This window comes from Haliotis cracherodii, unplaced genomic scaffold, assembly GCF_022045235.1.
Source record: "Haliotis cracherodii isolate W230 unplaced genomic scaffold, xgHalCrac1.p SCAF_2, whole genome shotgun sequence".
Taxonomy (NCBI): Eukaryota; Metazoa; Mollusca; class Gastropoda; order Lepetellida; family Haliotidae; genus Haliotis; species Haliotis cracherodii.
The window spans coordinates 71151073-71286816 of NW_027266275.1; the positions used below are offsets into that span (position 1 = coordinate 71151073).

General features: G+C 43.2%; 3 protein-coding genes across 7 annotated transcripts; 2 read left to right on the plus strand and 1 right to left on the minus strand.

Moving 5' to 3' along the window:
• Nucleotides 1-4564: 4564 nt before the first annotated feature.
• LOC139469572 (transient receptor potential cation channel subfamily M member-like 2) lies at nucleotides 4565-44739 on the minus strand. Of its 3 annotated transcripts, XM_071251769.1 has the most exons (29): nucleotides 44657-44739; nucleotides 43203-44257; nucleotides 42486-42565; nucleotides 41416-41587; nucleotides 40519-40699; nucleotides 39409-39578; nucleotides 36626-36830; nucleotides 36343-36505; nucleotides 34931-35084; nucleotides 33751-33826; nucleotides 32658-32764; nucleotides 28623-28757; nucleotides 26135-26197; nucleotides 25793-25919; nucleotides 25518-25613; nucleotides 24042-24062; nucleotides 22344-22493; nucleotides 21791-21890; nucleotides 21024-21249; nucleotides 19738-20094; nucleotides 18997-19140; nucleotides 16139-16393; nucleotides 15498-15672; nucleotides 14715-14874; nucleotides 13926-14113; nucleotides 13741-13776; nucleotides 8003-8135; nucleotides 5600-5722; nucleotides 4565-4971 (listed from the first exon to the last, which is right to left on the minus strand). In XM_071251769.1, the coding sequence occupies exons 2-29, from the start codon at nucleotides 44205-44207 to the stop codon at nucleotides 4731-4733; spliced, it is 5043 nt and encodes a 1680-aa protein (XP_071107870.1). In that variant the 5' UTR covers nucleotides 44208-44257; nucleotides 44657-44739; the 3' UTR covers nucleotides 4565-4730. The 3 variants fall into 3 exon arrangements, with proteins under 3 accessions (XP_071107870.1, XP_071107871.1, XP_071107872.1); XM_071251770.1 differs by lacking the exon at nucleotides 24042-24062; XM_071251771.1 differs by lacking the exon at nucleotides 13741-13776.
• Nucleotides 44740-45161: 422 nt separating this feature from the next.
• Nucleotides 45162-84065, plus strand: LOC139468449 (lysosomal alpha-mannosidase-like). Of its 3 annotated transcripts, none has more exons than XM_071250415.1 (21): nucleotides 45162-45298; nucleotides 49290-49392; nucleotides 49629-49802; nucleotides 50575-50768; nucleotides 53715-53823; nucleotides 55815-55912; nucleotides 64287-64358; nucleotides 65402-65518; nucleotides 66780-66986; nucleotides 67294-67366; nucleotides 72139-72178; nucleotides 72536-72605; nucleotides 72904-73023; nucleotides 74700-74816; nucleotides 75719-75848; nucleotides 76889-76956; nucleotides 78291-78524; nucleotides 78900-79532; nucleotides 80223-80396; nucleotides 82372-82486; nucleotides 82677-84065. In XM_071250415.1, the coding sequence occupies exons 1-21, from the start codon at nucleotides 45179-45181 to the stop codon at nucleotides 82796-82798; spliced, it is 3090 nt and encodes a 1029-aa protein (XP_071106516.1). In that variant the 5' UTR covers nucleotides 45162-45178; the 3' UTR covers nucleotides 82799-84065. The 3 variants fall into 3 exon arrangements, with proteins under 3 accessions (XP_071106516.1, XP_071106515.1, XP_071106517.1); XM_071250414.1 differs by lacking the exon at nucleotides 55815-55912 and adding an exon at nucleotides 59426-59523; XM_071250416.1 differs by lacking the exon at nucleotides 55815-55912 and adding an exon at nucleotides 59619-59716.
• Nucleotides 84066-92570: 8505 nt separating this feature from the next.
• Nucleotides 92571-117144, plus strand: LOC139468453 (scavenger receptor cysteine-rich domain-containing protein DMBT1-like). Its single transcript, XM_071250419.1, has 16 exons — nucleotides 92571-92656; nucleotides 103330-103369; nucleotides 104119-104297; nucleotides 104481-104622; nucleotides 105922-106069; nucleotides 106299-106471; nucleotides 107227-107280; nucleotides 107871-108040; nucleotides 109075-109219; nucleotides 109410-109557; nucleotides 109717-109892; nucleotides 112987-113037; nucleotides 113607-113812; nucleotides 114076-114488; nucleotides 115098-115360; nucleotides 115776-117144. Exons 1-16 carry the CDS (start codon nucleotides 92618-92620, stop codon nucleotides 115982-115984), a joined length of 2556 nt encoding a protein of 851 aa, XP_071106520.1. The 5' UTR covers nucleotides 92571-92617; the 3' UTR covers nucleotides 115985-117144.
• The last annotated feature ends 18600 nt before the right edge of the window (nucleotides 117145-135744 follow it).

A 135744-nucleotide genomic window follows, 5' to 3' on the forward strand; every position in this document is an offset into this window, starting at 1 on the left:
GCATTCTGTGATTATGCTTGTTAGCAACATTTTAATTCTAGATATAAACATCTAAAACCAGTTTGTTTACATGAGATTAACATTGCAAAATTGCAAACAAGTAGTAAAAAAATATATTGTTTTTCTTGAAAACATGTTTGAACGAAAATTTCAAAACATTTTGTTCTACATGATCTGGGATTGACAACCCACCACCATGACACTCCATTTGATTTCACAGTAAACTGGCATGATCAGACTCAGTGCTTGAAGCACATACAGAACATGGACGGCAGGATATAAGTAGGCCTTGCATCATACTGGGTCACCACAAGAAATACTGTGCAGAATAACACTCAAATCTTGAAAAAATCCTTCAATCATTTTAGAAAGTAAGTCTAATCTCCTACAGCAGATGTTTGTAATACATTTTCTGTTTTCAACACAGGTTTATCTCCCTTTAAATGAGACCGCTTGGCCAAATGATTGTTTTGTTTTGCTTGTTTCTTTGTTGTTTAACGCCACACTCCGTAATATTACACTTATATGACGGCGGTTTGTAAATAGTCAAGTCTGGACCAGACAATCCAGTGATTGACATCATGAGTATTGATCCACAGAACTGGAATACAATGACATGCATCAACCAAGTTAGCGAGTCTGACCACCAAAGCCTGTTAGTCGCCTCTTACGACAAGCATAGTTGCCTTTTACGTCAGACTGCCTGTGTAGTCTAGTGGACAGAGCGTCCGCCTGGAGACCAGAAGGTTCGGGGTTCGATCCCCTGCCGCGTCATACCAAAAGACGTTAAAAGATGGTACTTGTTGTTACCCTGTCTAGCGCTTGGCATTAAGGGGCTAAAACAAGGACTGGTCGGCTTGGAGTCACAGTCACAGTATACTGTGTCTGAGTGGGGTATTCATGTTAAACTGCGGCATGGTATCTCAGTGGGCTAGCACTATACACCTTTTACATCAAGCATGGGTTGCTGAAGACCTATTCAACCCCAGATATATGTCTTTTGACATTTCTTGATAAAACTACTGTAGACACATCTAAGGGTGATTATCGCTACTGCTGATGATATGTAGTGGCTTTGTTAGAATGTAAACATCTTCAGACCCTTAACATTGAAGTATCTACAAACTGACACACATGTACACAATAAAACATGTACACGTATACAATAATACATGTATACACAATAACACATAATAAAACATATGAGTAAAGTACATCTTATGAAACACGCATATATATCTTCATGAAAAAGTCATGTATATCTTTACGAAACGCTCATGTTTTTTGTCATCAAAGTCAATAAAAGTTCATAAAACAGTCGAGTTCTAAATGCTAAACATGCCTGTGTTTGGTCAGATCTGCTGCGAGGTCTGGAGTGACCGTTGTCGAGGCTGAGCTGCTTGTGTTGTGGACGGAATACATGACACACGGACAGTGACTTATATACACTATCCTATACACAGACAGTGACATATACACTATCCTACACACAGACAGTGACATATACACTATCCTATACACAGACAGTGACATATACACAATCCTATACACAGACAGTGACTTATACACACTATCCTATACACAGACAGTGACTTATACACACTATCCTATACACAGACAGTGACTTTTACACACTATCCTATACACAGACAGTGACATATACACTATCCTATACAAGGACAGTGACTTATACACTATATCCTATACACAGACAGTGACATATACACTATCCTATACACGGACAGTGACTTATATACACTATCCTATTCAAGGACAGTGACTTATATACACTATCCTATACAAGGACAGTGACTCATACACACTATCCTACACACAGACAGTGACATATACACTATCCTATACACGGACAGTGACTTATATACACTATCCTACACACGGTTTGTTACTTATACACACTATCCTATACACGGACAGTGACTTATACACACTATCCTACACACAGACAGTGACATATACACTATCCTATACACGGACAGTGACTTATATACACTATCCTACACACGGTTTGTTACTTATACACACTATCCTATACACGGACAGTGACTTATACACACTATCCTACACACAGACAGTGACATATACACTATCCTATACACGGACAGTGACTTATACACACTATCCTACACACAGACAGTGACATATACACTATCCTATACACGGACAGTGACTTATACACACTATCCTATACACAGACAGTGACTTATATACACTATCCTATACAAGGACAGTGACTTATATACACTATCCTATACAAGGACAGTGACTTATATACACTATCCTATACAAGGACAGTGACTTATATACACTATCCTATACAAGGACAGTGACTCATACACACTATCCTACACACGGTTTGTTACTTATACACACTATCCTATACACGGACAGTGACTTATACACACTATCCTACACACAGACAGTGACATATACACTATCCTATACACTGACAGTGACTTATACACACTATCCTATACACAGACGGTGACATATACACTATCCTACACACAGACAGTGACATATACACTATCCTATACACGGACAGTGACTTATACACACTATCCTATACACAGACAGTGACATATACACTATCCTATACACGGACAGTGACTTATACACTATCCTATACACGGACAGTGACATATACACTATCCTATACACAGACAGTGACTTATACACTATCCTATACACGGACAGTGACATATACACTATCCTATACATGGACAGTGACTTATACACACTATCCTATACAAGGACAGTGACTTATACACTATCCTATACACGGACAGTGACTTATACACTATCCTATACACAGACAGTGACATATACACTATCCTACACACAGACAGTGACTTATACACACTATCCTACACACGGACAGTGACTTATACACACTATCCTATACAATGACAGTGACTTATACACACTATCCTATACACGGACAGTGACTTATACACTATCCTATACACGGACAGTGACATATACACTATCCTACACACAGACAGTGACTTATACACACTATCCTATACACGGACAGTGACTTATACACACTATCCTATACAAGGACAGTGACTTATACACTATCCTATACACGGACAGTGACTTATACACTATCCTATACACGGACAGTGACATATACACTATCCTACACACAGACAGTGACTTATACACACTATCCTACACACGGACAGTGACTTATACACACTATCCTATACAAGGACAGTGACTTATACACACTATCCTATACACGGACAGTGACTTATATACACTATCCTATACACGGACAGTGACATATACACTATCCTATATACGGACAGTGACATATACACTATCCTATATACGGACAGTGACATATACACTATCCTATACACAGACAGTGACATATATACACTATCCTATACACGAACAGTGAATTATTTACACTATCCTATACACGGACAGTGACATATACACTATCCTATACATGGACAGTGACTTATACACACTATCCTATACACCAAGAAGAAGAATGTCCTCGCTGTATTATGCCATAAAGAAAATATTAATCTATCACAGTCAACAGTGCTACCATTCTGCCTCAAAAGAAATGTTGAACATTCACATATATAATCAAACTGGTAGCATTTTGATTTGACATTGTAATTTAGTTAACATGGCGGTCACACAAGGATAAAAGCACTAAGCTGTTGACAGTAGTCAGTGGGGGGACTGTTTAATCAATGTGATTGGTGTCATGTTGCTCTTCTCCAAGACTGACAGGATTTCCAATGACTGATCTTGTTCAACCATCAGGTTATGAAGTAAGCTTCATCATCTTTCAGTGACAATATTCCACATAATAATAGGTGACAAAATAGCAACAAGAATTAAAACCTCCATCTGAAGTAAAGGCAAATCTGGCTGGAGGGAATCAGAAGCTGGGACTATCACTGGGACAATTTTGATCCTGAGGTAAGGAGTTGAGATATATATCAAGTACAGTCACGAAGAAACACTTCCAACTATGAATGTATGTACCCTGTGTCCCCAACACTTTCCTGGGTCCTTGAGTTACAAGCTGCTCATCTTGGTACTGTCACAAATACAGGTTCCCTATGGACACAATCTCATTAAAATCAGATCTTAGTTCTCGCTACTGCTAAACAAAGATCAGAGGACATCCCATTACGGATCACGTCAGACCGACCTTGCGAGAACTTTGACCAACCAATGGAATGACCAATCAGAAGGCAGCTTTCTCGTGCTTTACAGCACTAATTTCAAATTGGCGACTACGCTTCGAAACATATTTTGACAAATTCTCGATTACAGATTTGAAACCTGAACAAAAAAACATTCTGGAATGGCTAATAGATGGTATGGATTCAGTCGTTAACCTCGTAACTATCGTTCGGAATTAAAGTTTTTGAGGATGCATGATTAGAAATCACATTCCGACTGTCACTTTCATAATCTGGTAAGCGGTGCTCTGATTGGTCGGATGAAAAGTCGCTCTGACGTGACCCCTAATAGGATGTCCTCAGATCTTTGTTTAGCGGTGGCGAGAACTGAGGTCTGATTTTAATGAGATTGCCTAGGGAGACTAAATAAATCCAACAGATACTGGCTTACAGAGAGCACTGGAGTAGTGATAGGCTGATTTACAGAGAATGCTGAAGAAGAGCATCACCGGAATTTCAAGGTATTATCCTGTCAATCATCCTCTTCCTCTTCTATGCATCCTCCTCCTCATCGCCGTGGGTGACCTCGGAGATGGTCAGCCCATGTAGGCTTCCATGTGAGCGACTGGTGTGCCCCTCCCGTGAACGCCGTCCCCCTTCCCCCCGAGTCTGACCGTCCACGAGCAGCTCCATCATGTGCATCATCTGGCTCAGCTTCATGGTGTTCTGCCCTACCTGTTCAGACAGGTCGTCCACACACTGACGCACGTAGGCCGTCTCACCAGTCGCAGGTCTGAAAATTCACAAACACTTCTTATCAATGATGACAAAATATACCCTTGGGCACAGCTTTGACAGTGCGGCTGTATTTACCCACCCCAACTAATGAGGCCATAATTTACCCACCCAAACAAGGAGGCTGTATTTACTGACCCCAACAATGAAGCTGTCTTGACCGACCCTAAGAAGGAGGCTGTATTTACTGACCCCAAGAAGTAGGCTGTATTTACCGACCCCAAGAAGGAGGCTGTATTTACCGACCCCAACAATGAAGCTGTATTTACCGACCCTAAGAAGGAGGCTGTATTTACCGACCCCAACAATGAAGCTGTATTTACCGACCCTAACAATGAGGCTGTATTTAACGACCCCAACAATGAAGCTGTATTTACCGACCCTAACAATGAGGCTGTACTTACCGACCCCAACAATGAGGCTGTATTTACCGACCCTAACAAGGAGGCTGTATTTACCGACCCCAACAATGAAGCTGTATTTACCGACCCTAACAAGGAGGCTGTATTTAACGACCCCAACAATGAAGCTGTATTTACAGACTTAACAATGAGTCTGTATTTACCCAGCCCAACAACAAGGCTGGAGGCTGTATTTATCCAGCCTAAGAATGAGGCTTAATTTACCTGGGTGCTGTCATGGTGTCCAGGGTAGCAAGCTGCTGCATCTGTTCCTCCGTGAGTGATTGTTGACCTGACTGAGACACGGTCTCTCTGATCATCTCCAGCTCATGCATCACATTCTCTATTCTGAAACAAGTGGACATCTTTGGTTATACAGCGTTAACCAGGGATGTTGCTCAACTTAGTGCTATTCATACACACCATGGAGATTCGGGATTAGAAGAGGTCCCAACAATCTATGCCTGTTATATGAGTTGAGGTAAAAAGGGTGCAAGATTATTGCACTTATATTGCGACATGTATGCATGTGTGTGGCTGCTAGACCGGACTAATGCTCTACCACTAGATCAAAGCAGCAGTCTTGTCCTATGAGGTGACTAACAACATTGGGTGTTCATTCTTGGTGGCTGTGTGTCAATGTACCCAAATGGGATGCTGATTATAATATCAATCTGTATTTTGTCTGGTCCAGACTGAATATTAACAGGCTTCCATCACACAGTAACGCTTTGCTTAGTGCCAAACAGAACAACTGACAAACATATTTGTACACCCAAACTATGTTTGTAGAATGATTTGTATTTGTAGCATCATAATGATGAGTAAGTTGATGTAATGAAGTTGACTGGGGTGTCCTGATGACATTGTGTGACAATCCCAGCACTAATGTGTCCTGATGACACTGTATGACAGTCCCAGCACTGGGATGTCCTGATGACATTGTATGGCTGTCCCACCACTAGGGTGTTGTGATGACACTGTATGACACTAAGGTGTTGTGATGACACTGTATGACATTAAGGTGTTGTGATGACACTGTATGACACTAAGGTGTTGTGATGACTCTGTATGACACTAAGGTGTTGTGATGACACTGTATGACACTAGGGTGTTGTGATGACACTGTATGACACTAAGGTGTTGTGATGACACTGTATGACACTAGGGTGTTGTGATGACACTAGGGTATTGTGATGACACTGTATGACACTAGGGTGTCGTGATGACACTGTATGACACTAAGGTGTTGTGATGACACTGTATGACATTAAGGTGTTGTGATGACACTGTATGACACTAAGGTGTTGTGATGACACTGTATGACACTAGGGTGTTGTGATGACACTAGGGTATTGTGATGACACTGTATGACACTAGGGTGTTGTGATGACACTGTATGACACTAGGGTGTTCAGATGACACTGTATGACACTAAGGTGTTGTGATGACACTGTATGACACTAGGGTGTTGTGATGACACTAGGGTATTGTGATGACACTGTATGACACTAGGGTGTTGTGATGACACTGTATGACACTAAGGTGTTGTGATGACACTGTATGACATTAAGGTGTTGTGATGACACTGTATGACACTAAGGTGTTGTGATGACTCTGTATGACACTAAGGTGTTGTGATGACACTGTATGACACTAAGGTGTCATGATGACACTGTATGACACTAGGGTGTCATGACACTATGACACTAGGGTGTCGTGATGACACTGTATGACACTAAGGTGTTGTGATGACACTGTATGACACTAAGGTGTTGTGATGTCACTGTATGACACTAAGGTGTTGTGATGACACTGTATGACACTAAGGTGTTGTGATGACACTGTATGACACTAAGGTGTTGTGATGACACTGTAGGACACTAGGGTGTTGTGATGACACTGTATGACACTAGGGTGTTGTGATGACACTGTATGACACTAAGGTGTTGTGATGACACTGTATGACACTAGGGTGTTGTGATGACACTGTATGACACTAAGGTATTGTGATGACACTGTATGACACTAAGGTGTTGTGATGTCACTGTATGACACTAAGGTGTTGTGATGACACTGTATGACACTAGGGTGTTGTGATGACACTGTATGACACTAGGGTGTTGTGATGACACTGTATGACACTAGGGTATTGTGATGACACTGTATGACACTAGGGTGTTGTGATGTCACTGTATGACACTAGGGTGTTGTGATGTCACTGTATGACACTAGGGTGTTGTGATGACACTGTATGACACTAGGGTATTGTGATGACACTGTATGACACTAGGGTGTTGTGATGTCACTGTATGACGCTAAGGTGTTGTGATGACACTGTATGACACTAGGGTGTTGTGATGACACTAGGGTATTGTGATGACACTGTATGACACTAAGGTGTTGTGATGACACTGTATGACACTAAGGTGTTGTGATGACACTGTATGACACTAAGGTGTTGTGATGACACTGTATGACACTAAGGTGTTGTGATGACACTGTATGACACTAGGGTGTTGTGATGACACTGTATGACACTAGGGTGTTGTGATGACACTAGGGTATTGTGATGACACTGTATGACACTAGGGTGTTGTGATGACACTGTATGACGATCCCGCTCACCTCTCAGCTGTAGAGGCCACTCGGTTGTCCAGCTGTTCTCGGCGTCGAATCATGGATCTGGACAAATAATTTTCCATTGCAACTTTCTCAAATATTTGGAGTCTGGCATATTCTTTCTCATTCAGTCGCTCCTCTGTAAACAGAAGATAGATTTAACATATTATTGTCGGAGAAAATAAAATCAATTTATAAGTTACCAAAACAAAATCCTTCTATTATCTGGAGCAGTGTGAAGACATGATGTATAGATGGCATGTGATTCTTCACCCCCACACTATCATGTAATAGTTTCCAACGGAATATCTACTTGGGATTCAACCTGTGCTTGTCGTAAGAGGAATCTAAAATGGATCAAGAAAGACGTGTTCTATGGATGAACAACTTCTTTATTACAATTAGTGAGACGTTTCGGTGTAGATCCTAACACCTTTATCAAGCAAGTGATGGATAGTGATGGAAAGGTGTTAGGATCTACACAGAAACGTCGCACTAATTGTAATAAAGAAGTTGTTCATCCATAGAACACGTCTTTCTTCATCACACCACCTTTAAACGCCACTGAAAGAAGTTAAAATGGATCAGGTAGCTCTTGCATAAAAAAACCCATTCTTCTCAAGATCAGTTTTCAGTTCTTATTGACACCTTGTCACTTGGATGTAAAACAGCTTCAACCTTGCCCTTGTCACGTGTTGAGTGATGTTACTGGACCACTATGTGTATGGTGTTCTAGGATAATGTCCATGTGTTGTCAGTGATGGAAGATCTAACATGCCATGATTAGGAATCGTTAGTTGGTAAACAAAATTAAGTTGACTGCCTAATTCACTGTGTTAAAACTATCTACCATAGTTCACATCCACACCTAACATGCTGGCATGTGGTCCTGTTCACAGGTCACAAAGCAGGTGACCTTGATAAAAAATCCCTCTGTTCTCCTCCTTCTCCCCCTTAACACAACAAAATACACAACTACAACATATTGGGATACTGTACTGACCGCAGTTTATTCTTCAACAAGTATTCACATTATCACGAACATCGTCCGCATCAGGAACATCACCAGCATCATGACCATCAACCAACCGTAATTTACATGAATATAGATTCGATGCTTCATATTTCCAACGTATACATATACACAGGCATCGACACCTTAATACGTATTCTAATGGCTCGTCAGCGCATACTCATCAGCGTATATCCCAAATCCATGATCCCACAACTGGAGTGTTCGAGATTTCTACTATGGCTACCGATCCATCTCACAACGTATTATCATGGCTCCCAGCACAACTTGCAAGCAACGCATAACATCCTGATCACCATATGGACAGCCGCAGGTACTACACACATAAATAATAAAATATATAGATTCAACCGACATGTACTCCAATCGGCATCATAGATAACCGAACATGTTTAATATAGCCAGCCCGAATGCACCGCACCTGAGAATGAAGTTTCAACTTCCCGCCTTTACTTATATACCCATTACGAAACCAGGTTACCTCCCTTTGTTGTGCTTTCCGACATTAGGAGAAAATAATTTTGTTCTAATTCGTCCCTCAAACGAAAGAAATTATATTTCACCCATCAATGAATGGGTACCCAGTAGGACAAGATGGGAATGTGACTGTCAATGGGCCGTGGGGAAGCACTGTTTGTAAACAATAGCTGATAACCCCTAAGCTTACTCGGCTCTTCTTGCCTGTCTCTGCGAGAGTACTGTTGAATGCTTAGTTATTTAAAAAAAATATATAACGTTACTATAGAAGTTGATGGGAAAACATTTTGTTGTGTGTAACCTGCAGGCCTCAAAGTTTAAATTTTATTAAGTAGCCATATGGCTACAAGTATTCTTTTTCCAGGTAGCCAGTAGTAAAATAAAGAAGTTAAGCCAATATTGTATGTAGCCAAAAGCATTTGAAATTATCTTTTATCAAATAACCATTATCTGAACAAGTCATAGCACTAAGCTTGGAACTGTATTATTAGTGGAAACTGAACCTGAGTTTTGATATTTGTGACTCAACAATGATGCAATTTATGTTACTAGATTATATAGGTATATCCTTGCTTATCCAATAAACTATCAACTAAAATAAAATACTAATTACATTGATATTTATGTATTTCGGTTCATTGTTGACTTTAGGAGGAATTATTTGTGAGTAGTTAGTAGCAGACATGTTTATTTTTGTGTCTACATATGTGTAGCAATATAATTTTGTCGCCACAGGATATATTTCAAGGTAGTCATTTGGCTACCTCTGAAGTTTAGACAGTAGACAAATTGAAATTTAGGTCGCATTGGCGACCATTTTAGTTGTAACTTTGAGGCCTGCCGGCTTCTATGACAGCATGTGGAGCTGTACAACCAACATAAACAAAAGACAAATACACAAATGGAAGTAGTTTGGGTAGGAGAGTGCAACTTGATCGGCTTCATACCACCTAGGCCGTAATACCATAATACCGAAATACTGTCATGTACGCTGTGATAAACACTGGCTTCTAATCCAATCAATCTAGCAATCAGTATTTTGTAACTCTTCGTTAAGAAGTAATCACAAGATTACTCTTCAATTTTAATAAAAAGATGACCGAAGCAAGATATTCAGTGCAGAGCTTAGGTTGTCAGTTTCCCTTGTGCAAAGCTGTAATGTTTTGGTTTGAGAATAAAATCGTGTATGAACTAAACGTGTGACACCACACTCGGAAATTTCATGCATGATTTAAAAACACCCAAAACCATCGACACACTTGCCCCTTAACCTCGCACCTCACAAGGAGCTTGGGTTGTATACTCCCAAGGAAGTTGAGAATGAAAATTGAGTGCACACTAATCCATTGACAGGGTCATAAAAATGTAGAGCTCACTTGAGTGGAGTTTGGCGGATTAGAAATGGGCTTATTATTTTCTGTGTTGATCATTAATAATATTACGAATGCCTTCTGATGTCGTGACCAGTTTGACTCCACGATATCCCTCTCAAGGATCGGAACATACTGTTTGGGTACCACGCACCACCTGCTGCCCTCAGACCTATGCCAGACAATGAATGTCTGTCAGGGATTAATCCCCTGAGGAGGCAACAGAAGGCATCTTCCATGTTGTTACTACTTCTTGTCGTAAGCTGACATAAGTAGTGGACATGGCAATCAATAGGAAAAATGGGGGCACGGGTGGCCCAGTCGTCTAAGGCGCCACGATTCGCTGTGCAGAGTTGCGTCCCTTGGCCACGCCAGAAACCTATGATTGTGAGTTCAAATCCCGGTTCGACCCTGTTATGTTTCTAGGTTTGTCAGCACCATACCCGTGCTCGTGGGTTTCACCGAAGTGGTAAACGTCTGAGACCTGCATCATTTGGGGCTTTCCTCCCACATTAAGCTGACACTCCGTGATATGACTGTAATACTGTTAAAAGTGGCGTTAAACCAAACTCACTCACTCAATAGGAAAAATGGAAATAGAGTAAAACAGACAAATGAAAGGCCAAATTGGCACCAAGACAAAACAATCTGCCACTGAGTTTAAAACTGATCTCCAGTGTTTGTCTTGCGGCACAATTTCAACGAACCAATCTCAACCCCCAACCACCTTCGTATAATAAATGACCAGTCCCTAAATAGTCCACATCCGTCAGTTCATATATCACAAGTGTATAAAAGATATCCGAGATAAATTGCAGAGAACAATGAAGAACGAAATGTGTTTTTTTTCACGATAAATCACTGTTCTATCATGACATTATTTCTGGAGATTCAAACATGCGCTACGTTATTTTTGGGAAGGGACTGTCTAGTGAGTTGTTCCCCAAAGATGTTGCTTGGCTACACAGATAAACGCGATGGCTGACCAATCGCATCCAAACACAGGAGAGATATGACAATCGGTATTGAGAGAAAACTTACAGGTTATCAACATTAGATGCGTGAAATCCCAATTTGTGCATAAAATGGACTTTTCTTACATTGCTGAGGTTGTGAGTCATCAATATTAAAATACGGCCAATTATTCTTAAATCTCGTAATTTTATTATCATATTTGAAGATGCTGTACATAATGTTAATATCTCATATAAGAACCTTATCACTTAAGCTTAGCATACTCACCGACAAAAGAAACGCGAATACCATACATGTTGGTTAAAATAAAACATATTACTCATATTCAAGAGACATTATATTGGTGCAATGTATAAACGGTCATACTGGTATGTTGTGTGAACCGACGCTCATGAACGCATCACATGTGATGTCATAAATCCATGACTCGAGATGCACCATTTTTCTGGTTGCGAGATTTGGAAAGTTTGGAAGTCACGTGCAGCATATGGTGATAAGAATAAAGACACTCTGTGGTAACACTTGACTGATTGTTAGTTTTGTCATTAAATGGTACACATTAGAAATATGTTCTCTTAACGTACATGCTTCTCTATATTTTTCTATGGTTCGCGTTTCTTTTGGCGGTGAGTATTTAAGAAATGAACAACTTGTAGTTGTTGTTTATCATGATGTATAGCATCAGTTCCTTTAAGTATATCATGATATATAGCATCAGTTCTTGTGTTTATATCACGACGTATAGCATCAAATCTTGTATTTGTATCATGATGTATAGCATCAGTTCTTGTATTTATAACATGATATATAGCATCAGTTCCTTTATGTATATCACGATGTATCTAGCATCAGTTCCTTTATGTATATCATGATGTATAGCATCAGTTTCTTTATGTATATCATGATGTATAGCATCAGTTCCTTTATGTATATCATGATATATAGCATCAGTTCCTTTATGTATATCATGATGTATCTAGCATCAGTTCCTTTAAGTATATCATGATATATAGCATCAGTTCCTTTATGTATATCATGATGTATAGCATCAGTTCCTTTATGTATATCATGATGTATAGCATCAGTTCCTTTATGTATATCATGATGTATAGCATCAGTTCCTTTAAGTATATCATGATGTATCTAGCATCAATTCCTTCATGTATATCATGATGTATTGCATCAGTTCCTTTATGTATATCATGATGTATAGCATCAGTTCCTTTATGTATATCATGATGTATAGCATCAATTCCTTTATGTATATCATGATATATAGCATCAGTTCCTTTATGTATATCATGATAAATAGCATCAGTTCTTGTGTTTATATCACAACGTATAGCATCAATTCTTGTATTTATTAAATGATGTATAGAATCAATTCTTGTATTTATATCATGATATATAGCACCAGTTCTTGTATTTATATCATGATATATAGCACCAGTTCTTGTATTCATATCATGATGTATAGAATCAATTCTTGTATTTATATCATGATGCATAGCATTAGTTCTTGTATTTATTAAATGATGTATAGCATCAGATCTTGTATTTGTATGATATAAGGCATCAGTTCTTGTATGTGTATCATACTACTACATACAGCATACATGTATGAAAGGCTAAATAAATCCAGAAGAATATTAATAAGCTGAAAACTCTAAATGAATTATCTGCCAAGTTTTATATGCCACAACTTCTACATTTCTATGGCTACGCTACACTTGTCCAGACACTCATGGTGCCGGATGGGGTTCCTGTTATTTCTTCTACTCACAACACGAAGCAAAAGCAGGCAAATGTTAGTTCAGGAAGAAAATGAGCGTTGTGTTAATTTCCTACAATAATGTAAGGAAGCTGGTCCCAGCATGATGACCTCTCACCTATCTTTCCCCCTAACGTTGTGGGGCTGCTCTCACCTACAAGTTAGTAAACCACAATGATATAGCTGAATACACACATCTGGAGCATCACAACACATGTTTAACTTCACAGCAACATATTTTACAATCATCACGTAACTAAGAAACATGAACAGTTAAGGAATATATGCAGACTTATAGCTTACTGAAAGCATTTGATCTCTTGCAGCTGCGACAGCAGTGGTTGACTCCCCACATGAAGAGGCGGTAGATGTGGTTGATGATGATGATGGGGGGCACGAGGGTGGGCCGGTCAAAGTACTCGAACACCAGAGACAGGCGGTAGTAGCGCCAGATCTTCATGGAGTTGTCCTGCACTGTCTGGAACGTGTAGCTGAAACACACATTACACTTTGCAGGCTGATATCTCCATGTGCCAACATGATGCATACACCAGCTTGGCTACAGGATAACATGCTGTATACACCCGCTTGACTAGAGGATAACACACAGTATACACCTGCTTAGCTAGAGGATAACACACTGTATACACCTGCTTGGATAGAGGATAACACACTGTATACACCTGCTTAGCTAGAGGATAACACACTGTATACACCTGCTTGGCTAGAGGATAACACACTGTATACACCTGTTTGACTAGAGGATAACACACTGTATACACCTGTTTGACTAGAGAACAACATGCTGTATGCGGCTGCTTGGCTAGAGGATACCACACTGTACACCCAAGCCTGTCTAGATCATAACACACTGTATACACCTGTTTGACTTGAGGATAACATGCTGTATACACCTGCTTGACTAGAAGATAACATGTTGAATACACCAGCATGGCTAGAGGATAACATGCTGTATACACCTGCTTATCTTGAGGATAACATGCTGTATACACCTGCTTGGCTCCAGGATAACATGCTATATATGGCTGCTTGGCTTGAGGATAACACACTGTATACACTTGCTTGTTTTACCTGAACATGGCGATGAGAAGGTTGACCAGCAGGATGTTGGTGAGGATCATGTACACGGCCAGCAGGATGGACACCAGAGCATTGGGCTCCGGACACCGCGGTGCCAGGTCAGCTCGCCACAAGGTCTCATTCCGGGTACAGCTGGACGGGTCATCCTCACCTGACCAACAGAAAACATGTGACTGTCATCTCAGTGTCCACCACCGAAGAATACTCTGAGAGTATGTTGTGCTCGTCTTGCTAAGACTCCCCTCACTGTCCTAAGGCTGTAGTGATGGTATAGCTCGTGAGTTTGTCATCATAAGGCAGGCTGTTATGATGGTATAACTCACCTTGCTATCCTAAAGCAATCATTTGTGATGGTATAGCTCACCTTGCTATATTAAGCAAGGCTGTTGTAATGGTATAACTCACCTTGCTATCCTAAAGCAATCATTTGTGATGGTATAACTAACCTTGCTATCCTAAGGTAGTCTGATGTGATGGTATAGCTCACCTTGCTTTATTAAGCCAGGCTGTTGTGATGGTATAGCTCACCTTGCCACTCTGAGCCAGGCTGTGGTGATGGTATAGCTCATCTTGCCACCCTAAGGCAGTCTGTTGTGATGGTATAGCTCACCTTACTATATTAATGCAGTCTGTTGTGATGGTATAGCTCATCTTGCCACCCTAAGGCAGTCTGTTGTGATGGTATAGCTCACCTTGCTTTAATAAGGCAGTCTGTTGTGTTGGTATAGCTCACCTTGCTATAATAAGGCAGTCTGTTGTGATGGTATAGCTCACCTTGCACCCGTTCCAGGAAGAGTTCGCCGTACATCTGCCAGTAGGGCAGGTACAGCACGTTGATAAGGATCTTGTAGCTGGGGATGTGGTTGGGGTACAGGTTCGTGTGGTAGGCGACCCCGAAACTCAGGACAAACACCAGCAGGATGAAGAAGAAGAACAGGAGGTCTGTCAACTGCAGAGAGACCCACACAATGATGCTCTAACACTGGCATGTACACTGACATGTTGTCCCAGAAACAAAGTTATCTTATTTAAATATATATATCTACAAAATAAAAATAAATCCAATAGAGCCCAGATCAATCTTTAATTTCAGGGCTGAGGCAATCTAGACTTGCTAAATGATTCTAGATTTGAGTTGGACTCCTTTCATAGTTTATTCTCTAGCATCTGGGAGACAGACTAGCCGGCATGGAACAGTTCCACATCACGGTCCTTCATCACGCTTTTACACAACACTTTTACAGAACACGTCTACACAGCACAACCTCACAGCCAATCATATCTAGCCACCATAACCAACTGACTGGATGAAATGAATCTAAATAGAAATATGAATAACTTTCTGAATCATCTACCCATATGACTCAGACGTTGTACATTTATGCCTCAGTGAGTTTTACCTTTCGTCAACTCACCATTTTCCTGATCATGATGACTTTGGGCCCCATGTTTTTAGCTGCGAAGAAGAACTGCATGAACCTGAGATAGTAGAAGGCGAGGGTGATGCTGTAGGACATGCGCGCCCACACAAAGCTGGAGGTGAACAGGTTGTAGCGCAGAACGATGGAGATAATGAACAGAGTGTAGATCAGGAGGTCAAACCGGTTCCAGATGTTACTAAACCAGTTCTGAATCTTGTACCGAACTGACCGCTGGTCACGGATGAAGATCTGCAACAGTATCATGCAATGCGTCAGCAAGCAGATCTTTCTCTGACTCCATGATCACCTTCCACTAAGAGAAGCTTGAAAACATAGAAAGGGTATGTACAAACTTAAAGAAAAGTGGCTTTATCTAAACCTAGGAACATAATGAGGTAACATTTCAAGCTTAAAGTTGGTGACATAGTATGACTGTCTATTATTATATTACTGTGATGTATTATAGCCTTGAACTGTGGTCAACGGGGCTTAGCCAGATTATTGGTACAAGGTGGATACAAGCACCAAATTTGGCGCACAGATACAGCCACCCATACTGATTAGTTTTGGGATAGGAGTCACATAAAATATATTTGGTACTTCTGGTTGGAACTAAATTCCAATATGAACATCAAATCACTTTACAGCAATGTAAAAATTAGTGAAAAGATTAATCTTACTCAGACCTATGACATGTTACATATCAAATGAAAGGTCTTTCCATACTCTGAATGATTGCCTGATTCTATTTTCCATTAAGAGATGAAAGAAAAAGAAAATGTCAAATAAAGACAAATTCGATTAAATTCTACAAACTACGGGAGAGACAGATGCCGGTGTTGCTGCTTGATAGATGGAACAGTGGATATGTTGTAGCAAGGCTCCTTGAGTTGGAGGAAGCTTGTCCACTGGTCCATTATTGTGGCAGAAGATCCTTTGTGAGCTAATTGAGTGATTGTCGCGGATCTTGACTTGTGTAACATGACAACAGAAAAAGGGTCAAGCATTTGAAAGTGACCAGAATCTATGTTCAGCACTTGAAATGGATGGTGAGCTAGTTGCACAAACATTTCTATGACTTCATCTAGAGCCTGCCTGCTTGCCAGCCTGACTTTTACCTTCCCAACAATGGGTGATGCTGTGTCACACCCTGAAGAGGTAAGAAACACTGGTAAAGCACGAGAATGAAGCTCTCCCAAATTGTTACAAATGTAATTGATGTGAAAGTTCTTTCCCATTTCAAAGGCAACCCATAAATCTGCTTGGGGTCGAAGCACAATCAGGTCATGAAACTTTCCAGTAAGGATGTCCAAAACATCAGCATCCATTGTTAGTATCTGTAGTGGAGTCGCCCCATTGTGTCTGCTTCCCTGTGATTGCAATTTGACATGGGAGAGAGAGAACCCTTGCCCTTGGATTTCACAGCTGCTCCTGATATAGACAGCTTTGTCCTCTAATCATGGGTATTTCGCAACCCTGGAGGCAAAAAAGTCAAATACTTCCTCCTTATTCTGAGAATCACACAGGACATCCATCCACTTGACTGGCATCTTTGCCTGATGGGATACCTGCTGATGCACACAATGTCCTGTCTACTTGCATGCTGAAGCTGACCAATGAGATATGGAATGAAAACTCTCACTAAAATCATCAAAGGTGTGAATTCCTGCAGTACGCAAAGAATGGACAAGAACTGCTCCATCCAGAATTTTGCATTCCTAAGAAGCTGGTGGTTCTTGTTGGTATGGCTGTTTAAAGCATCTAAGAAGGTCCGACTTTGCACTGGGCAACCAAAGTTAGACAAAATCAGAGAGAAGGCAGGAATGCCTGAATTTCATGAGCAAAGAATTCCTTCAAGTCTCTCTAATGGTTCTGCATTGCCACATGAAGCGTACTGAAAAGTTCTACATTGTTTTGAAGAACTTTTCTCCTTTGTCCACATTAAGAAGTTGGCTTGCTGTATAGAAAGTGGAACAGTGGCAGAGTTATCAGCAGGGGTTTATGGGACTCTGTCCCATCTTCAATTACCATTTTACCGCTTCTATCCACCATCCTCCAGTGTGTTTATTGGGGTTCAATCTGATTCTCACATGTAGTTTCGGCTGTCAAGAGTAACAAGGTCGCCAAAATCATCCAAGAATGGACTTAACATTTGTCTGATGGTATCTGAATGGCTCTTGACCTGCTTTTGAAATGAGTCCTGTATTTCCTGTATGTGGGAAGTATTTTCTCAAGGTGATGGGAAGATCTGGATCATCATTAAGGAAATATCCATCTTCAAACTGTTTGACTAATCTACCCAGCTCAGGCCCTGACAACATCCAACGTCTGAAAGCAATAGGATTTGAATCACTTGTCTAACTCAGTTATCTGACTTGTCTGTCTCACCTGTCTGGCACACCTGTCTGTCTCACCTGTCTGATTCACCTGTCTGTCTCACCTGTCTGACACACCTGTCTGAGTCACCTGTCTGACCTGTCTGAGTCACCTGTCTGACACACCTGTCTGTCTCACCTGTCTGAGTCACCTGTCTGAGTCACCTGTCTGAGTCACCTGTCTGACACACCTGTCTGAGTCACCTGTCTGTCTCACCTGTCTGAGTCACCTGTCTGACACACCTGTCTGACACACCTGTCTGATTCACCTGTCTGAGTCACCTGTCTGTCTCACCTGCCTGTCTCATCTGTCTGAGTCACATGTCTGACACACCTGTCTGAGTCACCTGTCTGACTCACCTGTCTGACTCCCTTGTCTGTCTCACCTGTCTGCTTCACCTGTCTGACTTACCCGTCTGATTCACCTGTCTGTCTCACTTATCTGACTCACCTGTCTCATTCATCTGTCTGACTCACCTGTCTGCACTCCTCCAGCAACATGGTGACGAGCCACACCCAGGTCACAATCTCATACACTGAGGGAGAGTCAGCCTCGGTACTAGGTCGAAGGTCAATTAGTACAAAATAGCTGAAGATGCACAGAAAGCCGATGTAAGACCCCTGAAAAAACAGCACAGAGAGTACAGCAGCTGACACCAACACAAGAACCACAGAACTAAAACATCCTGACAATAACACAACAGTCACAGTATTGAGGTCCTGACAATAACACAACAGTACTAAGATCCTAACAATAGCACAACAGTATTGATGTCCTGACAATAACACAACAGTACTAAGATCCTAACAATAGCACAACAGTATTGAGGTCCTGACAATAACACAACAGTACTAAGATCCTAACAATAGCACAACAGTATTGAGGTCCTGACAATAACACAACAGTACTAAGATCCTAACAATAGCACAACAGTATTGAGGTCCTGACAATAACACAACAGTACTAAGATTCTAACAATAACACAACAGTATTGAGGTCCTGACAATAACACAACAGTTCTAAGATCCTAACAATAACACAACAGTACTAAGATCCTAACAATAACCCAACAGTACTAAGATCCTAACAATAGAACAACAGTATTGAGGTCCTGATAATAACACAACAGTACTAAGATCCTAACAGTAGCACAACTGTATAGAGGTCCTGACAATAACACAACAGCCACAACACTGAGATCCAGTCAGGAGACGTACCACATTACAGTAGAACTTGGTGACTGGTGCAGCATAGAAGTAGAAGATGGCTGTGAAGATGTTGATGCTGGAGCGGCTGAAGTCCATGAGGTTGACCGAGTAGAGCTTCCTCTTCTTATGTTTCCTCTTCCTCCGTGACTTCGCCGGTGTGTACTCCGCATCGTCAGTGCCTGGCTCCACCTGGTTCGCCTTGCTGGGGCTCTCGGCTGTATGTCCTGCCGTGTGCCCTGGAGACTGACTGTCATCCATTAGCTCCTCATCATCACTGTCATTCCCCTCCAACATGTCCACGAGGGAGTTGTTGCTGGTAAACTTGATGAATGGTAGCAGGATTGGAAGTATGATTGTTATAATGATCTGCAAAAGAGAAAAGAGAAGCAAACTTTATTTTCTGTAAGTTAGTGATTGAATGAATGGAAGTATGCCCGTCAGCAGTAAATGCTTAGCTAGAGTTCCAAATATAACATGGATGTATGTTGTGTATCTTCCACTCGGGGGTGTAAATATGTTGTGTACCTTCCACTCGTAGGTGTAAATATGTTGTGTATCTTCCACTCAGGGGTGTAAGTATGTTGTGTACCTTCCACTCGGGAGTGTAAATGTGTTGTGTACCTTCCACTCAGGGATGTAAATATTTTGTGTACCTTCCACTCGGAGGTGTGATTATGTTGTGTACCTTCCACTCAGGGGTGTAAATATGTTGTGTACCTTCCCCTCAGGAGTGTAAATATGTTGTGTACCTTCCACTCGGGAGTGTAAATGTGTTGTCTACCTTTCACTCAGGGAGTGTAAATAAGTTGTGTACCTTCCACTCGGGAGTGTAAATTTGTTGTGTACCTTTCACTCAGGGAGTGTAAATATGTTGTGTACCTTCCACTCAAGGGAGTAAATATGTTGTGTACCTTCCACTCGGGGATGTAAATATGTTGTGTACCTTGCATTCAGGGGTGTAAATATGTTGTGTACCTTCCACTCAGGGGTGTAAATATGTTGTGTACCTTCCACTCGGGGATGTAAATATGTTGTGTACCTTCCGTTCGGGGGTGTAAATATGTTGTGTACCTTCCACTCAGGAGTGTAAATATGCTGTGTACCTTCCACTCGGGGGTGTAAATATGTTGTGTACCTTCCATTAAGGGGAGTAAATATGTTGTGTACCTTCCATTCAGGGGTGTAAATATGTTATGTACCCTCCACTCGGGGGTGTAAATATGTTGTGTACCTTCCACTCGGGGGTGTAAATGTGTTGTGTACCTTCCATTCAGGGGTGTAAATATGTTGTGTACCTTCCACTCGGGGGTGTACAGTGCCATCCTCCCCTTCCAGATGTCGTTCAGCTTGGTCTGACATGCACTGTGTTCGGCAAAGTCCATCAGGGTGTGGGCGTCAGCCAGCTTGAACAAAGTAGTCTTACCCCACTGCAACTGCTCGCACACCAACAGTGTATGGGTTTGGCGTTTGTCTCGACCATAACATTCAGACAGCACATCAAAAGACTGCTTTTCAAAATGGCTGCAAAACAAGGAAGACGATCTTACACCTCCACATTCTGCAGCAGGGATATACAGATGCAATAAGAGTGAAACAATGCGCTGACAATTCCAGCTGCCAGGAGATACCTTGTCGTAAGTGTGTCAGTTTATCCTAACCAAGGATTCAATCCTTTAATCCCCTAGCCGCTAGTACCCATGTGTGAGATAAATCTGTCGATTCTCTCTGTTCATATACTCAGGAGACCAATGAACAGTATCATTCTGGACAGTCGTCTTCTAAGAACACTACAACAGCAAATCTGGCACACAAACAATAGCTGTTTCTAGGGGAGTTAGGTACCCTAGCAAAAGGAAGTGACCTACTCACCACTGCATGGTCCAGGAGGTAACCTAGCAACAGGAGGTGACCTACTCACACTGCATGGTCCAGGAGGTAACCTAGCAACAGGAGGTGACCTACTCACACTGCATGGTCCAGGAGGTAACCTAGCAACAGGAGGTGACCTACTCACACTGCATGGTCCAGGAGGTAACCTAGCAACAGGAGGTGACCTACTCACACTGCATGGTCCAGGAGGTCAGCACTCATCTCCAGCTCCTCATCGTCCTCTGCGACATCGGACATCGTCTTGAGGAGGGAAGAAGCCACCAGACCTGATGCTGCAAGCATTTGATATTAGCCTTGAGGTGTTCAACTTACTGAGGTGATCTTCACAAAGATTTGAGATGTTCAACCAATTGAGGGGATCTTCACAAAGATTTGAGATGTTCAACCAATTGAGGGGATCTACACAAAGATTTGAGGTATTCAACCTACTGAGGTGATCTACAAAGACTTGATGTGTTCAACTCACTGAGGTGATCTACAAAGACTTGATGTGTTCAAACTATTGAGGTGATCTACAAAGGCTTGAGGTATTCAACCCACTGAGGTGATCTACAAAGACTTGATGTGTTCAACCCACTGAGGTGATCTACAAAGACTTGATGTGTTCAACCTATTGAGGTGATCTAAAAAGACTTGATGTGTTCAAACTATTGAGGTAATCTACAAAGACTTGAAGTATTCAACCCACTGAGGTGATATACAAAGACTTGATGTGTTCAACTCACTGAGATGATCTTTGCCCAGCTTCCAGAAGAGGTGTGCCATCTGCCGCCTGTTGAAGAGGATAGCCCACAGGAACAAGTGCTTCTCAGGGTTGGTGAACTCAAATGTTTCCCTGACCTTGAGTTTGCTTCTGTGGCTGATGTGGCCCTCAGCTGGATAGAAGTAGCAGAATAAACCAACATTTCTTATTGGTGGTCATCCTCATTTATCCAAATTTCTAGCCTATGATGTTAAACATCCTGCACTCATTCCCAAACATCTTTGTTTCAGAGGTGACCTCCTCATCCCCACCTCTTACCCACAATGTCACTGTCTCGGGGCAGGACTTCTGACAGTCAGGAGCTTGAAGTCAACAACCAAAGAAATGACAGCACATGTCTACATTCAACTTTGCAGCCTCGTAAAAGCAAGCCAGTGCCAAAAAAATATGAAACTGTCATGAATTAGTTTTCAGATGTTATCCTGAGTATTATGACAAGGGAGGGGTGTCACTATGCTACCAGATGTTTGCAGTTGTACTTGCGATGACACGTAACAAGGCAAGTCAAGTTTTTGTGATATCACAGCTTGTGTCAATCACGAACATGGCATTAAGGCTTACCTTGTAACGCAGTCAATTTTCTGTCATAAAAGTCATATCAACTGTCACCATTGGAATTCAAATATTTTCTGCATACATACTAAGAAGAAATAAACTATATTTTAAAAATGTTTCTTAATTCTCATAATGTATGTAACATGTAATATTTTATAACACTGCTGCTATAACCAACTGCCAAATTTCCTTATCACAAAGTTTCTACTTCAACAACCACATGGAGTATTTTAAAAACGATTTCTGTTAACAGTAGGACCGCATGGTATTACTTGTATACTGTCAAACACTTTAACAATACCTGTATCACAAAATACCGCAATTCAATTATGTTTTTGTCAATACACTGCCCTAGTATATTGTATAGAGTTTGCATTACATGTGTAACAGCAGCCGCTATAACTAGGTTTACAACACAGATATGGAAGCCATGCTATTGAACTTCTGGCAACATGCAGGTCTAGTTTCCTCACTGCATTGGTTTTGTCGGAGATGTTCACAAAGGATGATAGACAAGGACAAATAAGCTACAGCTAAACATATATACTAACAAATATACTAAAAATATATATAGGATATATGAGATATGAAGTCTCTAGTATCTAGTGGCACACAACACATTGGAGTTAGGTTAACACAATGATCAGTGCGTAAGTTGAGTTAACACAATGATCTGTGTGTGAGTTAACATAATGATCAATATGTGAGTTGTTTACATAATGATCAACATGTGAGTTGAGTCAACACAATGATCAACATGTCAGTTGAGTTAACACAATGATCAACATGTCAGTTGAGTTAACACAATGATCAACATGTCTGTTGAGGTTAACACAATGATCAACATGTCAGTTGAGGTTAACACAATGATCAATATGTGAGTTGAGTCAACACAATGATCAACGTGTGACACAGGTTATAACGCGAGAACCTGATCCTGCTATACTACTTGATCAACACCATGTTCTGTTTGGTATAATTTGTCAATTTCACTCCAGAAATTCTTCAGGAAGTCCACGTGAGTTACAACAAGTGTTAATCACATGTTAATGAACAACAATAGACACTACAGATGATGAACATGAAGAGGAAGCAAGCTACATACCTTCTCTTTGCATCTGAAGGCCTGAACAACAGCAGGAAACATATTAGTTCTGGGAAAATGAATTCTATATTTTATGGGGTTTCATTTCAACAAAAAAGAAACCTTATTCACATACACAATAAGTCAGGCTGTTGCTTGTTCTTCTGTGTGTCAGTCTCTGGTGTCAAGGGAAGGCTGTCAGTCTCGGGTGTCCAGGGAAGGGTGTCAGTCTCTGGTGTCAAGGGGAGGGTGATAGTCTCTGGTGTCCAGGGAAGGGTGTCAGTCTCTGGTGTCCAGGGAAGGGTGTTGGTCTCTGGTGTCCAGGGAAGGGAGTCGGTCTCTGGTGTCCAGGAGAGGGTGTCGGTCTCTGGTGTCCAGGGGAGGGTGTCGGTCTCTGGTGTCCAGGGAAGGGTGTCAGTCTCTGGTGTCCAGGGAAGGGTGTTGGTCTCTGGTGTCCAGGGAAGGGAGTCGGTCTCTGGTGTCCAGGAGAGGGTGTCGGTCTCTGGTGTCCAGGGGAGGGTGTCGGTCTCTGGTGTCCAGGGAAGGGTGTCAGTCTCTGGTGTCCAGGGCAGGGTGTCAGTCTCTGGTGTCCAGGGGAGGGTGTCAGTCTCTGGTGTCCAGAGGAGGCTGTCAGTCTCTGGTGTCCAGGGAAGGGTGTCAGTCTCTGGTGTCCAGAGAAGGGTGACAATCTCTGGTGTCTAAGGGAGGGAGTCAGTCTCTGGTGTCAAGGAAAGGGTGTCAGTCTCTGGTGTCCAGGGGAGGGTGTCAGTCTCTGGTGTCTAGGGGAGGGTGTCAGTCTCTGGTGTCCAGGGAAGGGTGTCAGTCTCTGATGTCCAGGGAAGGGTGTCAGTCTCTGATGTCCAGGAAAGGGTGTCAGTCTCTGGTGTCCAGGGGAGGGTGTCAGTCTCTGGTGTCAAGGGGAGGGTGTCAGTCTCTGGTGTCTAGGGGAGGGTGTCGGTCTCTGGTGTCCAGGGGAGGGTGTCGGTCTCTGGTGTCCAGGGAAGGGTGTCGGTCACTGATGTCCAGGGCAGGGTGTCAGTCTCTGGTGTCCAGGGGAGGGTGTCGGTCTCTGGTGTCAAGGGGAGGGTGTCAGTCTCTGGTGTCTAGGGTAGGGTGTCGGTCTCTGGTGTCCAGGGCAGGGTGTCGGTCTCTGGTGTCCAGGGAAGGGCGTCAGTCTCTCGTGTCAAGGGCAGGGTGTCAGTCTCTGGTGTCTAAGGGAGGGTGTCAGTCTCTGGTGTCCAGGAAAGGGTGTCAGTCTCTCATGTCCAGGAAAGGGTGTCAGTCTCTGGTGTCTAGAGGAGGGTGACAATCTCTGGTGTCCAGGGGAGGGTGTCAGCCTCTGGTGTCCAGGGGAGGGTGTCAGCCTCTGGTGTCAAGGGAAGGGTGTCAGTCTCTGGTGTCTAGGGGAGGCTGTCAGTCTCTGGTGTCTAGGGAAGGGTGTCGGTCTCTGGTGTCCAGAGAAGGGTGTCGGTCTCAAAGTGTGATTTGTCTACATACCATCCTGAGTGATCCTCTTCATTAGTGGTTTGATGGTACCAGGATCGCCCAACCATGACATAGAAGGCCTTGTCACATCTACCAGGTACTTCTTATCTGCAGAAAGAACCAACACATGCTACTGACAACTATTTTAACCTGTTTTAACCAAACAGTTTTCAACTTTCCATATGATGATGATTATTGATATTGTAGCGTGAATGAATTACATTAAATCCTGATATTGATGATACAGCAGCATGAAGCCTGATGTCCACTACAGTGATGTTTCTCACCATTATACAGTAGCATGGCTTGGTCCTGGAGGAGATACATGATGATCTTGCCGATGAACTGGAGGAGATCGGGGCAGTACTGCCATCTAGCTGCTCCTTGACAACACAAATATGCTGCCCATGTTTGCTGCAACAAGTGACAGTCTATTTAATATTTTGTGAAGTGTCTTCAGGATAATAAACAACTACATTTGCTTTTTCAAACCTTTCAAATCTTTGTCACGTGATGAAATGAGAACATTGCTTGTGTTGAAATATTGACAAAAGCGGTCCTGAGTTGCTACTTTTGAGACTGTACAATATTGAGATAGTGTCGAGAGGTGTGCAGCTCTCTAGACTCACCCGCTGGTAGGCTAGCAGGTTCCTGATGAGCTCTGCCTGCGTGTCCCCCATATCATTGATCATCTGCAGAAAAATACACAACATGGTAGGCCATGGGACAACATACTGGCTAGACTACAACTGCTACACCACATACTGGCTAGACTATCTATCCCTGGTACACAACATACTGGCTAGGCTATCCCTGGAACACAACACATTGGCCATCTATCCCTGGTACACAACACATTGGCCATCTATCCCTGGTACACAACATACTGGCTAGACTACAACTGCTACACCACGTACTGGCTAGGCTATCTATCCCTGGTACACAACATACTGGCTAGACTACAACTGCTACACCACGTACTGGCTAGGCTATCTATCCCTGGTACACAACACACTGGCTAGGCTACCCCTGGTACACTACATACTGGCTAGGCTATCCCTGGTACTCCACATACTGGCTTGGCTATCCCTGGTACACCACATACTGGCTAGGCTATCTATCCCTGGTACACAACATACTGGCTAGGCTACCCCTGGTACACCACATACTGGCTAGGCTATCCCTGGTACACAACACATTGGCTAGGCTACCCCTGGTACACAACACATTGGCTAGGCTACCCCTGGTACACAACACACTGGCTAGGCTATCCCTGGTACACAACACACTGGCTAGGCTACCCCTGGTACACCACACACTGGCTAGGCTACCCCTGGTACACAACACACTGGCTAGGCTACCCCTGGTACACAACACACTGGCTAGGCTACAACTGCTACACAACACACTGGCTAGGCTACCCCTGGTACACAACACACTCGCTAGGCTACCCCTGGTACACAACACACTGGCTAGGCTACCCCTGGTACACAACACACTGGCTAGGCTACCCCTGGTACACCACATACTGGCTAGGCTATCCCTGGTACACAACACATTGGCTAGGCTATCCCTGGTACACAACACACTGGCTAGGCTATCCCTGGTACACAACACACTGGCTAGGCTATACCTGGTACACAACACACTGGCTAGGCTACCCCTGGTATACTACATACTGGCTAGGCTATCCCTGGTACACAACACACTGGCTAGGCTATCCCTGGTACACAACACACTGGCTAGGCTATACCTGGTACACAACACACTGGCTAGGCTACCCCTGGTACACTACATACTGGCTAGGCTATCCCTGGTACACCACGTACTGGCTAGGCTATCCCTGGTACACCACATACTGGCTAGGTTACCCCTGGTACACAACACACTGGCTAGGCTATCCCTGGTACACCACATACTGGCTAGGCTACCCCTGGTACACAACACACTGGCTAGGCTATCCCTGGTACACCACATACTGGCTAGGCTATCCCTGGTGCACAACACAATGGCTAGGTTACCCCTGGTACACAACACACTGGCTAGGCTACCCCTGGTACACCACGTACAGGCTAGGCTATCCCTGGTACACAACACACTGGCTATACTACAACTGCTACACCACGTACTGGCTAGGCTATCTATCCCTGGTACACTACATACTGACTAGGCTATCCCTGGTACACCACGTACTGGCTAGGCTACCCTTGGTACACCACATACTGGCTAGGCTACCCCTGGTACTCCACATACTGGCTAGACTATCCCTGGTACACAACGCATTGGCTAGGCTACCCCTGGTACACAAAATACCTGCTAGGTTTATATACTATCTAGGCTATCCCATGACAGATACACTGGATAGACTACTGCTAGAGTAAGTAAGTGAGTGAGTTGTGTTTAACATCAGTTTGAACAGTATTCCAGTTACCATATTCAACATAATAAGCGCCCGGGGTGCTCTCAAAATTAAAATAGGGGGCTCTTATTAGAATATAATTTTGGTGAGAGAAAAAAACAGAGTTGAAAGATTGTAAATTTCGTAGTTTATGCTGACAGCCTGAAATGATACAAAAAAAATATGTGCGTATCATACACGACAGAGATATTTTCCAGAATTTAACTGCCCATAATTAAGGGTGCATATAACACATGAGTGCGTATTATACATGAATAAATAAGTCTTGTGTACATTGATCAATCAGAAGGGGTGCTAATTGGGATTGTTCACTAGCCAATATATTAGCAAATATCGCCATGGGCGCTTATTAGAGCGGGGCACCTATTACGCCGAATATGGTATTTCTTGATGTGTTAGCTTAATGCGTGAGGAAAACCCAAAGTGATGCAGGTCTACAGGTCTGATGCAGGTTTACCACATTGGTGAAAACCACAAACACGGGTAGGATGCTGACAGACCTAGAAACAATTGGGGTAAACCGAGGTTCGAACTGAAGATCATAGGTTCCTGGCGTGCCCAAGGGATGTAATTCTGCACAGAAACCTGTGGCGCCTTCAACGACTGGGCCAGCCGTACCTCCAGTCTACAGTGGTCACTGTATGGATGTGTACAATGAGTCAACATGTATTTGTGTACAGTGTACAGTCAGTACTCACATTGGCATAGAGATTCCACAAAGTCTTCACTGTCAGGAAGCGTTTAATGTCCAAACCGTTGTCAATGAACAGCTGAACGAAGTCAGTTCTATCTTGAACCAAGGCTGTCACCATTGCATCGTACAAGTTAATTTTCTGAAAAACAAAACCCCACAAAAATCATAAATTAACATGCAAATCAAACATCATCTCTGAACATTGAGTACATACTTTCCTGTATAGTTGATATTTCTATAAACTGGAACTATGTATACAGAAAAGTAATGTGACAAATATCATTTATCATTGTTTATACTTATCCTGACTCATACAAAATGCTTATCTCATTTCATTCCAAAAGGAAGTGGAAACTTCCTGACCTGTGTTCCCGGAGAACAGAAATACATCTCACACAAACACACCCGAGCCGAGTAGGTCCACTGGATCTATTATATGGTCTTTGATGTGACCAAGCCAGTATAGGTGCCAGGGTGGGTGCTCTAGCGTATGAGTTACTGTAATAAATACATATTTTACTTTACCCTGACTCATACTAACTGCTTGAATCCCCTGGCTTATCATGGGTTCCACCTGCCTGCTTGATTGAGACCTGTTCAATAACCCCATGGGAACATGGAAACATCCTGTTGATCTTCTTACATCATGTGTATGTCTGGTGGCAGTATCCAGTTGAGCCACTACTCTGGCAGTCTTATTCTAAGAGTGTACTTTTCATCTATTTCCGGAGCCCGGAGTCTGGGGGAAAAACTGTCATGCAAAGGGAGCTTCTTGGAATTAAAACCAGGAGATTGTAGCCCATGGGTTCCTGTCGTCTTGGTGAAGGAAGCATCCACATGCTTTACTACTTATATAAAATTGGTTTCATAGGTGGAATAGTTAAGGTGTCAATATCATCACCCTTCATACAATAAATATCAGAGGGGAAAAATCTCTAGAAGGTGAAGTGATGGGGAGTGCATCCATGATACAACCTAATAGCTCACGGTTCTCATAGATGGAGGGATGATCCTCCGAATGACGTCTCCTCTTCAAATACCTGCTCAAACATATCCTCATCTATGAGCCGGTAGGCATTAGGGAACGGGACTGTGGATGAACTGTGAGAAATCTGAGAATTCTCTTTAGACAATGATGTTGAAGGTGTAGGCTACGTGGAGTCAGGTGCAGCTGCATAGCAAGTAAAACCTGCTGTGTGATGCTGGCTACTAAATCTGAATTAGTAGATGAAGCTGGTATTGTACCCTGCTGGGAGAAAGTAGGCTGCATGAATGCTGGAGGTTGCGTGAAGGTCTGTGGCTGTGTGAATATTGGAGGCTGTGTGAAGGTCTGTGGCTGTGTGAATATTGGAGGCTGCGTGAAGGTGTGTGGCTGTGTGAATATTGGAGGCTGCGTGAAGGTGTGTGGCTGTGTGAATATTGGAGGCTGCGTGAAGGTGTGTGGCTGTGTGAATATTGGAGGCTGTGTGAAGGTCTGTGGCTGTGTGAATATTGGAGCCTGCGTAAAGGTCTGTGGCTGTGTGAATACTGGAGGCTGCGTAAAGGTCCGTGGCTGTGTGAATACTGGAGCCTGCGTAAAGGTCTGTGGCTGTGTGAATATTGGAGGCTGTGTGAAGGTGTGTGGCTGTGTGAATACTGGAGCCTGCGTAAAGGTCTGTGGCTGTGTGAATACTGGAGGCTGCGTAAAGGTCTGTGGCTGTGTGAATACTGGAGCCTGCGTAAAGGTCTGTGGCTGTGTGAATACTGGAGCCTGCGTAAAGGTCTGTGGCTGTGTGAATACTGGAGCCTGCGTAAAGGTCTGTGGCTGTGTGAATACTGGAGCCTGCGTAAAGGTCTTTGGCTGTGTGAATACTGGAGGCAGCGTAAAGGTCTGTTGGGTGTGTGAATACTGGAGCCTGTGTAAAGGTCTGTGGCTGTGTGAATATTGGAGGCAGCGTAAAGGTCTGTGGCTGTGTTAATATTGGAGGCTGCGTAAAGGTCTGTGGCTTGAGGCTGTGTGAAAGCTGGAGGTGTTTGAATGATGGAAACTGCATGAAGGTCTGTGACTGCGTGAATGCTGGATGTTGGAGGCTGTGTGAAGGTCTGTGGCTGAGTGAATGTTGGAGGCTGTGTGAAGGTCTGTGGCTGTGTGAATGCTGGAGGCTGTGTGAAGGTCTGTGGCTGTGTGAATATTGGAGGCTGCGTGAGTGAAAGATTGAGGCTGTGTGAAAGCTGGAGGTGTTTGAATGATGGAAACTGCATGAAGGTCTGTGACTGCGTGAATGCTGGATGTTGGACGCTGTGTGAAGGTCTGTGGCTGAGTGAATATTGGAGGCTGTGTGAAGGTCTGTGGCTGTGTGAATATTGGAGGCTGTGTGATTGAAAGATTGAGGCTGTGTGAAAGCTGGAGGTGTTTGAATGATGGAAACTGCATGAAGGTCTGTGACTGCGTGAATGCTGGATGTTGGAGGCTGTGTGAAGGTCTGTGGCTGAGTGAATATTGGAGGCTGTGTGAAGGTCCGTGGCTGTGTGAATATTGGAGGCTGTGTGAAGGTCTGTGGCTGTGTGAATGCTGGATGTAGGAGGATGTGTGAAGGTCTGTGCAAGGACTGATCTAATGTGCATGGGTGCGTCTGTGCTGATAGTGTGGTGGGTACCACTGTCTATGGATGCGTGGAGATGGTTGGCTGCATCTTCGAAGCTCCACGGACTGGCTTCGTGGTGGTGATCACCTTTGAGTAGACATGCTCTCCTGTGGTTGGAAACTTTATTGAGGAAGGATATGTACTTTTCTTCTTCGCCAAAGACTGAAGGTTCTTGAGATCGAACAAGATAGTAGGAGATTTCTTCTTAGTCAATAGATGAACCCTTAAGAAGGGAGTCGACACTCCTGCTGCCTGGGGAAGAATTTGCAGGGATGACTGGGTTGTTCTGTGAGGTAGACAGATCAAGAAGAATTTTCTCTCTGAAGTTAGAATGCCTCTCTTCTTCTGAAGAAATGTTGGTGTTACCTCACGTTTCTTCATTATTGAAGTGAGGAGGATGTAGATCGTGATGAATCTCTCCTCTAACGAATCTTTTTCCTCTGCACCATGAGGAGCTAGGTTTTGTGCAAAGTCTTCCTCTCCTAAGTGATAGAAGAAACTACAGCTCCTCTATGCAGTGCAGTGTTGAGGAACGCAGAACACCCGAACAACAGATGAAACATGCACATGACATATTGTACATGATTTCATTATGAAAACAGAGGAAAATTTTAAGTCTAAAAATATGAAAAATCATAACCCAAATACAAAAAATCATCATTAGTTATGATGTATAAAGGTTAGAAAAATGTAATCAGAGCAATTTGTTTTGTCTAAAATGGTTAATTTTGACAGGATGGCTCAGATTACAGAGCACAGAAAACAAATTTCCTAACTGGTAGTGCAAAAATGAGAGAATGATGAGTAACCAAGCTTGGTCACGTGCTTCCAATGCATATGTGCAATTCAGGAGTGCTTTCGGGTGAGACGTCTTGTCTGTAATCCAGGAAAACAGTTCAGGACGTTTCTACTACCTTTCGGAAATGTGTGGAAATATGTATGAGTCAGGATAAGATTCAATTTAGTATTTTCTTGATGAAATGTGCAGTGCTCTCCTCTTCAATATGATACAAACAGAAACCTTGAATAGCCACAATCGTGAAGGAAAAGGAAGGTTGCACCTGAAAATCCCCATAAGGAACTACGACCTACCTGCCAGTGTCTGTGTTTACTGGATGAGAATCCCCTGGAGGAACTACGACCTATCTGCCAGTGTCTGTGTTTACTGGATGAGAATCCCCTGGAGGAACTACGACCTATCTGCCAGTGTCTGTGGTTACTGGGGGTGAATCCCCTGGAGGAACTACGACCTATCTGCCAGTGTCTGTGGTTATCGGGGTGAATCCCCTGGAGGAACTACGACCTATCTGCCAATGTCTGTGGTTACTGGGTGTGAATCCCCTGGAGGAACTACGACCTATCTGCCAGTGTCTGTGGTTACTGTGGGTGAATCCCCATAAGGAACTACAACCTACCTGCCAGTATTTACGGTTGGTGGGGGTGAAGATCTCCCGGCGTGCGATGTCACACCGGTTCCAGGCAAGGGCCAGGGCCAGCTGGGAGTTGGCATTGGACCTGTTGGCTGGAACATCAGCAAAGGATGTGAGGAGGAGGTGGGCAGGGCGTGAGATGAGAGTGGTGTGATGGAGAGGATGTGAGGAGAGTGGGGGCGATGGAGAGGATGTAGGATGTGAGGAGAGTGGGTGTGATGAAGAGGATGTGAGGAGAGTGGGTGTGATGGAGAGGATGTGAGGAGAGTGGGTGTGATGGAGAGGATGTAGGATGTGTGGAGAGCGGGTGTGATGGAGAGGATGTGAGGAGAGTGGGGGTGATGGAGAGGATGTGAGGAGAGTGGGGGTGATCGAGAGGATGTGAGGAGAGTGGGTGTGATGGAGAGGATGTAGGATGTGAGGAGAGTGGGGGTGATGGAGAGGATGTGAGGAGAGTGGGTGTGATGGAGAGGATGTGAGGAGAGTGGGTGTGATGGAGAGGATGTGAGGAGAGTGGGGGTGATGGAGATGATGTGAGGAGAGTGGGGGTTATGGAGAGGATGTGAGGAGAGTGGGTGTGATGGAGAGGATGTGAGGAGAGTGGGGGCGATGGAGAGGATGTAGGATGTGAGGAGAGTGGGGGTGATGGAGAGGATGTGAGGAGAGTGGGGGTGATGGAGAGGATGTGAGGAGAGAGGGTGTGATGGAGAGGATGTGAGGAGAGTGGGGGTGATGGAGAGGATGTGAGGAGAGTGGGGGTTATGGAGAGGATGTGAGGAGAGTGGGTGTGATGGAGAGGATGTGAGGAGAGTGGGGGTTATGGAGAGGATGTGAGGAGAGTGGGTGTGATGGAGAGGATGTGAGGAGGGGATGTGAGGAGGTGATGTGTGGAGCGGATGGAAAGAAAGGATGTGAGGAGAAGATGGAAAGAGAGGAGTGAGTGAGTGAGTTAAGATTTAACGTCACATCGGCAGTATTTCAGCCATATCGTGACATGGAAAGAGAGGATGTGAGGAGAGGATGTGAGGAGGGGATGTGATATAGTGTCGGATGGAGTAGAATGGTCATGGCTTCCTACCCTTCAACAGAGCATACAGAATAGCTCTGTCTATGTCTCGAATGGAGGCAGCATTCTCCAGGTTATACACGTTTATCTGTAAAAAGAGAGGAAAAACTGTACAACAGTAACATTTCTACAAAATTTATGCAATTTTACTTTCAAACCCCCTAGAGTTCTGAAGTTAGGACTAAAATGACAACTTAATATAAAGAATGTACTATTAAGAGGGCTGTTTAATTGTAAAAATAATAATTCTCATTTTAATGAAAACAACAACCACTTGTTGTTGGCACCTGCATCATGGAAACAGGGAAGTAAACATGTAGGAATAGTTCGATCATCAGTTACCAAACAATTTAAACTGATGTGAACACTACGCATGAGATGTGAACACTAGACATGTGATGTGAACATTAGACATGTGAGGTGAACACGGGACATGCGATGTGAACACTAGACATGTGAGGTGAACACGGGACATGCGATGTGAACATTAGACATGTGAGGTGAACACTAGACATGTGAGGTGAACACTAGACATATGAGGTGAACACTAGACACGTGAGATGAACTCTAGACATGTGATGTGAACACTAGACATGTGAGGTGAACACTAGACATGTGAGGTGAACACTAGATATGTAATGTGAACACTAGACATGTAATGTGAACACTAGACATGTGAGATGTGAACATGGGACATGTTAGGTGAACACTAGACATGTGAGGTGAACACTAGACATGTAATGTGAACACTAGACATGTGAGGTGAACACAAGACATGTGAGGTGAACACTAGACATGTAATGTGAACACTAGACATGTGAGGTGAACACTAGAAATGTGAAATGTGAACATGGGACATGTTAGGTGAACACTAGACATGTGAGGTGAACACTAGACATGTGAGGTGAACACTAGATATGTGAGGTGAACACTAGATATGTGAGGTGAACACTAGACATGTGAGGTGAACACTAGACATGTTAGGTGAACACTAGACATGTTAGGTGAACACTAGACATGTGAGGCGAACACTTGACATGTGAGGTGAACATTTGACATGTGAGGTGAACACTAGACATATGAGGTGAACACTAGACATGTGAGGTGAACACTAGACATGTGAGGTGAACACTAGACATGTGAGGTGAACACTAGACATGTGAGGTGAACACGGTACTGGTGTACAACTGACCAGTCTGCGATTCTCCAGGCAGTCCCTGAGGTTGAGTAGACACTCCTGAATCTTCTTGTCCACTTCGGAGTCAGTTGACTTCCACACAAACATCTTACGAGCTTTCTCCGTCATAATAGCATTGAAGTCTCGAGGAAAGGAGCTCTTCTCCTCACTGAAAATACCAATATACATACATCACTGGCCCTATTTATATGGTCTGTCCTTCCAAATGGGTTGTTGATGGATTCTTCATGGGTTCTTTATGTATTGTTCATGTTATGTGCAGTGTATCAAGGGAGACTACCAGGGCATTGCAATAGAAATTAGTATTGAGAGAATTTAAGCCACAATTGCGCTACTATTGTAATGGATGTATAACTCTCACTGACAATAACCAGAGTACTGTTTCTTCAAACGATATAGCTAGACAGGTACGAAATGCTAGACAGGTGACAAGACAGGTCTTCAAGGAATGCTACAGACCCTAGAAAGGTCTTCAAGGAATGCTACAGGTAACAAGATGGGTCTTCAAGGAATGCTACAGGTAGCTAGACATGTCTTCAAGGAATGCTACAGGTAACTAGACGGGTCTTCAAGGAATGCTACATGTGGCTAGACAGGTCTTCAAGGAATGCTACAGGTAGCTAGACAGGTCTTCAAGGAATGCTACAGGTAGCTAGACAGGTCTTCAAGGAATGCTACAGGTAACTAGACGGGTCTTCAAGGAATGCTACAGGTAGCTAGACAGGTCTTCAAGGAATGCTACAGGTAGCTAGACAGGTCTTCAAGGAATGCTACAGGTAGCTAGACAGGTCTTCAAGGAATGCTACAGGTAACTAGACGGGTCTTCAAGGAATGCTACATGTGGCTAGACAGGTCATCAAGGAATGCTACATGTGGCTAGACAGGTCTTCAAGGAATGCTACAGGTAACTAGACGGGTCTTCAAGGAATGCTACATGTGGCTAGACAGGTCTTCAAGGAATGCTACATGTGGCTAGACAGGTCTTCAAGGAATGCTACAGGTAACTAGACAGGCCTTCAAGGAATGCTACATGTGGCTATACAGGCCTTCAAAGAATGCTACATGTGGCTAGACAGGTCTTCAAGGAATGCTACAGACCCTAGACAGGTCTTCAAGGAATGCTACAGGTAACTAGACGGGTCTTCAAGGAATGCTACATGTGGCTAGACAGGTCTTCAAGGAATGCTACAGGTAGCTAGACAGGTCTTCAAGGAATGCTACAGGTGGCTAGACAGGTCTTCAAGGAATGCTACAGGTCGCTAGACAGGTCTTCAAGAAATGCTACAGGTGGCTAGACGGGCCTTCAAGGAATGCTACAGGTCGCTAGACCGGTCTTCAAGGAATGCTACATGTGACTAGACAGGTCTTCAAGGAATGCTACAGTGTACATTGTAAAGAGTCCTTACTCCTTGCTTTTTGTGAGTTTGTAGCCGAGGGCAATGTACTCGGCTGCCCTGCCCGACCCCTCGATGACAACCACTGGGGTGTTACGCTGGATGGATTCGCTGACAGTCCGCATCGTGTTCAGGCCTCCCTCCACCACGATCAGCACATTCGGGACGTTCACACCTGTAAAACAATATATCATACATGACAGACTAGAAGCATAACATCATATCCTTTCTGTACTGGCACTTCCAGGACCTGATTTATGACACATTGATCTGTTAGAGGCTGTACAGGACTCACTCTGACTCTCTGACACTCCAGTCTCCACCTTATTTGAGATGAAGCTCTCCAGCTTGGTGCGGAACTTGATCTCTGCCCCATACTTCCCTGACGTGCCATCATCGACGAGGATGAAGTGGGTGTGGTTGTGATCCAGGGACGTCGATCCTGACCCCGTGGCCTCAACGTCCTCCACAGCATAGGTGGCGGGGAACAGACCTTCGTCCTGAATACAGAACAGCTGGTGTTACAGAACAGCTGGTGTTACAGAACAGCTGGTGTTACAGAAGAGCTGGGGTTACAGAAGAGCTGGGGTTACAGAAGAGCTAGGGTTACAGAACAGCTACGGTTACACAACAGATGGGATTACAGAACAGCTGAGGTTACAGAAGAGCTGGGGTTAAAGAACAGCTGGGGTTACAGAACAGCTAGGGTTACAGAAGAGCTGGGGTTACAGAAGAGCTGAGGTTACAGAAGAGCTGGGGTTACAGAAGAGCTAGGGTTACAGAAGAGCTGGGGTTACAGAACAGCTAGGGTTACAAAACAGCTGGGGTTACAGAACAGCTGGGGTTACAAAAGAGCTGGTGTTACAGAAGAGCTGGGGTTACAGAACAGCTGGTGTTACAGAACAGCTGGTGTTACAGAAGAGCTGGGGTTACAGAAGAGCTGGGGTTACAGAAGAGCTAGGGTTACGGAACAGCTACGGTTACACAACAGCTGGGATTACAGAACAGCTGAGGTTACAGAAGAGCTGGGGTTACAGAAGAGCTGGGGTTACAGAAGAGCTAGGGTTACAGAAGAGCTGGGGTTACAGAACAGCTAGGGTTACAAAACAGCTGGGGTTACAGAACAGCTGGGGTTACAGAAGAGCTGGGGTTACAGAAGAGCTGAGGTTACAGAACAGCTGGGGTTACAGAAGAGCTAGGGTTACAGAAGAGCTGGGGTTACAGAAGAGCTGGGGTTACAGAAGAGCTGGGGTTACAGAAGAGCTGGGGTTACAGAAGAGCTGGGGTTACAGAAGAGCTAGGGTTACAGAAGAGCTGGGGTTACAGAACAGCTAGGGTTACAAAACAGCTGGGGTTACAGAACAGCTAGGGTTACAAAACAGCTGGGGTTACAGAACAGCTGGGGTTACAGAAGAGCTGGGGTTACAGAAGAGCTGAGGTTACAGAAGAGCTGGGGTTACAGAAGAGCTAGGGTTACAGAAGAGCTGGGGTTACAGAACAGCTAGGGTTACAAAACTGCTGGGGTTACAGAACAGCTGGGGTTACAGAAGAGCTGGGGTTACAGAAGAGCTGGGGTTACAGAACAGCTAGGGTTACAGAACAGCTGGGGTTACAGAACAGTTGGTCTTACTGAACAGCTGGGGTTACAGAACAGCTGGGGTTACAAAAGAGCTGGTGTTACAGAAGAGCTGGGGTTACAGAACAGCTGGTGTTACAGAACAGCTGGTGTTACAGAAGAGCTGGGGTTACAGAAGAGCTGGGGTTACAGAAGAGCTAGGGTTACGGAACAGCTACGGTTACACAACAGCTGGGATTACAGAACAGCTGAGGTTACAGAAGAGCTGGGGTTACAGAAGAGCTGGGGTTACAGAAGAGCTAGGGTTACAGAAGAGCTGGGGTTACAGAACAGCTAGGGTTACAAAACAGCTGGGGTTACAGAACAGCTGGGGTTACAGAAGAGCTGGGGTTACAGAAGAGCTGAGGTTACAGAACAGCTGGGATTACAGAAGAGCTAGGGTTACAGAAGAGCTGGGGTTACAGAAGAGCTGGGGTTACAGAAGAGCTGGGGTTACAGAAGAGCTGGGGTTACAGAACAGCTAGGGTTACAAAACAGCTGGGGTTACAGAACAGCTGGGGTTACAGAAGAGCTGGTGTTACAGAAGAGCTGAGGTTACAGAACAGCTGGTGTTACAGAACAGCTGGTGTTACAGAAGAGCTGGGGTTACAGAAGAGCTGGGGTTACAGAAGAGCTAGGGTTACAGAACAGCTACGGTTACACAACAGCTGGGATTACAGAACAGCTGAGGTTACAGAAGAGCTGGGGTTACAGAACAGCTGGGGTTACAGAACAGCTAGAGTTAGAGAACAGCTGGGGTTACAGAACAGCTAGGGTTACAAAACAGCTGGGGTTACAGAACAGCTGGGGTTACAGAAGAGCTGGGGTTACAGAAGAGCTGGGGTTACAGAAGAGCTAGGGTTACAGAAGAGCTGGGGTTACAGAACAGCTAGGGTTACAAAACTGCTGGGGTTACAGAACAGCTGGGGTTACAGAAGAGCTGGGGTTACAGAAGAGCTGGGGTTACAGAACAGCTAGGGTTACAGAACAGCTGGGGTTACAGAACAGTTGGTCTTACTGAACAGCTGGGGTTACAGAACAGCTGGGGTTACTGAACAGCTGGGGTTACACAACAGCTGGGATTACAGAACAGCTGGGATTACAGAACAGCTGGGGTTACAGAAGAGCTGGGGTTACACAACAGCTGGGGTTACAGAACAGTTGGTCTTACAGAACAGCTGGGGTTACAGAACAGCTGGGGTTACAGAACAGTTGGTCTTACAGAACAGCTGGGGTTACAGAATAGTCAGTTTTACAGAATGGCTGGTATTATAGAATAGCCAGTGTATAGAAAAGCCAGTACTACATCAAAATCAAAATTCATTCTTGTCACAGTGAGGCACTGATGACACTACACTGTCACATGGTATATTCCAGCAATGACAGCTAGGTTTATGCATCCTTAGCTCTAGAAATCTGACTGAGTGAAGATGTACCAAGCTCTACATGAAACACACACTTACTCCTTCACCATCCAGTGCAAAGTTATTTGCCACAACGCCCCATGTTGCTATGCCAAGTGCAACGACCCCGTTGTGCTCCGGGTGGCCGATAGCGGCAGTGTAGTCCTGCACCGCCTCCCCCACAAACTCCATGACCCCCGCCGACGTCCCACCTGTGATCATCCATGCACCTGGAGGCAAACAGTGGTCAGTGCTAGCCGGTCTAATGGTGAAATGGTCATACATTGATTACAAGTTGTTAACACTATAATATATCCTGGCACTGCTGTAGGCAGTGTCACATCAACAGGGAATAATTCAATTTTCATTGTGTTCATTGTAATTACTGCATTCTGATCAGCTGAATTGGTCACATGTTATCATGTCACTGCATTCGTTTCCCAATGAATGTAAAAAATTAGACCAAGCCAGGCTGAAGCAGATGACTTATATTACTTTGGAATTTCGGGGAATCCCAATATTACAGTCGAGGGAAGTCCCTTTCTGCTCACGTGTATCGTTATTCACAGGACATTTAGCGAAATTCATGAATATTCATTGTCCAAACTACCCTTTGAGACTGAAGGCCGAGAAGGAATGAAACCTCAAACATGCAGGCTCACTCTCCTGTTTTTTGTCTGCTCTCCTGTTTGAATCTGGCAGTAACTGATCATGTCGTTTGAAACAACTGCCTTCTCCCAGACATATTTGTTCCAGTTCATTACAGTCTGACTGTTGCAGTTCTTCTCGCCTCTTCCCTTGATTGACAGGTCCTATGAGCTATGTTTTGATCCTACACTACGTTGATTGGCTACTGACTTGTAGGCGTGTCAAGTTATGTGCATAAATTAAACAATCACCAGATTCCTGTCACACCACAGTATGTATTCCTGCACCAAGAAAGTTTATCAGTCTCATCATTTTCATATAACACTGTTGTTGGTTAAACTATTGTAGATAACACATGTTTTTCGTTGTTGAAAAACCGATGTGCTAACTATTGTAACTCTGTGGATTCATACAGTTTGCACATCAGTTTTTTTATTCCTACCTCAATAAACCGAAAAAAATCCACAGTCGATCCTTAAATAGATGTAAGAATATTTACTTTTTATGTGCAACATTAATTACCTGTACTTGCTGCTGCGTGACACAGCCCCTCCTTCAACAGTTTACGCAGTCGCGGCTTCAGGTCAAATCTCTTGGCGCCACCGGTCACGGAGATGATGAGTTTAGGAATGGGCAGGTCCCACAGGTCTGTCAAGATGGTCCAGATATCGTTCAGGTCACAGATGGGGTCCACACGCACATACTGAAATCATTGTTGACATACATTGTTGACAATGAGTTTCAGCTCAAATATGTAACTGCATTGAACATTCCAACAACAAACAACAGAGAGATTCCTCGGAATCAACATGAAGTGGAGCTAGATTAACAATGTATCCAAAATGTTGTAGGAAACAAGAGACATATACTGGAATAGATAAGGGAACACATAACATTGCAGCTAAAGTTTGTCTGGTCTGATTTAAAAAAGAGCGCTATATACAAGAGTGAGTGAGTGAATTGGGTTTAACGCCGCTTTTAACAGTGTTCCAGTTATATCACGGCATGTCAGCTTAATGTGGGAGGAAAGCCAGAAGTGATGCAGGTCTCAGATGTTTACCACTTCGGAGAAACCCACGAGCACGGGTATGGTGCTGACAAACCTAGAAACATAACTGGGGTGAACCGGGATTCGAACCCACAATCATAGGTTTCTGGCGTGCCCAAGGGACGCAACTCTGAAGCGAATCACGGCGCCTTAGACGTCTGGGCCACCCGTGCCCCCGCTATATACAAGAAAACTTCATACCGATATGATTCTGTCTATCTGATGCAAGTGCTGATTACAAAGTGACTTCAATGAGTAAATGTACACATCCGACATCACAATTGCTTCCTTTCTCCCACCGTGAGTACATACAGAACATGTCAGAATAATTGTTCCCTTATTTCCCCCATGAGTATATATGGATAACCTACCGGAGAGTTAGAGACATCATGACCGAATCCTCGAAAAAGAATTTCTCCGAAGGAATCACACGGCATTGTGTCAGTGTGTGTCTTCATGTTCCAGATCTCGTGTTTCTTCAGGTCTACGTGGATGCCTCGGTCTTCATGCCATTGTATGGGACGGCCGCACAGACACGAGTTCCTGAACGAGAATCGGAATAGTAAACTGGCCATGGTTCCAGCAACGCAGCATGCACAGAAAGGTGAAATTCACCACTGAAGTAACGTTACAACATAAAGGTGTGTGTGGATTGAGGATGGCAATATGTAGACCTATCATTAACAGGAATACTGCAACACTATGTCAAAGTTTTACACCAAACAAAGTTAGTTTACCTGAGTTAAAGGTATACCCCATGTAACAACCTGTTCAGTTCAATAATACTGAAAAGGCAAACTGTCGATATAATCATGGTAATGACTCACAGGAAAACTAGTTATAATCATGGTAATGACCCACAGAAAAACTAGTTATAACCACAGTAAAACTAGTTATAAGTATGGTAATAATCCACAGTAAAACTAGTTATAATTATGGTAATGATGCACAGAAAAACTGGTTATAATTATGGTAATAATCCACAGGATAACTAGATATAACCACAGTAAAACTAGTTATAAATATGGTAATAATCCACAGTAAAACTAGTTATAATTATGGTAATGATCTACAGTAAAACTAGTCATAATCATGGTAATAATCCACAGTAAAACTGGTTATAATCATGGCAATAATCCACTGTAAAACTGGTTATAATCATGGTAATAATCCACAGTAAAACTAGCTATAATCATGGTAATGATCAACAGGAGAACTAGTTATAATCATGGTAATATTGACTATATATGACTATATTAAACACAAGCATTCCTTTACCCTATATAAATAAATGCTCACAAAATAAGCATGATAAGTATAAGTGTCAGTTGTAACAATGGTAATTGCTATCAATAAGCATGTTCATAATCACAATAATCATCACATGATATTGGAAAAACACTCTCCTGCCAAATATCAAGACATCATAAGCATGACTTACATCTTTGAGTTTTTGTCTTTTGCAAACTTCTTACACTCTCGTTGCTTTATTTTCCTTGAAATGAATGAAGAAACTGCTCTCTGAAACAAATAAATAGGAATGCTGAGATCAGCCAAATGATAAGAGAATTAATGCTGTTAGAATAAAATGAGTCATTTCTACCTGATTCATAGATCTTCTACTGACTATGGTTTACTTGTGCTCGTAACACTGATGGGGCAGGGAGGTCTCCTTGAAAACTTCTATATAGTTTACTTATGCTCATAACACTGATGGGGCAGGGACGTCTCCTTGAAAACTTCTGTATAGTTTACTTGTGCTCGTAACACTGATGGGGCAGGGAGGTCTCCTTGAAAACTTCCATATAGTTTACTTATGCTCATAACACTGGTGGGGCAGGGAGGTCTCCTTGAAAACTTCTATATAGTTTACTTGTGCTTGTAACACTGATGGGCCAGGGAGGTCTCCTTGTAAACTTCTATATAGTTTACTCAGTACTTTAATGCATGTTGTTTCAATTTCTCTGTCCAGATGTGATAAGCGAAAATATTATAGTGTTCCCAACATTGATTTACCAAAAAGTCTCCAAACAAAGGGGGATGTAATGTTATGGACACTGTTGTAGTTGCATCCCCTTGTATGAGGAGGGGCCATGTTGGCCATGAAACAACATAACAATAATGAAATAAACTAAACTGGTAAAGACAAACAGCATACCTGGTTCAAGTGGCTTCCAGTCTCGGCTGGCCCAGATGGTACTTTCACTGTGTTAAGTTTCCGCATGAGCTTGTTGAAACTTTCCTTCAAGCCCTGGCTCTCAGGTTCTCCTTCGGATAATGTGTATGTTGCGTTACTTACATGGTCATCGACAACACCCTTGCTCCCTTTTCTTAAGCCGCTCCCTGAATCCTCGTATCCATCGTTAACAACGCCTGGTTCGATCACGTACGTAGCAGTGCTGTTGAGGGACTCGCTGCCTTGGTGGTGGTGGTGACGATGACGGTGCTTTTTCCTCAGCTTCTTTGGTTCCTTAGTAAACTGCTTTGAAACCCTGCCCATTGGAATTGAATCTGAACTTTGGTCCTGTGAAATGCTTTTCTTCTTCTTAGGAATTTTAGATTTTGATTTTCCTGAAGATTGATAGTCTGTATTAAATGGATCCTGAACAGACATGTTATCCAGCATCTCACTGTAGCTTCTGTGACTAGAGTACCGGGGGCCACGAGGACCACCCTCACTTACACCTGCTTCTTCAGAGTAGCCTCCCTTTGATGCTCCAGCTTTTACTATCTCAACTTCAGGGAGACTTTCTTTAAGTTTAACAGGACTTCCAATCGTGGGTCCACTCTCCGAATTGTCAGAAGCATCAACACTCCACTGATTCATGTTTTGAGTGTTTTTATGCTCAGGAGCTCTTTGAGCACCAACTTTTGCAGCAGCCCTGTGTTTGACATCACGGTCAGCCTGTGATGGTCTGTGAGTAGAATCTTCTTCACCATCATCTGTCCGATGATGGTGAGGTGGTTTCGCTGTGCCAGGACGATACATGTCTAAGTAGGAGTTATTGTCATGGTCGTCTTCCATAGTTTCCTTGACCTGGCGCAGGGCATGCAGGTCAGCTGATGTCCCACTGCGAGCTGCGGCTAAGTCATCCAACTCTCTCTCAGATCCTACACTCAACACACGCTGTCGCAGAAGGAATGCTCCCTCATCTTGTGACATATTTTGTTGACCTCATTAGGGATGCAGTTTTGTTGTAAGTCTGTGCACACCTGGTAATTAAATATATGCAATATTATATTCTTAGTCACAATATAAGTCAGAGAGTGTTTGACCGAAAATGGTTGTAAGGATTCTTGTCTGTCTGCCTGTATGCCAAACACATTGGTTCTACCTTTGATTAACTTGCGAAAATGAATCTTGTACGTCGTAGCTCTTGACTGGTAATCAGTTAATATCCAAAAATGAAACCATTGAGTAACTTGAACGAAAACTCGTGGGGGATTGGCAGAGTGCCTAACATAAGTTACACAAGACAATAGGGGCCTAAACATTGTGACATTGTTTCAATCAATCCCAATAATATTTAGTGTACAACTCCCATGACCATGTAATCAGTTCTATGTATTATAAGGAAAGATCAATCATATGTATTATGACAATCTATGTACCATATTTGGAGGTATTTTATCACGTATCCCGCCAAATGATGCTATGTTCCCGGTGCTTCATTGGCATGTTTACATCTGTTGACAAGTAGCCATGATGATTCTTAGAACAGTCGCTTACATCAATAACGTAGCGCAGATTTAAGCCTAAAGGTTAATGTGACTCCTCAGTAACCGTAATTGTGATTTGTAAATGCTATATTTATTGAACAAAAAGTAATGTTAACATATGGGCTTAGCATACTTTTATTTTACAATGTTGTAAGGACTGCAGGTGCGATTACTAGGCTCCCGTCTATATATAGAAGCGCATAGCTAACTGTGCGTACCCATAGTGAAACTACAGGCTCCTCACAGCGATACTCCGTTCTTGGAGCTCTCTATACTATGTTACCGAGAGTGTAACGAAGATGTCACGCGCTGGAAAGGAGCTTGAGTGAAACTCGTTAAGTAGACTGGTTCCCTTTCCTCTGGTGCGCACACCACACGAAAGGGGTTTTCACCGAAGTCACATGACAGAACAAAATGGAGGTTTGCAGTCTGTACGTTATTGCTCTGCTGTTCCTGCTACAAATATGTATGACAGTTTCTCGCCCAAGCGATGTCACTGATTTCACGGCAGATGCAGCCACATGCGGTTACGAAGTAAGTGGAACGGTTCCGTATCATTTCGTATCCTGGTAGTTCCGTTACTCAGGATTTCTTAAATATCCACCCATGATATGTAGCAGACTAACACCTAGTCTCTGAAATGAACGCATTTTACTGAAGAATTTTGTGTGTGTTAATTTTGCTTAATAAGATATAATTAAAAAAGAGTACTATAGACTTGCCCACTAATATAGACTTGCATGGGCTCTATTGGTTATATATATTTTAGGGTCTGTACGACAGACTAGGGGTCAACTGCAGTATTTGGGTCCCCAGTCTACCAAGTGGTTCACATAAATGTAACATTATACATATAGGCAAAAGTACGAACAGTACCTATCATGCCAAGGTACAAGTGGATACCTTTTGTAACATATTTTAACATTGAACTTGGCTCCATTTATAATAAATTATTTAAACGTTCTCATGTATCTAGATCTATATCTGCAAAATGTATAAAACCAGGTCCACATTGATTGTCAGGTGCTAACAGAAAGTCTTATTCTCAATAAATGCAATCAAATCCATTTATGACATTGTCTTATCATGCTTATGAAGGCATAAAGTTAGGTGATACTAGATACTACAGTCCGTTATCATATATACTCGGACCCCATGGTACCGCGGCATTCATCGTATCACGGCATTTGTGATTTCCGATAGTTCACGCGGGACACGCCTCTTAGCGGCTGTCTATTAATGCAAATCAGTAACCAGGAAGTGCTCACTTCGTAAACAATTTCAATTTCCTCGGAATGTTCTGTCTGCTGTAAGTAAGGAGTTGTATCCGTTGATACATATTTCTGGCATCTGTTGTAATATTGCCTTACCCCCATCTATCAATGACCAACGATATAACCCGCAGTTCCCCAAGTAAACTTTCTCTATCGACCTGAACTAGGTCATCTGCATATTCATGGCGACTAATGAGGTAACGGAAGCTACGTAGTCCGCACATTTTTTCCCACTCTGTGCTCAGAAACTATTGGGAGATCATAAGGGCCATAATGCCAAACTTAGAAATACGCTCTTCACTAGTAACCAAAAGATAAATACATACTTTGGGAATACTAGGAGTGCTTTTTATATATTTATTGTTGACTTTTAACATTTTTCCATTTTGTGACAAATTATTGTCATCCAATTTTTTAAAAATAATCTTAAAATATCATTTCTGATATTTTGATGTTGACATAAAAATATTTTTCTCTTACTTTTCGGTAAGTATGCATTGAATACCTATTGCTGATAACACATTTAGAATTTTACTTGTGCTGTCTTTGCACTTGTCTGGACAAATCACTGATGTCCTGCATGATCATACCAAGTGGTTGGTAGAATTATGTCCTCTTTTTGTCCAATTCGGACCTCCATACACAACTTTTCTCTGTACCGCGATACGATGGAGTTCCCTCCCTTGTCAAACAGGGCGCGAGGCCCGGCTTTTACTCGGAGCTACTAATGTAAATAATGAACTTTTATCAGTAAAATATGCATTGTTTGATAACATGAATGATATTTGATACAGAGAACACGAATAAACATAAAGGTTAGTCAGTGCATTTTGTTCCGTTTAGCGTACATGACAAGTACCGCGATACCCCGAGGTTGCAGGCTACAAGGCGGAACAAGCCAATTAAATCAACGCCCTTTCGTGCTCACTGACGTTCTTTATTGAAAACGTCCTTTCGTGTTCACTGACGTTCTTTCATACACATATTGTTCTTTCTTTTCTTATGACGTCTTTTCGTAACATTTGATTATTAATATTGCGTACTTTTGACATTTATTTCAACTTGTAATTTTAACCGGCGTCTGTTTGTTTTGTATTTTGACCTTTAGTAGTAACATATAGTTCTTTAATTGTAATATTTGACCTTAATTGCATACATTTGTCCCTTTTTTCAACTTTGTATTTTTTGCCCGAATGGCCGCCCATACCGTTTGGCTCAAAATGAGAACGATGAAAATCAAACTTGGGAATAGTCTGTTGAATGTCAATATGGTACAGGCAATGAATACCCTGTACCAAACAATATCTGTTGTTTGTTATTTTTATTCCCATCACTGGAATTTTGAAAAAAGTTGTTTTAGAAACTATCATGTCATGTGTACCAGTTGACATTTTGAATGGGGGGGGGGGGGGGGGGACACAACAGAAGGAGGAAAAGTGCAAGCATGCACTGCACGTACTACATAGTATACGTCGTTGTTGACTGACAAGATGTGCTACTCAAATGATGTAGAACAGTTGATTTATAAGGTGTATGAATTCTTTCATTATGAAGCAGAAAGAGGAAAACGTACATTTTATGCAACAAATAATACAAGTATGCTACATGCAAGCTATTAAAGCTCTTAGTGTGCCTCCTAACAAGCTGAGAAATGTTGTTCATCGACAGTACTCTAGCAATCAGTTGAAGCAGATGGGAACAGTTTTAAATAAAATCAAGTGAGACGTGCAATAGTTAAGCTGCATTCAGAAAATAAGTACATGTCACTAAGACTCTTGAAGAAATAACCTTGAAACTGAACATGATTTAATTGTTACAAAATACAAGCTATGGCAACTGTTGCATACCTATGGATACAGATACAAAAAGATACGTGGTGAAAATGGGTGTTTGTACTGTTCCTCCTACCGTTGTGCCCCCCCCCCCCCCCGTTCAAGATGATAGTTTCTTATACAACTTTTACAGATATTGTTGGTTTCACTTTAGAATAGACAAGCAGATAATGTGGGGGTACAGGGTAGTCATTGCTGTGTATCGTATTGACATTTAATAGACTATTTCCGATTTTGAGTTATCTTGCAATTCATTGTTCCAATATGGAGCCAAACAGACTGTAAACAACCTAGGAATAATAAACAACCTGGATAGGATATCACCTGAAGGATGCAAGGTTACAAAAAGACACATTGAATATAAAACTACTGGGTCACGGAAGTACCAGAATATGAAATGACCTGTTGTGAGATAAGATAAGACTTCATTATGCTATTGCACTGTTGATTAGCACTAAAATAGGAAAAAAAGAAAATATATGATATTAAATGATGTACCTAAGGAAATTAGACAGTTACTAATACAACGACAGGTAAAAACATGTAGACAATTGAACACAATCACAGTGACGACAAGGAAAGGTTATTACAAGTAGAGAGAGTGTTGTATTATCAAATTAAATATACGTAACACAGGAAACACAATTGCTTTTGACACTTTTTATAAATATGCTCTATGGTGGCATTCCAAATGAGTTACCAGTGGAGCTTATTATATCATGTTATATGAACGATTGATAATTGGTTTTGAAAGGGTCATTCTGCAGAGTTCCAGATAAACTGCTTAATTGTGTAAAATACACAATTCCCCAATTAATTATTACTTGCTGACATATGAGCATGAGAATTTAGAAAACCCAATAGTATAAGAACACTCTGCCTTTAACATGTTTAAACTTGTGTATCTGTATTTCTTTTCAGGCATCACACATGCATGAACTCTGCATGATAATAAGGCAAAATATAGGCGCCTAATGTTAGTGAGATATCGCTGTTGTGAGTTTATGCCACATGTTACACACTTTGTACAGCTCACAAGAAGAAAACAACTGAAACATCATTTTAAGTCGAATTAACATTTGGTATGTTTACAAATATACTTTCCGGACTTTTCAATTTTCAATTTCAAGTTAACAGAAACCATGGTAACCCTAAGACTTCCCTGACATCCCACAGTAAACATTTACTTATTACATGGCAAAAGTTTACCATATGCGCCCCGATCTATTTTGATATCCATTCTTATATTCATGTGTACTCCTTTCTTGCCCATATCATGCATATCTTTTTTCAATATTCAGAGCTGTATCCCTGTGACAAAAGTTAACCACATGCTCCCCCATCAGTTTTAATGTCCATTCTTATATTCATGTGTACTCCTTTCTTGCCCATATCATGCATATCCTTTTTCATTTTCAGAGCTGTAACCCTGTGAAGGAGGGGATGATCAATGTACACATAGTTCCACACACGCATGATGATGTTGGCTGGCTGAAGACTGTTGATCAGTATTTCTATGGAGGTTGGAATTACATGAATAAATCCGTACTCCCTTCAGCATGTTCAGCATAGTTGTTGTGATCCAGCTTGCGTCGAGCAAAACAATTTCATTTTATGAATAATCAGTTAATAGGTCAACCATGCCCTCAATCAAACTGTTCCACAAATATTTATAGTCTATGATAAGTATGAGTATTGATACAAGTGGAAACTGGCTATGCGAGTCAACTACTTTGCTTTCTTTTGTGTTGTTTGCAGACCATAATGACATTCAGACTGCAGGGGTACAGTACATCCTTGACTCAGTCATCCCGGAGCTGCAGAAGGACCCCACACGCAGGTTCATCTACGTGGAGATCGCATTCTTCGCTCGATGGTGGCGCGAACAGGACGACAGCATGAGACATGTAGTCAAAGGACTTGTCAAGGAAGGTGAGATGTGTTCAAAGGACTTCAAGGGAAGGTGAAACCTGGTCAGTTGTCTTGTCACGGAAGGTGAGACATGGTCAAGGACTTGTTAAGGAAGGTGAGATGTGGTCAGCTGACTTGTCAAGGAAGGTGAAACCTGGTCAGTTGTCTGTCAAGGAAGGTGAGACATGGTCAAGGGACTTGTCAAGGAAGGTGAGATGTGGTCAGCTGACTTGTCAAGGAAGGTGAAACCTGGTCAGTTGTCTGTCAAGGAAGGTGAGACATGGTCAAGGGACTTGTCAAGGAAGGTGAGACATGGCCAAGGGACTTGTCAAGGAAGGTGAGACATGGTCAAGGGACTTGTCAAGGAAGGTGAAGCATGGTCAAGGGATTTTTCAAGGAAGGTGAGATGTGGTCAAAGGACTTGTCAAGGAAGGCGAAATGTCGTCAGTTGCCTTGTCAAGGAAGGTGAGACATGGTCAAGGGACTTGTCAAGGAAGGTGAGATGTGGTCAAAGGACTTGTCAAGGAAGGTAGATGTCATGCTTCTAGTGTGCCTTCAGGAATTCTATTGTACACAGGAGAATTGATGTGTGTGCATCTGGAACATCTATTTTGTCCCTATGTAGGATCATAGATCATGAGAAGAAGCCATTTTCTTGAGTTTTTGATCGAAGATGATTCACTGCCTCAAGACCATGGCCATGTTGACAAATGACTTGACCCTACAGACACCTCCAGTTACTGTTTCTTCAGAGATTCAATAATTTTATTTATTGTGTTTCATTTGGTTGTAGGTCGCCTTGAGTTTATCCTTGGAGGATGGTGCATGAACGACGAGGCATCCACCCACTACAACGCAATAATTGACCAGCATGCACTGGGGCTGGAGTTCCTCAGGACCAATTTTGGAGAGTGTGGTCGTCCTCGGATAGCTTGGCAGATTGATCCATTCGGACACTCACGAGAACAAGCTTCTCTGTTTGCACAGGTAAGAAGGCATCAGGAAAGACATTGCCACATATGTACTGAATGACAGGAAAGACATTGCCACATTTATTATGTACTTCAGTGTGAAGGACTGAGTTTTCTGAAGTTGATAAAAGTGATAAAAAGGTGAGACATGCTTCCACTGAATGTCAGGTGAGACACATGCCACTTATGCTCGGTGAGACATGCTTCCACTGAATGTCAGGTGAGACACATGCCACTTATGCTCGGGGAGACATGCTTCCACTGAACACTGAATGTCAGGTGAGACACATGCCACTAATACTCGGGGAAACATGCTTCCACTGAATGTCAGGTGAGACACGTGCCACTAATGCTCGGTGAGACATGCTTCCACTGAATGTCAGGTGAGACACATGCCACTTATACTCGGTGAGACATGCTTCCACTGAATGTCAGGTGAGACACGTGCCACTAATACTCAGTGAAACATGCTTCCACTGAATGTCAGGTGAGACACGTGCCACTAATGCTCGGTGAGACATGCTTCCACTGAATGTCAGGTGAGACACATGCCATTAATGCTCGGTGAGACATGCTTCCACTGAATGTCAGGTGAGACACATGCCACTAATGCTCGGTGAGACATGCTTCCACTGAATGTCAGGTGAGACACATGCCACTTATGCTCGGTGAGACATGCTTCCACTGAATGTCAGGTGAGACACATGCCACTTATGCTCGGGGAGACATGCTTCCACTGAACACTGAATGTCAGGTGAGACACATGCCACTAATACTCGGGGAAACATGCTTCCACTGAATGTCAGGTGAGACACGTGCCACTAATGCTCGGTGAGACATGCTTCCACTGAATGTCAGGTGAGACACGTGCCACTAATACTCAGTGAAACATGCTTCCACTGAATGTCAGGTGAGACACGTGCCACTAATGCTCGGTGAGACATGCTTCCACTGAATGTCAGGTGAGACACATGCCATTAATGCTCGGTGAGACATGCTTCCACTGAATGTCAGGTGAGACACATGCCACTAATGCTCGGTGAGACATGCTTCCACTGAATGTCAGGTGAGACACATGCCACTAATGCTCGGTGAGACATGCTTCCACTGAATGTCAGGTGAGACACGTGCCACTAATGCTCGGTGAGACATGCTTCCACTGAATGTCAGGTGAGACACATGCCACTAATACTCAGTGAGACATGCTTCCACTGAATGTCAGGTGAGACACGTGCCACTAATGCTCGGTGAGACATGCTTCCACTGAATGTCAGGTGAGACACATGCCACTAATGCTCGGTGAGACATGCTTCCACTGAATGTCAGGTGAGACATGTGCTTTAATGCTCGGTGAGACATGCTTCCACTGAATGTCAGGTGAGACACATGCCACTAATACTCGGTGAGACATGCTTCCGCTGAATGTCAGAAGACATTTACAAAGTGCAAGATCGCTAAATCTGAACAATTGTTTTTATTTGTTGAGATGACGTGATGCCTAGATGAACTACAGGGCTGCCATGGTAGTTGAAGAGATGGCACAGCCAGTATATAGTAAAGTACAGACTGATAGTGACCTGTGTTATCAGTGACTCAACAGCCTTCTACTTGATATGGGCCAGATCAGTATCAGTCACAGTTTCACCTTTGTTCGAGGTTACCATCAAGTTTATCGTGAAGTATGTCAGACCTTCACAGAAATACAAAGGTTCAAATTGATTAAATATGCGAGCTTAAGACAGAATTGATGTTACAGAATGCATATGGTTAATGCTTTACATCTTGTTGTGCATGTGCAAAAAGACAAATAAATGACTTTGCCACTAACATGTGAAAATTTGTGAAAAGTCAAATTGCCTACACTGGGACATACTGAAGTATTCATTAATGAATACTCAATAAATTAGTAATTTTTCATTTTCCATTGTTAAAGAAGATCACTGGTTCAATAGGTTTCAATATTTAGTAGATCACTGGTTAAATAGGTTTCAATATTTAGTAGATCACTGGTTAAATAGGTTTCAATATTTAGTAGATCACTGTTGAAATAGATTCAACACTTAGTAAAGATTTGAACTAAGAGCTGTAACTTCATTTTGATGAAGGGCAAGAGAGTGATGCCTGTATTGAAGGAAGCAGTCATAATATCTGTGTCTGAAGATGGCCATGCGTGATGGCATGTGACCATACAAAGCCAAATCCAATGTTAAATTACATATTTCTCATGTGAGCTGCCCATGTGGTTTACCATTGTCAACAAGAGATTTAATCCTTGTATCAGCTTGTTGATACTCCATCCTCATGTACAGAAGACCCGTCAAGATCCCGGGTTAGAATGGGTCTTTAGCAACGCATGCTTGCTGTAAAAGGCGACTATGCTTGTCATCATGGTCATAACAGGTGACAAACGGGATTGGGTGTTCTGGCTCGCTGACTTGGTTGATGCATGTCATCGATCCAAATTGTGTGGATTGATGCTCATGATATCAATCACTGGACTGACAGCTGTCATATTGATGGAATATTGCCGATGGCGGCGTTAACAACAAACAAACCAAACCAAACCAATCATATTTAGTAGACCCGTGAAGATTCCGGGGTAGTAAAGGTCTTCAGCAACCCATGATTGATGTAAGAGGCGGCTAATGGGATCGGGTGGTCAGACTCACTGACTTGGCTGATGCATGTCATTGTGTCCCAATTGCGTAGATCAATGCTCATGATGTCAATCACTGGATTGTCTGGTCCAGACTTTATTATTTACAGACCGCCGTCATATAGCTGGAATATTGCTGAGTGTGGTGTTAAACAACAAACAAACAAAACAAATCATATTCAGCATGTACAGCTAATACCATTTTCATGTGTGTAATATGTTCCTCTGCCCTAAAGTACAGAAAGAACTCTGTAAGTTTAGAATGGTCAGCTGTTTACTGATAGGCATTCTGTCCACCATGTGCAGATGGGATACGATGGTCTGTATTTCGGGCGTCTTGACTACGCAGACAAGGACAGGCGACTGAACCATACAACTATGGAAATGCTATGGCGAGGAAGCCCCAAGAACATTGGTCAGTTTGTTTACTTTGTCCAAAACTGGAATATTGCCTTGTAAGTCATGACCATGCTGCTGTGCCTTGCTGTTCATTAATCAATGTCTCTGTTCAGAGTTGCAATATTAACAATATGAATGGTACTTTTTGCGACATATCTTTTTAATTTCAGCATTCCTTTCATGCTGATAAAGGAGCATTTTGGCTCCACAATGTGTAAAAGATAATTTGACAACTGTAAACATGATATGCTTTCCTGATATGTTTTTTTTATAAGGACTATGTCCATGATGTCTGTGTCCAAAGATTAGTAACATTAGCATGATTAGAGGTTTTGCTTCCCTGGCCTTTTTTCAAAAGACCATGGGAAAATCTTTTGACATGTGTAATGAAAAAGTTGTAGGTCACGGTATATAAATAACTCACAGAAAGGTTTGTGGTCACACTTTCTCGAAAATTATGAATGTATTCATAATTAAACATATTAAACTTGGCATATTCCTTCTTTAGAAGGCCCTGCTTTAAAATGGTTGTGGTCAATATGAGTCAAATGTCAAGGTCAGCACGTTAGTAAATCATGGGGTAAGACTGTTTTTGCAAGTACTTGTCAACACCTTGAGTTTAATACTGAAAAAGTCCAAGTTGACTGATCCACCGTGGTGACACTTTGCACGAGGCGCAGCTGTTTGTGTCCCCCACCGACATGCTGGTTTCCTGCTGGTCTTGCTCTGGAGTAAAAACATCTACTTTATTCATGTGACATACTGTAAATCTTGAAATTAACGCGAGTGTGAATTAAATGCGAAAAATGCGAGTGGTCTTGGCTGGCATTATTAAACATCGCATTTATGTCAACAATAAGACATTTTGGATAGCAGAAATACCAACTTAGACATACGCTGAAAACAAACAACTATGTTTTCCACATCACTGTTTATTGAACAGCACTTGTAATAAGTATATAAACAATATCATTCAAACACTAATTACATCCTGTGAATTGTCACTGCTGAGGTCAAAACAAGAGTTCTACTCACTTATGTCATCACTGATCACACCTGCAAGTCCAGACAGACGCCATCCACGCAACACAGTGTCTTTGTTCTTTGCGACTGCGTCAAAGGCCGAAACGAGCCAGCTCGCATGCATTGTTTTAGCAGAAGTACAATACTGAGCACTAATAAGCAGTTCTATTTGGTGTGTGATTGGATTAATGTAAGGTTGGATTAAGATGAGGATTCTCCTGTAAACCTGACAGAGGACATTTTCTTAAGATAACATATCCACTGATGCTTGAGAGGAGGGGGGTGTCGCATTCATATTGAGTTGCATTTTTAGCAAGGGGCCAGCATTCGCATTCTTTCAGAGACGTATTAATTTCACGATTTATAGTATATAGCCTATATGGACATTAGCAAAAGAACTTTCCGCTTGCCTCTTTATTCACGTCATTATGTTTCATGGAAATTCTTCTTATTTTAATGTGTTTTATTTTTGTATTGCTTAGTTTACTGATCTCCTACCCACGCCATAAAAATCAGAGGAAGTTGCGCAAAAACTACAATTGACACTTCAGAATAACTAAGCTGACTGATTCCAGCCTCACTAAGACAAGTGGTACAGGAGCACTGACTTGTGATTATTTTCAGAAGTACTTACTAATCATAGCTTCATGGAGAATTTGAACTTTTGAATAATCAAAGAGCTTAATTTTATTTTTATTTCAATCACCAACCAAATGCTTTGTGAACCCAGTAATAAGAAAAGCAAGGTGTGACTGTGAAATAGTTCATGTCCACCCATCTCTGTGTGATGCTGGGCGGTCGGGTAGCCTAGTGGTTAAAGTGTTTGCTCGTCACGCCGAAGACCCGGGTTCGATTCCCGACATGGGTACAATGTGTGAAGCCCATTTCTGGTGTCCCCCGCCGTGATATTGCTGGAATATTGCTAAAGGCGGCGTAAAACCAAACTCACTCACTCACTGTGTGATGCTGTATACGTTCACCCAGGTGCGAGGGCCGACCTGTTCACCGGAGCCTTGCCCAACATGTACCAGCCACCTCCAGGATTCTGTTTTGATGCTCTGTGTACAGATTCCCCTGTCATGGTAATGTCCCAGACCCTCTTTTACAGGACGCCGCTCCTTACAGGAGGTAGATTGGTTTGGTGGGACAGCAACAAGTGTCTCTGGATGTTGTTGTCATCACCCTCATCATCAACATTACTCAGCATTAATATCTTACAGACACATTATCAGTCTCTTACAAATACATTGTCAGTCTCTTACAGACACATTATCAGTCTCTTACAAATACATTGTCAGTCTCTTACAAATACATTGTCAGTCTCTTACAGACACATTATCAGTCTCTTACAAATACATTGTCAGTCTCTTACAAATACATTGTCAGTCTCTTACAGACACATTATCAGTCTCTTACAAATACATTGTCAGTGTCTTACAGACACATTATCAGTCTCTTACAGACACATTATCAGTCTCTTACAAATACATTGTCAGTCTCTTACAGACACATTATCAGTCTCTTACAAATACATTGTCAGTCTCTTACAAATACCTTGTCAGTCTCTTACAGACACATTATCAGTCTCTTACAAATACATTGTCAGTCTTTTACAGACACATTATCAGTCTCTTACAGACACATTATCAGTCTCTTACAAATACATTATCAGTCTCTTACAGACACATTATCAGTCTCTTACAAATACATTGTCAGTCTCTTACAGACACATTATCAGTCTCTTACAAATACATTGTCAGTCTCTTACAGACACATTATCAGTCTCTTACAGACACATTATCAGTCTCTTACAAATACATTGTCAGTCTCTTACAAATACATTGTCAGTCTCTTACAAATACATTGTCAGTCTCTTACAAATACATTGTCAGTCTCTTACAGATACATTGTCAGTCTCTTACAGATACATCATCAGTCTCTTACAAATACATTGTCCGTCTCTTACAAATACATTGTCAGTCTCTTACAAATACATTGTCAGTCTCTTACAGATACATTGTCCGTCTCTTACAAATACATTGTCAGTCTCTTACAGACACATTATCGGTCTCTTACAAATACATTGTCAGTCTCTTACAAATACATTGTCAGTCTCTTACAAATACATTGTCAGTCGGGGCGGTCGGGTAGCCTAGTGGTTAAAGCGTTCGCTCGTCTCGACGAAGACCCGGGTTCGATTCCCGACATGGGTACAATGTATGAAGCCCATTTCTGGTGTCCCCCGCCGTGATATTGCTGGAATATTGTTAAAAGCGGCGTAAAACCATACTCACTCACTCACATTGTCAGTCTCATACAAATACATTGTCAGTCTCTTACAGATACATTGTCAGTCTCTTACAGATACATTGTCAGTCTCTTACAAATACATTGTCAGTCGGGGCGGTCGGGTAGCCTAGTGGTTAAAGCGTTCGCTCGTCTCGCCGAAGACCCAGGTTCGATTCCCGACATGGGTACAATGTATGAAGCCCATTTCTGGTGTCCCCTGCCGTGATATTGCTGGAATATTGTTAAAAGCGGCGTAAAACCGTACTCACTCACTCACATTGTCAGTCTCATACAAATACATTGTCAGTCTCTTACAGATACATTGTCAGTCTCTTACAGATACATTGTCAGTCTCTTACAAATACATTGTCAGTCGGGGCGGTCGGGTAGCCTAGTGGTTAAAGCGTTCGCTCGTCACGCCGAAGACCCGGGTTCGATTCCCGACATGGGTACAATGTATGAAGCCCATTTCTGGTGTCCCCCGCCGTGATATTGCTGGAATATTGTTAAAAGCGGCGTAAAACCATACTCACTCACTCACATTGTCAGTCTCATACAAATACATTGTCAGTCTCTTACAAATACATTGTCAGTCTCATACAAATGCATTGTCGGTCTCATACAAATACATTGTCAGTCTCTTACAAATACATTAACTGTAGATGTAAAGACACCAAAACTCTGAAACGCTCGCATCACAGGGAATTTATTGTCAGTGTCATATCTTTAAACGTTTCACACTGAAAGTATTGTTTGCATCACGAACTGTTAACGTTGGAATTAGGCTTCCAGTGACAAAGTGACAAGGTGACGAGGTTTAGAAAACTACAATAAAATGTAAAAGAAATTTAGTTTGTGACATTTAGACATTTTCTATGTAAACATGTTTTTGACATTTCTTAAAATGTTTGCATTAATTTCACATTTTCAACTCAAGAAGTACAATAGCATATAAATGCATTTACATATCATCACAAAATGTCAGAAATACAAAAAGAAAACTTACATTTGTGCTCCAACATACTGTACTTTCATACAGACTGTGACAATCGGCAGGCAACATGGAGGATCACACAGCACATGTACACCTAATGCATGGAGATTGTGTGCTCACACCTGATCACATGACAGGAAGAAGTGAAACTGAGGTTTCAATATTGGTTTCATATTGTACATAAAAACTCATTGCTGAAACCTGGGTTTGAACACAACCAGCAACCTTTCTGGAATTCAAGTCTACATCTTTATCCTCTGGACCACAGAGAAGCATGAGAGCTCCTGAACAAATTAACATCATACACCTAATCAATAGAAAAACTTACATCTTAGCATATTCATTAACAGTCTCTTGAAAATACATAATCAGTCTCATGCAAATACATTGTCAATCTCTCCTAACAATTTGTCAATCTCTCCTTTTAACACAATGTCAATCCCCTACTAACACATTGTCAATCTCTCCTACAAGCACATTGTCAATCTCTCCTACTAACACATTGTCAATTTCCAACTAACATATTGGCAATCTCTCCTACTAATACATTGTCAATCTCCCACTAACACATTGTCAATCTCTCCCACTAACACATCGCCTCTACTAATAGTCTGTTTCTTCCAGGCACCGTGGCCAAGTCTGCTTATCGTGTCACACCGTATTTGCATGAAAACAGCACAACAGAATGTGGACATTAGTGCATGGAAGTGATACATTCTAAAACCCTTTTTTGTGTTGAGATTTCAAAACAGTCAGTGAACTGACAAAATGAAGACACAGACATGACTCAATCTAACGGCCATGTTGTCATGCTTGATGCCTCTACTTACTCTACATGAGTGTTCCGGTGTCTCTACACCTTGCTTCATGTCCACATTCTGTCCTGCTGTCTCATCTCTTATGATGTTCCGTCATGTTCTGATCTGTTCTGTCTATTTACCGGAGCACTGTACAGTGGCTCTAGCTGCTCTAGGATGTTCTGTTCTGCTCTGTAATGTGCTGTGATGTTCAGGGGAGAGGGCCGACCTGTTTATCTGTGCACTGTACAGTGGCTCTTGCTGCTCTAGGATGTTCTGTTCTGCTCTGTAATGCTCTGTGATGTTCAGGTGAGAGGGCGGACCTGTTTATCGGTGCACTGTACAGTGGCTCTAGTTGCTCTAGTTGCTCTAGGATGTTCTGTTCTGCTCTGTAATGCTCTGTGATGTTCAGGTGAGAGGGCCGACCTGTTTATCTGTGCACTGTACAGTGGCTCTAGTTGCACTAGTTGCTCTAGGATGTTCTGTTCTGCTTTGTAATGCTCTGTGATGTTCAGGTGAGAGGGCCGACCTGTTTACCGGTGCACTGTACAGTGGCTATGGTCCGCCTGGAGGATTCTGCTATGATGCTTCCTGCCGGGATTCCCCGATCATGGTAACTACAGGCTGCCCTGCCATGTGCTGCCTGTGTCTGTCTGGGGCTTGTCAGGGCCCATGTCTGTCTGTATTACGTTTGCTTTTTGTGTCTAGGGGACAGAGCGGATCTGTTCACCGGAGCCCTGTTCAATGGCTATTCACCACCAGGTGGCTTCTGCTATGACACCTTTTGTCAAGACGAACCTGTCATGGTAAGACGGGCTGCTGTCAGGCACGCTACTCCTGACCCCAGTGACCTTCCCCTTGTATGTCATCTTCACCTTGGCAACTGCATGGAGTTCCCGGGGCAGTTTCTAAATAGGTTCTGAGTAATTCATCCTCACTGATCTGTATCTGTGTCATCACAGCCTGTGAATAATCAAATCTAGGCTTGACAAACTAGTGACTGATATCATGACCAACTCTCCACAGGGTACAATGACATGCTATGAACCAGTTTATCATTGAATAGTCATCTTTTATGACAAGCAGTAGAGTGCAGGATTTCTCTTCTATCCAGGGTCCCCACAGTGCAGGATTCTAACCAGGGTCCAACTTTATAACCGTTACAGGCCACCAGTAGGATTATCAGATGACCTGTTTACTCAAGCCCTCAATAGCGGTTACAGGCAACCACTAGAAGCATCAGATGACCTGTTGACTGGAGCCCACTATAATGGTTACAGGCCACCAGTAGGAACTTCAGATGACCTGTTGACTGAAGCCCTCTATAATGGTTACAGGCCCCCAGTAGGAGCTTCAGATGACCTGTTGACTGGAGCCCTCTATAACCGTTACATGCCACCAGTAGGAGCTTCAGATGACCTGTTGACTGGAGCCCACTATAATGGTTACATGCCACCACTAGGAGCTTCAGATGACCTGTTGACTGGAGCCCTCTATAACCGTTACATGCCACCAGTAGGAGCTTCAGATGAGCTGTTGACTGGAGCCCTCTATAACCGTTACAGGCCACCACTAGGACCTTCAGATGACCTGTTGACTGAAGCCCTCTATAATGGTTACAGGCCACCACTAGGAGCATCAGATGACCTGTTGACTGGAGCCCTCTATAACCGTTACAGGCCACCACTAGGAGCTTCAGATGACCCGTTGACTGAAGCCTCTATAACCGTTACAGGCCACCACTAGGAGCATCAGATGACCCGTTGACTGGAGCCCTCTATAACCGTTACAGGTGACCACTAGGAGCTTCAGATGACCCGTTGACTGAAGCCCTCTATAACCGTTACAGGCCACAACTAGGAGCATCAGATGACCCGTTGACTGGAGCCCTCTATAACCGTTACAGGTGACCACTAGGAGCTTCAGATGAGCTGTTGACTGGAGCCCTCTATAACCGTTACAGGCCACCACTAGGACCTTCAGATGACCTGTTGACTGAAGCCCTCTATAATGGTTACAGGCCACCACTAGGAGCTTCAGATGACCTGTTGACTGGAGCCCTCTATAACCGTTACATGCCACCAGTAGGAGCTTCAGATGACCTGTTGACTGGAGCCCACTATAATGGTTACATGCCACCACTAGGAGCTTCAGATGACCTGTTGACTGGAGCCCTCTATAACCGTTACATGCCACCAGTAGGAGCTTCAGATAACCTGTTGACTGGAGCCCTCTATAACTGTTACATGCCACCAGTAGGAGCTTCAGATGACCTGTTGACTGGAGCCCTCTATAACCGTTACAGGTGACCACTAGGAGCTTCAGATGACCTGTTGACTGGAGCCCTCTATAACCGTTACAGGTGACCACTAGGAGCTTCAGATGACCCGTTGACTGAAGCCCTCTATAACCGTTACAGGCCACCACTAGGAGCATCAGATGACCCGTTGACTGGAGCCCTCTATAACCGTTACAGGTGACCACTAGGAGCTTCAGATGACCCGTTGACTGAAGCCCTCTATAACCGTTACAGGCCACAACTAGGAGCATCAGATGACCCGTTGACTGGAGCCCTCTATAACCGTTACAGGTGACCACTAGGAGCTTCAGATGAGCTGTTGACTGGAGCCCTCTATAACCGTTACAGGCCACCACTAGGACCTTCAGATGACCTGTTGACTGAAGCCCTCTATAATGGTTACAGGCCACCACTAGGAGCATCAGATGACCTGTTGACTGGAGCCCTCTATAACCGTTACAGGCCACCACTAGGAGCTTCAGATGACCCGTTGACTGAAGCCCTCTATAACCGTTACAGGCCACAACTAGGAGCATCAGATGACCCGTTGACTGGAGCCCTCTATAACCGTTACAGGTGACCACTAGGAGCTTCAGATGACCCGTTGACTGAAGCCCTCTATAACCGTTACAGGCCACCACTAGGAGCATCAGATGACCTGTTGACTGGAGCCCTCTATAACTGTTACAGGTGACCACTAGGAGCTTCAGATGACCCGTTGACTGAAGCCCTCTATAACCGTTACATGCCACCTCTAGGAGCATCATATGACCCGTTGACTGAAGCCCTCTATAACCATTTCAGGCTCCACTAGGGTTCTCTTGTGGTGACATCAACAGCTCGGATCCGCCTCTTGTGGGAACTGTCAGTAAGACACCCCGCTCTCTCCCCAAGGCTTCATCTGCTACATATTAGTATTATAGGTTTTCTGTGACCTGCTACCCTTAATGACAATGTTTGGACCCTATATCAGGGCTATGTTGGGACCCTGTATCAGTACTATGTTGGGACCCTGTATCAGGGCTATGTTGGGACCCTGTATCAGGGCTATGTTAGGACCATGTATCAGGGCTATGTTGGGAGCATGTATCAGGGCTATGTTAGGACCCTGTATCAAGGCTATGTTAGGACCCTGTATCAAGGCTATGTTGGGACCCTGTATCAGGACTATGTTGGGACGCTGTATCAGGACTATGTTGGGACCCTGTATCAGGACTATGTTGGGACCGTGTATCAAGGCTTTGTTGGGACCCTGTATCAAGGCTATGTTGGGACCCTGTATCAGGGCTATGTTTGGACGCTGTATCAGGACTATGTTGGGACCCTGTATCAGGACTATGTTGGGACCCTGTATCAAGGCTATGTTGGGACCGTGTATCAAGGATATGTTGGGACCCTATATCAAGGCTATGTTGAGACCCTGTATCAGGACTATGTTGGGACCCTGTATCAGGACTATGTTGGGACCCTGTATCAGGACTATGTTGGGACCCTGTATCAGGACTATGTTGGGACCCTGTATCAGGACTATGTTGGGACCCTGTATCAGGACGATGTTGGGACCCTGTATCAGGGCTATGTTGGGACCCTGTATCAGGACTATGTTGGTGATACAACCAGATATTCCAGCAGTTCTTCTCCAGTATTGCTCAAGCTTTTGTCAGAGCCTATCTCACTCTCAGCCGTGTGTGTCTTTGTCAGTGTCTATCTCACTCTCAGCCGTGTGTCTTTGTCAGTGTCTATCTCACTCTCAGCCATGTGTTTAGCTTTGTCAGTGCCTATCTCACTCTCAGCCATTTGTTTAGCTTTGTCAGTCCCTATCTCACTCTCAGCCATGTGTTTAGCTTTGTCAGTCCCTATCTCACTCTCAGCCGTGTGTCTTTGTCAGTGCCTATCTCACTCTCAGCCATGTGTTTAGCTTTGTCAGTGCCTATCTCACTCTCAGCCATTTGTTTAGCTTTGTCAGTGCCTATCTCACTCTCAGCCATGTGTTTAGCTTTGTCAGTCCCTATCTCACCCTCAGCCGTGTGTCTTAGTCAGTGCCTATCTCACTCTCAGCCGTGTGTTTAGCTTTGTCAGTCCCTATCTCACTCTCAGCCGTGTGTTTAGCTTTGTCAGTCCCTATCTCACTCTCTGCCATTTGTTTAACTTTGTCAGTGCCTATCTCACTCTCAGCCATTTGTTTAGCTTTGTCAGTCCCTATCTCACTCTCTGCCATTTGTTTAGCTTTGTCAGTGCCTATCTCACTCTCAGCCGTGTGTTTAGCTTTGTCAGTGCCTATCTCACTCTCAGCCATTTGTTTAGCTTTGTCAGTGCCTATCTCACTCTCAGCCATGTGTTTAGCTTTGTCAGTCCCTATCTCACCCTCAGCCGTGTGTCTTAGTCAGTCCCTATCTCACTCTCAGCCGTGTGTTTAGCTTTGTCAGTCCCTATCTCACTCTCAGCCATGTGTTTAGCTTTGTCAGTCCCTATCTCACCCTCAGCCGTGTGTCTTAGTCAGTGCCTATCTCACTCTCAGCCATTTGTTTAGCTTTGTCAGTGCCTATCTCACTCTCAGCCGTGTGTCTTAGTCAGTGCCTATCTCACTCTCAGCCATTTGTTTAGCTTTGTCAGTCCCTATCTCACTCTCAGCCGTGTGTTTAGCTTTGTCAGTGCCTATCTCACTCTCAGCCATGTGTTTAGCTTTGTCAGTCCCTATCTCACTCTCAGCCATGTGTGTCTTTGTCAGTCCCTATCTCACTCTCAGCCATGTGTGTCTTTGTCAGTGCTTACCTCACTCTCAGGTATGTGTTTGTCCTCGTCAGTCCATTTCACATAGCTTGTCTCTGTTACACACTAAATTACAAAATGATTGTCTTTTGATTTTTTTATCATGAAAATTCTCTGTTTATTCAATTTTGTAAACATCCAGGTTTAGCATCTTGTAATGAACTGATGTATTCTATAATCATGTATACATCTTGTAATTTGCCTGTGCCTGTTGAAACGTTCTCACGCCAATCACAATCAAAATAATTAGTCTTCATGTTTGACTTGCAGATTCTTCTAGTAACTTCTTGCTGAATACATTATTTTAGGATGATGAGCGTCTCCATGACTACAATGTGCCTGACAGAGTTGCTGCCTTCCTCAAAGCTGTGCATGACCAGGTGAGTCTCGACCCCAGCAGGGCAGGTATGTAGTGCTTGTCTCAATCCCACTCGACCCCAGCAGGTCAGGTATGTAGTGCTTGTCTCAATCCCACTCGACCCCAGCAGGGCAGGTATGTAGTGCTTGTCTCAACCCCACTCGACCCCAGCAGGTCAGGTATGTAGTGCTTGTCTCAATCCCACTCGACCCCAGCAGGGCAGGTATGTAGTGCTTGTCTCAATTCCACTCGACCCCAGCAGGTCAGATATGTAGTGCTTGTCTAAACCCCACTCGACCCCAGCAGGCCAGGTATGTAGTGCTTGTCTCAACCCCAGCAGGTCAGGTATGTAGTGCTTGTCTTAACCCCACTTGACCCAAGCAGGGCAGGTATGTAGTGCTTGTCTCAATCCCACTTGACCCAAGCAGGTCAGGTATGTAGCGCTTGTCTCAACCCCACTCAACCCCAGCAGGTCAGGTATGTAGCGCTTGTCTCAACCCCACTCCCCCAGTACTTACACCATGATGCCCCCAGTACTCCCACCATGATGCCCCCAGTACTTACACCATGATGCCCCCAGTACTCCCACCATGATGCCCCCAGTACTTACACCATGATGCCCCCAGTACTTACACCATGATGTCCCCAGTACTCCCACCATGATGCCCCCAGTACTTACACCATGATGCCCCCAGTACTTACACCATGATGCCCCCAGTACTCCCACCATGATGCCCCCAGTACTTACACCACAATGCCCCCAGTACTCCCACCATGATGCCCCCAGTACTTACACCACAATGCCCCCATTACTTACACCATGATGCCCCCAGTACTCCCACCATGATGCCCCCAGTACTTACACCATGATGCCCCCAGTACTTACACCATGATGCCCCCAGTACTTACCCCATGATGCCCTAAGAACACGTACCACAATGTCCCCAGTACATGCACTACGATGCCCCCAGTACTCCACCACGATGCCCCTAGTACTTACATCATAATGCCCCCAGCACATACGCCACAATGCCCCCAGTACTGACACCTGTATTCCTCCTACAGGCCAAGCACTACCAGACGGACCACATCATCATGACGATGGGCTCGGACTTCCAGTATTCCAATGCTCACACCTGGTTCAAGAATCTCGACAAACTCGTGAAATATGTGAATGATCAGGTTAGTGTTGGTGCATAAGAGATGTGAAGTACGGGAGTCTGAAAGCATGTCATTCCGGCGGACAATAAGGGAGACTGACAGATTGTTGAGTCAGTAGGCAGCAGGAGAGATAGACCGAATGTCAAGTCAGTAGGCAGTAGGAGATACAGACAAAATGTCAAGTCAGTAGGCAGTAGGAGAGACAGACCGAATGTCAAGTCAGTAGGCAGCAGGAAAGACAGACCGAATGTTAAGCCAGTAGGCAGTAGGTGAGACAGACAGAATGTCAAGCCAGATGGCAGTAGGTGAGACAGACAGAAGGTCAAGCCAGTAGGCAGTAGGAGATACAGACAAAATGTCAAGCCAGTAGGCAGTAGGTGAGACAGACAGAATGTCAAGTCAGTAGGCAGCAGGAAAGACAGACCGAGTGTTAAGCCAGTAGGCAGTAGGAGAGATAGACCGAATGTCAAGCCAGTAGGCAGTAGAAGAGACAGATAGATTGTCAAGCCAGTAGGCAGTAGGAGAGACAGACAGAATGTCAAGCCAGTAGGCAGTAGGAGAGACAGAAAGAATGGCAAGCCAGTAGGCAGTAGGCGAGACAGACAAAATGTCAAGCCAGTAGGCAGTAGGTGAGACAGACATAATGTCAAACCAGTAGTAGTAGAAGAGACAGATAGATTGTCAAGCCAGTAGGCAGTAGGAGAGACAGACAGAATGTCAAGCCAGTAGGCAGTAGGAGAGATAGAAAGAATGGCAAGCCAGTAGGCAGTAGGCGAGACAGACAAAATGTCAAGCCAGTAGGCAGTAGGTGAGACAGACATAATGTCAAACCAGTAGTAGTAGAAGAGACAGATATATTGTCAAGCCAGTAGGCAGTAGGAGAGACAGACAGAATGTCAAGCCAGTAGGCAATAGGAGATACAGATAAAATGTCAAGCCAGTAGGCAGTAGGTGAGACAGACAGAATGTCAAGTCAGTAGGCAGTAGGTGAGACAGACAGAAGGTCAAGCCAGTAGGCAATAGGAGATACAGACAAAATGTCAAGCCAGTAGGCAGTAGGTGAGACAGACAGAAAGTTTTGCTCCTTCTTTAACATCTCTCCAACCTGCAGCCTCCCATTGTGTAGAAGAAGTCTTTACTGGACATTGTCCATTTTCTGATCTAATGTTTTATCAATGAGGCAGGCACCACTACTGTTGTGAAGCCTTTGTAACTGCATGCTAGGTCCTGCGGATATGTCCATCTCTATGAGAGCTGCCCTGACCACAGCTGGGTGTTTCAGCAAACCGCCAACAACAGCAAGGTGAATGTCCTGTACTCCACCCCGTCCTGCTACACCTACCGCCTGAACCAAGCAGACAAGACCTGGACCACCAAGGAGGATGACTTCTTCCCCTACGGTGACGGGCCCCACGCCTACTGGACCGGCTACTTCAGCAGCAGGGCCGCTCTCAAGAACTACGTCAGGAGAACCAACAATTTCCTACAGGTTGGAGAACTCATCACGGTGTCTGTACAACTACTGTAGTAGACCATGATGAAAACCATTACATTCTTGTTACAGAGGGCACGTTATAACATAGTTTTAAAAGCAGCATTATGAAGGAAAGTACTGAAACCGGTGACACTGAATTTAGCAAGGGAGACATGGTGTGAGACAACAGAAAGTTCATCTGTGGCATCTGTAGATAGAGGCTTTCTTAGTGACTATGTGATATGCCTGTTCCATCCCCATGTCTCACAGGAGGCGTCATGCCTGGTGTTGTGCCAACCATAGTTTCCGCTGTATTCTGTAGGTGGTGAAACAGGTGGATGCACTGGCCCAGTTGGAGGACACTGATAACAGCACCTACAACATAGAAATACTCAGTAAGTACAGAACACTGCACCTACAACACAGAAATACTCAGTAAGTAGAGAACACTGCACCTACAACATAGAAATACTCAGTAAGTACAGAACACTGCACCTACAACACAGAAATACTCGGTAAGTACAGAACACTGCACCTACAACACAGAAATACTCAGTAAGTACAGAACACTGCACCAACAACATAGAAATACTCAGTAAGTACAGAACACTGCACCAACAACATAGAAATACTCAGTAAGTACAGAACACTGCACCTACAACATAGAAATACTCGGTAAGTACAGAACACTGCACCTACAAGATAGAAATACTCAGTAAGTACAGAACACTGCACCTACAACACAGAAATACTCAGTAAGTAGAGAACACTGCACCTACAACATAGAAATACTCAGTAAGTACAGAACACTGCACCTACAACACAGAAATACTCGGTAAGTACAGAACACTGCACCTACAACACAGAAATACTCAGTAAGTACAGAACACTGCACCAACAACATAGAAATACTCAGTAAGTACAGAACACTGCACCAACAACATAGAAATACTCAGTAAGTACAGAACACTGCACCTACAACATAGAAATACTCGGTAAGTACAGAACACTGCACCTACAAGATAGAAATACTCAGTAAGTACAGAACACTGCACCTACAACACAGAAATACTCAGTAAGTACAGAACACTGCACCTACAACACAGAAATACTCAGTAAGTACAGAACACTGCACCTACAACATAGAAATACTCAGTAAGTACAGAACACTGCACCTACAACACAGAAATACTCAGTAAGTACAGAACACTGCACCTACAACATAGAAATACTCAGTAAGTACAGAACACTGCACCAACAACATAGAAATACTCAGTAAGTACAGAACACCGCACCTACAACACAGAAATACTCAGTAAGTACAGAACACTGCACCTACAAGATAGAAATACTCAGTAAGTACAGAACACTGCACCTACAACATAGAAATACTCAGTAAGTACAGAACACTGCACCTACAACATAGAAATACTCAGTAAGTACAGAACACTGCACCTGCAACACAGAAATACTCAGTAAGTACAGAACACTGCACCTACAAGATAGAAATACTCAGTAAGTACAGAACACTGCACCTACAACATAGAAATACTCAGTAAGTACAGAACACTGCACCTACAAGATAGAAATACTCAATAAGTACAGAACACTGCACCTACAAGATAGAAATACTCAGTAAGTACAGAACACTGCACCAACAACATAGAAATACTCAGTAAGTACAGAACACTGCACCTACAACACAGAAATACTCAGTAAGTACAGAACACTGCACCAACAACATAGAAATACTCAGTAAGTACAGAACACTGCACCTACAACATAGAAATACTCGGTAAGTACAGAACACTGCACCTACAAGATAGAAATACTCAGTAAGTACAGAACACTGCACCTACAACATAGAAATACTCAGTAAGTACAGAACACTGCACCTACAACACAGAAATACTCAGTAAGTACAGAACACTGCACCTACAACATAGAAATACTCAGTAAGTACAGAACACTGCACCAACAACATAGAAATACTCAGTAAGTACAGAACACCGCACCTACAACACAGAAATACTCAGTAAGTACAGAACACTGCACCTACAAGATAGAAATACTCAGTAAGTACAGAACACTGCACCTACAACATAGAAATACTCAGTAAGTACAGAACACTGCACCTACAACATAGAAATACTCAGTAAGTACAGAACACTGCACCTGCAACACAGAAATACTCAGTAAGTACAGAACACTGCACCTACAAGATAGAAATACTCAGTAAGTACAGAACACTGCACCTACAACATAGAAATACTCAGTAAGTACAGAACACTGCACCTACAAGATAGAAATACTCAATAAGTACAGAACACTGCACCTACAAGATAGAAATACTCAGTAAGTACAGAACACTGCACCAACAACATAGAAATACTCAGTAAGTACAGAACACTGCACCTACAACACAGAAATACTCAGTAAGTACAGAACACTGCACCAACAACATAGAAATACTCAGTAAGTACAGAACACTGCACCTACAACATAGAAATACTCAGTAAGTACAGAACACTGCACCTACAACACAGAAATACTCAGTAAGTACAGAACACTGCACCTACAACACAGAAATACTCAGTAAGTACAGAACACTGCACCTACAAGATAGAAATACTCAGTAAGTACAGAACACTGCACCTACAAGATAGAAATACTCAGTAAGTACAGAACACTGCACCAACAACATAGAAATACTCAGTAAGTACAGAACACTGCACCTACAACATAGAAATACTCAGTAAGTACAGAACACTGCACCTACAACATAGAAATACTCAGTAAGTACAGAACACTGAACCAACAACATAGAAATACTCAGTAAGTACAGAACACTGCACCAACAACATAGAAATACTCAGTAAGTACAGAACACTGCACCTACAACATAGAAATACTCAGTAAGTACAGAACACTGCACCTACAACATAGAAATACTCAGTAAGTACAGAACACTGCACCTACAAGATAGAAATACTCAGTAAGTACAGAACACTGCACCAACAACATAGAAATACTCAGTAAGTACAGAACACTGCACCTACAACATAGAAATACTCAGTAAGTACAGAACACTGCACCTACAACATAGAAATACTCAGTAAGTACAGAACACTGAACCAACAACATAGAAATACTCAGTAAGTACAGAACACTGCACCAACAACATAGAAATACTCGGTAAGTACAGAACACTGCACCTACAACACAGAAATACTCAGTAAGTACAGAACACTGCACCAACAACATAGAAATACTCAGTAAGTACAGAACACTGCACCTACAGCATAGAAATACTCGGTAAGTACAGAACACTGCACCTACAAGATAGAAATACTCAGTAAGTACAGAACACTGCACCTACAACACAGAAATACTCAGTAAGTACAGAACACTGCACCTACAACACAGAAATACTCAGTAAGTACAGAACACTGCACCTACAACATAGAAATACTCAGTAAGTACAGAACACTGCACCTACAACACAGAAATACTCAGTAAGTACAGAACACTGCACCTACAACATAGAAATACTCAGTAAGTACAGAACACTGCACCAACAACATAGAAATACTCAGTAAGTACAGAACACCGCACCTACAACACAGAAATACTCAGTAAGTACAGAACACTGCACCTACAAGATAGAAATACTCAGTAAGTACAGAACACTGCACCTACAACATAGAAATACTCAGTAAGTACAGAACACTGCACCTACAACATAGAAATACTCAGTAAGTACAGAACACTGCACCTGCAACACAGAAATACTCAGTAAGTACAGAACACTGCACCTACAAGATAGAAATACTCAGTAAGTACAGAACACTGCACCTACAACATAGAAATACTCAGTAAGTACAGAACACTGCACCTACAAGATAGAAATACTCAATAAGTACAGAACACTGCACCTACAAGATAGAAATACTCAGTAAGTACAGAACACTGCACCAACAACATAGAAATACTCAGTAAGTACAGAACACTGCACCTACAACACAGAAATACTCAGTAAGTACAGAACACTGCACCAACAACATAGAAATACTCAGTAAGTACAGAACACTGCACCTACAACATAGAAATACTCGGTAAGTACAGAACACTGCACCTACAACATAGAAATACTCAGTAAGTACAGAACACTGCACCTACAACACAGAAATACTCAGTAAGTACAGAACACTGCACCTACAAGATAGAAATACTCAGTAAGTACAGAACACTGCACCTACAAGATAGAAATACTCAGTAAGTACAGAACACTGCACCAACAACATAGAAATACTCAGTAAGTACAGAACACTGCACCTACAACATAGAAATACTCAGTAAGTACAGAACACTGCACCTACAACATAGAAATACTCAGTAAGTACAGAACACTGAACCAACAACATAGAAATACTCAGTAAGTACAGAACACTGCACCAACAACATAGAAATACTCAGTAAGTACAGAACACTGCACCTACAACATAGAAATACTCAGTAAGTACAGAACACTGCACCTACAACATAGAAATACTCAGTAAGTACAGAACACTGCACCTACAAGATAGAAATACTCAGTAAGTACAGAACACTGCACCAACAACATAGAAATACTCAGTAAGTACAGAACACTGCACCTACAACACAGAAATACTCAGTAAGTACAGAACACTGCACCTACAAGATAGAAATACTCAGTAAGTACAGAACACTGCACCTACAACATAGAAATATTCAGTAAATACAGAACACTGCACCTACAACACAGAAATACTCAGTAAGTACAGAACACTGCACCTACAACATAGAAATACTCAGTAAGTACAGAACACTGCACCAACAACATAGAAATACTCAGTAAGTACGGAACACTGCACCTACAACATAGAAATATTCAGTAAATACAGAACGCTGCACCTACAACACAGAAATACTCAGTAAGTACAGAACACTGCACCTACAACATAGAAATACTCAGTAAGTACAGAACACTGCACCTACAACATAGAAATACTCAGTAAGTACAGAACACTGCACCTACAACACAGAAATACTCAGTACGTACAGAACACTGCACCTACGACACAGAAATACTCATATTGCTACAAGTGGATGTCTTTGTTGGTGATGTAACTGTTTTCTGCTGCAGAGGAGGCTCTGGGTGTCGCCCAGCATCATGATGCCGTCAGGTAGGACATTTTACTGTCTCATGGCTTAGCATACTGTGAGTCTCATACTCATGATGTCAGGCAGGGCTGCTCTTTATAGGCATATCGATATAACTGGAATATAGCTGTAGTGTATGACTGGAATATAACTCATTGCAGTGTATAACTGGAATATAGCTGTCTTCAGTGTACAACTGGAATATAACTCATTGCAGTGTATAACTGGAATATAGCTGACTGCAGTGTATAACTGGAATATAGCTGACTGTAGTGTATAACTGGAAATAGCTGACTGTAGTGTATAACTGGAAATAGCTGATAATTGTTGCCTGCATATTTGACCATCATTGTGAAGTGTCTATTGCCTTTGTTGGACAGTGGTACAGAGAAGCAAGCTGTGGCGTATGACTATGCAGAGAGATTGGCTAATGGTGTGAATGAGTGCCAGGTAAGACACTGCCAACAGTCACAATAAAAAACCTGCCAACACTTACAGTAAAACACTTTCAACACTAACAATAAAACACCTGCCAACACGTTCAAAAACAAATAGCCAACACTCTCAGTAAGACACTGCCAACACTCACAATAAAACACCTGCCAACACTCACAATAAAACACTGCCAAAACACTCACAATAAGACACTGTCAACACTCACACTAAAATACTGTTAAAAAACTCATAATAAAACACTGCCAAAATACAGTAAAACACTACCAACACTGACAATATGTGCTGTTTCCAGAAAGTAGTGAATGACGCCTATGGTAAGCTGCTACCTCTGGGGACAATGAAGCCTCCTGGTCAAGGGTTCTGCACTCTCCTCAACATCAGCATGTGCGCTGCCACAGAGTCACAGAAGGAGGTCAGTAGCTGCTGAACATTGGGGAACACAGGTCTCAAGGTGGTCAGATCAAGTCACTGGGGGAGGGGGTCAGCACAGGTCTCATAAGGGGGTCAGCTCAAGTCACTGGGGGAGGGGGTCAGCACAGGTCTCATAAGGGGGTCAGCTCAAGTCACTGGGGGGGGGGGTCAGCACAGGTCTCTTAAGGGGGTCAGCTCAAGTCACTGGGGGAGGGGTTCAGCACAGGTCTCATAAGGGGGTCAGATCATGTCGCTAATGGAGGGGGTCAGCTCAAGTCACAGGGGGAGGGGGTCAGCACAGGTCTCATAAGGGGGTCAGCTCAAGTCACTGGGGGGGGGGGGGGGTCAGCACAGGTCTCTTAAGGGGGTCAGCTCAAGTCACTGGGGGAGGGGTTCAGCGCAGGTCTCATAAGGGGGTCAGATCATGTCGCTAATGGAGGGGGTCAGCTCAAGTCACAGGGGGAGGGGGTCAGCACAGGTCTCATAAGGGGGTCAGCTCAAGTCACTGGGGGAGGTGGTCACATGTCTCATCAAGGGGTCATCACATGTGATATTCCCCCTACTCTGGCAGCAATGGGTATATCTCCATGTGTCATACTGCTTGGTGATCCAGCCTCTGTCAATGATATTCCCCCTACACTGGGAGCAATGAGCATATATCCATATGTCATACTGCATGGTAATCCAGCCACAGTCCGTGATATTCCCCCTACACCTGCAGCAATGAGCATATGTCCATATGTCGAACTGCATGGTAATCCAGCCACAGTCAGTAATATTCCACATACACTGGCAGCAATGAGCATATGTCCATATGTCATACTGCATGGTAATCCAGCCTCAGTCAATAATATTCCACATACACTGGCAACAATGAGCATATGTCCATATGTCGTACTGCATGGTAATCCAGCCACAGTCAGTGATATTCCCCCTACACTGGCAGCAATGAGCATATGTCCATATGTCGAACTGCATGGTAATCCAGCCACAGTCAGTGATATTCCCCCTACACTGGCAGCAATGAGCATATGTCCATATGTCGAACTGCATGGTAATCCAGCCACAGTCAGTAATATTCCCCCTACACTGGCAGCAATGAGCATATGTCCATATGTCGAACTGCATGGTAATCCAGCCACAGTCAGTAATATTCCACATACACTGGCAGCAATGAGCATATGTCCATATGTCATACTGCATGGTAATCCAGCCTCAGTCAGTAATATTCCACATACACTGGCAGCAATGAGCATATGTCCATATGTCGAACTGCATGGTAATCCAGCCACAGTCAGTAATATTCCCCCTACACTGGCAGCAATGAGCATATGTCCATATGTCGAACTGCATGGTAATCCAGCCACAGTCAGTGATATTCCCCCTACACTGGCAGCAATGAGCATATGTCCATATGTCGAACTGCTTGGTAATCCAGCCACAGTCAGTAATATTCCCCCTACACTGGCAGCAATGAGCATATGTCCATATGTCGTACTGCATGGTAATCCAGCCTCAGTCAGTAATATTCCCCCTACACTGGCAGCAATGAGCATATGTCCAGCTGGTAATCCAGCCTCGGTCAGTGATATTCCACCAACAATGGCAGCCTGTAAATAGTCAGACAAAACAGCGCTTGATGTTACCAGCAAACCTTATGACCTTGTCTGTTGTCAGTTCCAAGTGTTTGTGTACAACCCCATCGGAAGGTCGGTGACCTACACTGTCCATCTCCCAGTCGTGGGCAGTGACTACAGCATCACCGGACCACATGGGGAGGCCGTCATGTCGGAGGTGAGTCACTGAAATGGCCAAATTCAGCCAATATGCAGGGATGAGAATCTTCTGTGGATCCGCGAATTTCCGTGAATTTTAGTGAACACAAAATTTAAATTCTAATGTACCCCCTGTAAACACCCCCAAATTTTGGATCCATTCTATATCCATTCTCATCCCTGAGTTTGATAAAATATAATATATTTACTGTAATTGAGACCAGATGATGGCCTCACTGTAAGCATTGTCAAATATGATAACCGCTAAATAATCACTTGTATCGTCTTGTAATTGAAGAGTTGGGTTTGAGGAGTTATGCAAAGATAAGCCATACAGTAAAAAAGGCTGATAATGATTACTATTTTCCTGTTACTAATTCTAGTCACAAAGTTTCCCAAATATGCCTAAATGCCAAAATATGGGGTTGGCATCTCTAAAAATCTTTAGACATACATGGTGAATTGAGCCATGATCACAATAATATTCTACCACTTGGTGATAAATAGTCAAACACTGTTGTGTCCAGGTTGAAGGGACCTACGTAAATACTTCCAGTTCTCCGAGGTTTGACACAATCAAAAATTGACCTCAGCATGCATTTACCAATTGTCCTGAAGCATGTATACCAGGAAGCTCATGTGACAAGAAACAAGAAAATGAAATAAATGTTGTCTTGTCAGTAAATTTGTGCTGTGAGTACATGTTTGTGACTGGACAATGACTTTCAGACAACTGTAACATTCGACACATCCGATCCAACACATCAGAGGTCAAATAATTATGAAAAAAGAAAGAATATGCTGTGACCAAACTTTTACTTCAAGATAACTGTAGGCTCGACACATCAATGTTTGACACAGCAGCGTTTGACTGTAGCTGTATCATGACACAAGAATGTCCTCGACTGTTTGTGTTCCCAGGTGTACCAGATCTCGGAGGACACATTCCGCATCCCGGAGAGGAAAGGGGCTCTGGCTGCCAATGAGCTGTGGTTCTCTGTGACTGTCCCAGCTCTGGGATTCAGCACCTATTTTGTGTCTATGAACAGCGGTAAGATACCACGTCTGTCTGCACTGTGTACATGGAGGGCTTGAAATATACACCATCAACATAACTAAGAAGGCAGTAATTTCTAGTGAGTGAGTGAGTATTGTCTTATGCCGCTTTTAGCAATATTCAAGAATCAACCCAGGTCTTCGGTGAGACGAGCCAACGCTTTAACCACGAGGCTACCCCACTGCCCCTGGCAGCAATGTCTAGAATCAGGTTTGAAGTGTGTGTTGTGACACAATGTATGGGGAAGATAATGTGAGCCTACTCATCTAGTATCCAGTATAGTTGCCATGGCGATGAACAATCTGCATGAAGCTTCTCCTTTACCGTCTGGTTATATTTGTCATCCAGTTACGTCCCTTTGCTTTCATGTTTCCCTCAACAATTGACTTGCTAGCAGTTCATAACTTTGTCAGTACAAACAGATAGGGACAGTATATTGTTATCACCAAGATCACTGAATATTTGTGAGGTGTGTCAGTGGTCCACTGGGAGATGTGTCAATGATCCATTGTGAGACGTGTTTGTGGTCCACTGTGAGGTGTGTCAGTGGTCCACCGTGAGATGTGTCAGTGGTCCACTGTGAGATGTGTCAGTGGTCCACTGTGAGATGTGTCAGTGGTCCATTGTGAGGTGTGTCAGTGGTCCACCGTGAGATGTGTCAGTGGTCCACTGTGAGATGTGTCAGTGGTCCACCGTGAGATGTGTCAGTGGTCCACCGTGAGATGTGTCAGTGGTCCACTGTGAGATGTGTCAGTGGTCCACTGTGAGGTGTGTCAGTGGTCCACCGTGAGATGTGTCAGTGGTCCACTGTGAGATGTGTCAGTGGTCCACTGTGAGATGTGTCAGTGGTCCACTGTGAGATGAGTCAGTGGTCCGCTGTGAGATGAGTCAGTGGTCTATTGTGAGGTGTGTCAGTGTTCCACTGTGAGATGAGTCAGTGGTCCACTGTGAGATGTGTTAGTGGTCTACTGAGAGGTGTGTCAGTGGTCCACTGTGAGACACATTTTCAACCATGATCTTGTTTTCCCTTACAGCTGCTGAAAGCCACGTGCGACCTAAGAAGTCATTTTCTGTGGGTGCTGACACCACTATTGGGAATCAGGTGAGAGGGATACTATCTTTCAGTACATCAGCTGAAGTGTGTGTATATATCTTTCAGTACATCAGCTGATGTGTGTATGTGTCTTTCAGTACATCAGCTGATATGTGTGTATATATCTTTCAAAACATCAGCTGATGTGTGTGTATATATTTCAGTACATCAGCTGATGTGTGTGTGTATCTTACAGTACATCAGCTGATGTGTGTGTATATATCTTTCAGTACTTCAGCTGATGTGTGTGTATATATCTTTCAGTACATCAGCTGATGTGTGTGTGTGTCTTTCAGTACATCAGCTGATGTGTGTGTATATATTTCAGTACATCAGCTGATGTGTGTGTGTATCTTTTAGTACATCAGCTGATGTGTGTATGTGTCTTTCAGGATACAGCTGATGTGTGTGTATATATCTTTCAGTACATCAGCTGATGTGTGTGTATATATCTTTCAGTACATCAGCTGATGTGTGTATGTGTCTTTCAGTACATCAGCTGATGTATGTGTATATATCTTTCAAAACATCAGCTGATGTGTGTGTATATATTTCAGTACATCAGCTGATGTGTGTATGTGTCTTTCAGGATACAGCTGATGTGTGTGTATATATCTTTCAGTACATCAGCTGATGTGTGTGTATATCTTTCAGTACACCAGCTGATGTGTGTGTTTATCTTTCAGTACATCAGCTGAAGTGTGTGTGTGTCTTTCAGTACATCAGCTGATGTGTGTATGTATCTTTCAGTACATCGGGGCGGTCGGGTAGCCTAGTGGTTAAAGCGTTCGCTTGTCACGCCAAAGACCCGGGTCCAATTCCCAACATGGGTACAATGTGTGAAGCCCATTTCTGGTGTCCCCCGCCGTGATATTGCTGGAATATTGCTAAAAGCGGCGTAAAACCGTGCTCACTCACTCACTTTCAGTACATCAGCTGATGTGTTTGTGTCTTTCAGTACATCAGCTGATGTGTGTCTATTTCAGTACACCAACTTATGTGTGTCTATTTCAGTACATCAGCTGATGTGTCTCTATTTCAGTACATCCGCTGATGTGTCTCTATTTCATACACCAACTGATGTGTGTGTGTGTGTATCTTTCAGTACATCAGCTGATGTGTGTGTGTGTATATTTCAGTACATCAGCTGATGTGTGTCTATTTCAGTACATCAGCTGATGTGTGTGTGTGTGTATCCTTCAGTACATCAGCTGATATGTGTCTGTTTCAGTACATCAGCTGATGTGTGTCTATTTCAGTACATCAGCTGATGTCTGTATCTTTAAGTACATCAGCTGATGTGTGGCTATTTCAGTACATCAGCTGGTATGTGTCTATTTCAGTACATCAGCTTGACGTTTGACGGGAACTTCGGGCAGCTGAAGTCCATGAAGAACCTGAAGAAGAACCTGGACATCAGCCTCGGCCAGAGCTTCATGTTCTACCCCGGCTACGCAGGCAACAACAGCGGTGATCAGAACCAGGCCTCTGGCGCCTACATCTTCCGACCAAACGCAACTTCCCCCACCAATATTGGCAGCAGCGCCCAGCTGTCCCACAACAGTTACATACGAGAGGTGAGCCATATCTGTTGATGAGACATGGATATTGATAAGAAGGGGTGATTGAAGGGTGAATAGGTCTGTATCTCTTTCTAATTTCGAAAAACATTTTCTTCTTAAAATTATGTACCATAACAATGTATTTTGTCCAATTACTAATAACATATCAGAAATATGTTATTGAAATAGGTCATATTAAGGGTATGTAGGATAACTGCTACAATTAGTTCTCTACACTCATAACAAATTCCTCCTTACAAGGATTTCAATAATGGCACTGAAGGAATGGTAGCTGTCTGTGAGATGATGTAGATGTAGACAGAGGTTTTAGAGACTTGATGAGAGAGTCGTAGTAGCACATAGCGGATTGAATAATGACTTGCGTTTCAGGGAAAGCTAGTTCAGGAGGTCTACCAACAGTTTTCACCGTGGGCCACGCAGATGATTCGAGTGTATGAGAATGAGCAGTATGCCGAGTTTCAGTGGACTATCGGCCCGATTCCAATAGACGACAAGATCGGGAAGGAGGTGATTACTCGATACACCACAGACTTGGCCACACAGGGCCGCTTCTACACCGACGCCAATGGCAGGGAGGTGCTCCAGAGACAGCGCAACCACCGCGACACTTGGGACCTGAACGTGACGGAACCCGTGTCTCAGAACTACTACCCCGTCAACAGCAGGATCTACATGCAGGACGTCAGCAGGAACCTGCAGCTCACTGTCCTCAATGACCGGTCCCAGGGTGGCGGCAGTCTTCAGGACGGCGCGCTGGAGCTGATGCTGCACCGTCGGCTGATCAAGGACGATGCCCGCGGTGTGGGGGAACCCATGAACGAGACCGGTGCTGATGGGAAGGGCATGATTGTCCGAGGCTACCACTACGTGTTCCTTGACACCATCGCCGACTCGGCCCGACTGCACCGTGACCTTGGGGAAAGACTCTTCATGGCACCATCATTGTCCTTCACCAATGTACAGACGAAGTATTCCGACTGGAGCAAGAACTTCAAAACAAATGTAAGAGTTTTTTGTGAGTGAATGAGTGTTTTGGATTTTAAGCTGCTTGAACGGTGTGTCAGCTTTGGTTGGGAGGCCAGTCCGACTTTATGTAGGTCATTGGTGTTGATCATTTCGTAAAATGCATGAACAAGGCTTTTTGTTTAAGATTGAACCAAAAACAAGAATTAATCAGCAATTAGGAACAAATACCATTAAGTCTGTCTGTTCAAATAGCGATGTTCGATAAATGAGATGTCTATCATGAGCAAGTGTGTGGTACAATACATAGTGATATAACCATATCAGGAATGATACACATTTAAGTCAAATACGCACCCAGATTCTGGGATTGTTTGTAAACAAGGCTGACAACCTCATAACCTGCATGTACACACACTTCAAACCCCTCTCGTGCACTTTTGGTAAAAAATGTGCATTATACACAAGAAAATATGGTACAATATTTTTTTTGTTTCTGTAATATCTGTAATTGAAGTAGTTGTAAACGTGTGTAATATCATGCTAGGCCAACCGATGTCCATTTGTTTAATGTGATTAGTTGCAGGTAAGCACAATCACATGCTGTTATGTAATATGCGACAGTCTTGAATAAACGGCTGGTCAAGTGTCAGGCTCATCTCCCTCCTCCTGCGTATGTCGTTCCTCTCTGAGAACCCAACAGTTTTGGCAACTTCTCTACCGTTTCAGTGGTCTGGACTGAAGCGTGAGTTGCCTGCCAACGTTCACCTGCTGACCTTGGAGCAGTATGCTGGGTCCGGCCCCGCCCCCTCCACCCTGCAGCCCTACCTGCTGAGACTGGAGCACTTCTATGAGAAGGACGAGGATGCAACTCTCTCTGCCCCGGTCACAGTGTCATTGAAGGTAAAACAGCTGGCAGCTTGTACTCCACATTCTACCATGACATTGAAGGATTGACATTGATTCTGATGGGCTAAAAAGAGGTTTCCTTTTTGCTACGGAAATCCCTTTTAAATATATTAAGCCTTTTCACACAAAAATGTGCTATTGAATGCATTAATAGCCTACATATCGAATTATAAGAAATAGCTGCCAATCAATCACCAATAGGAACTGAAAAACATATCGATATTTCCTAGATTATACGCTGGGTCTCTAGTACAAGCCAGGTCTCTAATACCTGCTGGCAGCTTGTAGATAACAACTGACTTCTTTATGTTTAGCTTTTGTTAAGGTAGAAATTAAAAACCAACATTCACACTAGGTTTACAAAGTGTGCATACTGGTTATTAAAATTATACCTCCATGACCACAAACTGAAGTCAATTCTTGTGGATATATATGTTGAAAATAAGAACTTCACATGTTGCTAAAAAAATGTGAACGATACAAAATAAGTGACATTGTTCAGTGCAATAATGCCCAGTCCTCCCTATTATCAGGAAACAGTAGTGTGGTGGTAGACGTCACCTCACTTAATGGAAACATTAACACAAGCCCTGCCCACTCCATTATCAGGAAACAGTAGTGTGGTGGTAGATGTTGCCTCACTTAATGGAAACATTGACACAAGCCCTGCCCACTCCATTATCAGGAAACAGTAGTGTAGTGGTAGATGTCGCCTCACTTAATGGAAACATTGACACAAGCCCTGCCCACTCCATTATCAGGAAACAAGAGTCTGGTGGTAGATGTCGCCTCACTTAATGGAAACATTGACACAAGCCCTGCCCACCCCATTATCAGGAAACAATAGTGTGGTGGTAGATGTCACCTCACTTAATGGAAACATTAACACAAGCCCTGCCCACTCCATTATCAGGAAACAGTAGTGTGGTGGTAGACGTCACCTCACTTAATGGAAACATTAACACAAGCCCTGCCCACTCCATTATCAGGAAACAGTAGTGTGGTGGTAGATGTCGCCTCACTTAATGGAAACATTGACACAAGCACTGCCCATTCCATTATCAGGAAACAGTAGTGTGGTGGTAGATGTTGCCTCACTTAATGGAAACATTGACACAAGCCCTGCCCACCCCATTATCAGGAAACAATAGTGTGGTGGTAGATGTCGCCTCACTTAATGGAAACATTGACACAAGCACTGCCCACTCCATTATCAGGAAACAATAGTTTGGTGGTAGACGTCGCCTCACTTAATGGAAACATTGACACAAGCCCTGCCCACTCCATTATCAGGAAACAGTAGTGTGGTGGTGGACGTGGCCTCACTTAATGGAAACATTAACACAAGCACTGCCCACTCCATTATCAGGAAACAGTAGTGTGGTGGTAATGTAATGTGTCTTTATGCCTGTAACCAGTGTTTCAGGATACTGAGAGATTATTGCAACCAGAATGCCAGATGATGTTATCTACTTGTTTACAGGATAACCTGTCACTTATGGTACATTCTCATAAATAGAAATCCATCAACAGTCATGCCATGTTACCTTTTCTATCAAACTTTACAGTAGCATTAATATTTTGACTGTTAGTCGTTTCCTACTTGTGGGAAGAAACTTCACATGAAGAAAGGACAGAATGTTTTCCACACAGAAATACCCCCCAAGAGGTGGGTATAATACATAGAAGACCCGGGTTCAATTCCCGACATGGGTACAATGTGTGAAACCCATTTCTGATCCCCCGGTGTGATATTGCTGGAATATTGCTAAAAAGCGTTGTAAAACTATACTCACCACTTCTGATCTCCGACCTTATCAGCTTTAGGTGATTTAGTGGGAGTGATATCTGATACTCAGGTTGTTTCGAGATTTTTATTCTTTTTAAAATGAAAAAGTATTTGTTGAACAAGCATATGTTTCTGCCAGAAGTCAATGCTTTGAGACTTATTAATGTAATTTCTTCCCAGGATCTGTTTGTGCCCTTTGATATCGAGTCTGTGACAGAGTTAACGCTGGGGTCCAACCTGCCACTCGCCCAGCTGAACCGCCTCAAGTGGAAGACGACAGACAGTGGAAACCAAGGTAACGATTTTACTCGATTCTCAGCCACTTGTGTTTCTCACCCTGTTGTGTTCATTTGTCAGTTTGTTTACCAGCCTCTTGTGTTTGTTTGTCAGCCTTTGTTTGTTGGACTGTAATAACAAATAGGATGAGGATGTTACACAAATGTCATGCTGCTCATTAAATTAAATACTTCCATCTGTTTCTGTAGATACGACCTTGAGGTTTAAGCCTGAGTCCCACCCTGAACAGGCAGCTGATCCCCTGGACATAACGCTGAACCCCATGGAGATCCGGACATTCCAGGTGAAGCTCCGGACCACGCAGCACTGAGCACACAGCAAAGAACACTGGAGACAACCACTGGCCAACTTACACGGAAAGATAAATTATACCTGATCCTGATAATGTGACGCTAATGAATGCTATTTTACAATTTAGGGGGGAAGGGGCAGGGGCAGGGAGGGATCAATTTTGGAGGATGGGGGCAGGGAGGGATCATCCAATGATCAACATGTAGGCATCACAAGAGGACTTCCTTGACGTGTGGGAGGAAACTCGTGTGAACATTGTGTGTGTGTGTGTGTGTGTGTGTGTGTGTGTGTGTGTGTGTGTGTGTGTGTGTGTGTGTGTGTGTGTGTGTGTGTGTACAGGGGTGTGTGTGTGTGTACAGGGGGTGTATGTGTGTGTAATATCTCCCAAGGTAATAAACTGAATCACTATCGTAGGTAAAACTGGATGGAATACAAAAAGGAACATGCCATTTCTAAATCACATTTTGTTGTGTTGGTGTTGCCTTGTCTGTTGTATGATTGATTGGATAGTTTCTGTGTTTTCTCTATGAACACACAATCCCATTTAGAAAGTGGTCAAATGTAACAAATGATATATTTGGGATTGCACTTTCTTCGTAAAGTACAGATTTTCGTTGACATTTTCACAATACACTTTACAGGTTGTGACATGTCACAAGTCAATATGAAGTTCTCCGTAGTGTAGGTGATGTCAGGGAAGACATGGAACTAGAATAAACAGGTATGAAAGTGTAAGAAGTGAACACCATTACTATGTTTAGTATTATTTTATGGTGACAAACATCAAAATGTTTATCACATCACTTAACAATATTCCAAGGAGGAAACAAGGTTGAAGTCTGAAATGCAATATTCGCCAGCAACAAACAGTCATGTAAACTACAGCATTGTGTCCAAATTGTGATGATATCTTCTGGCAATATTGTTTCGAGATTGTTGTATTGATATCTTCCTACAACATTGCAGGGTTGCACACTCTTGCATTTTGAAGCATAGTATTTAGACAAAGTATATCGTAAATGCATTACAACGAATACAACAAACAGAAACAGAAATTGATTCATGGAGTTTTGCTTTCATATTGTTTATATATATATGTTTATATGTTAGCTTAACTTGCGATCACAAAATGCATCCTTCCTTTTAAACAAAGCTCTAGTCGTGGTTGCCATTAGTTTGGACAGATCATTCATTATTGTGCAGCAGTCAATGAAAGTATCACAGTCTTTGCTGTACCATTCATTCCAAACAATTAATGCCTTTATGCCAATAAAGTTTTTATTTCATTTATAATTCTTTTGTTTTCCTTGCAAACAATACGATGGAAATTGTTGTCATGGTTGATAGAGCTCTGAACTGTGAACATGGTTGAGAGATGTCTGAACTGTCATGGATGATGGAGCTCTGAACTGTTGTCATGGTTGAGAGATGTCTGAACTGTCATGGCTGATAGAGCTCTGAACTGTTGTCATGGTTGATGGAGCTCTGAACTATTGAGGTTGATGAAGCTCTGAACTGTTGTCATGGTTGATGGAGCTCTGAACTGTTGTGGTTGAAGAAGCTCTGAACTGTTGTTATGTTTGATGAAGCTCTGAACTGATGCAGGATGTTTACCACTTTGGTGAAACCCACGAGACATAATCGGGGCGAAATGGGATTGGAACCCACAATCATAGGTTTCTGGTGTGTCCAAGGGACGCAACGCAGCACATTGAAATGCGGCGCCTTAGACACCTAAGTGCCCCCCGTGCACCTCCTTGTGTTTGATGAAACTCTGAACTTTTGTCATAGTTGATGAAGGTCTGAACTGTTGTCATGGTTGATGGAGCTCTGAACTGTTGAAGTTGATGAAGCTGTGAACTGTTATTGTTGATGGAGCTCTGAATTGTGGTTGATAAAGCTCTGAACTGCTGAGGTTGATGAAGCTCTGAACTGTTATGGTTGTTGAAGCTCTGAACTGTTATGGTTGTTGAAGCTCTGAACTGTTATTGTTGATGAAGCTCTGAACTGTTATGGTTGATGAAGCTCTGAACTGTTCTGATTGATGAACATCTGAACTGTTGTCGTGGTTGATGGAGCTCTGAACTGTTGTGGTTGATGAAGCTCTGAACTGTTGTCATGTCTGACATGCGCAAGACGGGGAAAACATCACTTCTTTCCTGTGTCCAGATTTACCTAAGCTAAAATATTTGCTGATTACATCTGAACATTTTTTGGTTCCGATCTTCACACTATCACTGCCTGATCTTCCTATACAAGAGCGACTGTAAGACAAGCTGTAGCAGACTGACGACCTAAGGGGGTGTAAGAAGCAAGATCAACAGGTTATTAGTTTAGAAAGCATATTGCGGGGGATATGAGCTCATGCTCATCCAAGATCGAGATATTCTTTTTGCAACAGCCTATCAAAAGAAAAATGTGACACTGTACACGGTGTGGTGGAAAATCCTTGAGTCCATAGCACTGACAAGATCGATGAAAAAAGTCCAAACCTACTACGACTAAAAATCAGATGAAGGACAAACTGACATTTTTTTCGGGCTGAAACATCCACTCAGTCACTTTGGCGCCAAGACACTTCACACACTCGCCAAGCTGAGTCAGGGTCTAAACCAGACAATAGAAGGGTAATTAGCAAGTGGACTGAAGACATTTAGATTGCAATTCACAAGCAAATGTAAGACCCTACAAGTGTGTACCTTCACATACTGTTGTTACATGTAGTAGCCAAGCATGGTCTGAGATGGCTGCTTTACTCTCTGATTTGATGGTTGAAGTTTTGTGCTCTTTGATTTTGGTGTTGATGGGGCGGGATGTTTCACCTGCGTAGGATTGTCCACTGTTACAGTCAATTATATAAACTACACCTTTAGGTTCTTGGTGTTGTGTTGTGTTTCTGCCGTTGGCTCTTGGTAGGGTATTGAGGGAGGTAACAGGTGAAGTAGGTTTAAATATTGGCTGTTTGAGGAGGCGACTGGTGATGTGGGAAGTGTTTCCTATGAATGGGAGGGCAGTGTGGAAGGGCGCTAATTTAGGTATAGAGTTTGCAGATCTGGATGTGGGATGGAGTACAGAGGTGATGACTTTGCTGAGGATCTGGACCGGAACGTCGCCATTACAGTAAATAAAGAAGCTGTTATCCATAAATTGACTCTGCGTTGTCATCTGTCAACTTCTAAGTAATGCCTATCAAACAATTCGATCAATTCGAACCCCTTGTGGCAGCCCAGGTGGTAGTTGCCCAGTAGCCCAGCCTGTCCTTCTTTTGGGATAAACTCGGGTAAAGATGTATACCCAAATGTAAGGTGATCTTTAGAACAGGTTACATTGGTTAACACAGATCTTTGGGATATACAATGTTGTAATATAAGGTTTCTTCATGATAGCCAAGGGTGTATCATTGTACTGACCTCCGGTTCTGACATCAAAGGAGACCTGAGAGACAGCATAACGTAACAAATTTGGTTAAATAATACTAATGGGAAGTGGAAGTTGACGTCAAAGGTAGGGAATGACGTCATAACTATAAGACCTAAACGCGGTAATGGAGGCTATTGTGTTGGCTAAAAGGGGCAACACGTAATACAAACTGGAAGTGACGTAATAAGATATATTAACCGGGAGTGACGTCATGGAGGTGTTCAGAACCATCAGTGACGTCAGCAAGTATCGACAAAAATCGGAAGTGACATCATAAAGCGGCGTCAGAACCGGAGGTGACAAATAGATAGCTACAAACCGGAAAATGACGTCAGAAGAAGTGACATCAGAACGAGACATAATGTCAAGAAACAACAAACACCACTATACAGCTTTTTAGATAATTGACGTCACAGGACGTGTAGTTACGTCATAATATCTAGTAAATCTAGAACAAATATCAAAGAATACTTCCTCTTTTAGACCCGTGAAGATCCGGGATAGAATAGGTCTTCAGCGACCCATTCTTGTCGTATGAGGCGACTAACGGGATCGGGTGGTCAGGTTCGCTGACTTGATTGATGCATGTCATCATATCCAAATTGCGTGGATCGATGCTCATGATGTCGATCACTGGGATGCATGGTCCAAACTCGATTATTTACATACCGCCGTCATAAAGCTGGAATATGTTTTTTTTCTGACTAAAAGGCATTCTAGTTGATGTGATGTTTTTCTGAGAGTCATAACTGTTCTGGTGACTGTTGAGCCTGCAGGAAAGTAATGACTGAGTCCCCGCTAATCATTGTTTTGTAAATATTATGTTTTCAAATGTTGACTCCGCGGTGATGTTCTGCAGTGTTGCCAGGGTGACGGGAATATGGGGATTAGTTCTGGTAGCTCTATTCAAGTGTATCTTGATCTCCACTTATACATCGCATGGGAATTTGGACAGTTTACATTTGATTAATTTCCCTTTCATCGTTATTGACCTACCCCTGCATGAACGCAGTATAAATGTGTTGAATAGTAATGTGAAATCGTCTCAGTTATTTATTCATTGCCTGAGTGAGTGAGTTTGATATAATGTCACCTTGAACACTGCTACCACTGTCTACCCGAGTAATGGTGGCCCAGTCTGAGGCACCGCAATTCACTGTGCAGAGTTGTGTCCCGTGGGCACTCAAGAAACCTGTGATTGCATGTTCGAATCACAGCTCTTTCCGATTATATTTCTAGGTGTGTCATCACCATGCTCGTGGGTGTCACCAAAGAGCCCAAGACATGTATAACTTGGGACTTTCCTGCAACATTAGGCTGATACGCTGAGATATAACTGCAATATTGTTCAAAGCGGCGTTAAATCAAACTCACTCACTCAACGTCTGTCATAATCAGCTCGACCTGTTCACTCCTGAGACTTGACACGTGTTCCTCGGTCAATACTGGAACCCGTCTCTTAAATTGGTGCAACACGTTCATTGTGATCGTGGATCGAAGTAAGCCAGTGGTGCTTCGAATGTTTTTTTTTCCGCACTCAGCAATATTCCAGCTATATGCCGGGGGCCTGTATTTAATCGAGACTGGATCAGACAATCCAGTGATTGATGTCATGCGCATCGATCCACGGGGGACAAGGGCACGCCGTCAACCGGAAGTCGCCTCTCATGACCAGCATACATTGCTGGGGATCCATTCTAAAGCGGAATACGACGGTAAGCCTGTAGACAGTTGTAGATGTTCGGCTGGGCAGATAGGAAGGTGATTGAGGTGCTGGTACAGCGTGCCTCCGTTCCACCAGCCGCCATCCCCTCAAGTGTGCACCTCTCCCGTTTCATGGAAAACATCACACTCGGGCAGTGACGTCAGATGTATTTTCGTTCACAACTTTGGAAACATTTGCCGGAAAACACAGCACTCAACAATCATTCTCAGCTCCCTGGGGGTATAGAACCCATGCTGCCTGTTAGGCGCTAGAAGGTTAACAACCACATTGCCATCTCATCCTACCGGGTACCCATTCATGTGGTTCAGTGTGGGGCAGGACCGAAGCTCTAGAAACTCTCAGGAGCCAAAACTGCCGAAACGCGGCCACCCATGCAAGACTTGAATACGAAAAGTAACCATAATCCCATAAATTCGAAAAGAATGGATGGAATACTTTGAACATATGTTTAATCAATCTACGATTGAAGAAGAAAGTGTTCTCTTAAACGACGAAGCTGACTTTATTTATCCTTCATGCTATTATTCAACGATGTTTAGGTACGTCTAGTACTAAGTTATATGTAGCTTTTATAGACTTTTCAAAAGCGTTTAATTCTGTTAGTCGTTCTTATCTGTAAAAATGTTTGAAAAGCACTGTTTCAGCTCTAAGATGTCCAAAATGTTAAAGTCAATTATGGTAATGTTAAGTCATGTGTCGGAGGGAATAATCTGTTATCCAACCAATTTCAATGTAATTTAGGTGTTAGTCAAGGTTGCGTTTTAAGCCCCTTTCTATTTCAATTATTCATGAAAGAAATTGCACACGCAATGAAACAGGAGCAGTTATCTGGAATACAATTAGATCCTGATCTTATACAATTTCTGTTATTATTTCTTGCAGACGATTTCCTTTTGATTTCAGGAGACAACAAAAGGAGTTATTTCTCCTTGATAAATGGTGTGTGGGCTGGATGGAGTATGAGTCAATATTCAAAAGAAAATTGTAGTTTTTCAGAAAGATTAGCGGCTGAGTATAAGCGAAAAATTGTATTTGAATGGACAGCTTGTGGAAGTCACACAAGGGTATAGATATTAAGGTTTTGTCATGGACGCAAGCTTTAAGCAATATAGCAGTTCAAGCTAAAATGTTATCAACCTATTAAAAAGCATTGCTTACAACCTTGCTCTCCAAAATTTCCTTTAAGTTTATTTGACTCTAAGAAATCACCTATGTTATTGTATGGATCCAGAATATGGACATAAAATGACCATGCTTGCCGTAAAAGGCGACTATGCTTTTCGTAAGAGGCGACTAACGGGATCGGGTGGTCAGGCTCGTGGTTGATGCATGTCATCGATCTCAATTGCGTGGATGGATGCTCATGATGTCAATGACTGTATTGTCACGTCCAGACTCCATTATTTACAGACAGCCGTCATATAGCTAGAATATTGCTGAGTGCGCCGTTAAACAACAAAAACAACAGATCGAACAACCGATTGAGCCAAGGAGACCTTGATATACTAAGTGCACGTTGTAAACGTTGTAGTAAGATGTGGTCAGATTGGGTCATCGCTATAAAGATTCGATAACCGCGGTGTACCTATCTCACATATAGCGAAGAAAACAGGTTACGTTTGCCCATTGTTGAGGCAGGGGAATTCTTTGATTTCGCGACATTAAGTCTTTGATTTTGTATCCGGGAATTTGTAATTCCAGCAACTGGGCTGCTGGTCGAAACAGGAGGAAGGTGTGGATGATATATGATGAGGAAGTTGTTATCAGGTTATGGGAAGGAAGTCGTAAAAATTAGTCCTCCCTCCAAGAGTCTTGACGGATAACAATATGAGTTAACTTTAGCCAAAAGAGAAATCTTGACAATGTATGTGTCTCATGGTACACGAAATGTAACAAAATGTGCAAACTAGCAAGTATTTAGATAGAATAAATCAAATGTATTCAAATATATGTTACAATGAAAAAGAGTGATATCCTTTCTACAAAATCAGCGTTTCACTTATATAAGATGATTTATCAGTCGTATAAGAGAGACTAATACTGTTACTAATATTAGAACAACGTTTTTTTCTCTCTGATTTGGTCATGTCGGGTTATCCCAACCACCCGATATAGTGCAATTATTTACTTGAATGTTTTTGAAACACAATTTTCAATATATATGGCACATACTTTTACTTAATGACTCCAAAATGTCTTACTCATTTTAAAGTAACGTTAACGTCATATTTGTACTTTGTAACCGTGAGTAAATTCCGTTCATTAATGTCAAGGTTTAAATGCAATGCGCACTGGCTGGAAATAGAAACTGGTAGGATATTTAACATCACTCTCAAAGAAAGATTGTGCAAACCGTGTCAATTGGGCCTAATGGGAGACGAGTTTCATTTCCTGCGTTTCTGCCCTGCTTATATACTCACCTACGTCATCTCTATATTCCTTCAAAATATGATTAACCCCAAATGTCCATAAGTTTAATATACTTTTATCTACTCTTAATACAAAGCGCATATTAGCATCGCTAAATATCTGTATGACAGCGAAGAAGAAAGAGCACGTGTTTTATCATTGTGACTATGGCCGCAAATATGTTTCATGCATTTCGTACAAAGGGCCTGTGGCCTGTATAATACTGAATAAAGACTTAAGTAATAACCCTTGGGTCAAATGTGGACAATTTTTATTCAGATAGGTTTTATAAAGTGTTTGACATCAGCCAGCTGATTATTGATTGGCAGGATACAGGTGTGCTTTCAACAATCAGCAGTTGTATCAGGCGTGACGTGGTTCCAAGCAGCCTGACATTCTGTGTGCAGCCACCCAGGGGGACAGGTGGGGGAACTGTAGTGTCAATACGGTCTACAGTCTAGAGAAATGCCAATTTATTTAAGCCTCTAGGAAAGGATATTACCATTAGCATCACACCAATTTCTGTCTTCCTGTAAGAAAGTGAATTATTCTCTGCTTGAGACTTAGCTAATTTCTATGTTACTTTAACAAAGTGAATGATTCTCTGCGTGAGACTTAACTAATTTCTTTGTTACTTTCAGAAAGTGAATCATTCTCTGCGTGAGACTTTGCTAATTTCTTTGTTACTTTAAGAAAGTGAATCATTCTCTGCGTGAGACTTAGCTAATTTCTGTGTTCCTTTAAGAAAGTGAATGATTCTCTGCGTGAGACTTAGCTAATTTCTTTGTTACTTTAAGAAAGTGAATGATTCTCTGCGTGAGACTTAACTAATTTCTGTGTTCCTTTAGGAAAGTGAATGATTCTCTGCGTGAGACTTCGCTAATTTCTTTGTTACTTTAAGAAAGTGAATGATTCTTTGTGTGAGGATGAGCTGTAAATGAGATCAATGCAATTAGTGTGTAGATGTAAAAAAAAGATGAACTACATTGCCATTTTTGTAAAATGGCATAACCAGGGAATTTGAACGTGGAATGAAATGAAAAACATGGCAAAACAACCAGGGTGGCATACTAACGAGGGCGTCACAACCAGGGAGGGCTGTGCATTAAAGGTCAGCCCTGCTTCAGAGACTGCGCCATGAGGATCAGGCACACATCACCTGTAGCCTGACGTAATACATGCACAAGTGTGAAAGAAGAAAATCTATAAACTGATACAGCTCAGTAAGCAACTAAAATAAGGGAACATGTGTCCCTAGAGCACAAACATTTCATTAATACTGGCGACAGACCCATATAGCATATCCGACGAGATGTGTCCTACTTGACAGAGAACAATGCGCGGCGATGTCTGCACCACGAGTGTGATTCCTCCTCAGTGATGTGCTGAGAGTGTCTCCTCCCTGAAGGAGCCACATCCGACTCAAAGGTTGCCACTTCATCCCAACGCCCACTGCTACAACGACGACACAAAGTCTATGTGGCGATGACGAATCGGCTTATCGAACTATCGAACTGGCAATTGTCCGTCAATGACATGGTAGAATATGGTGAATTAACATCGATGCCGCCCTACGGATCAAGTCCTGTTCAAGTTTATATCAGAATAAAATTAAAAAACCTCATAATTAACCAAGCAGCAGAACTTCGTGGTCTGGTAAACATGTTCAATGATACCAAGGGCATCGATATCATAGCACGGGAGCAGTAATTATCAAACTGTCACAGTACTATTGCAATAGTTGTTTGTATCTCTGCTGCAACAGTATCGGGAATTTGTTTGTTTTCACAGTACTATTGCAATAGTTGTTTGTATCTCCGCTGGAATAGTATCGGGAATATGTTTGTTTTCACAGTACTATTGCAATAGTTGTTTGTATCTCCGCTGGAATAGTATCGGGAATATGTTTGTTTTCACAGTACAATTGCAATAGTTGTTTGTATCTCTGCTGCAATAGTATCGGGAATATGTTTGTTTTCACAGTACTATTGCAATAGTTGTTTCTATCTCTGTATATATAATACTGCAGTATACATGTCCTTGATGTATACTACATTAAATTACGTCGTATGGCTCTTGCTCCGAACAGCACAAGCCATCATTTACAGCCATATCTACCTGTAAATAAGAGGCGCTACATCAGTGTACGTATGAGTGGAGAAATGTGATATTAGTGTCATGTCCGATCTCGCACGCACTGTTGACGGCTGCTATTTTATGACGCATCCTTGAGCATGTGGGGTCAAGGGTCAGTGAAAATCTGATCTCCCATAAACACTGAGCATGTCTCTATGTCAGTCAGCCATGCTCCTGTGCAGTCTCGTGAGTATATGTTTTCCTGCATGTATAACTTATATTTCCATTACAATTTGTTTTAATTGTGCCGACATGAAACTAGGAGGGATGTTATGTTATTGTATATCGTTATAGCTCTCCTCCGCAATCCTTCCAGGGGTATCCGCCCCACAAGGCAGCGCCTTCCTCCGACAATATTCTACTCCCGGTAGTGTATTGTCTCAATATAAAACTTCAACGCCATAGATTAACCAGTTTCGACTATCAGCTGAAACAGATTTCATTTGGCAAAACAAAGCAACATAACGGTGATAAATATATAAATGCGCCACTGAAAATCACTGATGAAACCAGGTATCCGCGAAAACATGTTCTGCCCTACCGGTAACACCCGCCACTCATTTTTGTATAAGAAGTAGCAACTTGCATAAAAAAGTAAGAGTTTGTTACGCATTAAAGACAAGCGACCTCTCTTGTTCGTGAATACCCCCCCCCCCCCCCCCCCGACCACACACACCCCTTTTGAAAACCAAATGTAGTATCTGTAGGATCGCCTGTTACAATTCTTGAGGGATGACTTACTCTAAAATGTGTCTAATCACTCAAACAGTGTGAACAGTCACTTCCATTCCATTTTATATTTATATATATATATGCTAATTACCCCCGGCCTCCCGTTTGCCCAGTGTCCATTGCCTATCCCTTATCTTTGATAAGTACTTGCTTTCATACTATCAGCGCTAATAACTGTAAAGTGTTGGCTTTCATTGTCTATTGCTAATCACCTATCAGCGCCAATCATCTGTTGGCTTCCCTTGTTAGTTTCTACCCTTTGTTATTTTCCACCTTTTGTTATCTTATTAATTTTGTTGTCCTAACATGTACATATATATGCTCTCTGCCTCATGGCATTCTTCACCCGATGAGCATATACTCCGAAACGTTGTGTTCCTCATATATATATTTCAATATTTCATTTACGTATTCAATTCCAAACAGTACTGTACACATCAACTTGTAGTCATGTATTTTACATTATACAACGGCTATATGGACGGTGTAACAAGAATTCGCGTCTGGTTTGAAAGCAAGGATAATGGCAAACATCATTTTTTGTTTCTTGAACATTTTGGTGTATCGAAACACATATTATTTAAAAGGGATATACAAATCTTTAGGTGTCTTTTCAGGTAACTAATTTCAACTCTTGTTTCCTGAATAAAATATTATGTAAACCACATTAGCTTCCACTTGCTGGAATGTGGGGCATGGTCAATATCAAATATTCATGACAATGAAAAACTAGACATTACTTATGATATGTAATGCCAGGTGTTATCTATAAATACTCATCTCGTAAAGAACCATTGTTTTAAAAGTATACTGAACCGCAAAAGAAACGTCACCACGGATAGATATATGAGAAACCTTATTTGTCCAAACACTGTAAACATACTTTGAGAGATATCAAAAAGATGAAACTTGGCAAAACTGATCATCAAGGATGAAATTAAAGTATCAAATGTTCTTAAAGTGAAACACAACACTAGTCTCTGAGAAAATGGCATCACAAGTCAGTATCTCGTGTGTCCGCCATATGCATTGATGACTGCCGTGCAACGTCGTCACATTGAATGGATTAGGCGGTTGATGAAGGCCATAGGCACTTGAGCCCACACTCTGAGGAACGCCTGACGCAGTTCAGCTGCAGTTGACGGCCTTGGTCGGACGTCATTCAACCGTCTTTGAATCTCGTCCCACAGGTGCTCAATGGGATTTCAATCGGGACTGAGGTCAGGCCACTGTATGGTTCTGATGCCATTCTGCTGGAGGAAGTCTCTTGTTGCTCTCGCAGTGTGGGCACGGGCGTTATAATGCTGAAACTCGTGGTTGCGGCGACGTGCCAAATTAGGTATGGCGTGTGGTCTTGGCGTGTGACTTGATCAATGTACCGAGCTGCTATGACACCATTGCCTCTCCCTGGATCGATGTTCTGGAAGCACACAGGGCCGACCTTCTGTGCAAGACCAATTCCACCCCACACCATGATGCTTAGACCACCCCACGAGTCTCTCTCAACAACACAAGCATCTGAATAACGTTCCCCACGGCGTCGCCAGACTCTGCCATCTGCTGTTAAGATACAGTAACGGCTCTCGTCTGAGAAGGGGACTCTTCTCCACTGCTGGTGGCGCCAATGCTGGTACTGTGTTGCCCACTGAAGACGTGATGTCAGAATGGGTTCTCGGTGTGGCCTGTGACAATGGAGGTGTCTGCTCGTCAATCGTCGACGCACGGTGTCCGCACTAATGTGTCGCTGGTGTGTCCCCATGGTCTGTCGAGCAGTTTCCGCAGCAGTAACAACGCGATCTTTAAGATGCTGTCGCACAATCTGACGATCCTGACGTCCGGTTGTGACCCTTGGTCTTCCACTACGTGGTCGGTCATCTGTAGTGTTGGTGAGCTGATACCGTTGCTGGAGCTGTATACGGTCCTTACGTGGACTTGAAATGCATTGGCTACTTGCCGGGCGGTTTGTCCAGCTTGCAATCGTCCAAGGGCTTGTTGTCGCTGATTTCCTGTCAATCTTGGCATGTGGTAGCAATTCAATAACAAATGAATGTTATCCGATCTGGGAGGATTTATAGGGCAAGAAATGGGGGAACGCATGTGCATTTCAATTTGCACGGAACTCACGTACATCGGGTTACCATGGCCGTTGTCGTGTTTGGGCGATCGGTTTTATTGTCATGTGCTTTGTTTTTTTATCATCAAATTTCACTTTTCCGGACAAGGTAATGTTAAATTTTAGACACTTTGACAAAAATTACCCAGATATTTAAATGACAACTTTTCATGCAATGTTACTTGGGGTGACGTTTCTTTTGCGGTTCAGTATATTTAACGTCAATTTTCGAGAATAGCCAGCCTCAATTTTCCAAATGCAAAATAACGGCGAAACCGTAAGCTCTTAGAACTGTTGTCTGCGAGCTGGGACCTTGTCAATATCCCTGGGTGAAATGTATGCAAAGTAGAAGCATCAACAGAGTATTGACATGTGTCATTCAAGCAGCACGCACACCCAACGTCACCAACCACATACGCCTGCAAAAAATCTATACATAAACATACCAGAACGTACCAGAACGTACCAGAACATACAATCAAACATAAACATTTGAAATAGTAAGGGAGATTTGAGCCCGGGGAATCATTTGGGCCGATGGTGGAGTGTTCTAAGCTTAGGGGGTGGGTTCAAGTCACTCTAGAGTGACCTAAACTGGAGAATGTGTTGGGCCTCCTACGTTGTGGTCAAGTTAACACTGGAACCGCCCCGAATGATACATGTGTTGAAGCTTTAAGGGCATCACATGATGAGTGTGTCATTATCTCACATGGCGAGTGTGTGCCATTATCTCACATGGCGAGTGTGTGTCATTATCTTACATGGCAAGTTAGCCATTAAATCACATGGAGAGTGTGTGCCATTATCTCACGTGGCGAATGTGTGTCATTATCTTACATGGCGAGTTAGCCATTATCTCACATGGAGAGTGTGTGCCATTATCTTACATGGCAAGTTAGCCATTATCTTACATGGCGAGTGTGTGCCATTATCTCACATAGCGAGTGTGTGCCATTATCTCACATAGCGAGTATGTGCCATTATCTCATATGGCGAGTGTGTCATTATCTCACATGGCGAGTGTGTGCCATTATCTCATATGGCGAGTGTGTGCCATTATCTCACATGGCGAGTGTGTGTCATTATCTCACATGGCGAATGTGTGCCATTATCTAACATGGCGAATATGTGCCATAATCTCAAATGGCGAGTGTGTGCCATTATCTTACATAGCGAGTGTGTGCCATTATCTCACATGGCGAGTGTGTGCCATTATCTCACATGGCGAGTATGTGCCATTATCTTACATAGCGAGTGTGTGCCATTATCTCACATGGCGAGTGTGTGCCATTATCTTACATGGCGAGTTAGCCATTATCTCACATGGCGAGTGTGTGTCATTATCTCACATGGCGAGTGTGTGCCATTATCTCACATGGCGAATGTGTGCCATTATCTAACATGGCGAATATGTGCCATAATCTCAAATGGCGAGTGTGTGCCATTATCTCACATGGCAAATGTGTGCCATTATCTCACATGGCGAGTGTGCCATTATCTTACATGGCGAATATGTGCCATTATCCCACATAGCGAGTGTGTCATTATCTCACATAGCGAGTGTGTGCCATTATATCATATGGCGAATATGTGCCATTAGTGTGTCATTATCCTCAAATGGCGATTGTGTGCCATTATCTCAAATGGCGAGTATGTGCCATCATCTCACATGGTGAGTGTGTGCCATTATCTCACATGGCGAATATGTGCCATTATCTCACATGGCGAATATGTGCCATTATCTCACATGGCGAGTGTGTGCCATTATCTTACATGGCGAGTATGTGCCATTATCGTACATGGCAAGTTAGCCATTATCTTACATAGCGAGTGTGTGCCATTATCTCACATGGCGAGTGTGTGCCATTATCTTACATAGCGAGTGTGTGCCATTATCTCACATAGCGAGTATGTGCCATTATCTCACATGGCGAGTGTGTGCCATTATCTCACATGGCGAGTATGTGCCATTATCTTACATAGCGAGTGTGTGCCATTATCTCACATGGCGAGTGTGTGCCATTATCTTACATGGCGAGTTAGCCATTATCTCACATGGCGAGTGTGTGTCATTATCTCACATGGCGAGTGTGTGCCATTATCTCACATGGCAAATGTGTGCCATTATCTCACATGGCGAGTGTGCCATTATCTTACATGGCGAATATGTGCCATTATCCCACATAGCGAGTGTGTCATTATCTCAAATGGCGAGTGTGTGCCATTATCTCATATGGCGAGTGTGTGCCATTATCTCATATGGCGACTGTGTGCCATTATCGCACATGATGAGTGTGTCATTTTCTCACATGGCGAGTGTGCCATTATCTCACATGATGAGTGTGCCATTTTCTCACTTGGCGAGCTTGCCATTATCTTTCACGGTGAGTGTGCAATTATCTCACATGATGAGTGTGCGTCATTATATCACATGATGAGTGTGCCATTATCACACATTGCGAGTTTGACATTATCTAACATGGCGAGCGTGTGCTAATATCTCACATGGCGAGTATGTGCCATTATCTCACATGGCGAGTATGTGCCATTATCTCACATGGCGAGTGTGTGTCATTATCTCACATAGCGAGTGTGTGCCATTATATCACATGGCGAATATGTGCCATTAGTGTGTCATTATCCTCAAATGGCGATTGTCCCATTTTCTCACATGGCGAGTGTGTGCCATTATCTCACACGGGGAGTATGTCTACAGCCTGCGTAACCTCATGGCGATTGTGCAATTATCTCACATGATTATATCACATGATGAGAGTGCGTCATTATATCACATGATGAGTGTGCCATTATCTCACATGATGAGTGTGTGCCATTATCTCAATGATGACTATGTACCATTATCTTAAGTGGCGAGTGTGTGCCATTATCTCAAATGGCGGGTATGTGCCACCATCTCACATGGCGAGTATGTGCCATTATCTCACATGGCGAGTATGTGCCATTATCTCACATGGGGAGTGTGTGCCATTATCTCACATAATGAGTGTGTGTAATTATCTCAATGGTGACTATGTGCCATTATCTCATATGGCGAGTGTGTGTCATTATCTCATATGGCGAGTGTGTGCCATTATCTCACATGAGGAGTGTGTCATTTTCTCACATGGCGAGTGTGCCATTATCTCATATGGCGAGTATGTGCCATTATCTCACATGATGAGTGTGCCATTTTCTCACATGGCGAGTGTGCCATTATCTCACTTGGCGAGCGTGCCATTATCTCACATGATGAGTGTGCGTCATTATATCACATGATGAGTGTGCCATTATCACACATTGCGAGTGTGACATTATCTAACATGGCGAGCGTATGCTAATATCTCACATGGCGAGTATGTGCCATTATCTCACATGGGGAGTGTGTGCCATTATCTCACATAATGAGTGTGTGTAATTATATCAATGGTGACTATGTGCCATTATCTCATATGGCGAGTGTGTGTCATTATCTCATATGGCGAGTGTGTGCCATTATCTCACATGAGGAGTGTGTCATTTTCTCACATGGCGAGTGTGCCATTATCTCATATGGCGAGTATGTGCCATTATCTCACATGATGAGTGTGCCATTTTCTCACATGGCGAGTGTGCCATTATCTCACTTGGCGAGCGTGCCATTATCTCACATGATGAGTGTGCGTCATTATATCACATGATGAGTGTGCCATTATCACACATTGCGAGTGTGACATTATCTAACATGGCGAGCGTATGCTAATATCTCACATGGCGAGTGTGTGCCATTATCTCACATAGCGAGTATGTGCCATTATCTCACATAGCGAGTATGTGCCATTATCTCACATAGCGAGTATGTGCCATTATCTCATATGGCGAGTGTGTCATTATCTCACATGGCGAGTGTGTGCCATTATCTCATATGGCGAGTGTGTGCCATTATCTCACACGGCGAGTGTGTGCCATCATCTCACATGGCGAGTGTGCCATTATTTCATATGGCGAGTGTGTGTCATTATCTCATATGGCGAGTGTGTGCCATTATCTCATATGGCGAGTGTGTGCCATTATCTCACATGGCGAGTGTGTGCCATTATCTCACATGATGAGTGTGACATTTTCTCACATGGCGAGTGTGCCATTATCTCACATAATGAGTGTGCCACTTTCTCACATGGCGAGTGTGCCATTTTCTCACATGGCGAGTGTGCCATTATCTCACTTGGCGACTGTGTGCCATTATCTCACATGGCAAATATATGCTATTATCTCACATGGCGAGTGTGTGTCATTATCTCACATGGCAAGTGTGCTATTACCTCACATGATGAGTGTGTCATTATCTCATATGGCGAATGTGTGTTTATTCTACCTGCAGTGACTAGTCGTTTATTTCTTAAATGAAGTAAACTTTACGGGAAACAAGCACTTTTTGCATTAATTTCACTCTCGCATTAATTTTAAGATTTACAGTAATATCTTCTGGTCTCTAAACGTTCTGTCGAAACTGTCAGATTCGATGGTCATATGATAAACGTGTACAGCCTGCGTAACCACCTACAGTAAAGGAAGCCTTCGAACGATACCCAAAGGCTGCAGGACGTAAAACAACATGTGACCTAAATACGTTACAATGGATTTGCCTTTCTGCACACGACACCAGTTTATAACTTTCTGGCGTCTGTGAAGAAAAATAAACAATGATGCCTAAAAAAGGACGGTAAAGCATCGTTGTACGATTAAGCAGCGCTAATATTGAGTTTTCGATAACTACCTTTAAGCTGACACGCCGTGGTATAATCAGCATATTATAGAAAACGGAAGTAAGCCAAACCCATTCACTCGCTCGAATTATGAGAAATATGCGAAGAGCAAAGACCTCAGCGACCTGACCCTTGACACTTCCTCGTCACACTGCTTCGTTCATACACGTTAAAGGACCACATTCACTGGGAACTAGCACATACAATAGTTGTGGAGTTATCAGTGTATCAGCAACTAATTGGCACCTCCCTCCACCCGACTCAAGTATCCGGGGTAACTGTCACCTCCTTCCACCCGAATCAAGTACCCGGGGTACAACTTTGTCGTTTTTTGTGTGTGTTTTGTCTGGGATCTCATGATTTCGCGAAAATTAAAACATCTAAGGGCCGGCAACTCCCCATACTGGATGTAGATTACCCTGCGGGTATCTGACAGACCAAAAGTGACACCGGACACTCAAAATGCAGCATTTCACCCTAATTAAACCCTGTTTGGGATGGGGGTCCAGTGTGGAGAAATTGGCATGTCCCCGGTACGAGATGAACCGGTGAATTCAGTCAGCGCCCTCTTGAATCTTAAAAGATGCAACTTAGACTGAGAGTAGAGTTTTGGGGTCCGTTTGAACCATTTCAACCAATACCCCAAATTATCATCGATAACTGATGTTGATTCAATGGCGACATTTCAACATCATGACAACTTTCAGATCCAACCCATAATCACTCTTATTTCAATGTTGAAGATCGGCGTTGATTCAACATTCATTCAACATTGTCGTGGCCGCTGGGTCTCTGATCAATCTCATTAAAATCAGATCTTAGTTCTTGCTACAAATAAAAAAAGGTCTGAGGACATCCCATTACGGGTCAGGTCAGACCGACCGTTCGCGAACTTTAACCGACCAATGGAATGACTAACAAGAAGTCGACAATAGCCAATCAGAATTCAACTGAATCGAGCTTTATGGCACGAGTTTCAAACTGGCGACTACGCTTCGAAACATTTTGACATATACTCAATTAAAAAACAAAAAATGAACAAAAGAACATTCTGGAATGGCTAATAGGTGGCCTTGATTGTATGAATACAGACATAAAACCCATAAATGTCGTTCGGAATACCCTGTGTGTGTTTTTTTCGAGGTTGCATGATCAAAAATCACATCCCAACTGTCACGTTCATGATCTGATAAGCGATGCTCTTATTGTCAGATGAAAGGTCGTTTCAACATGACCCGCAATGGGATGTCCTCAGATCTTTGTTTGGCAGTAGCGAGAACTAAAATCTGATTTTAATGAGATTGGTCTCTGATGGGAAAGGGAAGTCAGGTGTTCAGTGAGCATTCCGTCCTGTGGAAGTAATCCCCTCATAACACTTATTGTCTGTATTATCATCTGTGAACAGAATTGGCTATACTCAAAATAACAGGTAACCAATGTGTGGCATGCTGTCATGGTGCTTCACTTTGTAGCATGGTTGCGCTGTTTTTCCTTGGAAGTTACCTGTACTATAACTCCCGATACGCCACCAAGAGGTGGAGCTACTGATATTGTGCCACGGGGCGTGTCTGTACATATTGGAGTGGCAGACCGTCAGGTGACCGAACGTGACATGGGAACCTTTGCAGCCAAGCCACTTCTTACAGACCCGGGGACAGAACCCGTAACCTGCATGGAGCCTGGGCCTACTTGGACAAAACCATCTTAGATTATCGTAAGCCTATGCTAAAGTATGGGAGTTACGATCATCTTAGCGCTAAGATCGCTTTGTGCAAGTGGGCCCAGGAACGAATATTTAAACCTCGCTACTGATTGAGCCTTCAGCAACCCACTAACGGGATCGGGTAGTCACGCTCGCTCGTTATTAGATTAAATTAGGGCTGCTGGTCGAAACAGGAGGCAGGTGTGGACGCCATATGATGATGAAGTTGTAATCAGGTGATGGGAAGGAAACCATAAAGCTTAGTCCTCCCCCCTTGAGAGTTGAGGCTTAACAATACAAGTGAACTTCAGCCAAAAGGGAAATCTTGGCAATGTATGTGTCTCATATGGTTGAAGACCACTTAATGTAACAAAATGTGCAAACTGGCAAGTATTTAGATAGAATAAATTAAATGTATTCAAATATATGTTAATATGAAAAAGAGTGATATCCTTTCTATAAAATCAGCGTTTAATTAAAATAACATCATTTATCAGTCGTTTAATTGTAGACAAATGAATATTTTGTGTACGGTGGCACTAATCACCCATATTTGGATAAATAAACTGATTACTATGATCTTGATACGCGTTCGTACAATAAGCAATAATCCTAATTGTCAGTCTTCAACGAGCGTCTTTGATTCAAAGGACTGGGAAAACATCTTTGTTGAATGGGTTTCGGGTTTATAAACCTTTTGTGACGTAACATTATTGTGTGAGAAGGGTCTGTAAATGCGAATGTTCCTGCTGTGTTGTGGTGATGAGGTCCCTGCTGTGTTGTGGTGATGAGGTCCTGGTGTGTGGTGATGAGGTCCTGCTGTGTTGTGGTGATGAGGTCCCTGCTGTGTTGTGGTGATGAGGTCCTGCTGTGTTGTGGTGATGAGGTCCTGGTGTGTGGTGATGAGGTCCTGGTGTGTGGTGATGAGGTCCTGCTGTGTTGTGGTGATGAGGTCCCTGCTGTGTTGTGGTGATGAGGTCCTGGTGTGTGGTGATGAGGTCCCTGCTTTGTTGTTGTGATGAGGTCCCTGCTGTGTTGTGGTGATGAGGTCCTGGTGTGTGGTGATGAGGTCCTGCTGTGTTGTGGTGATGAGGTCCCTGCAACCCATGCTTGCCGTAAAATGCGACAATGCATGCCGTAAAAGGCGACTAACGGGATCGGGTGGTCAGGCTCGCTGACTTGGTTGATGCATGCCATCAATCCCAATTTTATTTATCACTGTATTGTCTGGTCCAGACACGATCATTTACAGACCAAACAACAAACCAATCAACCAACGGTATCATCAACGGTGACAAATTGTATCTTCAACCTTAGATTTGTTTGTTTGTTGTTTAACGCCGCACTCAGCAACATCAGGCTATATGACGGCAGACTGTAAATAATCGAGTCCAGACAATCCAGTGATTGACATCATGAGTATCTATCTACACAATTTGGATACTATGACAATTACCGAATCAGCGATCCTGAACACCCAATCCCGTTAGTCGCCTCTTACGACAAGCGTGCTCCAACCTTAGAGTGACCAGACGAAGCAACAACTACAAATTTCTTTGATGTGTTTCAGGTATCGCTGTATCTCCTGTCAACGGCCCACGCTGGTGGAGGTGAGTGTTGGAGTGGAGCAGGGGGGATGCTCTACTCTAAGGGAGGCTGACCTACTGTGAGGGAGGCTGCCCTACTCTAAGGGAGGCTGACCTACTGTGAGGGAGGCTGCCCTACTCTAAGGGAGGCTGACCAACTGTGAGGGAGGCTGCCCTACTCTAAGGGAGGCTGACCTACTGTGAGGGAGGCTGCCCTACTCTAAGGGAGGCTGACCTACTGTGAGGGAGGCTGCCCTACTCTAAGGGAGGCTGACCTACTGTAAGGGAGGCTGCCCTACTCTAAGGGAGGCTGACCTACTGTAAGGGAGGACGACCTACTGTAGCCCCCTTAAGGCAGCTGAGCCCAATATGTCCATTGGAGGACACTTACAACAACATGGCGAAAATTACGAGGAAACTGATTTAAAGCACTTAATTACCTATTAGAATTATCCAAAAGAATCCAGAAGCTATTTATCTCTCTCTTGCTACCAGAGCGTAAGAAACAATGACTTCAAAGACATAGGAATGACGTCATACCCATAGATGTTTCTGTCCATATTCAGGGAACATTGGTAGCACAGTTTCCTGTGTCCAAGATGCGGTTCTCTCATGAGCCTTGACCTGCTTCATTGCCGTGTCCTTTGATGTCACCATCACTTTTGATCTACACGTTTATTCCCTGCATCTATTTAGTCCTATACGCACGGGAGCATGTTGTGTTCATGTCGTCAGTATGCTGGGTTCACATCAATGATGTGTTTGTCCCACAGGTCCGTGCAGGCAGATGTATAACGAAACCACGGGATCCTTGGAGTCTGCCAACTTCCCCGACTTCTACGATGACTTCAGCGACTGTCAGTACTTTATCCAACCTCGGCTAAGCTCCGCTTCCATCATCAAGGTGGTACCTGAGACGTTTGACCTCGAGGGAGGGTACGACCTCTTGGAGGTAAGGGGGTTAACACCAGGCAGCACCTCAGTCTAGTAAACACGTATGTGCTACAATCTCAGAGAGCTTGAATCATCAATGAGGCGGTTTATCAATAGAGCCTTCCTCTTAGTAACATGATAAATTCATCTGTCTCGCTCGTGTATCATGCCAGTATATTATAGTTGCGTTGTTTGTGGGCAGGTTCGTGAGGGGGGAAGACACGGCAGGTACGTCGGGCACTTCACCGGCTCAGTCATGCCCATCCTCTACGGCAAGGCATTCTGGCTGAGATTCACGAGCGACTTCAGCAATGCCAAGAAAGGTTTTCGATTCACCTGGAGCGGTAAGCGTAACATTTATCTCGAGTTTGCAATCATTTGTCCATGCATTATACTGGTGAGAGAGGTGTCTATCCAGTATGTTGGTTAGTGAGGTGTCTATGCTTTGTTGGCGAGTGAAATTTCTATGCTTTATGTTGGCGAGTTAGAAATCTTTCCTTTATGTTGGTGAGAGAGATGTCTATGTATTAAGATGGCAACAGAGATATCTATGCATTATGTTGTGAGTGAGGTGTCTATGCATTATGTTGGTGAGTAGTCCATGCATTATGTTTGCGAATGAGGAGTCCATGCATTATGTTGGCGAGGCGTCTATGCATTATGTTGGTGAGTGAGGTGTCTCTGCATTATGTTGGTGAGAAAGGTGTCTATGCATTATGTTGTGAGTGAAATGTCCATGCATTATGTTGGTGAGTGAGATGTCCATACATTATGTTGGTGAGTAGGGTGTCTATGCATTGTGTTGGTGGGGTGTCTATGCACTATGTTGGTGAGGTAGGTTGATAATGCATTATGTTGGTGAGTGAGATGTCCGTACATTATGTTGGTGAGTGAGATGTCCATACATTATGTTGGAAAGGGAGGTGTTGATGCATTATGGTGGTGAGTGACGTGTCTATGCATCATGCTGGCGTGTGAAATGTCCATGCATTATGTTGGAGAGTGAGGTGTCTGTGCATTATGTTGGTGAGTGAGGTGACTATTCCCTATGTTGGTGAGGGAGATGTCCATGCATTATGTTAGTGAGTGAGGTGTCCATGCATTATGCTGGTGAGTGAGGTGTCTATGCATTTTGTTAGTGAGTGAGGTGTCTATGCATTATGTTGTGAGTGAAATGTCCATGCATTATGTTGCCGACTGAGGTGTCTATGCATTATGTTGGTGAGTAAGGTGTCTATGCATTGTTTTGGTGGGGTGTCTATGCACTATGTTGGCGAGTGAGGTTGTTATGCATTTTGTTGGTGAGTGAGGTGTCTTTGCATAATGTTGACGAGTGAGATGTCCATGCATTATGTTGGTGAGTGAGATGTCCATACATTATGTTGGAGAGTGAGATGTCTATCCATTATGTTCTGAGTTAAGTGTCCATGCATTATGTTGGTGAGTGAGGTGTCCATGCATTATGCTGGTGAGGTGTCTATGCATTATGTTCTGAGTGAGGTGTTTATGCATTATATTGGTGAGGTGTCTGTGTATTATGTTCTGTATGGAGTGTCCATTCATTATGTTGGTGAGAGAGGTGTCTTTGCATTATGTTGGTGAGTGTTGGGTGAAAGTGATCATGCAGTGCATGACTGTTGCAGTGGTGTCGGAAGGCGTGAGGCTTGTGAACGGCACAGGGGGTCTGGAGGGGCGTGTTGAGTTTTACCACGCCGGGAGGTGGGGCACCATCTGTGACGACTCCTGGGACCCCGCTGAAGCGTACGTCGTTTGCGCGATGATGGGATTCAAGTGAGTGCTGAGCTCCTTTTTTTCGCAACTGGTGCACCTGGGTCTAAGTACTTGCAAATATATCCAGGCAATAGCAGTGTTCAGGAAATGTCCTTATATGCCCTATACTGAGATCTAGTTTGAGGGTAACAGAAACATTTCTTGAGCAAGATTGATAAGAAATTAAACTTCATTGTCCACCGATCCAATGGCTAGACAAGCGCACTCTTTTACGTCATTCACATTATAGGGATCCCGAGGCGCTGAAATTTACACAGGCACATTTTGGACGCGGAGCTGACCCTATTTGGTTGGACAATACACAATGTTACACAAACATGACGTCTTTAGCACAATGTCGCACTGAGAGCTGGGGGCAACACAACTGTAATCACGGGGAGGACTCGGGAGCCAGATGTACAGGTGAGCTTTTACACTAGCTATATCACAACTGCAGCTATTTATTCAGGTGAGCTATCACACCGTAGCTGTACAACACCTTCTATCTCACACCTGTAGCCAGTTGTTCAGATGAACAATTCCACTGTAGCTATATCACACCTGTAGCCAGTTGCTCAGGTGAGCTATTATACCGGTTATGGGTATAACAACACACCTGTAGCCAGTTGTTCAGGTGAGCTATTACACTGTAGCTATATCACACCTGTAGCCAGGTGTACAGATGAGCTATTACACTGTAGCTATATCACACCTGTAGCCAGGTGTACAGATGAGCTATTACACTGTAGCTATATCCCACCCGTAGCCAAGTGTACAGATGAGCTAATACACCGTCCATGGTTATTACAACACACCCGTAGCCAGTAGTTCGGGTGAACTATTACACTGTAGCTATATCACACCCGTAGCCAGGTATATACAGGTTAGCTATTACACTGTAGCTATATCACACCCGTAGCCAAGTGTACAGATGAGCTATTACACCGTCCATGGTTATTACAACACACCTGTAGCCAGATTTTCAGGTGAGCTATTACACTGTAGCTATATCACACCTGTAGCCAGGTGTACAGGTGAGCTATTACATTGTAGCTATATCACACCTGTAGCCAGGTGTACAGGTGTCCCCGCAAACACAGGCAGCCATATCCCCAAGGCGTTAACCGTTCATCTTAACTGGCAGTCCCACTGTCATCCTCACTTTCTATGAATTGCAGATGCTCTGAGAACTATAAGACGGCTCGTCGAAAAAAGAACGAGTTTCCCTAAAGGTAAGCCAGTTTACAAAGTAGATCTAATTGTCTTTCAATTGTCAAGTACCTAGCTCGTGGAGTGATGTATATTGTCTATCACAAACCGTCAAGTACCTAGCTCGTGGAGTGATGTAAATTGTCTATGACAAACCGTCAAGTACCTAGCTCGTGGAGTGATGTATATTGTCTATGACAAACCGTCAAGTACCTAGCTCGTTGAGTGATGTATATTGTCCATGACAAACCCTTAAGTACCTAGCTAGTGGGGGTGCATAATGTCTGTGACAAGCTGACAAGCATCTAGCTTGTGGATAGTTGTATCTTATCTGTTTGTTTGATTGTTGTTTAACGCCGTACTCGGCAATATTCCAGCTATATGACGGCGGTCTGAAAATAATCGAGTCTGGACCAGACAATCCAGTGATTGACATCATGAGCATTGGTCCACGCAATTGGGATCGATGACCTGCATCAAGCAAGTCAGTCTGATCACCCGATCCCTTTAGTTGCCTCTTTCGACAAGCATAGTCGCATTTAACGGCAAGAATGATTTGCTGAAGACCTATTGTACCCCGGATGTACACGGGTCGTATTGTATCTGTGGTCAGGTTGCAGCGGCTGGTTCACCAACACCACGGGCACCCTGACCTCGCCCCAGTTTCCCCTCTACCCCAACTTCGCCCAGTGCCAGTACGCCATCAGCCCTCCAGCGTCCAACTCCATCATACGGCTGCAGTTCACAATTTTCGACCTGCAAGAAGGATTTGATTTTCTTGAGGTAACACATCATGGCTATTTTCATTTTCTACCTGCTGACACGAAAACTAGAACTATTTATATATACTACATACACAGAAAACAGACTGGGGGATGTAGTTCCAAATGTCAACGAAAGATTCGCCCAACTGACCTATTCATTACCGACAAATTCTCGTCCTGTCGTAGGCTTTGTTCCATCTCATCCCAGACATGGGGGAGAGGTCTGGAGAAATATCCAGCCTTGGCAGTACAGCAATGTTATGCCGCCTGAAGAATTCAACACGTGCAACATGTGGGCGGGCATTATCCTGCTGCGACACATATACACACAGGGCAGAACATGATGTCGCCCCGGTAGCGTGCTCATTCAAATTGCCATTAACATTGAGGGGTTGTGTTCTCCTATGAGTTTACACCCTAGCATGACTATCGGAGCTGTCCAGATTAAAACTGGTCTCATCTGTGAACAGTATACTGTCCCAGACTTGTTCTCTGATTGACTACACCAATTTGGGTGTGCCTGACGGTGACGTGGAAGCAAAATAGGGCGTATCGCTTGTGTAAGAGTTATCATTCTATGGTTAAACAAAAGTGTTTTATGAGCACCTGATACATAACCAATCACTGTGTGCTGTTCACATTAACATAAACACGTGTGCAGGTAGTATCGCACTCCAAACAAACACGCAAACGTCAAAACTGTGCGCCGTTCATGACCATGCACATACACATTGTGAATCACGACCTTAAGTCGAGGAGATGTCTTCAAGAATATGCATTAATAGATGCATTAAATAATTCCAGAATATAAAATATATTTTTATGGACTTTATATGAAGCGCAGTTACTTTTTATCCGCCAGCATGACTCATTGGGCGGGAGCTGGATTTCTTTTGGTATGGTACATATGCCTTTTTGAAACATGGGGAGGGGTACATGAACACACACACACGTACCTTCACAAACACAAACTCACACACCACACTGGATCTTTCACCGCATGCAACAGCTTTGCAATTCTCCTTTAGTAATCTGCACGTGTGATTGGTGTAGGTGCGGGAAGACGGTCCGACGGGAGCTTTTCTAGGACGGTTTAGCGGCCAGCATCTGCCACCGGTGATATACGCCAAGAAGCTGTGGCTGTCCTTCACCTCGGACGCTTCTCTCGGAAAGAAGGGCTTCTTAGCCTCATGGGACGGTGAGCCAATATTGTGAATACCATGCGATAAATTAGGGAAACGTACTTTGCAATTAATGGAAGTTGTTGACAAACATGGGGTGAACGATTCCGGCAGTGGGCAGTATCGGTCGCTTCCAGGGATAGGGTCGGTGTCCGTTCCTTCCAGTAATGGGGACATGCGTTTGTACTTCAATGTATACCTTTTCAGAGTCGTCGAATGGAGTCCGTCTAAGGAATGGTACAGACGTAAGCGAAGGACGTGTTGAAATCTACCGCCAGGGGGAGTGGGGTACCATCTGTGACGACTCCTGGGACAGGATGGAGGCCTTGGTCGTGTGTCGGATGCTGGGCTACGTGTGAGTCAGTTGGCACAGTATATAACCAGGCGTGCGAGACGGTATTATTTAAATGGGTTATCATATGAATAATAACTGAAAAATAACTGGTGTAAGTTTTGTAAGTGAAGATATCTTGGTTCAATTGTGTACATACATTTCGCGACTTTTCTACCACAGTGATGGAGAAAATGTGAACGCAACGTCTTTGCCTGGAGGAGCGTTTGGTCCGGGAGCCGGGAACATAGTCTTTGATGAGATGAGTTGTATCGGCGTTGAAGATAATCTCCACGAATGTTCATCTTCTGAGGATCACAACTGCAACCACTTCGAGGACGCAACAGCCAGATGCATCAGTAAGGAACACGTAGGAGTGAGAAACGTAGTAGTAGATGCATCAGTTACGAACATGGAGGAGTGAGATACGTAGAAGTAGATGCATCAGTTACGAACAGGGAGGAGTGAGATACGTAGAAGTAGATGCATCAGTTACGAACAGGGAGGAGTGAGATACGTAGTAGTAGATGCATCAGTTACGAACAGGGAGGAGTGAGATACGTAGTAGTAGATGCATCAGTAAGGAACATGTAGGAGTGAGATACGTAGTAGTAGATGCATCTGTTACGAACAGGGAGGAGTGAGATACGTAGAAGTAGATGCATCAGTTACGAACATGGAGGAGTGAGATATGTAGTAGTAGATGCATCAGTTACGAACAGGGAGGAGTGAGATACGTAGTAGTAGATGCATCAGTAAGGAACACGGAGGAGTTAGATACGTAGTAGTAGATGCATGAGTTAGGAACATAGAGGAGTGAGATACGTAGTAGTAGATGCATCAGTAAGGAACACGGAGGAGTGAGATACGAAGTAGTAGAAAAACATAAGTTACGAACACGGAGGGGTGAGACACGTAGAAGTAGATGCATCAGTAAGGAACATAGAGTAGTGAGATACGTAGTAGTAGATGCATCAGTAAGGAACATAGAGGAGTGAGATACGTAGTAGTAGATGCATATGTAAGGAACACGGAGGGGTGAGATACGTAGTAGTAGATGCATCAGTAAGGAGCACGGAGGAGTAAGATACGTAGTAGTAGATGCATCAGTAAGGAACATGGAGGAGTGAGATACGTAGTAGTAGATGCATCAGTAAGGAACACGTAGAAGTGAGATACGTAGAAGTAGATGCATCAGATAGGAACACAGAGGAGTGAGATATGTAGTAGTAGATGCATCAGTTAGGAAGACAGAGGAGTGAGATATGTAGTAGTAGATGCATTAGTTAGGAACATAGAGGAGTGAGATATGTAGTAGTACATGCATCAGTAAGGAACACGGAGGAGTGAGATACCAAGTAGTAGATGCATTAGTTAGGAACATAGAGGAGTGAGATACGTAGTAGTAGATGCATCAGTAAGGAACACGGAGGAGTGAGATACGAAGTAGTAGAAAAACATAAGTTACGAACACGGAGGGGTGAGACACGTAGAAGTAGATGCATCAGTAAGGAACATAGAGTAGTGAGATACGTAGTAGTAGATGCATCAGTAAGGAACATAGAGGAGTGAGATACGTAGTAGTAGATGCATATGTAAGGAACACGGAGGGGTGAGATACGTAGTAGTAGATGCATCAGTAAGGAGCACGGAGGAGTAAGATACGTAGTAGTAGATGCATCAGTAAGGAACATGGAGGAGTGAGATACGTAGTAGTAGATGCATCAGTTAGGAAGACAGAGAAGTGAGATATGTAGTAGTAGATGCATTAGTTAGGAACATAGAGGAGTGAGATACGTAGTAGTAGATGTATTAGTTAGGAAGACAGAGGAGTGAGATATGTAGTATTAGATGCATTAGTTAGGAACATAGAGGAGTGAGATACGTAGTAGTAGATGCATCAGTTAGGAACACGGAGGAGTGAGATATGTAGTAGTAGATGCATCAGTTAGGAACACGGAGGAGTGAGATACGTAGTAGTAGATGCATCTGTTACGAACATGGAGGAGTGAGATACGTAGAAGTAGATGCATCAGTTAGGAACACGGAGGAGTGAGATACGTAGTAGTAGATGCATTAGTTAGGGACACGGAGGAGTGAGATACGTAGTAGTAGATGCTTCAGTAAGGAACATATAGGAGTTAGATACGTAGTAGTAGATGCATCAGTTACGAACAGGGAGGAGTGAGATACGTAGTAGTAGATGCATCTGTTACGAACAGGGAGGAGTGAGATACGTAGAAGTAGAAGCATCAGTTACGAACATAGAGGAGTGAGATACGTAGTAGTAGATGCATCTGTTACGAACAGGGAGGAGTGAGATACGTAGAAGTAGAAGCATCAGTTACGAACATAGAGGAGTGAGATACGTAGTAGTAGATGCATCTGTTACGAACAGGGAGGAGTGAGATACGTAGAAGTAGATGCATCTGTTACGAACAGGGAGGAGTGAGATACGTAGAAGTAGATGCATCTGTTACGAACAGGGAGGAGTGAGATACGTAGAAGTAGAAGCATCAGTTACGAACAGGGAGGAGTGAGATACGTAGAAGTAGATGCATCTGTTACGAACAGGGAGCAGTGAGATACGTAGAAGTAGATGCATCTGTTACGAACAGGGAGGAGTGAGATACGTAGAAGTAGAAGCATCTGTTACGAACAGGGAGGAGTGAGATACGTAGAAGTAGATGCATCTGTTACGAACAGGGAGGAGTGAGATACGTAGAAGTAGATGCATCTGTTACGAACATAGAGGAGTGAGATACGTAGAAGTAGATGCATCTGTTACGAACATAGAGGAGTGAGATACGTAGAAGTAGATGCATCTGTTACGAACAGGGAGGAGTGAGATATGTAGTAGTAGATGCATCAGTTAGGGACACGGAGGAGTGAGATACGTAGTAGTAGATGCTTCAGTAAGGAACATATAGGAGTTAGATACGTAGTAGTAGATGCATCAGTAAGGTACATGGAGGAGTGAGATATGTTGGAGGTAGTACGCACACACACACACACACACACACACACACACACACACACACACACAACGTTGCTATGTAAGGGGAATGATCTTTAAACCCCATTTCACCACATCACCACATCACCACACCATCTGACGCCACGAGAGTAATAGAAATAGCACGCATGTATCTATTCCGGTGCGTGCACCACTGTTACTATATCCTGTTATGAAGTAGAAATAGTCTTCTCTCTTGACATGAACACTTCGTCGATGTTAACGAGAATCAAAACATCGAATACAACAATTACAATATTCAGCTGTAAGTACGATAAGCTGAGATATCCATGTTCAAGTACAAGACTTTGCCTATTTACATAACTGGGTGAAATGAACTCGTAATATACTTTTCCTGGTTAGAATGACAATCCAATGCCCCTAATGTACACCTATAACTTGAAATCCTTCGTTCCTTAAATTTCCTTTAATTACAGGCAAAACTCCCATGTCCCCGTCTGCCATGGACAACAGTACCTTCATCCAACGTAAGTACCTCTCTTGTATCATTTTTGCAGGTTTTGGTTGAGATTAGTTTCAGCGCTTCAATGTATACATTTCTTTCTCTGGAATGGGGAACCAAATATTTTCTTTTGAGACCAACAGCAAATTATTTTTTATTGATCTCTTCAATACCTTTCCCTGATTTCTGCTGGTATCTGCAGAAATATGACGATCTCTCTAAATGCTTTACCCTCATGTTTCTGCTGGTATCTGCAGAAATTATGATGATCTCTCTAAATGCTTTACCCTCATGTTTCGGCTGGTATCTTCAGAAATTATGACGATGTCTCTAAATGCTTTACCCTCATGTTTCGGCTGGTATCTGCAGAAATTATGACGATCTCTCTAAATGCTTTACCCTCATATTTCTGCTGGTATCTGCAGAAATTATGACGATCTCTCTTTAATGCTTTACCCTCATGTTTCTGCTGGTATCTGCAGAAATTATGACGATCTCTCTAAATGCATTACCCCTATGATTCTGCTGGTATCTGCAGAAATTATGACGATCTCTCTAAATGCATTACCCCTATGATTCTGCTGGTACCTGCAGAGAGTATGGTGGAGGCTGTGACTGTCACGTGTGACTCGCTGACAATGACAGTGACAATCAGTCTCTCCCAAATTGATGACATCTATCCCCAACTGGCGGAGGGAACAGAATACTTATCGCTCGCCACTGACAACTGTGTTGGGAACATAAAGAACAACACCATCGTCTTCAACACCGACATCACAGACTGCGGGATGGTGTCCTTGGTAATTTGGTTCCTTAGATAAAGTCAAAAAGATTGATTCGTATGAATCGAATCCCGTACAAACTATGTATCGAATTATAAAATCACCCGTCGCAACGTAAACTGATATAAATAAAATATGAACGTGAAAATAGGTTCTTGATCCAAACTTTCCACCTGTAGGTAACATGTAGGAGTTACTATTACATACTCTGCCATAGTCATTTGACGTCAAATTTAACTCGACTCGGATGCAAAATCATATCGATCTGTTTCTTCTCTCAGCAAAACCAAGAATACATCGTCTACCGGAACAGACTGGTATCCCACCCGAACACCTCCGCCGACACTGGCAACTCCACCATCTCACGTGGCTTTAACGCAGTTATCATCCCCATCACGTGCTCGCTGGCCAAACGGGTGAGTCTGACCGCCCGCATGATCAGCTACTTGAAGACACGGAAGAGCACCACTGTCCGCGGTTATGGGAACTTCACTGCTCAGCTGAACTTCTACAAAGACTTGACGTTCAACCGGCAGATCTATGACTACCCGATGTACGTGGAGCTAGGACAAGAGGTGTACGTGGAGGCCCGCATACTGACCCGGGACAAGAATCTGAAGGTCGTGCTGTACGACTGTCAGGCAACACCAGGCAACTCTACAGATACTGGAATATACACTCTCATTTCTAAAAGGTAGGTACCTCTCGCCTCTAGTTGTACCAAGACACTTATTACTAGATACCTTCTGTCTACCTGCCACACACCTTCATCACTAGATACCTGCCGTCTACCTGCCACGACACACTCACCGCCAGTAACACAATCATCACTAGTAACGCAATTATCACTGTAAACACCATCATTACTAATAATACAACCATCACTAATAACAATCATCACTGATAACACAATCATCACTAATAATACAACATCATCATAACACAATCACCACTTATAACACAATCATCACCAATAACACAATCATCAGCAAGAACACAATCACCTCTAGTAACACAATCATCAATGAAACACAATCATCACTAAAAACACAATCATCACTAATAACACAACCATCACTAATAACACAATCAAAACTAACAATACAACCATCACTAATAACACAATCATCACCAATAACACAATCACCACTAGTAACACAATCACCCCTAATAACACAATCATCACTAATAACACAATCATCACTAATAATACAACCATCACTAACAACACAATCATCACTAATAACACAATCAATAATCTCTAGTAACATACTAATCATTTGCTTTGTGATCTGTTCGCCAGATGCACAATTGACAGTTCAACGATGATGATGACTTCTCCCAACGCCACTGCGGCTAGATTCCACTTCAAGACGTTCCAGTTCCTCCAGGTGGAGGGTGAGGTCTTCATCAAGTGTGCCCTACTGGTGTGCAACGTCACGGACAAGTCCCAACTCTGTAGTCCTGCATGTTCCAGCAGTGACCGCCAGAGACGCAGCGCCGACAAAGTTCATTTTGTGGACGTCATGCAGGGGCCACTGATATTGAAGAGCAAGGCTCAACCAGGTATCTATAGGCAGTCGTAACCAGCAAGTCATACTTACCAACGACACATACTGACCAGGTCACTGTACTGTAGGCGGCCGCCAACGACACATACTGACCAGGTCACTGTACTGTAGGCGGCCGCCAACGACACACACTGACCAGGTCACTGTACTGTAGGCCGCCGCCAACGACACATACTGGCGTAGTAAATGGGCTTACAAAAGGTGTTCCAGTTCCTTTGTTGGGTTGTCAATATTTTTAAACATAACAGGAATGTCAAACTTGTCCTCCAGCGAATGTGTAGTTGAAGAACTGCAAAACTGCTAATTGTCCCAGGAAATATTCTTGACTTCTTTTATTGTGCCGTGGATTTTCAAATAATCTGGAATGACATATTTTTGATATAACATATATATGATTTCTTGTGTTCCAGTCCACAAGCCTCCCAGCACAATCCATGTGGGAGCTATCATTGCCACGTGTGTCGTCGTTGCGGTCGTTGTCATCGCAATCACGCTGTTTATGGTTTCACGGAAGAAGAAGGTCACGTCGTTCACAAATCAAGTATACAACGACTACGACAACCACAATGACATGGTGTCGATGATGCAAATGACACCCCCACCTCAAGTTAGGGATTGATGAGGAAACCGACAAACATCTTAGTATAGTCTGTCCTCACCTCGACCTACGTGTATCGCATCTCGCTGTACATTTACTTACAAAGCCGAGCATCTCGGTATGTTCATCAGGACATAAAAAGACGCTCTTGTATGATATTGACTCTATATATAGTTCTCCGGGATTCAGTGATTAAACTTGGGGTAGTGATTACCTGGCGCACTGCATACCTAAAATTAATGTTTACCTGGCACACTGTTTACCTTAAAGTAATTTACCTTGTGCATTGCTTACCTTCAAGTAATTTACCTGGCGCACTGCTTACCTCAAAGTAACTTACCTGGCGCACTGCTTACCTTAAAGTAATTTACCTGGCGCACTGCTTACCTTAACGTACCTTACCTTGCGTACTGATAACCTTAAAGTAATTTACCTGGCATACTGCTTATCTTAAGGTAGTGCTTATCTGTCGCACTGCTTATCTTAAAGTAATTTTCCTGGCGCACTGCTTACCCTAACGTAATTTACCTGGCGCACTGCTTACCTTAAAGTAATTTACCTTGCATACAGCTTATCTTAAGGTAGTGTTTATCTGGCGCACTGCTTATGTTAAGGTAGTGTTTACCTTGTGCTCTGGTTACCTTAAAGTAATTTATCTGGCGCACTGCTAACCTCAACGTAATTTACCTGGCGCACTGCTTACCTGAAAGTACCTTACCTTGCGCACTGCTTACCTTAAAGTAATTTATCTGGCGTACTGCTTACCTTAACGTAATTTACCTTGCGTACTGCTTACCTAAACGTAATTTACCTGGTATACTGCTTTTCTTAAGGTAGTGTTTATCTGGCGCACTGCTTATCTTAAGGTAGTGTTTACCTTGTGCACTGCTTACCTTGAAGTTATTTCTCTGGCAGACTGCTTACCTTAACGTAATTTACCTGGCGTACTGCTTACCTTAAAGTAATTTACCTGGCGTACTGCTTACCTTAAAGTAATTTACCTGGCGAAATGCTTACCTTCAAGTAATTTACATGGTATACTGCTTATCAAGTCAGAAGCAATCCTATGCGCGTGTAAAATATTGAAACGTGTTCCTCAAAAGGGGCAAAAGTGTGTGATGGTGTTTTGGTATATATAACATTATGTGTTTTGCTGACGCTTGAATAAACATATAAAATACCCCACGACTTATGAACTTTTGTACTGTCATTACTTCATCTCTTCTTATGTAGGAAGATATACTCTAGCACTGCCACCAGCCTCAACTGTACCTATATAGGTAGACAGATCACACCCACGCCTTGCCAAGTGGCGTTATGTGACTAAGTGTAGATGCGTTTAGTATTGTTATGTAACTTGGTGTAGCTGGTGTTAAGTAGTGTTATGTAACTTGGTGTAGCTGGTGTTAAGTGGTGTTATGTAACTTGGTATAGATAGTGTTAAATGGTGTTTTGTAACTTGATGTAGATAGTGTTAAATGGTGTTTTGTAACTTGGTGTAGATGGTGTTATGTTTTGCTATGTTACTTGGTGTAGATGGTGTTAAATGGTGGTATGTAACTTGATGTAGATAGTGTTAAGTGGTGTTTTGTAACTTGATGTAGATAGTGTTAAATGGTGCTTTGTAACTTGGTGTAGATGGTGTTATGTTTTGCTATGTAACTTGGTGTAGCTGGTGTTAAGTAGTATTATGTAACTGGTTGTATATGGTGTTAAGTAGTGTTGTGTAACTTTGTGTAGCTGATGTTAAGTGGTGTTATGTAACTTGGTGTAGCTGGTGTTAAGTGGTGTTTTGTAACTTGGCGTAGCTGGTGTTAGGTGGTGTTATGTAACTTGGTGAAGGTGGTGTTAAGTAGTGTTATGTAACTTGGTGTAGCTCATGTTAAGTGGTATTATGTAACTGGTTGTAGCTGGTGTTAAGTGGTGTTTTGTAACCTGGTGTAGATGGTGTTAAGTAGTGTTATGTCTCTTGGTTGAGATGGTGTTAAGTGTTGTTATGTAACTTGGTGTAGATGTTATGTAACTTGGTGTAGATGCTGTTAAGTAGTATTATGTAACATGATGTAGATGGTGTTAAGTAGTTTTTAGTAATTGGTTATAGATGGTGTTAAGTCGTGTTTAGTAACTGGTTGTAGATGGTGTTAAGTTCTGTTATGTAACATGATGTAGATGGTGTTAAGTAGTTTTTAGTAACTGGTTGTAGATGGTGTTAAGTAGTTTTTAGTAACTGGTTGTAGATGGTGTTAAGTTCTGTTATGTAACATGATGTAGATCGTGTTAAGTAGTTTTTAGTAACTGGTTGTAGATGGTGTTAAGTAGTTTTTAGTAACTGGTTGTAGATGGTGTTAAGTAGTGTTTAGTAACTGGTTGTAGATGGTGTTAAGTTATGTTATGTAACATGATGTAGATGGTGTTAAGTAGTTTTTAGTAACTGGTTGTAGATGGTGTTAAGTAGTGTTTAGTAACTGGTTGTAGATGGTGTTATGTAGTGTTATGCAACTTGGTGTAGATAGTCCGACGGTCCTCCGCGCTTGACATCAAGTATAAAAAACGCTCCACAGTCTTCCACAGAAAGTTGTAACAAAGACAACATTTTATTATTAGCTAAAACGTCTTTGTACAACTTACCATCGCGTGTGGGCAATATATAGAAAAAATACAGGGCGCTGATGATTGAAGGTACACATTCTTAGCACTAGGATGTGACTGCTGGGGAATGCTCAAGTTGATCAATGTCAAGGTCAGTTTGACGCCATGCGTGCTGGACATTTTGATCATACCAAGTGACCAAAACTATTTTAGAAACAGCAAACAACCTATATTTCAACATTTAGAAAGAGGCATGCGTGTATTTGGCTGGAGTCCATCTTCTGGGGAAAGAGGACATCAACGATCTGTCTATCCCTGGTGCATATGTGTCATGTGGGGTATCTACGCCTTTGTCTGGGGATTCCTCGCATTGCTTCGTTTGAAGATTTTGACAGCTGGCCCGTATTTTATCATGGCGAGGGTTATAGCCATGACCGACACCATGACGACACCGACTCCAACGCCAACCGCCGTCCCTGTTGAGAGTGTGCCACTGACGTGGGACGTCTCATTCTGGGGCGGCATTTCTAAAACACCGGACTCGCTTCCCGGAATCGGTATCTCCATCGGGACTTGTGAGCCCCCGCTGGGGTGAGACGGTGTCCGACTTGTATCAGAGCCCCCGCTGGGGTGAGACGGTGTCCGACTTGTATCATAGCCCCTGCTGGGGTGAGACGGTGTCTGACTTGTATCAGGATCCCCGCTGGGGTGAGACGGTGTCTGACTTTTATCAGGATCCCAGCTAGGGTGAGACGGTGTCTGACTTGTATCAGGATCCCCGCTGGGGTGAGACGGTGTCCAATGTGGGTCCGATGTAGCACTTAGGGGAGGCTCCCTGGCTTCTGTCTCTGCATTACGGTTTTCAACGTCAGGGCGGTGCTGATAGCCATCAGTACTTTCACCTGTGGAGACTGGTTTCCCGTCCTTTACGCCAAGACGCACCTCTGCAAGCACAATCATACATGTGCGTATGTACATTGCAATTCGTGTTCAGTAGAAGGACACTGTAGCTCACCTGCATAAATGCTACAGCACTGAACATATAATTGAGTTACACATAATATATATACCTAAACCTAAATAGCAACATTGCCTAAAACGGAAACAAAGAATATAACATAATGCGTAGATTGGTGCAATGCTATAAGGCTCACCTGGGTCTCCAGGCCTGCTGCTGGACACACTGCTATCCGACATGGCAGCATGTGGTGCTGATTGTGTTATGCCTGTCGAGGCTGAAAGAAACAATCCCTCGTGTATAGATGACTATGTACTCTTTACTGAGAATAGTACAGGACAGCGTGTGCCTGTGTGTGTCAATTTGTGTTTGTATCTGTGCATTTGTGTGCATGGGTGTGAGTGTGTGTGCATGTGGGTGTGTGTGTATGTGAGTGTGTGTGTGTGTGTTTGCATATGAGCGTGTGTGTATGTCAGTGTATGTGTGCATGTGTTTGTGTCACTGTGTGTGTGTCTCTGTGTGTGTATGTACGTGTGCATGTGTGTATATGTATGTGTGTATGTGTCTGTGAGTGCATGTGCGTGCATGTCTGGGTGCGCACACGTGCGTGTGTGTATATATATGTGTGTGTATGTATGTTTGATCCAATATGGTGCCGCAGAGGTTACTTGCAAAATGTTCTATCTCCCGAACAAACCAAATTAACTCTAACGGCATATCTCATATTCCATTTACACCCATAAGTAAACAAACAGAGGGTGACAGAGGGAAGGTGCTTGGACAGTGTTGTGGTATGTCCACGGCAGATGTATTTGAGTTGATCACTTTACTGACCTTTGCACTGAAGCAATGAACGGAAGTTTGAACGAAATTGCAATTTAGTTTTTATTTGTAGTCGTACTTGATTTCGCAGGCAGTGTGATGATAAATGGTCCTTGTTGGAGATCCACTACTTTTGTCTGGGAGGGGGTGTGGGGGTAGCACAGTCGGCAGGGGGCGTGCTCACATCTTTCAACTGTACAGAATATGTGCGCTTCCGTGGCGGACGTCAGTTTCTGCATGGAGGCGACGAAAATGTGGATGCCTCTCCGGGTCCACGTGACGTTCACGGTTCCGCGCGGACATCTAGGAAACAGGGACAAGCAGTGTGATATTGATAACAATGTTTGATGAGCGAGTAATGGGAGTCGGCTTAACGTGCCTGCTAAACCTGACTTAAGTCCAGAGAGGACGAGCCCTGACGGGGGAAACACTTAGCAACGTAAACCCGGGTGTTACAGAACCTAGAACTCTCAGGGATAAACTATAGAGATGAAGAGCTGGCTAAATTCATCTGGATTATATTGTTGAAGGAACCTACGAATTAGTGATGAGGGGAAATCTCCCCCGGTCTTCCCTGGACGGGGCCATGAAGCAGTCACGTGGCTGGAGCTGAGAGGCCATTGTGGGATGCGATGTCGTGAAGAGGATGGTGAAGGCGGTGGAGTAGTCTACAATCACGGGGAACACGGATATCTTTTCACTGCCTTTGTAAATGTCCATCCAAATAGTAGTGTTAGTGGGAGGCCGCCGAGTGTTCTGGAGGACGCCAATGCTTTCGTAGACGAGCGGGGATCGCGGGAAGGGGCACCTGACGATGCGACTGAAGCTCCTGGGTGAGCTGCCGTGCGAGATGAACAGAAGCTTGTTGCTGAACGACGTTGTAGTTGCATTTTCCTGCAATGTAATTGCAAGGGCAGATGTCAGAAGGTGAGATGTATACAAGGGGAGATGTCAGAAGGTGCGATATACGCAAGGGCAGATGTCTGAAGGTGAGATGTATACAAGGGCAGATGTCAGAAGGTACGATATACGCAAGGGTAGATGTCAGAAGGTGAGATGTATACAAGGGCAGATGTCAGAAGGTACGATATATGCATGGGCAGATGTCAGAAGGTGAGATGTATACAAGGGCAGATGTCAGAAGGTACGATATACGCAAGGGCAGATGTCAGAAGGTGAGATGTATACAAGGGCAGATGTCAGAAGGTATGATACACACAAGGGCAGATGTCAGAAGGTATGATATACACAAGGGCAGATGTCAGAAGGTATGATATACACAAGGGCAGATGTCAGAAGGTATGATACACACAAGGGCAGATGTCAGAAGGTATGATACACACAAGGGCAGATGTCAGAAGGTATGATTTACACAAGTGCAGATGTCAGAAGGTATGATACACACAAGGGCAGATGTCAGAAGGTATGATACACACAAGTGCAGATGTCAGAAGGTACGATATACGCAAGGGCAGATGTCAGAAGGTACGATATACACAAGGGCAGATGTCAGAAGGTACGATATACACAAGGGCAGATGTCAGAAGGTACGATATACACAAGGGCAGATGTCAGAAGGTACGATATACACAAGGGCAGATGTCAGAAGGTACGATACACACAAGGACAGATGTCAGAAGGTATGATTTACACAAGTGCAGATGTAAGAAGGTATGATATACACAAGAGCAGATGTCAGAAGGTATGATATACACAAGGGCAGATGTCAGAAGGTATGATACACACAAGGGCAGATGTCAGAAGGTATGATTTACACAAGGTACAATATAGACAAGTGTTTATGTGGTAAGATATGATATACACAAGCGTATATGTGTTAGGGTTGGATATATATACAAGGACACATCTAAACGTCACAACATCTGAAATACAGGAAATATGTCAAATATAAAGGATTAATCTATAAATACAGTTTCACAAAGTAAACATCTTTTGAAATAGAAACAAAATGTCATTATGAACAACATATTTGTTAAACTTGTTGAACTTTTGACACTTACAGCTCGTTTGGTGTCACATGTGTTGAACTCTGCTGTAATGGAATATGTGTTGTTGACTAAACCAACACTGCACGAGGGGTCGGCCAAGGACACCCGCCACGCGCCGCTGACTTTATACTTCACAGACATCGCCGAAGAGTTGCAGAAGACCGAGAGCATGTCTGAAAATATATCGGCACGAATCTGTAGCTCTAACTCGGGACCACAAGATGCTCAGTACACCCAAAGTTCCCTGGGGACACCCAAAGTGTGCAGCCTTACAGTCAACACGGCCATTCTGAAGACCAATCTGTTCTAGAAATATTATATTTAGTTAAAAGCGTGAGACTAATCCCAATGAACCTAGGAATCGTAACATCGCCTGATGCACATGATACTTATAATTAATATTGTAATAATTAATATTGAAACAGCATTTCATCCTCATGTGATTGCATTTCAAGAGCCAGCAGACACCGTGTGCCTGGTGACAGTCCACACCATCATGAAGTCGGACAGACAACCCATGCTGACATATTGAATAGTTCGACTCAATTACAGGTATTAGAGTCTGTTCATACTGAAGTTATGTTTGTGACCACTCGATTCCGACCGTATTTACCTCCTGTGATTCAAGACAAGCCCAAAATATATTGGTGACCACTTTCTTATGTCAAGGAACCCCAAGAACACAAACAGATCGTCTTACCATCTTCAAGACCTGCTTCAGCACTGTCGGCGGCTGTAGATAGAAACAAGTGTTAGGTGAAAAGGGGAAAATGAAGCAAGTTTATTTCTAACGTAGTTATTTTTACTCACACCAGATCACACCTGCCGCCCGATAACGGTCACAATCAAACAATAACCACATCCCAATCTCCCTTCAAACCCAGTGTCATCATCGCCGGTGTGTCTGCTTTGTGGATGAAGCCCTTCAATGATATTGTGTACGCATGTCAGTGTAGATGTGTCTGCTCACAAACGTGGGACATCCGGGTATTTCGTCCATTAGAGGAGGTGAGGTGAAATGGGGTTTAACGTCGCGTCCAAGATTATTGCACTTATATAGCGACGTGTGTGTGTGTGTGTGTGTGTGTGTGTGTGTGTGTGGCTGCTTGTACTAAACCGGACTGATGCCGATTTATAGTGCTAGCACACTGAGATACCATGCCGCAGTTTAACATGAATACCCCACTCAGACACAGTATACTGACTCCGAGCCGACCAGTCCTTGTTTTGGCCCCTAAATGCCGAGCGCCAGACAGGGTAACAACAAGTACCATCTTTTAACGTCTTTTGGTATGACGCAGCTGGGGATCGAACCCCGGACCTTCTGCTCCCCGGGCGGATGCTCTACCATTAGACCACGGAGGCGGTCCTCCATTAGATGAACTGTTCCAGGTTGAAGTATACTAACAGAAAAAAGCAACTGTGCTTAGTATAGAGTGGTGTATATGTTATGTTATTTAACATAACAACATGAAATTTGGCCATTCTCTGATCAATGTTTCATCATAACACATTCACTGACAAGAGCCGTACCTGGTAACTGGAGACGGGGGGACAGGTCCTAAAAGAGGGCAGGTGTAACAACTCAATTAACAATGTCAATATTGGACTTGACCACCATTTCGTTGATACAGGTGAGGCGGCAGCGGCGGCGTATTGAAGACACCAGACGACTGAAAACAGCCTGGGGATGTTTGTTTTTTAAGTTATAGAACTTACAATGAAGCACAGTTACTTTTTCCTATCAGTATATACTTATTTTTAAATTGCTTTAACCATGTATTAACAATGTTACTAATATACAGATAACAATATAGACCCTGTGCCCTCCCCCCCCCCCCCCCCCCCCCCCACACACACACACACGCGTTGTAACGATATAAGCCCTGTTTCCCCAATATATCCGTATTCCACGATTGATTGTAAAGTTCTCCAGAGATTGTACACCTACGTTCCCAGGTGAGTAGAAAGCGGGTGCCTGTAGACGTCGTGCTGGAGACGAGGGTGAGGTTGAAGCTGTTCCCAGTGTAGGTATACATCTCCGTTTTGTTGGTGTTGGGGAGACTGTAGGTGACGTTGAACCGGCGGGGAGGCGTCACCTGTCGCCGTGACATGGAAGTGAAATGATTCAACCGCTGTGTCTATCCCACTTAGTTTCACACCCCTAGTCATAGTCACGCAGAAGGAACACTCCGGGCATTTATCACAATATAAAATATATAACACAGTATCAAGCTGATTAATTATTTATGAAGCAAGATGAGTAAAACGGCTTATCAGCGATCATGTTACAGAACTGAGTGAGTTGGGTTTAACGCCGCTTTTAACATTATTCCAGTTATATCACGGTGTGTCAGCTTAATGTGGGAGGAAAGCCCGAAGTGATACAGGTCTCAGACGTTTACCACTTTGGTGAAACCCACAAGCACGGGTGATGCTGACAAACCTAGAAACATAATCGGGGCGAACCGGGATTCGAACCCACAATCATAGGTTTCTGGCGTGCCCAAGGGACGCAGCTCTGCACAGCGAATCGCGGCGCTTTAGACGACTGAGCCACCCGTGCCCCCTGTTACAGAACTGGTGAATCGAAGCCTTGAAATGCTAAATATCTACAGTCTACATTTAACACAAGATAAATTATCTGTGGTTTATGTAAAACACTTTGATATGATAGACATTCGACATTCGTCAAGAATGGAGCGGCGGCAGTTCTCCAAAAGTCTTTAACTTTTACTTAGTCTTTAACCAAATACACGCAAATCAACGAATGTTATATATTTTGATTTCTGAAACCAACCTCACTGGAGATCTTGGCACAGGTGTGCCAGATTTGCTCGATTACACCAGACTTATTATGTGTTAACATGGACAGTCGTAGATTAAGTCGTAGACTTCACAAATACATGAATGTTGAATGATAGCCATGTATTGTCGATTGCGATTGTGAGATCACTGATATACATGAACGCCTTACTAGTATTGTATCTGCTGTAGGGAAACGAAAGATCGTCAGTATAAACAGTTTGGTCTGGTTCCTGGATCTACTATTGATGGTGTAGACACAGGGCGAGTTTTCCAGGGCACCTGTCGCGGCGACCGAACCCGCCATCAGGGAGCTATTCGCGCCACACTTGGTGTCTGGAACACATGTGGGATTACGTTCAGACAGAGACAGTCGCAGGTTATAGGTCCCCACTATTACGATTGTACATTATTGCAAAGCTATAAATTGCACTTTTTAAATTATAGATTTTAACGCGAATTTGGTTGGATTTCAACAGGGTAGCATGTGTTCCCACTGTCGGGGTATATTCTCACCTGGTTGAAGATTGTGATTCGGTGTCGTCGAGGGGGTCAAAAGTATCTCACCTGGTTGTAGATAGTGACATAATTTTCGTTTCATACAGCGTTCGTATGATGTTTCCCAACCCGTGTTTTAGTATATATATCTATTTGATATCTGGTTGGATCTGTTCAATCTTATGTGTCTTCTATTGTGTGTGATTTCTCGTGACAATCGTTCTGAGAAGGACCTGGAGGATTTGATTCAGAGTCTCCAGCAAGCTGGAGTAATAACAGATTTGGGATAATTACTTTAATTTTTTTCTGAATTGCCACTGTAATACACAAAGAAATGCGAATACAATGCTGGTCTTGCACGATGTAGATAAAGAACATGCACATTATATAGTTCTAAAACAATCATGTCAATGGTGGACAGACCACACGTCTCACATGTACGCAATGAACTTATAACGCTTTACGCAATGAAAAGTCCCGATAGCCACACGATATTGAACAACATTATTACCCGTTATTTGGAGACAAGTTTGGAAGTAAGTTAAAGGAAGTGTGGCACGAAAATCGGGAGATTTCGATATTGTTCAATATATTTTGGATTGTAAAGTCGCAGTCTGGAAGTGCAGACCTGAGATCAAGTTGAAATAGTTTATGAATCTGACATTGACAGAAAAGTAGGACATTTAATGCAGACGAATAACATGATACAAACAATGAGTAAACATTACGTATGTGGAAACACCATGCCGGAAAGAGGAGACTCAACTGAAATTGTATATACAAACCCAAAACATTCAGTTAATGGTGTGCGATTCATGCACAAATGATAACGCTCTCATATAGTTGTCTAAAAATCCTTTGAACAGAATAACACTGATTTGCCCAAGGATGAACACACGACCACCTTTGGTCCAGGTTGTTTCGGTCCTCAGGTCGCGTTTTAAGTCACGAACCATTTTGAACAGACAGGTGTACATGTAGGTGTACAGATACATATACATAAAGGTGTACATATATGTTCGTACATACAGGATCCCTGCAGATCCGGGGTAGAATAGGTCTTCAGCAACCGTAAAAGGCGACTGTGCTTGTCGTAAGAGGCGACTAACGGAATCGGGTGGTCCGGCTCGCTGACTTGGTTGATACATGTCATCGTATCAGAATTGCGTGGATCGATGCTCATGATGTCAATCACTGGATTGTCTTGTCCAGACTCGATAATTTACAGACCGCCGTCATATAGCTGGAATACTGCTGAGTGCGGCGTTAAACAACAAACAAACCTACATGCAGGTGTTCAGACAGGCGTGTGACAGTACAGAGATATATCCTACCGCCCTGACAGCTGCCGCATGTCGACCTACACAGCTGGGGTTCAGTACGGAACTAGTAACACATGGATGACAATTTCTGATTCTGATGCGACGTCACGGTAGATATCCTCATACCGTTGTCAAACACTCCTAATATAGACGTCATCCATAAACTATCTTGTCTTTCCCATTAATTCCGAACTTCTAAAAATGCAAATCAAACACTTTAGTACAGAACTCTTTCTCACCATCCTGACATTTTCCACACGTCTTCATGCATCGCTGTCGCTTGGCCGGGTTTTGACAAAGACTCCTCTTCTTAATGGAGTCACACGTGTCGTAGGTGAGCTTGTCTTTACAACGACCCTTTTGTCCTGAAATAACAAATCGCATGTGGCATGCTCAGCAGCGGCGTCTCATCTCTGTTCGTACGACAGCTGCATGAGAGGAAGTGCATAATGGTGACTTGAGTTTAACTTCTGACAACATAGGAACAAATTGCAGTTACCTACATGTGTTGATAACATTTGTATACTCACGGATTGTCGGCGCTCGTATTGACACATTGAAACATATTTTGTCCGGGAATATGTTGGGGAATTCTCTATTTAATCTTAACCCCCAGACACCCATACGTATGTTATCATTCTCAGCTTGGCTGTCATGGCCATACTCTCAGCTTCTGTGGCCAGACACTATCATGGATTGTGATTGAAAGCATGCTCGTACGTGTGAAATACCACGTGTACTTACTGTCTCTACCCAAATGAAGCCACGAGTACTTACTGTCTCCACCGGAAGCCATGTCTACTTACTGTCTCTACCGGAAGCCACGAGTACTTACTGTCTCCACCGGAAGCCATGTCTACTTACTGTCTCTACCGGAAGCTACGAGTACTTACTGTCTCCACCGGAAGCCATGTCTACTTACTGTCTCTACCGGAAGCTACGAGTACTTACTGTCTCCACCGGAAGCCATGTCTACTCACTGTCTACCGGAAGCCACGAGTACTAACTGTCTCCACCAGAAGCCATGTCTACTTACTGTCTCTACCGGAAGCTACGAGTACTTACTGTCTCCACCGGAAGCCATGTCTACTCACTGTCTACCGGAAGCCACGAGTACTTACTGTCTCTACCGGAAGCCACTAGTACTTACTGAAGCCACGGAACGGAAGCCTCGTGTACGTAATGTCTCTACCAGAAGCCATGATTGTTAACTGTTTCCACCGGAACATAAGCCACGTGTACTTACTCTGTCTTCAGGTACAGAAGCCACGTGTACTTACTGTCTCTACCGCAACAAAAGCCACGTTTAGGTACTGTCTCTAACGGAACAGAGGCCAAGTGTACTTGCTGTCTCTACTGGAACAGAAGTCACGTGTACTTATTGTCTCTATCGGAACAGAAGCCACGTGTACTTACTCTCTCAACGGGAACAGAAGTGACGTGAACCTAGTTTTTCTACCAGAACAGAAGCCACGTGTACTTACTGTCTCTACCGGAACAGAAGCTACGTGTACTTACTGTCTCTGCCGGAACAGAAGCCACGACTACTTTCTGTCTCTACCGGAAGCCATGAGTACTTACTGTCTCTACCGGAACAGAAGCCACGTGTACTTACTGTCTCTACCGGAACAGAAGCTATGTGTACTTACTGTCTCTACCGGAACAGAAGCTATGTGTACTTACTGTCTCTACCGGAACAGAAGCTATCTGTACTTACTGTTTCCACCGGAACGTAAGCCACGTGTACTTACTCTGTCTTCAGGTACAGAAGCCACGTGTACTTACTGTCTCTACCGCAACAAAAGCCACGTTTAGGTACTGTCTCTAACGGAACAGAGGCCAAGTGTACTTGCTGTCTCTACTGGAACAGAAGTCACGTGTACTTATTGTCTCTATCGGAATGGAAGACACATGTACTTACAGTTTCCACCGGAACAGGGGCCATGTTAATTACCGTCGCTACCGGAACAGAAGCCACATGTACTTACAGGTTCCACCGGAACAGAAGCCATGTTAACTTACCGTCGCTACCGGAACAGAAGCCACGTGCACTTACTCTGTCTACAGGTACAGAAGCCATGTGAACTTATTGTCTTTACCGGAAGCCACGTGTACTTACTGTCTTTAAAAGGAGCCGCCTTTAGGTACTGTCGCTAATGGAACAGAAGCCACGTGTACTTACTCGCTCAACGGGAACAGAAGTAAGGTGAACCTACTTTTTCTACCAGAACAGAAGCCACGTGTACTTACTCTCTCAACGGGAACAGAAGTAAGGTGAACCTACTTTTTCGACCAGAACAGAAGCCACGTGTACTTACTATCTCTACTGGAACAGAAGCCACGTGTACTTACTCTCTCAACGGGAACAGAAGTGACGTGAACCTACTTTTTCTACCAGAACAGAAGCCACGTGTACTTACTGTCTCTATCGGAACAGAAGCTACGTGTACTTACTGTCTCTGCCGGAACAGAAGCCACGACTACTTTCTGTCTCTACCGGAAGCCATGAGTACTTACTGTCTCTACCGGAACAGAAGCCACGTGTACTTACTGTCTCTACCGGAACAGAAGCTATGTGTACTTACTGTCTCTACCGGAACAGAAGCTATGTGTACTTACTGTCTCTACCGGAACAGAAGCTATCTGTACTTACTGTCTCTACCGGAACAGAAGCTATGTGTATTTACTGTCTCTACCGGAACAGAAGCTACGTGTACTTACTGTCACTACCGGAACAGAAGGCACGACTACTTACTGTCTCTACCGGAACAGAAGGCACAAGTACTTATTGTCTCTACCGGAACAGAAGCCAAATGTACTTACTGTCTCTACCGGAGCAGAAGCTACGTGTACTTATTGTCACTACCGGAACAGATGCCAAATGTACTTACTGTCTCTACCGGAACAGAAGCCACGTGTACTTACTGTCACTACCGGAACAGAAGGCACAAGTACTTATTGTCTCTACCGGAACAGAAGGCACAAGTACTGATTGTCTCTACCGGAAAAGAAGGCACAAGTACTTACTGTCTCTACCGGAAGCCACGTGTACTTACTGTCTCCACCGGAACTGAAGCCACGTTTACTTACTGTCTCTATCGGAACAGAATCAAATAGTACTTACTGTCTCTACCGGAACACAAGCCACGAATACTTACTCTGTCTACAGGTACAGAAGGCATGTGTACTTATTGTCTGTAGCGGAAAACAAGTATAGTAACTGTCTCTACCTGAAGCCATGAATACTTACTCTGACTACAGGTACAAAAGACATGTGTACTTATTGTCTTTAGCAGAAAACAAGTATAGTAACTGTCTCTACCGGAAGCCATGAATACTTACTGTCTCTACCGGAACAAAAGGCACAAGTACTTAGTGTCCCCTACCGGAACAGAAGCCAAATGTTCTTACTGTCTCCACCGGAACTGAAGCCACGTGTACTTACTGTCTCTACCCGAACATAATCAAATAGTACTCACTGTCTCCATCGGAACAGAAGCCACGATTACTTACTGTCTCTACAGGTACAGAAGCCACGAGTACTTACTGTCTCTACCGACCTGTGAAGATCCGGGGTAGAATAGGTCTTCAGCAACCCATGCTTGCCATAAAACGCAACTATGCTTGTCGTAAGAGCCAACTAACGGGATCGGGTGATCAGGCTCGCTGACTTGGTTGATGCAGGTCATCGTATCCCAGTTACGTGGATCGATGCTCATGATATCAATCACTGGACTGTCTGGTCCAGACTCGATTATTCACAGCCCGCCGTCATATAGCCGGAATATTCCTGAGTGCGGCGTTAAACACCAAACCAACCAACTCTCTCTTCAGAAGCCCCGTGTACTTACTGTTTTTTCCGGAACAGAAGCCGCATGTCCGTTTACACTTGTATTTCATTGTTCTGCGCGTATCCGACTTTGCCGAATCACACATGCCCTCAATGGCCTTCGTATCACACTTGGCTGGCACCAGGGAGTCAATACACTGCTTGGCATCTGGAAGGATAGACGTTGTTGGAGATGTTCAACAAGGTGTTACTGGTGTGTGAGTCACAGCATAGACAGCCAACGTTAAATTGGATGTGTGAGAGTGGTTCGGTCACAATGCCACACGTTGTTTAACTGGATGTGTGAAAGTGTCTGGGTCACCATATACACAAATGGTTTAGCTGGATGCGTGAGAATGGCTCACAGAATAAACACAGTCACAGAGTAGGAGTAACCACGCTCACAGAGTAGGAGTAAACAAAGTCACAGAGTGGGAGTAAACAAAGTCACAGAGTAGGAGTAAACACAGTCACAGAGTAGGAGTAAACACAGTCACAGAGTAGGACAAAACACAGTCACAGAGTAGGAGTAAACACAGTAACAGAGTAGGAGTAAACAAAGTCACAGAGTAGGAGTAAACACAGTCACAGAGTAGGAGTAAACACAGTCACAGAGTAGCAGTAAACACAATGATAGAGTAGGAGTAAACACAGTAACAGAGTAGGAGTAAACACAGTCACAGAGTAGGAATAAACACAGCCACAGAGTAGGAGTAAACAGAGTCACAGAGTAGGAGTAAACAAAGTCACAGAGTAGTAAACACAGTCACAGAGTAGGAGTAAACAAAGTCACAGAGTAGGAGTAAACAGAGTCACAGATTAGGAGTAAACAGAGTCACAGATTAGGAGTAAACAGAGTCACAAAGTAGGAGTAAACACAGTCACAAAGTAGGAGTAAACACAGTCACAGAGTAGGCGTAAACACAATGATAGAGTAGGCGTAAACACAATGATAGAGTAGGCATAAACACAATGATAGAGTAGGCGTAAACACAGTTACAGAGTAGGAGTAAACACTGTCACAGAGTAGGAGTAAACACAACATCTGTGCTGTCAGGGACACCCAATACCAGAAGATGAAGCATTCCCCACAATCTATTTTTCTCTGTACTGTATACACTTTCTTCATCTGAAACCTTGATCTGTGCAGGTAGTGTGGTGTACAGTATATAGCACGCTCACCTTTAATTGAGGGTCGTTTTTCACACACTCTGCCCAGCCGTTTGCGACACCGCAGCCCAGAGTAGCGACCGTCTATCGAGGACATGGATAGACAGCGTTGTGTGTTAGACATCGTACGTTCAATGTTGCTCTGATTCACGGGCATCTTGTTCATCCACGTCCAGGAATCGGGAGCCACAAATTTACTGCCCCCGATATAGTAATCAGTGGACCTGTAATCTACAACATGGAGGTGATTTGGTGGAAACAACAAAAAACAATCTGGCAGAAATGACGGTTAAATTGGCTTCAGCGAGAACACTGACCAGTTGTCTGCAATGGTGCAGACATGATACCGTCACTGAACAGCGTGCACTTGAACAATAACAGCGATCAGCTGAAACAAGGCTGTTGTGTGACTGACTACCACTCGAACGGTTAAATTAACATTTGACACTTAACACTACATCTGCTAATGCCTGATCATTTTTCCTTTGACCTAAATACACTTGACCATTTAACCCACCCGCCAGCTAGACCATGATTGACTAATATGTTTCTTACTGAAATTTGAACACTTCGCCAACCAGCACTTCGGCAATAGCACAAACGTGATACCGTTAGTTTATCCTACTTTGTCTTCATGGCATCACTGGCGGTCTGGTTCTTCACTACAATACAGCCACTGTTAAGACACTGTACAGCTTCATGGACTGTCTGGTACTTCACTACAATACAGCCAACGTTAAGACACTGTGCAGCTTTATGAACTGTCTGGTTCGTCACTACAATAATACTATTTTAAGACACCGTACATCTTTATGAACTGTCTGGTTCTTCATTACAATACATCCTACTTTAAGACACTGTACAGCTACATGGACTGTCCGGTACTTCACTACAATACATCCTACTTTAAGACACTGTACAGCTACATGGACTGTCTGGTACTTCACTACAATACATCCTACTTTAAGACACTGTACAGCTACATGGACTGTCTGGTACTTCACTACAATACATCCTACTTTAAGACACTGTACAGCTACATGGACTGTCTGGTACTTCACTACAATACATCCTACTTTAAGACACTGTACAGCTACATGGACTGTCTGGTACTTCACTACAATACATCCTACTTTAAGACACTGTACAGCTACATGGACTGTCCGGTACTTCACTACAATACATCCTACTTTAAGACACTGTACAGCTACATGGACTGTCTGGTACTTCACTACAATACATCCTACTTTAAGACACTGTACAGCTACATGGACTGTCTGGTACTTCACTACAAAACATCCTACTTTAAGACACTGTACAGCTACATGGACTGTCTGGCACTTCACTTCAATACATCCTACTTTAAGACACTATACATCTTCATGGACTGTCTGGTACTTCACTTCAATACATCCTACTTTAAGACATAATACAGTTTTGGGGACCGTCTGGTACTTCACTACAATACATCCTACGTTTATACACTCTACAGCTACATGGAGTGTCTGGTACTTCACTTCAATACACCCTAATTTAAGACACAATACAGTTTTGTGGACCGACTGGTACTTCACTACAATACAGCCAACTTAAAGACACTATACATCTTCATGGACTGTCTGGTACCTCACTTCAATGCGCCCTACTTTAAGACACAATAAAGTTTTGTGGACCGTCTGGTACTTCACTACAATACAGCCTACTTTAAGACACTATACATCTTCATGGACTGTCTGGTACTTCACTACAAGACGCCCTACGTTCAAGCCACTGTACAGCTTCATGCAATGATGGGTTATTCACTACAATACATCCTACTTTCAAGACACTGTACAGCTCGATGAACTGTCTGGTTCTTCTCTAGAAAACGTCCTACTTTAAGACACTGTACAGCTTCATGGACTGTCTGGCTTTTCTCTGGAATACGTCCTACTTTAAGACACTGCAAAGCTTCATGAAATGTCTGGTACTTCACTACAATACATCCTACTTTAAGACACTGTACAGCTTGATGGACTGTCTGATTCTTCACTACAATACATCCTACTTTCATGACACTGTACAGCTTGATGGACTGTCTGATTCTTCACTACAATACATCCTACTTTCATGACACTGTACAGCTTGATGGACTGTCTGATTCTTCACTACAATACGTCCTCCTTTATGACAATGTACAGCTTGATGGACTGTCTGATTCTTCACTACAATACATCCTACTTTCATGACACTGTACAGCTTGATGGACTGTCTGATTCTTCACTACAATACATCCTACTTTCATGACACTGTACAGCTTGATGGACTGTCTGATTCTTCACTACAATACATCCTACTTTCATGACACTGTACAGCTTGATGGACTGTCTGATTCTTCACTACAATACATCCTACTTTCATGACACTGTACAGCTTGATGGACTGTCTGATTCTTCACTACAATACATCCTACTTTCATGACACTGTACAGCTTGATGGACTGTCTGATTCTTCACTACAATACATCCTACTTTCATGACACTGTACAGCTTGATGGACTGTCTGATTCTTCACTACAATACATCCTACTTTCATGACACTGTACAGCTTGATGGACTGTCTGATTCTTCACTACAATACATCCTACTTTCATGACACTGTACAGCTTGATGGACTGTCTGATTCTTCACTACAATACATCCTACTTTCATGACACTGTACAGCTTGATGGACTGTCTGATTCTTCACTACAATACATCCTACTTTCATGACACTGTACAGCTTGATGGACTGTCTGATTCTTCACTACAATACATCCTACTTTCATGACACTGTACAGCTTGATGAACTGTCTGATTCTTCACTACAATACATCCTACTTTCATGACACTGTACAGCTTGATGGACTGTCTGATTCTTCACTACAATACATCCTACTTTCATGACACTGTACAGCTTGATGGACTGTCTGATTCTTCACTACAACACATCCTACTTTCATGACACTGTACAGCTTGATGGACTGTCTGATTCTTCACTACAATACATCCTACTTTCATGACACTGTACAGCTTGATGGACTGTCTGATTCTTCACTACAACACATCCTACTTTCATGACACTGTACAGCTTGATGGACTGTCTGATTCTTCACTACAATACATCCTACTTTCATGACACTGTACAGCTTGATGGACTGTCTGATTCTTCACTACAATACATCCTACTTTCATGACACTGTACAGATTGATGGACTGTCTGATTCTTCACTACAATACATCCTACTTTCATGACACTGTACAGCTTGATGGACTGTCTGATTCTTCACTACAATACATCCTACTTTCATGACACTGTACAGCTTGATGGACTGTCTGATTCTTCACTACAATACATCCTACTTTCATGACACTGTACAGCTTGATGGACTGTCTGATTCTTCACTACAATACATCCTACTTTCATGACACTGTACAGCTTCATGGACTGTCTGATTCTTCACTACAATACATCCTACTTTCATGACACTGTACAGCTTGATGGACTGTCTGATTCTTCACTACAATACATCCTACTTTCATGACACTGTACAGCTTGATGGACTGTCTGATTCTTCACTACAATACATCCTACTTTCATGACACTGTACAGCTTGATGGACTGTCTGATTCTTCACTACAATACATCCTACTTTCATGACACTGTACAGCTTGATGGACTGTCTGATTCTTCACTACAATACATCCTACTTTCATGACACTGTACAGCTTGATGGACTGTCTGATTCTTCACTACAATAC

What these genes read in the sequence shown, in the direction of transcription:
- LOC139469572 (XM_071251769.1), bottom strand. Translation starts at nt 44,207, where the DNA reads ATGTCACAAGATGAGGGAGCATTCCTTCTGCGACAGCGTGTGTTGAGT. An exon ending in AAAGACAAAAACTCAAAGAT is followed by an intron (nt 41,588 to 42,485) that starts GTAAGTCATGCT and finishes ATTCTCGTTCAG; the next exon opens with GAACTCGTGTCTGTGCGGCC. An exon ending in ATGATGTCTCTAACTCTCCG is followed by an intron (nt 40,700 to 41,415) that starts GTAGGTTATCCA and finishes CAATGATTTCAG; the next exon opens with TATGTGCGTGTGGACCCCAT.
- LOC139468449 (XM_071250415.1), top strand. Translation starts at nt 45,179, where the DNA reads ATGGAGGTTTGCAGTCTGTACGTTATTGCTCTGCTGTTCCTGCTACAA. An exon ending in TGAAATATGTGAATGATCAG is followed by an intron (nt 65,519 to 66,779) that starts GTTAGTGTTGGT and finishes TGGGTGTTTCAG; the next exon opens with CAAACCGCCAACAACAGCAA. An exon ending in GGGAGGCCGTCATGTCGGAG is followed by an intron (nt 74,817 to 75,718) that starts GTGAGTCACTGA and finishes TTGTGTTCCCAG; the next exon opens with GTGTACCAGATCTCGGAGGA.
- LOC139468453 (XM_071250419.1), top strand. Translation starts at nt 92,618, where the DNA reads ATGTCTCTATGTCAGTCAGCCATGCTCCTGTGCAGTCTC. An exon ending in GAGGGTACGACCTCTTGGAG is followed by an intron (nt 104,298 to 104,480) that starts GTAAGGGGGTTA and finishes GTTTGTGGGCAG; the next exon opens with GTTCGTGAGGGGGGAAGACA. An exon ending in TACACTCTCATTTCTAAAAG is followed by an intron (nt 114,489 to 115,097) that starts GTAGGTACCTCT and finishes TCTGTTCGCCAG; the next exon opens with ATGCACAATTGACAGTTCAA.